This window comes from Lotus japonicus, chromosome 1, assembly GCF_012489685.1.
Source record: "Lotus japonicus ecotype B-129 chromosome 1, LjGifu_v1.2".
NCBI lineage: Eukaryota > Viridiplantae > Streptophyta > Magnoliopsida > Fabales > Fabaceae > Lotus > Lotus japonicus.
In genome coordinates, this window is record NC_080041.1 from 79,840,359 (window position 1) to 79,984,537 (window position 144,179).

General features: G+C 35.9%; 12 protein-coding genes, 2 long non-coding RNA genes and 1 other non-coding gene across 19 annotated transcripts in view; 10 read left to right on the top strand and 5 right to left on the bottom strand.

Annotated features, from left to right (window-relative positions):
• The first annotated feature begins 1,084 nt into the window (after positions 1–1,084).
• LOC130732097 (protein ALP1-like) lies at positions 1,085–2,427 on the top strand. Its single transcript, XM_057584215.1, has one exon. The coding sequence runs from the start codon at positions 1,141–1,143 to the stop codon at positions 2,425–2,427; it is 1,287 nt and encodes a 428-aa protein (XP_057440198.1). The 5' UTR covers positions 1,085–1,140.
• A 21,862-nt stretch (positions 2,428–24,289) lies between these two features.
• On the top strand, positions 24,290–27,503 carry LOC130717775 (protein NUCLEAR FUSION DEFECTIVE 4-like). Its single transcript, XM_057568140.1, has 3 exons — positions 24,290–24,697; positions 25,396–26,330; positions 26,527–27,503. Exons 1-3 carry the CDS (start codon positions 24,362–24,364, stop codon positions 27,035–27,037), a joined length of 1,782 nt encoding a protein of 593 aa, XP_057424123.1. The 5' UTR covers positions 24,290–24,361; the 3' UTR covers positions 27,038–27,503.
• Positions 27,504–28,663: 1,160 nt separating this feature from the next.
• Positions 28,664–28,737, bottom strand: TRNAR-UCG (transfer RNA arginine (anticodon UCG)). The gene has a single exon. It is a non-coding gene; the product is annotated as a tRNA-Arg (tRNA).
• A 2,427-nt stretch (positions 28,738–31,164) lies between these two features.
• On the top strand, positions 31,165–35,107 carry LOC130717784 (uncharacterized). The gene is made up of 2 exons (XM_057568145.1): positions 31,165–31,323; positions 32,271–35,107. Exon 2 carries the CDS (start codon positions 32,389–32,391, stop codon positions 34,810–34,812), a length of 2,424 nt encoding a protein of 807 aa, XP_057424128.1. The 5' UTR covers positions 31,165–31,323; positions 32,271–32,388; the 3' UTR covers positions 34,813–35,107.
• Positions 35,108–37,279: 2,172 nt separating this feature from the next.
• Positions 37,280–41,139, top strand: LOC130717790 (nuclear transcription factor Y subunit C-1-like). Its single transcript, XM_057568155.1, has 2 exons — positions 37,280–38,032; positions 40,834–41,139. The coding sequence occupies exons 1-2, from the start codon at positions 37,359–37,361 to the stop codon at positions 40,835–40,837; spliced, it is 678 nt and encodes a 225-aa protein (XP_057424138.1). The 5' UTR covers positions 37,280–37,358; the 3' UTR covers positions 40,838–41,139.
• A 13,531-nt stretch (positions 41,140–54,670) lies between these two features.
• Positions 54,671–56,907, top strand: LOC130717808 (acetolactate synthase 2, chloroplastic-like). The gene has a single exon (XM_057568177.1). It carries the CDS (start codon positions 54,713–54,715, stop codon positions 56,669–56,671), a length of 1,959 nt encoding a protein of 652 aa, XP_057424160.1. The 5' UTR covers positions 54,671–54,712; the 3' UTR covers positions 56,672–56,907.
• A 10,011-nt stretch (positions 56,908–66,918) lies between these two features.
• On the bottom strand, positions 66,919–70,782 carry LOC130717815 (uncharacterized). Of its 2 annotated transcripts, XR_009012410.1 has the most exons (5): positions 69,950–70,782; positions 69,788–69,869; positions 69,276–69,350; positions 68,158–68,262; positions 66,919–67,780 (listed from the first exon to the last, which is right to left on the bottom strand). It is a non-coding gene; the product is annotated as an uncharacterized LOC130717815 (long non-coding RNA). The 2 variants fall into 2 exon arrangements; XR_009012412.1 differs by lacking the exon at positions 69,276–69,350.
• Positions 70,783–73,520: 2,738 nt separating this feature from the next.
• Positions 73,521–75,668, bottom strand: LOC130717823 (uncharacterized). Its single transcript, XM_057568200.1, has 3 exons — positions 74,957–75,668; positions 74,772–74,876; positions 73,521–74,642 (listed from the first exon to the last, which is right to left on the bottom strand). The coding sequence occupies exons 1-3, from the start codon at positions 75,002–75,004 to the stop codon at positions 73,701–73,703; spliced, it is 1,095 nt and encodes a 364-aa protein (XP_057424183.1). The 5' UTR covers positions 75,005–75,668; the 3' UTR covers positions 73,521–73,700.
• A 3,491-nt stretch (positions 75,669–79,159) lies between these two features.
• On the top strand, positions 79,160–80,110 carry LOC130747648 (glucuronoxylan 4-O-methyltransferase 1). Its single transcript, XM_057600642.1, has one exon. The coding sequence runs from the start codon at positions 79,160–79,162 to the stop codon at positions 80,108–80,110; it is 951 nt and encodes a 316-aa protein (XP_057456625.1).
• Positions 80,111–80,446: 336 nt separating this feature from the next.
• LOC130717832 (TITAN-like protein) lies at positions 80,447–84,014 on the bottom strand. Its single transcript, XM_057568210.1, has 7 exons — positions 83,536–84,014; positions 83,327–83,453; positions 82,920–83,235; positions 82,750–82,823; positions 82,377–82,422; positions 81,655–82,076; positions 80,447–80,965 (listed from the first exon to the last, which is right to left on the bottom strand). The coding sequence occupies exons 1-7, from the start codon at positions 83,823–83,825 to the stop codon at positions 80,930–80,932; spliced, it is 1,311 nt and encodes a 436-aa protein (XP_057424193.1). The 5' UTR covers positions 83,826–84,014; the 3' UTR covers positions 80,447–80,929.
• A 2,160-nt stretch (positions 84,015–86,174) lies between these two features.
• LOC130717848 (ubiquitin-like modifier-activating enzyme 5) lies at positions 86,175–91,199 on the bottom strand. 2 transcript variants are annotated; one of them, XM_057568234.1, is made up of 15 exons: positions 90,979–91,199; positions 90,818–90,886; positions 90,595–90,708; positions 89,597–89,725; positions 89,245–89,313; positions 88,987–89,139; positions 88,853–88,889; positions 88,297–88,379; positions 87,946–88,020; positions 87,587–87,661; positions 87,317–87,403; positions 87,102–87,217; positions 86,924–86,970; positions 86,374–86,519; positions 86,175–86,272 (listed from the first exon to the last, which is right to left on the bottom strand). In XM_057568234.1, the coding sequence occupies exons 1-14, from the start codon at positions 91,063–91,065 to the stop codon at positions 86,380–86,382; spliced, it is 1,281 nt and encodes a 426-aa protein (XP_057424217.1). In that variant the 5' UTR covers positions 91,066–91,199; the 3' UTR covers positions 86,175–86,272; positions 86,374–86,379. The 2 variants fall into 2 exon arrangements, with proteins under 2 accessions (XP_057424217.1, XP_057424211.1); XM_057568228.1 differs by having other exon boundaries at positions 86,175–86,519; positions 90,979–91,198.
• A 5,775-nt stretch (positions 91,200–96,974) lies between these two features.
• On the top strand, positions 96,975–97,847 carry LOC130747656 (protein FAR1-RELATED SEQUENCE 5-like). The gene is made up of 2 exons (XM_057600652.1): positions 96,975–97,362; positions 97,591–97,847. Exons 1-2 carry the CDS (start codon positions 96,975–96,977, stop codon positions 97,845–97,847), a joined length of 645 nt encoding a protein of 214 aa, XP_057456635.1.
• A 3,574-nt stretch (positions 97,848–101,421) lies between these two features.
• On the top strand, positions 101,422–104,913 carry LOC130717871 (uncharacterized). Of its 3 annotated transcripts, none has more exons than XR_009012443.1 (7): positions 101,422–102,053; positions 102,141–102,205; positions 102,330–102,733; positions 102,843–102,933; positions 103,055–103,097; positions 103,655–103,854; positions 104,438–104,913. It is a non-coding gene; the product is annotated as an uncharacterized LOC130717871 (long non-coding RNA). The 3 variants fall into 3 exon arrangements; XR_009012440.1 differs by having other exon boundaries at positions 101,423–102,053; positions 103,655–103,670; XR_009012441.1 differs by having other exon boundaries at positions 101,423–102,053; positions 103,655–104,830.
• Positions 104,914–122,658: 17,745 nt separating this feature from the next.
• LOC130717878 (F-box protein At5g50450-like) lies at positions 122,659–124,292 on the top strand. The gene is made up of 3 exons (XM_057568272.1): positions 122,659–122,959; positions 123,038–123,200; positions 123,291–124,292. The coding sequence occupies exons 1-3, from the start codon at positions 122,814–122,816 to the stop codon at positions 123,951–123,953; spliced, it is 972 nt and encodes a 323-aa protein (XP_057424255.1). The 5' UTR covers positions 122,659–122,813; the 3' UTR covers positions 123,954–124,292.
• A 17,147-nt stretch (positions 124,293–141,439) lies between these two features.
• Positions 141,440–144,179, top strand: part of LOC130717903 (uncharacterized) — a 4,908-nt gene continuing 2,168 nt past the window's right edge. The window contains exons 1-2 of the mRNA XM_057568306.1: positions 141,440–141,791; positions 142,836–143,084. Of these exons, the coding sequence (XP_057424289.1) occupies positions 141,537–141,791; positions 142,836–143,084 (504 nt within the window). The 5' untranslated portion in view covers positions 141,440–141,536. The remainder of the gene's footprint in view (positions 141,792–142,835; positions 143,085–144,179) is intronic.

Sequence of the window (144,179 nt, forward strand, 5' to 3'; positions counted from 1 at the left end):
AGAGGATTCAACTCCTACGAGCAGGAGAAGTCACTTACCAGCATGGAACACTGATCAAAATATGGTGTTAATTAGTGGGTGGCTTAAATATGGAACAAACAGTGTTGTCGGGAGAAACCAAAAAGGAGAAACATTTTGGGGTCAAATTGCTGAGTATTGTAATCAGCATTGCTCATTCGATCCTCCGCGGGATGGAAATGCATGCCGAAACCGTTATAATTATATGAGCAAGCAAATAAATAAATGGATTGGCGCTTATGATGGCGCTAAGCGTATGGAACGAAGCGGTTGGTCGGATAATGATATTTTAACCCAAGCGCAAGAATTATACGCAGATGGGAAGAAGGGTCAATTTAATTTGATGGCAGAATGAAAGGCTCTTCGTGATCAACCACGTTACTGTAGTCAAGCAGGAGGAAATGTTGGCTCAGGAAGTAGTTAATCTAAGAGATTTCGCGAGAGTGATGCATGTGGCTCAAACTCTATAGGATCGATTCCCCGTCCAATGGGTAGGGATGCAGCTAAAAAAAGGGTAAAAAGAAGAGCACAACAGCTGCCTTGGAGGCGATGGAGAAAGATTGGGCTGAATACAAACAAGTCAAGGAGATAGAGGTTGAACAATTGAAGCAGATAGCATCGATGCAACAAGAGGCTAATAAATTGAGGAAATAGGAGACTGAAGCTAAGAAAATGGAATTATTTCTAAAGTTAAGTGAAGAGGAGCATCTCAGTGACCAGAAGAAAGAGCTGTTGAAGCGGTTGTCCCAAGATCTCTTTGGAAATTAATTGTCTGTAGTGTTTGCTTTATTAATTCTCAAGTGGTGTCAAGTCTGTAGTGTTTGCTTTAATAATTTGTCAGTGTTGTCAAGTCTGTAGTGTTTGCTTTATTAATTTTCAAGTGGTGTCAAGTCTGTACTGTTTACTTTAATAATTTGTCAGTGTTGTCAGTGGCTTTAATGTATGGGTTACCGAGTTTGAATATGTATCACTCAATTCGAATCTAGTCCTTATCCGATAATTAACTATAGTTCATATTATTTCGAATCCGTCAGTGTCCACCATTCAATTGATCTATATATATGGACTCATAGATCCACCATTCAATGTATCTCTTCCCATCTACTTCAAATTTCACAAAAAATGGATCCACCAGAGTTTGATCTCGAAGCATACCTTGAAAAAAGTGAGAGAGAAGACACTTATATACTCAACCGATTTAGGGATCGTCGAAATCTAATATTGGAGGATAGTGCACCTCGTGGTAGAAAACATCTCAGTAGAGATCATGCAGGGGCAAACCGAAGGCTAATTGACGACTACTTTGCCAATGAGCCTACATACGACGATGGAATATTCCGTCGCCGGTACCGGATGCAAAAACATGTTTTCCTTCGAATCGTTGCGGACCTTTCAAGTAGTGATAACTACTTCACCCAGCGAGTTGATGCAGCGAAGAAAGAAGGTATATCGCCCTTAGCAAAATGCACCACAGCAATGCGGATGTTAGCATATGGTGTGGCAGCAGATGCAGTCGATGAGTACATCAAAATAGGAGAGACTACAGCATTGGAGTGTTTACGTAGATTCTGTAAAGGAATCATACGATTGTATGAGCAAGAGTACATGAGAGCACCAACCCAAGAGGACCTGCAAAGAATACTACAGGTTAGTGAAATGCGGGGGTTCCCAGGCATGATCGGGAGTATTGATTGCATGCACTGGGAGTGGAAAAATTGTCCTAAAGCATGGGAAGGTCAATTTGCTAGAGGGGATAAGGGAACCACCACAGTTATTCTTGAAGCAGTTGCATCTCCTGATCTTTGGATCTGGCATGCCTTTTTTGGATGTCCGGGAACGTTGAACGATATAAACGTTCTAGACCGGTCACCAGTGTTTGATGAATTGGAACAGGGAAACGCTCCAAGTGTGAATTTCATCGTGAATCAACGTCCCTATAATATGGCATACTATCTAGCTGATGGTATCTACCCTTCTTATCCAACTTTCGTCAAATCTATTAGACTTCCTCAAAGTGAACCCGATAAGTGCTTTGCAAAACATCAGGAGGGATGTCGGAAGGACATCGAACGTGCATTTGGAGTGCTTCAAGCTCGTTTTAAAATCATCCGTGAACCAGCTCGCTTCTGGGACATAACTGATTTGGGTATCATCATGAGGTCATGCATCATATTACATAATATGATTGTTGAGGATGAACGAGATTCATATGCCCAACGCTGGACCGATTTTGAGCAAGCTGAGGGAAGTGGATCTAGTACACCGCAACCATACTCGACCGAGGTGTTACCCGCTTTTGCGGATCATGTGCGTGCTAGATCCGAGTTCCGTGATCCAAAAGTCCATCACGAACTGCAAGCAGATCTAGTGAAGCACATCTGGGCAAAGTTTGGAATGTATCATGATTAAATATGCTTTGTATCGTACTAATTACGTTATTTGTGTGTTGTGTGTTTAGTTTGTTGTCTTGCATTTTAAGTTAAGAAAATTAAATAAATTATTGTGTGCTTAGTTTGTTGTCTTGCATTTTAAGTTAAGCAAATAAAATATATTATTGTGTGCTTAGTTTCTTTTCTTCCATTTGAAGTTAATAAAATAAAATAAATTATTGTGTATATTTTTTAAAAAAAATATTAAATTGTTAAGTGTTTTAATTTAATTTACGTTAAAAAAACATTACGTTAATTTAATTTAATTTAAAATAATAAAAAAAACATTAAATTAAATTAAATCGATAATAGTTTATTTAATTTAATTTTTATCGAAAATTTTAATTTTATGAAATCATAAAAAGAAAAATATAAAATTAAATCAAAATATGAAATAAAAAAAGTGGTGGGGTAGGGGGTAGGGTGTTGAATGAAAAACCATTGGAGTGGGTAAAAGTTGAATGAAGTGTTGAACTGGAGAGAGAAGGTGATGTAGAGTGTTGGGAAGAGAAAAAGTGGAGTGTTGACGGTGTTGAATGTTGAAACCATTGGAGATGGTCTTATGTGAAATTTTGGGCTCAAAGAAATAGTGCTAAACAACCCAAACAAGTCACTCTACTTCGAAATGGGTTAAGGTCCTTATTAATGCCAAATCATCATCTTTTGGTAGTACATAGTCTCTCACAACCATTCAAAGTGATGCTATTTAATTTTTTGGTTAGATTTTATCTCAAGAGTAAATTACACTCCATTACCTTGAGGTTTTCTTATATGACACTAAACTCCAAACTTACCCAAATATTACACTCCACCTCACCTACTATTTATTACCTGCGAATTTTGTTACCAATTTATTTCACCAATATTTTCCTACGAATGTTTCTTCAAATTTAAGTAAAATTTTTGCAAAACTATATCTACAAGTAATTCCACAGATAATTAGTGCAATTCCAATTTTTCATTTTATTTTTTTTAGTCTTTCCTTCTTCTTATATTCTTTTAATATGATCCTTATAAATTTTTTATGCAAGTGTTTTAAGAGTGAAATCGCTTCAAATTTTTTCTTTTTAATACTATTCTCATGGTTGATTGCTTAGATTTTGAAATCGCTTCAGATAGTTGATGTCTTTAAGTGAAATCTGCAGATGTTTATTTGATCGAGATGACAACTTGAACGAATCCTACCTTTAAATTAAAATTAGTCATTTAAATTCATTGAAACACAACCAAAATGTTTGAAGAATAACACAATAAAATTGATCTAGAATCATAGCAATTTAAATTTTTTAATCTTCACAAAACTAATCTAAAACAAACTAAACTTTAATTCTTAAAACACTTGCATAAAAATTTTAAAAGGACCATGTTAAAAGAAAAAAAAGGAAAGATTACAAAAAATAAAATAAAAGGAAAAATTGGAGAAAATTGCACTAATTATCTGTGGAATTTACCTACAAATATAATTTTGTAAGAATTTTACTCAATTTTGAAGAGAAATTCGATGAAAAATATTGGTGAAATAAATTGGTAACAAAATTCGCAAGTAATAAATAGTGGATGGGGTGGAGTGTAATATTTGCGTAAGTTTGAAGTTTAGTGTCATATAGGGAAACCTCAAGGTAGTGGAGTGTAATTTACTCTAATCTCAATTTCTAGGTGCCCACTAACCCATCATGATTTTGTTGTTATATGCATATGGTTATAAATTATGATGTTAGAATAATAATACCTTGGTATGATTATAATATCTCAAGATGGTGATGTTTTCTTTGAAAACATTGATCTTTCACTAGATGGTTTGTTCCTTTTAAGGAATTATGTTTCATGAGAAACATGTTTGTAATCTCTTGGTGAGATTGATTGTGTTTTCTTGAGAAGACACAATGTGAATCTATATACAATAGCATGAAAATGATGATCACATACTATGTTATGTTGTGTACCTACACTGCACACTTGTGTTATGATCATGTTAATGAGATTGTTGGTTATGTTATCATAGGTGAACTAAATTTGGAATAGTTTATCTTTGCTTATGGCTCTTAGCTAATGATTGTTTTGGTTCTGATGATCATCTATTTTATGGTGATTATATCAGGGTGTTTATGTGGTCACAATTTTGGCCATCATCCCCGAATTTTCGTGCCTTTCTTTTTCTGAGATTTCACTAAGTTTATTTTAATTCTTTCATTTTAAACGTGTGTAATTTCAGTGCTCACCCAAGAATTACTTGTGCATTCTTTTTGGTGTAAGACAAGTGTTCTTCTCTGGAGGCAATCTTGCTCGTGTAGGAAACATTCATGTAACACCCCGATTTCGGTGGCGTCACTTTAGTAACCAAAAAGAAATACTTAAGCGGAAAAAACGTGAATTATTTTTTTCGATAATGTAAGTAAAGACAGAAAGAGATGAAACTCTAAAACGAAGATAACAGAACTAATATACAATATGATTACAGCCCCCACTGTAAGTTGTAAACCACGTCACGAGTAAACCTCCAGTGACGGAAAGTAAAAGAGAGTAACGCCCGTAGGCAAAAGTACAAACCAAAAGAAAAGTCAAGTGTCCGCAACACTATCCCTCAAAATGAGAATGAGTTAGCCCAGATGGCCTAAAACAAGACCTCTTAGCCCAACCAACTCTCTGTGATCCCCGTAGAGGAACCACACAAAAAGCTATAGGCGGGAAACTACCCTGTCCCCAAAGAAACAATGACGGTCAGAGCTAAGACTCTACTCCTACACTAATCCCATCTCGAGTAAGTCGCTCGGTGGCCAGCGGGGTCGACCACCCCTGAACCGTAGTCCTCCTGATCAAGCTTTTCAACCTAGTTTCCCCTGAAGGGTGAACCATCGTGAACCGGTCCGCCATGGACATCTGACAAAGGCGTAGTCCGCCCAAACACACACAGAAGACGCGAGGGTCAACTCCAAAGAATTATATAAATATTAAAGCCAGATATATATATATATATGGGATAATAATTATTAGCCTCTCAGGCTTAGAGTTCAGGGATAACATCCTAGGGTTGCATGTATCGCAAAAAATATAAAAGATCATAATAACAATTAGCATGCCTCAATTAGGGTAAACAAGTACCAATCACACTCAGCAAACAAGTCAGAATGTATGTTGCATGAAATGCAATGCTGGTTAACAAAATGCATTCCGGAAGAAGGATGGACACCAACGAGTCAGCCCTAACACCGGCCATAGTGGGACCATTCCGCTCGGGCGTCTCTTACACCACACAAAAGTAGTCAGATCAGCAGTGAACCCGTAGGTCTGCCATTCCGTCTGCTACTGAGGACCACCGTAGTGTCCTAAATATGGAAATCCGGGTCTTATGACCATTTTGGAATCCACCGAGGTCCGGTATCACGCCGTGTATTAACCTCAAAATGAGTGCATGAATGCAAGTGATTAGCCAAACAACGTCTCCGACCTCACCCGACACGTCGCCACGTGTTCTAAATAACTTAAAGTCTCTAAAAAGAATACCCTAAGGCAAATGTCGATTCTGCGACAAAATGAATTAATCAAAAGAAGAAGAATGTACTTTGGAACTCATGGTTCCCGGCTAAACTTTAGATAGCCAATCAATAAACTGCTCATCGAGCGAAAAGGTACCGAAGTACTTGGAACTTAAAGTTCCCGGCTAAACTTTAGATAGCCAAACAATAAACTGCTCATCGAGCGAAAGAGTACGATTGTAGTTGGAAACTCATAGTTTCCGGCTAAACTTTAGATAGCCAAACATTAACCTGCTCATCGAGCAAAAGAGTATCAACATACTCGAAAACTTGTAAGTTCCTCAAAACTTGGACTCGACGACACTTCTCATATCTTCAAGACTAATATTCAGGCTCTAAGCTCTTATCTAAAGTTGTTATCATTGTTCAAGGGGTTTAGAGATTGATTAATGTCTTATGAATTTTCTTTGAGAAAATAGATTTCGTTTAGTCTTATGATACTTCCTATGAGTTTCAGGGATCCCATAATCTCAATTAATTTCTGAGAAGGTCTCGATCCATTAAAATATAACAAGGTCCGAACTTCGTTCGTCCTTTCAAACTCTCTCAAAATCTCATAAAAATTCGGCATGACTTGCCCGTAATCCTCACTTTCCAGAAACATAGGCACGAGTGGAATAGCATCAATGAAACAGCTCAACCAATAGGCATAAACAGCATATTCCAACACATCCTAAGTTAACCATGTAGCACATAGCATGTGAATCATTTAGCACACAATATCATGGCATCAAGTACTCAACAAGTTCGGCCGAAGCCTCAGAAATCATTTCAGACATTTAGCAATTAGGTGCATAACACATAAATCAAGTCGAATTTCATCGACACCTAAAGCATTATCTAGTAATTCAGAGAGTAGCCCTCACTTGTAACTCCTCCAGCGTTTTCCTCACAACCTCCTTCACGTTCCTCGCCTTGATCTCCAGGAAACTCCTCAAAAGAACCTTAAGCCAAAATCACAGAAATCAACACATTGAGTCAGAAACTCAGCAAGCAATAAGTCCTAGGGTTACACGGTACATTACAAACTCTGTGGTACGACAATCTAACGCGTTAAGACAAGTTTTCGAAAAAGTCGGATTTCCTCCCCCCTTGGTATAGCTCTCGGCCACTTTCCTTAATTGGGAGGGTCGATTTTTCTTCGATCAAACTTGGTTCCTAGGTTAACATACGCCGTAACTAAGACGGTTCTAAGCTCGGAAAAATTTTCGGATCGAAAACTGATATAGGGGTAGTTTGGTCATTATTTTAAACTCAGAATTTCAAAACTGGATTTTTGAAAAACAAATTGGATGGGGACGTCAACAACGACGTTTATGACGATTAATCCTACTAGCACTAAGCCAAGTCGATAGATTTCAGCTTAAAGGTTGCGACTTTACTCAAAAATGGGTATTTGATGCAAAAATTGATCCCGACGGAATTCTGGCGACATTACGGAAAAACTAATCCGACAGAAGTGCTCTTGGGCACGTAGGGAAGATGTTTAGACAGAGAAATCAAGCTATTTGGACAATTTTACAAAAAGCTCCAAACTTTGAGCTCAGAAAAACATAGAAAAAGTCGACAGATCTGACGATCAGAAGTGAGATATAGTTTACCTACCTCAAGGTCTTCGATTAGCAACGATCGGTGAAGAAAACGGGCAAAGATTCGCGAAAATCCGGATCCTCTCTTTCTCTCTAGCTGCTCACGGTTTTTGGGGGAGGGAATGGGTGATTTTTTTTTTTGCAAAAAAACTAATTTTTGAGCTATTTATAGGTTTTGGAAAATGCGGAAAAATGATTTTTTCGCGATTCCGATTTTTCCTGCGCGTTCCTCTGCGAATTCTAAGATAGGTTCTGGCGACAGAATTCCAGAACTCAAAGTAGGATTCTTGGAATTAAACCAAATGATCCAAAGTCGGCATGAGTCGGTGTAAGTCGGTTTATCCTGAAAAACTACTTTTTGCAGTGATCGTCGGACGAGAAAACTTCCTTCTGAAGAAAGATTAGAAATAACAATAGAAATAGGAGAACGCGGGTGGAATCTTCATTTGAAGCTCCGAATAGAAAAAGTCTTCATCGTCTGTCGATCTTAGGTTTCTCGAACTATCAGGGATTCCGTTACGGCAAACTTCCGAGAATTGGAATTTGACGTTCGTACTTTCCAGGTTTCCGCGTCGAACCACTTGTTTAAGGACGAAAAAGAGAAATTCTAACATTTCTCTGAAGATTTTTGGAATTAGTTTCCATCGTGTCCTAAAGTGTAAATTAACTATTCACTAATACCTTTGACCTAGGATTAGGCGTATGTTAGTCGTGCGATAACTCTTATCGGTGTTTCGATAAATTCTTGGACTTTTCCTGAACCTTTTTCCTTCACAAATTTATCTTAATCAAATAAACTCTTTTATTTTATTCACTTATCCAAAGCTTTAAAACTTGGGCCTTACATTACTACCCTCCAAAAAGAAAGTTTCGACCTCGAAACTTATGGTTCAGTAAAAAGTTCTGGATACTGTTCCTTGATCTTTTCCTTCAGCTCCCACGTCGCATCACCGGTGTCCTTGTTCCAGATAACCTTCACTAACTCGATCTCTTTTCCCCTCAACTGCTTTATCCTTGTGTCACCAATGCTGATTGGCGGTGTCTCGAAAGACAAGTTATCCTTCAACTCAATGTCATCCAACTCGATGACATGTGTCGGATCAGCAATATACTTCCTCAGTTGTGACACATGGAATACACCGTGAATGTTTGATAGGAAAGGCGGTAGTGCGATCTGATAAGCTATCGGTCCTACACGACGAGTAATCTGATAAGGTCCAATGAACTTTGGCGTAAGCTTTCTTGACTCGATTGCTCGACCAACTCCTGTAGTCTGAGTAACTCGCAGAAACACATGGTCTCCTTCTTCAAATTCTAAGGTTCTGCGCCTTTGATCTGCATAACTCTTCTGTCTACTCTGAGAAGCCTTCATCTTCTCTCTGATCTGTTGGATCTTCTCAGATGTCTGTTGCAGAAGTTTCGGTCCTACTAACAAATTCTCTCCATCTTGATACCAACATAAAGGCGTTCTACACTTGCGGCCATACAAAGCCTCATACGGTGCCATGCCTATGGTCGTATGAAAATTGTTGTTGTATGTGAACTCAATCAGTGGCAATAGAGTATCCCAACTGCCCTTGTTGTCTAACACGCAAGCCCGTAGCAAATCCTCCAATGATTGGATAGTTCTCTCAGTTTGTCCATCAGTTTGTGGATGATAAGCAGAACTTAATCTCAGCCTCGTTCCCAAGGCCTCATGAAGAGCTCCCCACAAATGTGAAGTAATCTTCGGGTCTCTATCGGAAACGATACTTGTTGGCACTCCATGCAGTCGCACAATCTCAGCTATATATATCTCTGATAGCTTCTCCACGTTGTACGTGGTCCTCACAGGTATGAAATGAGCCGACTTAGTCAATCGATCCACGATTACCCAAATCGAATCATATACTTTCTGAGTTCTTGGCAACGCCACGACGAAATCCATCGATATGCTATCCCATTTCCATTGAGGTACATCCAAGCTCTGTAGCATACCTGAAGATTTCTGATGTTCCACCTTCGCCTTCTGACAGATTAAACATGCAGCTACATATTCTGCCACTTGTCTCTTCATCCCTGGCCACCAAAAATTCACCTTCAAGTCCTGATACATCTTTTTCATTCCAGGGTGAATGCTCAACTTGCTTTTGTGACCTTCGTCCATAATCAACCTCCTTAAGTCAGGGTTGTTAGGTACGCACACTCTATCCTTGCATCGCAGGATATTGTCACTCCCTACCTTGAATTCCGGGTCCTTACCCTGAATTACTAAATTCTTATTTTCCGAGTAAAAATTCATCTTGTAACTGTTGGTCTCGGATTTCTTCCATCAATCCATTGGTGATCTTGATCATCCCAAACTTCAGTTCTCCCTCAGATGCTCTCACATCTAAGCTCAAATCTCAAAATTGTTCCAGCAGTTGCAGCTCCTTAACCATCATTGATGAGATATGCATCTTCCTGCTCAATGCATCAGCAACGACATTAGCCTTTCCAGGATGGTATTGTAAGGTAAAATCGTAATCCTTGAGAAATTCCATCCAGCGTCGTTGTCTCATGTTCAACTCCTTCTGGTCAAACAAGTACTTTAAGCTCTATGTCGTCCTGCTCGACCACTCGTGTCGGTTCTATGTTGGAAATAACATTGGTTGATGCTACGTGCAATTGCACAACCTTAACCACTTGATCCTTTACTTTTGTTCGTCCAAAAATTCTGCTTAAACTCAGTACACCTCTGGCATTCCAGAGTGAATGTTCAACCTGTCCTCGTGATCTCCACTCATGATTCAAAACTTAACTCGATCGCTTTATAACTCATAGACGAACTATTCCCTTGGAATCTACTAGTCCATTAACGTCGATTCCAACTTCGTAACTATCCTCATTCGCACCATGAAATCAATCTTCTACTTAGTCATCCCTCAAAGTAAAACTCGACGTGAGTCTTAATACCTTGTGCATCGCTAGACCCAGTCCCTTTTAACCTCCATTCATCAGCAACTTATAAGCTAATCATCATCTTAATATCTTACAATCCATCATTGTCATCTCCCCTTTTTCGAGACTTCCCTTACTCGAACCATAAAGCCAACCTTCACTTATTCACAACCCACTTTACAATTACCTAAAATCCTTAACACTTCCCCCAAATCCGAACTTATTCCCTAGAAGATCAAACCATAGTTGTACCTCAGGAAACTTAACTAGTCATTTTATCATCCGATCCCTCAACATTCGGAGGTTTAACTACAATCATTAATGCCAACACTACTAAATCTCTGATTCGAACATGATTTTCACCTCCCAAGGTCAATCTTAACCCTTAAATCCTCACTTAACTTAGTGAAATTCACTTGCTAACCCCAGCATGCAATATCGGAATCCATAACCAAGTTCCATTCACTCTTAGACTCTAAGAAATTTGTCCACATATAACAACCTCAAGTATTCATCTTAATACTAACTCTTTATTTCCGTAACTAGATCGTCCTCCAATCAATCCGATACTTAGTCTCTCGATCAAAACCTGACAAACCTTGAGTCCTACGCACTTGAGACAAGAATTCATAGACTTAAAACCTAAACTTTCACCAAGTTTGGACCTCAAATGTCCTTTAATTCTTCAATACTTCTTAAATGAATATCCATTTCTTAAACTATAACTCCTCCCCAAAGGAGATCAATTACTTAACAAGAACTTTACTTCCCAACTCAACTAATCCTAGATCCAATCAAATTAATCTTACCAATCCATCTATCAAAGTCCATTGCCAGTTCTGATTCCGAATATCACCCCCCCAATATTAAGTTGATCAGGCCTAATACATCGAAGGTGAAGATTTAGAAAAACCCACTGGAACAGTCAATGAGTTCCTAACATCCAGCAGTCACAAAGATCTTGATATTAAATCCTCAATGATGCCGCTACGGAACTACACGCTCTCGACATCATACATATACTATCCATACGGAATCTCCCTGAGATTCATCCTTCAGCTTCTAGCTTCTTGTTAAACGCATCGGTGCAAAACTACTTTCTAGGCTTAACGTGTTATTCTAAACCTCGTGTAACTTCTATAGTTTAAACACGAGCAACGGTCAAATAAAGTATTATTAGGCGTAATAACTATAAAGTCAATGCTTAAACAATTTAAGTAAAATTGGTGCGTCGCAAGTGCTACGAGAGTAATGGAGCGTATTATACTAGAATGAGAAGGAATAGTTAGAAGGTTACCATCGTTCTTGCGCTCTCCTCTGGCTAGTCTGTCAGCTCCCTCAGCCTCTTCACCATCCATGGTGTAAACTTTTCCTCTAGCAGCAGGGTGCTTTCCCCTTGCAGTGTTAACAGATGGTTCAACCTTGGGTTTCTTGCAAACCACGGCTAGGTGTCCCACTCGGTTGCAATTAAAACACCTTGGTCCAGTCGCTGAGCACCTGCTAGCAAAATGCCCAATTTCCCCACATCTGTAACATGACACTTGTTTCTCTGCCCCTCTAGCTATGGCAGGAAACTTGCCCTTCATCCTGTTGTCAGACGGTCCCGCCTGAAACGTCTTACAGTTCACGGCCAGATGCCCTATCTGGTTGCAATAGAAACATCGAGGCCCTTGGCCCAGACATGCATTAGCATAGTGCCCGTTCTTTCCACACCTGAAACATGTCACCTCTGGGTGTGCTGATTGGCTTCTTGCCCCTGGAGTGGCAGTAGTCGAAGACTTAAAAGATCTTGGGGTAAAACCCCTCTCCTTCGGATGCTGATACGGCCCCAACTGACGGTACTCCTGAGAACCTGACCTCACTGGTCCTCCAGTTCCAGCTCGGTCCAACCTACTTTGCTGGTATTGGGACGCCTCGATTAGCGGTTAAGGTTGTTCACGTGCCGCCTCCTCAGCGCGTCTGTAAGCGTCCTCAGCAGCCTGATTCATCATTGCCTCAATCATGGTAGCTATTGCCTTCGCCATACGGTCAGGGCTCACCATCCTATGCTTAGTCAACAAACAGTTAGTACTCATCATCGGATAGCATCTAACATACTATACAATATGATTAAGCAATAACTTCAATCAATTCTAAGCGACAAATCGCTTGGCAGACAATCAATTTTTACTCTTTGCAGAGTCACACAACCTAGCACAGAAGACCTATTCCCCAAAGACTCCCGAAAGACTCGACAAGCTCTGATACCACAGTGTAACACCCCGATTTCGGTGGCGTCACTTTAGTAACCAAAAAGAAATACTTAAGCGGAAAAAACGTGAATTATTTTTTTCGATAATGTAAGTAAAGACAGAAAGAGATGAAACTCTAAAACGAAGATAACAGAACTAATATACAATATGATTACAGCCCCCACTGTAAGTTGTAAACCACGTCACGAGTAAACCTCCAGTGACGGAAAGTAAAAGAGAGTAACGCCCGTAGGCAAAAGTACAAACCAAAAGAAAAGTCAAGTGTCCGCAACACTATCCCTCAAAATGAGAATGAGTTAGCCCAGATGGCCTAAAACAAGACCTCTTAGCCCAACCAACTCTCTGTGATCCCCGTAGAGGAACCACACAAAAAGCTATAGGCGGGAAACTACCCTGTCCCCAAAGAAACAATGACGGTCAGAGCTAAGACTCTACTCCTACACTAATCCCATCTCGAGTAAGTCGCTCGGTGGCCAGCGGGGTCGACCACCCCTGAACCGTAGTCCTCCTGATCAAGCTTTTCAACCTAGTTTCCCCTGAAGGGTGAACCATCGTGAACCGGTCCGCCATGGACATCTGACAAAGGCGTAGTCCGCCCAAACACACACAGAAGACGCGAGGGTCAACTCCAAAGAATTATATAAATATTAAAGCCAGATATATATATATATATGGGATAATAATTATTAGCCTCTCAGGCTTAGAGTTTAGGGATAACATCCTAGGGTTGCATGTATCGCAAAAAATATAAAAGATCATAATAACAATTAGCATGCCTCAATTAGGGTAAACCAGTACCAATCACACTCAGCAAACAAGTCAGAATGTATGTTGCATGAAATGCAATGCTGGTTAACAAAATGCATTCCAGAAGAAGGATGGACACCAACGAGTCAGCCCTAACACCGGCCATAGTGGGACCATTCCGCTCGGGCGTCTCTTACACCACACAAAAGTAGTCAGATCAGCAGTGAACCCGTAGGTCTGCCATTCCGTCTGCTACTGAGGACCACCGTAGTGTCCTAAATATGGAAATCTGGGTCTTATGACCATTTTGGAATCCACCGAGGTCCGGTATCACGCCGTGTATTAACCTCAAAATGAGTGCATGAATGCAAGTGATTAGCCAAACAACGTCTCCGATCTCACCCGACACGTCGCCACGTGTTCTAAATAACTTAAAGTCTCTAAAAAGAATACCCTAAGGCAAATGTCGATTCTGCGACAAAATGAATTAATCAAAAGAAGAAGAATGTACTTTGGAACTCATGGTTCCCGGCTAAACTTTAGATAGCCAATCAATAAACTGCTCATCGAGCGAAAAGGTACCGAAGTACTTGGAACTTAAAGTTCCCGGCTAAACTTTAGATAGCCAAACAATAAACTGCTCATCGAGCGAAAGAGTACGATTGTAGTTGGAAACTCATAGTTTCCGGCTAAACTTTAGATAGCCAAACATTAACCTGCTCATCGAGCAAAAGAGTATCAACATACTCGAAAACTTGTAAGTTCCTCAAAACTTGGACTCGACGACACTTCTCATATCTTCAAGACTAATATTCAGGCTCTAAGCTCTTATCTAAAGTTGTTATCATTGTTCAAGGGGTTTAGAGATTGATTAATGTCTTATGAATTTTCTTTGAGAAAATAGATTTCGTTTAGTCTTATGATACTTCCTATGAGTTTCAGGGATCCCATAATCCCAATTAATTTCTGAGAAGGTCTCGATCCATTAAAATATAACAAGGTCCGAACTTCGTTCGTCCTTTCAAACTCTCTCAAAATCTCATAAAAATTCGGCATGACTTGCCCGTAATTCTCACTTTCCAGAAACATAGGCACGAGTGGAATAGCATCAATGAAACAGCTCAACCAATAGGCATAAACAGCATATTCCAACACATCCTAAGTTAACCATGTAGCACATAGCATGTGAATCATTTAGCACACAATATCATGGCATCAAGTACTCAACAAGTTCGGTCGAAGCCTCAGAAATCATTTCAGACATTTAGCAATTAGGTGCATAACACATAAATCAAGTCGAATTTCATCGACACCTAAAGCATTATCTAGTAATTCAGAGAGTAGCCCTCACTTGTAACTCCTCCAGCGTTTTCCTCACAACCTCCTTCACGTTCCTCGCCTTGATCTCCAGGAAACTCCTCAAAAGAACCTTAAGCCAAAATCACAGAAATCAACACATTGAGTCAGAAACTCAGCAAGCAATAAGTCCTAGGGTTACACGGTACATTACAAACTCTGTGGTACGACAATCTAACGCGTTAAGACAAGTTTTCGAAAAAGTCGGATTTCCTCCCCCCTTGGTATAGCTCTCGGCCACTTTCCTTAATTGGGAGGGTCGATTTTTCTTCGATCAAACTTGGTTCCTAGGTTAACATACGCCGTAACTAAGACGGTTCTAAGCTCGGAAAAATTTTCGGATCGAAAACTGATATAGGGGTAGTTTGGTCATTATTTTAAACTCAGAATTTCAAAACTGGATTTTTGAAAAACAAATTGGATGGGGACGTCAACAACGACGTTTATGACGATTAATCCTACTAGCACTAAGCCAAGTCGATAGATTTCTGCTTAAAGGTTGCGACTTTACTCAAAAATGGGTATTTGATGCAAAAATTGATCCCGACGGAATTCCGGCGACATTACGGAAAAACTAATCCGACAGAGGTGCTCTTGGGCACGTAGGGAAGATGTTTAGACAGAGAAATCAAGCTATTTGGACAATTTTACAAAAAGCTCCAAACTTTGAGCTCATAAAAACATAGAAAAAGTCGACAGATCTGATGATCAGAAGTGAGATATAGTTTACCTACCTCAAGGTCTTCGATTAGCAACGATCGGTGAAGAAAACGGGCAAAGATTCGCGAAAATCCGGATCCTCTCTTTCTCTCTAGCTGCTCACGGTTTTTGGGGGAGGGAATGGGTGATTTTTTTTTTTGCAAAAAAACTAATTTTTGAGCTATTTATAGGTTTTGGAAAATGCGGAAAAATGATTTTTTCGCGATTCCGATTTTTCCTGCGCGTTCCTCTGCGAATTCTAAGATAGGTTCTGGCGACAGAATTCCAGAACTCAAAGTAGGATTCTTGGAATTAAACCAAATGATCCAAAGTCGGCATGAGTCGGTGTAAGTCGGTTTATCCTGAAAAACTACTTTTTGCAGTGATCGTCGGACGAGAAAACTTCCTTCTGAAGAAAGATTAGAAATAACAATAGAAATAGGAGAACGCGGGTGGAATCTTCATTTGAAGCTCCGAATAGAAAAAGTCTTCATCGTCTGTCGATCTTAGGTTTCTCGAACTATCAGGGATTCCGTTACGGCAAACTTCCGAGAATTGGAATTTGACGTTCGTACTTTCCAGGTTTCCGCGTCGAACCACTTGTTTAAGGACGAAAAAGAGAAATTCTAACATTTCTCTGAAGATTTTTGGAATTAGTTTCCATCGTGTCCTAAAGTGTAAATTAACTATTCACTAATACCTTTGACCTAGGATTAGGCGTATGTTAGTCGTGCGATAACTCTTATCGGTGTTTCGATAAATTCTTGGACTTTTCCTGAACCTTTTTCCTTCACAAATTTATCTTAATCAAATAAACTCTTTTATTTTATTCACTTATCCAAAGCTTTAAAACTTGGGCCTTACAATTCACATCATGGTGGGGCTAACTCTCACATCGCGGTTTTTTTCCATCCACAAGATTCAAACTCAAGACCTTGCTTAAGGGAAATAAAGTATGTACCATTTGAACCAACAACCCGTCGATACTTGTTCATCCTTTTAACTTTGAGGGGTCGAGCTAAAATAGAAATTCACTCATAAACTACTAAATAAATTTGCTAAAGTATAAAAATATTATATTCTTTTAGCTCTTTTTTTCGAATTCTTTTAGCTCTTCGTCATTCTCTTTCCCTCACAAGTTCTTTCCGTTGTTTGGACTTGTCCTCGTATGGGCCTCTTCAAGCTCAATTTCGATGTTGCTTTGTTGTAGATGGGAGACGCTGGGTTTAGGGTGATTGCACGCAACAACAACAGGGAACTCTTAGTTGCTGCAACCCTTCTGGCGGGGCCTGTTATGTCACCTCTTCTTATTCCCTTTAGTGGACTCTCTCATTGGCGATGGACCTTTGCTTTCGGAGAGTCCGTGTGGAGACTAGTTGTCTTGTATTGTTTGATGCATGTCGACATTGTGGTGGATCTTCTCTTTTGGCTACTATCCTTAATGATTTGTCGTTTGTTGTTCCAAACTTTGATGTTTTTGATTTCTTTTTGTTCGTCAGACGGGTAATAGTGCCGCTAACGCTTTAGCTAAGGCTTCTTTTAGTCTAGGTGACTCTGTGTAGATTGAGGAAGTTCCTCTGATTTTTGTTGACTTAGTCCAATCTGATGTGCTAGCCTCCTTTGCGCCCCTGTTTCTTCTTAATTGAATGAACCACTTTAAGAAAAAATCTTTGTGGGTGAGCCACCTCCACCATTACCTAAAATAACATGCCACGAAAACTAGGAGAAAAAAAAAGTATGCAAAATTCATCACACAACACATAGAGAACTAAAAAGAGTAACCCAAGGTGATTTTTTCATCTGCCTCTCCCCCTCTTTCCTCCTTCACACCTGAATACATTTGCAGTGACGTGAATATGTCTCTCCCTCTCCATGACTGGCCCCTTCACAAATCCGACAATTCTAAAATCGACGCACATTTGAGGAGAAGAAACCCATATATAATGAGAGGAAAACCATATATGAGGAGAGGAACCCATATATGGTTCTAATTCTCCCTCTTCATTTTCTTTGTTTTCTGCTACCTTTCGTAGAAATAAACAAGATTGATGGGTCGGTGGTGGTGGTGGTGTACAAGGAGGAAGAACCCATTCATAATCATGAAGCACACGTTTTGGGGGCATGTCAGGTTGAGTTCGCAGGCAACACCAAATTCTTTAAAGGTGGTATTGACATGTTGTTGGAGGTACTTCTCGCGATATTGAGGGAAGAGGGTGCAGAAGGAACTCACTTCGAGAGCATGCTACCTTCATTCCAAGAAGGGTCTAACTTCTCGACTTTCATTGGTCGATGTTCGGGTCCTTGTTTCATGGCTTCGCCTTATCGTGCAGGCCCTTTCGCTTGTTGTTCTCCTTCGGTGCTTCATTGGTCCCGCCATTCTCGTTGTCTTCAGCCATAACTATGACTTCAATGGTGAGTCATAAGTGTTGCGCAGTAGTGACTCAAGAAGATAAATGAAGAAAAAAACACAAGAGATTGACGATTAAACTAATTTTGTTAGCTTATCAATAAGTGCTTATATATTTTTAATTCAATCGAAACTTTGAAGAAACAAATGCTACTGATGGACTTCATGCCATTGAGAGGTTTACTTTTGGGCTCTGAGCTACGTAGATAATATAAAAAAGTTAATGGTCAAATTAATTTCAGATTTTGTTGGTGAGTTTGATTTCAGTTTCTCAGTGAAAAAACAACGTTTAGTGATAGTAAAAAACAGTCAGTAATTATAAAAATGACTGTTAATAAATGTCATTTTCCATTATAGACTATAATCAAACTCGTTTATAAAATTAAGGACTAATTTGATCATTAACTAAAAAAATATTAATAATAAATTTGTCGATTTATTATTCTACAATAAACTCCGCCTATGATTCGGATACAAGAGAACGATTATGGTTTTTTTTGTTACAAAGAGGAATGCAGATAACGATTATGTTAATCACTGACAATTAGGGGTGGAATGAGCTGGGCTTAGGTAGGCTTTTCTTAAATAGGCCTAACCTGTTTAAAAATCTTTAGGCATGAGCCTGGCTTGTGGCCTGTCAAAGGCTTTTTTTCGAGTCTAGCTTGGCTTGCCCGAAAGTCTGGCTTGGCCTGGTAGCCTATTTAAAAGTCTATTTCACAACAAGAGTTTTACGTTTGCTAACAAACTTATATGTAAAAAAGTTATCAAACTTATAAGCTAATGGGTTAAAACATACTAAAATAATTTTTTCAACAATCAGACTCATAATATTATAAGCTACTAGGTAGAGATGAAACTAAACGAGATTATGTTGATTTCTTAGAGTCGGAGAGCCAATTTAAAATCAAACTTCATATTATGGTATTTAAATATGTCATATATTTATTTCTAAATTAACTTATAACTTTGAATCGTTATATAACACAATTTGCTTAAATATATAAAAATGTCAATAAGTTTCTTTGTTTGTATGACAAATTTCTAATATATAGACATCATCAATGGTAAAATATATTTATACTAATCATCTTTACAATGTATCAGAAAAATACTAATCATATTTATTTAAATAGGCTAGCCTATAAGGCTTACAAGGCTTGTTGAATAGCATGAGCCTGGCGTTTTTAACTAAATAGGCTTTTCAAAAAGCCTAAGCCTTGCCTATTTACCAATTTGGCTTGGCGTGGTCTGGGTCTGTGGTAGGCTAGGTCATAGACCCCTACGAACGGTCTGACATATTCCGACTGACAATCAACCTAAAACTAGTCAGTATATTTGTCACGTCCCCCTTCTATAAGTGACGACTTCGCCCTACTCCATCACTTAGGAGTGAGCACGCGACGTGAAATAGTGAACGTTTTTTTTTTACTTACTGTTGTCTCGTTAGATCGGGATCGCACGAGTAAAGTGTACTCGAGCATTCCCTTTTCATCCCCAGGTAATCGACCTCTTAACCTAAGAATGCGAAGAATAATGATGCAAACCACACAAACAAACATAACATGCATAGTTGGCGGACGGATCCACCACATAGTTCAACAGTCATGCAGACAACACATAAGGAGGACACAGAGCCCTCGAACGCATAGTCTGATACAGATAATCAAAATACAGAAGTAGAGACATAAAGCATCATCATCAGAAACTCGGACCATACGGCTTCATCCCCTCGGATCTTCCTCCTCCGGATCCTCCTCACTGACTCCCTTACCGGCTGCTGGCATTGACACTGGCTCTGGTATAGGACCCTGCTCTGACTCTCTGTCTCCGGACGCCTCGCCTCTCTGGAATCTGCGACGGTAAACCCTGGCATCTCGGGAGAATCTAGGGGATCTCACCCGCTTGCGGGCCGTGACCCGAAAGCTAGACAAGTTCCTCCGGGGTGGAGGAGATCCCATAGACTCGTGGGTCTGCGGCACCCTCTGATCAGGAGATCCATGTGGGCTCACCACGGTGACTGGTACTACTAGGACAAGCTCTCCGGTCTCCATAGGCTCGCCTGCCTGTGGGGGCGGCACCTGTGGACTGCCTGAACTCTGTGGGCTAACCTGCTGAGCATGGGTTGGCAGGAAGAATGAGAACACCATAGGGAGCGTCACGGGAAAACCGATATGCCCTGCTCCTGGATCCCTGCACCACAAAATTGTGAGTCCCTGATAAGAACAGTATCCTGTGAATGGGTCAACATGCCAGCCAGCACGGGACGGGAAATCAGCATGGATCGCGAGGACTGGAGGGAGGCTCATTGTCACACCTGTTATCTGCCTTTATAAAAATAAGTGCAATGGTGAGTCATACGCAACTTTGCACAATAATACACATCAGATAAGATAAGCGTTAAAACTCAAGCCAACATACCATTAATTACACACATGTTAGCAAACATAAGTAATAATGCAATATGGTTAAGTCCACCTTATGTCTCTGTCCTTCGAATTGACTTCTCTCACTACTTCTTAGGAAATGGTGAGTTCATCGCGAACCTTTTTATTTATTTCTTTTATCATGTGATGAGTATGTTTTTAAGGGCCCAAAGCTATCGCTTCGTTATCTTCGGAAAGTCGTCTCGGGAACATGGACACTCCTTACAGTCCACTCTTTACCGGACAAGGATCGCTCAGTAGCTCACAGACAGATGTACACGACGCAACTCTTTGCCTTAAACGTCATGTCAATCCCGACCTCAGGAGTCCTGCCGAGACAAACATGAGAGGTGTACTGCCGTGTAAATCCCGAGTCAATTCATCTCTGAACATGACCACCTTTGGCGTCTTTGTATTCCCACTCTCTTAGTGGTAGTGACAGTACTTTCCTACTCCTTATCGCTCCTTAAGTGTGTTTTCAAGTATCAATCGTCTCCCCCTTATACTTCCATTAAGTTTCTAATAAATTAGAAACAAGCATCTGCTGCCTTACTTTTGAGTAAGTACACCATTATTATAGAGGTGGGATCTTTAACAAGATTAAGTAGTTTTAGGAATACAAGCGGGAACTCTAATCTGCCATTAATGGTTATGTACTTTTCAATTGCTTAGAGAAAAAGGGCTCACTCGCCTATCCCATTATTATTATTTATTTATTTACTCTATCTATCCTATGGGTAACCCTAAGGCGTTATAGGTGGGTCAAGTTTCAAAAGCAAGTATCAATAACTCATTAAATCAGGGATTATCCTTTCCCTCTTCCCACTACCTCAGATGCTTCAATGTATCAGAGACAATCTTGATACCATGTCATTTAGGCTCATTAATCCTAAGTACCACTATATCTCATAGCGTACTGTCATCTCTTTCTAATGTGCATCACTTCAAGCATGAATCACAACCATAGCAATTCAGCACAACAATTCATCCAACTTTCACTCTTCAAGCACAACATTCAATCATGCATCCATTAACACATAAGCAAATAATAATATGCTTTCTATCGTAATAACGATTAACTTATGAGTTGTGTACCAAGACAAGGTCTTGTCTAACCCCCCTTACCTTTAACCTTTACCAATTGAGAATCTTGTAGGTCTGAGATTGCTCCCTCTGCATCATCGATTATGCTAGGGTTATGATGGGCTAATCAAATTATTAAATTATTTATTATTATTACCATTATTATTAGCATTATTGTCGTTACTAATATTGTTGCCATTACTATTATTATTATTATTAATTATTATTATTATTATTAGTATTTGTTACTTATTATAATTATTATTCCCTAAATCACTAAACTATTAAACTAATGTCATTCTAACCTAATCTTGTCCTTGACCAATTGAAGATATTATCTTGTATTTTTAGGTTCACTAATCTTAATTCAAAACATTATCATTTTAATTATTTTAATTGTCTAAGTCACATTATGAAAACTAAATCTACTATTAAGCTACAACTTCTAAGTCCTACCCATTATTCCAATGGTCTCAGGTTCTGTTAGTCACAAGTTTCCATTCTCAGCTTATAATCAGGTTCAGAATCACTTATTTTAAGCACTTATTTTCTAATTAATTTAAAGTCTACTTGCAAATCAAGAAATCTATCAACTGAACCTAAAACTAACATCTAAGGGTTCATTCCTATAGTTTTTCACCCCCTGAGTTCAATGGAACCATCAATTTCAGCTTCTGAGCACTGTAACAACTGCAATTAGCCATTTCAGTAGTTGGCCGAGAGGTGAGATTGGGGCTTTTCACCTCAGGGCTCAAACACTGCAATTAGCTATCCTATAAGCTCCTACGTCCCTCCAGAAGCATGAACCAATCACTTTGGCACGCCAACTCGCTCTCAGAAGCTCAACCCGATAGCTTCTTCGAGCTTCAAAAACCATGTATTGGTTATCTCGATTCCTAGCGATTCATGGCTCTAAACTAGTCTAAAGCTTCCTAACTATGTCCTAACATGCTTAAGAGTACAATTTGGAGCGAAAACGGTGCGAAACGAGTGAGTTGCAGAACTTACTCGCCGGAGAAGACGAAGACCGCCGGAGAAGACGATCGGAGGGTTTCTCGAACGTCACCGCCGAGTTGTTCCAGGTACAGGTTCTTGATCTACAGGCTTTGGGGAGTTTAATGGTGGTTGTGGGTGCTGCTGTAGCGCTCTGAGATGGGAGAAAGGTCGAGTTGCAGGTCGGGGACTCGCCGGAGCTTCGCCGGAGATGGTGAAGTTCTGGTTTCTTGACCAAAGCTTCGCCAAAATGACTCAATTCTCTTCCTCTCCTCTCCAGGAACTCAATGGGACAAAAATCAGTACCTAACTTTCTCTGGTTTGAGAGATTCGAAGAGGAGAAGTTTCAGAACTTCCTCTCGGTCTCACTCTCTTTCTAGGCTCTTTGGGCGTTCTCTGAAGGTTCTAAGGCACTCAGTAGCTAGCTAGGGTCGCGTGGAGTTGAATGGTAAGCCTTATATAGGCTGTAGGGTGATTAAATCACTAAACCAAGCTTAAACTTAATTCAAGTTGCACCACCAATGAGTTTTCATGCATGGAGCTTTTCCTAGGGCTTGAGGTTGCGTGGCTGCAGCTTGTAGATGATCAGAAGCGATCAGAAGGGTTCGTGGGGTGCATCATGGCTGAGTTGTGGCTTATGTCATTGGCACACAAATCCTAGGGCACCGATTGGTCGATTTCTTTATTATTTCTTCATGTCGGGACAAAACTGATGCAATATTACACTTATTCATCTGCTAGTGCTGAATTAGAGTGTATTTCCCTTCTCAAGGTTCACTATCATCTCTTTTGAGTGATTAAGGTATCACTCTTTTAGTTTGATTCGGGTTTCGATCACTCTGAGACAATGTATCTATCATTGTCAAGAGATGTGATCAGATCATCTATTTAGCCCTATCCTACCTCCATCTCGAGTTCATCCTCTTATTGGGGTTATTACGACCATTTCTTTGGTACTTCTATTGTCGGGCCGCTTTAAAGTCGACTGACCAACATCTTGATTTACGTGCAATCAAGTATTACCATAGAATATCACACATACACGCATATATATATATATATATTATACGTATATTATATATTATATTTATACTATCCGCTCATATTTCATCTACTTCGACTCTCTAGGATTTCGTATCGTCTACGAGGTCTTTACCTGGTTGGTGGGATGTTAAAATATTCTATTATTTTACAAAGAATCCAAGACTATCTCAAGTGAAAAGATTCCCAAACATATATATGAGTCAGGATCCATTAGTACGTGTACAAAACTTACACACTAATTATGTAACAGCCTTTTATGAAACCTGAAAATAACCTATCATTTTAATACACCACTTATCACTACATACAGAAAAAATAAAACCCCTTGATAGTTCAACTATTGGTAGCCTTTCTTTTGCCCCACATTAGAAAATGATGGGGTGACCACACATTGATAGCTCCATGGACCCATCAAACCTAAAATACCAGATATTTCACAACACCATTAATAATATCTTCCAAACTTATTCACCAGCACATATAATAATATATACTCCATGGTGGAAGTGGAGGTAAAGAAATTGACTAAGAAAAATCTTTGCTAAAATTAGAAAAAATCCTGATATAACATTGATTTGGTCCAATATATTATAATACTAAACACTTCGAAACTCATTTTTGGGGCGATTTTTAACTCTAAAAAAGTGAAAAATAGAAAATAAAAATTTAACTTTAATAGTCATAAACGGCCATAAAAATGAGTATCAGAGTTTGTCACTATCTGGTGGTACATATTTTTTTATTACAGAAATATAATAATAGACATGTAATTGCAGATATCAAATATCAAAAGACTTTATAATAGTGAACTGCACAGATCAAAAGTCTCAACTCCAACATCATTTTAAGACAACACAAGACAAGATAAGATGGTTTCACTGCAGGAGAAGTTGAAGACGTTTGTGAATCACAGATGGCTGGTGTTTGTGTGTGCCATGTGGGACATGTCATTTGCAGGAACCTCGTACATGTTTGGGAGCATATCACCAGTGATAAAGAGCAGCATGGGTTTCAATCAGAAGCAGGTGGCTTTCTTGAGCGTGGCCAAGGATTTGGGTGACAACGTTGGGCTTCTGGCAGGGTTAATCAGCGAGCAATGGCCCCCTTGGCGAGTTATACTTGTTGGGGTTGTTCAGAATGTTGTTGGTTATGGCATCGTTTGGCTTGTTGTCACACACAGGTTCCCTTCTTTGCCTTTGTGGGCGGTGAGTAACTTCACTTCCATAGCCAAAAACTCTGTTAATTGTCACTTAATTTGAATGTTCTGTTTGCAGTTTTTAAGTACCATAATTTGTTGAATCACTACGGACGACTGGTGGTTGAGTTCAAGTGGTACATGTTTGATTCAAGTCGTCTCAGGTTCAGTTTTGTATATGTAGATAATTTTACAGATGCTTTGGATTTCGGTATCATTTAAGGACCCGTTTAGAAGAGTTTATTTGAAGTTTATTTTATAGTATAAGAGTTTATGCAAGTGTTTAAGAGAATTTTTGTAAATAGCTTATAATTTATCTGTAAGTTGTTTTGAACTCATTTTCATTAGTTGTTTAGAACATCTTATGAATAAGATTTTATCCATAACCTATTTTCAACTTATTTCCAAAAATTCCTCAAATTAACTTACGAATAAGCGCTTATGCGATAAATGTTTATTGCCATAAGCTCCCAATTAAGCTGTTTACCTAAAGTCACCCTAAATGTGAAAATGAACCTAGTGACCCTCATTCACAAAGTTAAAGATGATATATAAAAAGCTAGAATCTTTCAGTTGAAGTTGAGATTTATGGTTGTTTTCATTTTCAACATGATTAGCTGTGTGTATGAGCTGTGATGTGCATTCTCACACTTTGAAGAAAATTCATTTCATTGCAGTAAAATTGGCTAACCAGGCATTGATTTGCAGCTATGCATTTTCATATTTGTGGGACAAAATGGCTGTACCTATTACAACACAGCTGCTCTAGTTTCCTCCGTGCAAAGCTTCCCGGAAAGCAGAGGACCCGTGGTGGGGATATTGAAGGGCTTTGTTGGCTTAAGCGGTGCAATTTGGACTCAAATAATAGCTATGATCAATCTCCCTGATCAGGCATCTCTGATTTTCATTATGGCAGTTGGACCCGCTATGGTTTCTTTCACCCTCATGTTCATCATAAGACCAGTCCATAATTACCAACAATCTAGAGCTTCTGATAGTTCAGGCTTCATGTTTATCTACAGCATTTGCCTTCTCTTGGCTGCTTATCTGATGGGAGTTTTACTGCTACAGAATATGTTGGTTTTGGACCAAAGCATCATCACTTTATTTGCAGTTATTTTGATCATTTTCATATTGCTTCCAATTATTGTTCCCATTGTATTGGTTTTCTTCTCGGAACCGAAAAGTCCTGACGAGGAAACCCTTCTCGAGCCACCAATCCCAACATCAAGTAAAACTATTCATGTGATTGCTGAGACTAGTAATGGTGCCAAACATGTTGAAGAAGAGAAGCCTCCAAAGCTTGAGGTGCTTCCATTATCAGAAGGGCCAAGGGACATTGTTCAAGTTCATGCCAAACTTTTCCAAGCAGTCACTGCAGCTCTGAAGAAAATCAAACAAAAGAATGGCCCCCGTAGAGGAGAGGATTTCACCTTAACTCAGGCTTTTGCGAAGGCTGATTTTTGGATCATGTTCTTATCCCTCCTGTTGGGTTGTGGATCAGGCTTGACAATGATAAACAACATGGGACAGATTTGTCAATCGTTGGGAGATCACAATGTCAATGTGTATGTATCTATTATTAGCATATCGAACTTCCTCGGTCGTGTTGGTGGCGGCTTCTTCTCAGAGGTTATAGTAAGGTATAGTCACTACTCTTTTTGTTTTTCGTATTTTTGCGCACGATGGAGCATAAAATTGACAATCAACCATGATTTCTGTCAAATAACACAGTTAGCGTTGCCACATCAGCATTTCTTGCAACTTTCTTTCGTAACATATAGCATTGCTGTTTAAAAATTAATGTAAAAGTGCTCTTTTGTGCGATTTTTTTAACAGAAATTTTGCGTACCCGAGACTTGCTGCCTTAGCATTGGTTCAGGCACTGATGTCTTTTGGGCTTTGCTACTATGTCTTTGGCTTGGTTGGACAAGTTTATGTGGTGGCTATATCTATGGGTTTTGGGTATGGTGCCCACTGGTCAATTGCATTAGCTGCAACTTCAGAAGTGTTTGGATTGAAGAACTTTGGAACTTTGTACAACTTTCTTACCATGGCTAGCCCTGCTGGATCTCTGCTTATATCTGCATTGTCCAGCACAATCTATGACTATTATGCAGAGCAACAAGCAAAGCATCGAATTCATACCTATGGAGCCTTGAGGAACTTTGCCATGCCTTATAACAGTACTGGAAATAATGAATTGCTTCTTTGTGAGGGAAACATATGTTATTCCATTACATGTGGAATCTTAGCAGTAGTTTGCCTGTTTGCAGCTGCTTTGAGCTTGATCATAGTTCACCGGACTAAGAGGTTCTATGCTCAACTTTATGTGAAGTGTCAATCTTGATTGGGGAAAGCAGAGAATAACTTGCAATAAGACTGTCACCAAGGTTTGAATATTAGGTGAAATTTTCATGTGAAAATAGATAAGTGTTCTCTAGTCAAAATTTATTAAGAAACTGATATAAATTTTTACATGGTGAAGTCATGTAAATAGGATGAGAGGATCCATTTCCATTCCATTGTATAGATAGTTTGCCTTGTTGATCTCTTTGTTAGGTTCATGCCTTCATGGCCTTTTATGTTTAATATAGATGGCCATTGTCAAAGGTTTTTTTATAGGGCAAATGTTAGTTGTTAGTAATGTTAGTAAATAAGTCCCTACTCAGGTCTGAACCCTTCACCCTTCACCTTCATTCCCTCCAACTCTTATGTCCTCTAGCTCTTGCCTTGAGTTAACCCTCGGGACATTGTCAAAGGTTTTAATATACATTCCCTATATCAATCTTACATAGTCGTGAATTCCTTATTGACATTGTTTATATGAGTAAATTTTTGGGGACCGGATCCTACCATGCTGTTTGACCATGTCATGTTAAAATTTATATACATTTATTTCTTGAATATTTATAGAGTCTCACTTATTTAATATATGCCAAGAGAGAAACTAACTTATAACTTTAACATAACAAGTCATATGGGAGGATCGAGATACAAATTTGGAGTTGAGATGTGTGGGAAAAGTGATTAGTTATTAAAATTAAATTGTGATTAGTTACTAAAATTAAAATAATGTTAATGTTAATTTTAATATATGAGAGATTGAAAAGTTTTACAACTATATATAAGTATAAAAGTATTTTCCGATGTAGCAAAAAATATATATAAGTATAAAAATTATTAATTACTAATTAATATTATTATTAATGTAATGGTCAAGTCAATTAAACTTATCATCTCAAGTTGTGATTATTAATTAAAATTTAAATAATATTACAATTTAATTTTAAATATGAGGAATTGATAATTTTTACAATTATTAATTAATATATTAGTAATGAATAATACAAAAGGTAATTACTACTCCCTCCGTTCCTATATATAAGTCTATTTTACCTAATTCTCTTAGATTAAGAAAAGTAGTTACAAGCAATAAATTTGTAAAAGAATTTATTCACTTTCCTAGACTACCCTTATTTAATTTCTTATAAATTTATCTCTCCAAGTTATTATTTCAAAACCTCATTGTCTCTTTCATATTAAATATGAGGATAGTTTTGGAAAAAAATAATTAATGCTTCATTGATATTGTAAATGGACTTATATTTAGGAACAAGAAAAACACTAAAAAATGGCCTTATAATAAGGAACGGAGGGAGTAATTAATAAGTAATTAATATTGTTTTGGGTGTAAGTCAATTCTACTTTTAATTAATATTGTTATTAATGTAGGTCAAGTAGCCCTGTCAAAAAATATTGACATAGTTAGATATGGACTTTTATATATATTCTTTTTTTTGAAATTATATATATATTCTTTACACATATTTTTATTTAATTTTTCGGTGTAAAATAATACTAATAAAAAATGAATAAACACTTATTTTAAGTATCAATATGTTCTTAAAAAAAAGAGAGTATCAATTTGATGCCTGTCAAAAAAAAATATCAACATGAAATACGTACATAAAAACGACCACAGTGGGAGTCGAACCCACGACCTTCTGATCCGAAGTCAGACGCGCTAATCCACTGCGCTATGCGGTCCTTGATATATGATTTTCCACATTTTACTATTTATAACATGTGCCCGGTCAGTCGGCAAACAAGAAAGGATTAAGGAATCAAAATATTTCTTTAATTGGTTGGTGGGACAGTTTTAATCATTAATTGAGCATGTTACCAACAAGATATGATTGACGCCGACCAAGATGAAAATCTAAACTAGTACAACTTTAATCTTTCTCTTTTAAATATTAAGTGGGAGGATACTTGACTGCCGATTAGGAATTCTCTACTCTATTGGGAGAACATCGCTTGGGATTTAAATATTAAGTGGGTGGCAAACCTTCTGGTTCTCAACTAAATGGCATGGAACAAGGAGCTTGTGGGTTTTCTTTTCTGGCCTCTCATCGACTAGTGGGTCCTCGTTATCTTGCCGCTTCTTCACCTGCAGGAGGATGTGTTTTTCTAGCAAATGGATATTGATGGATGATATTTTACTAATTTTGGGTATCACTTTATTAGTCAGCAAGGGTTGGCGATCTTGCCATCTCCGCCAGGGTACCCCTCCCCCTACTACCGGTGGAAGAAATTATGGAAAACTGCCACGATACCCCGTTGCAAGGAAACGACCTGGTGGGCTCACATGAACCTTTTCCCGGTTCGACCTAACCTGATTGGTCGGGGATGTAGATAGATCCTGTTTTCCCGCGTTATGTTTCCACTCCGGAAACGACACATCATGCGCTCTTGACTTGCCTTATTTTACAAGCTTTGTGTTTTGCTTGTATAGCCTTAGTTTTAGAGTTGATCATAATACATCTATGCAGGTTTTATGTCTGATTTTTTTATCTGTTGTTAACGTTGATAGTGCAGGTATTTCGTGGTCATCATGATGCTTCCCTGGATGCTCTTCTCCGGCATTGCCACTTCTCTCTCCCCCTCCTTGGTGGCGACATCCCCTACACCTCAACATGGTCCTAGGGACCTTTTGTCAGTTTGGTCACGACCTCCCTCTAGGGGTGGTGAAGGTTAACTTTGATGCTTATGTTGCTACTTCAGGCTTATATGGCTTTGACTTCGTCGCCCGAGATGATTGCGGAGAGGTTCTTGCTTCAACTATTTCTGATTTCGTGGAAGCCCTTTCCCTTGTGATTGTGGAGGCTCTGTCCTTTCAATGGTCTCTCTCCTTAGCTTTTGATCTTTGCTTCCGAATTGCATGCTTTTGTTTGAGACTTGCAAGAGACATTACAAGGGTCATCCGTACTTGTCTTTAATTATTTGAGATTGTCGTGACTTATCTTTATATTTTGATTTTGTGAATTTTTCTTTTATTCGTCATTTCGATAACTTTGTGGCAGATGGTTTAACCATACTTTCGTTTTCGCATAATTTTTCTGTCTGGATTAAGGAAGCTTTGACATAGTTTGTTTCCTTAATCAAGAGTGATATACTTGGGTAGTTGTGATGCATATTACTGCGTAATATAATTTGCTCAATTTTTTTAAAAAAAAAGTAGTACACGATTCTTGAGTGGCAAAAAAAAAAGTGAAGCTTTAACCGGTTTGAAATTAAATAAATAAATTTTATTTTTGATTTTTTGTTTCATGAATGAAACACGCATGTCCTTTTCACATACAATCCACGTTATATATCATCACCATCATGTTTCTAGTTTTCTTTGTGATCTATAGAAAGATAGGGTGGGGAATCAAGGTTATCTTTGTTATGAAATTGGTTAAGTGAATCTACTACTATATATACCACTTCTCCACTGAAAAATGAAAGTTTCTTTCTATCTCTTTATATAGAAATATATTCTGAATAGTCGTAATAATTCACAAACCAAAATGGATTTGGTCAAGGGGACATACTTGTTCATGTATAAAAGGCAAAATATCAAACTAAATAGCACACTATATCAATACATTAATTTTCATATCTCTCAATAAGGAAAATATATCTCTAATTAAAATGTCCCCAAAAATTTAGTCATGAATAAATCATCTCATTAGTTATTTAAATATCAGAAATATCCAAAATATTCATTAACTTTACTAATTAGTTCATTGAAGTGGCGTTTCACAAAAAATACACAACGTTTCCCAAACGCAACTTCTACATAAATAGCTGGATATATACAGACAATGTAATCAATTAATATTATTCATGAAAAATACTTAAAAAAGTAAAAAACACAATGAAATATTTGGTCAAATTGAATAAGTAACTAATAACAATTAATGAGTTAGTTTTAGAAAAAAATACCAAAAATTAATGAGTTTAAATAAAATTATTTTTAATTATATAATAATATATTAATTAATAATAAAATACTATAAAATATATTATTTTACATTGTGGGCATTTATTAATTATTAATTAGGTCAAAATAAAATTAATTGAGTAATTGAAAATTCATTAAGAAGAAGGGAACAAGAAACAGTATAAAAACCTCTCCTCTCTCAGCCATGTTTTGCCGAACATGCACCGCACAGAGTAAGCTTTCAAACTCTCTCTGATCGGAGCAAAAATCTCCGACCACCGCTTTCCAAAATCCTTCACAAAACTCTCGTTGCTTCTTCCTCATTCCAATCCCAATTCGCATTCCTGTGTCGTCATTTCATTCAGGTGCGTGCGTGCCACCTTTCTCTGATTCTTCGAATCAATGTGGGTCTTGGTTTTCGATTCTGATGACATGTAGTGGTATGTAGTAGTTGATTTCATTGCTCTGTTTGAGATTTAAGAAAATGAAAATTGGATTGATTTTCGTGTAGGTTGGTTTCGCTTTTTTTTTTGTTTTGATTATTTGTTTGATTGTGATGGAAACGCCAATGTGGTCTGTGATGAACATGGCAAACCGCATTACTGTGGAGAATTCTTGAAACCTTGTTAAAAGTTTTTTTTGTGAATTGTTTCTTGTTTATGCCTTTATGGGTATTTATTGTTTGTTTTGTTGACAATGCATGAGGAACTTGATTACATTGGATTTGGTTTTTCTGTTTTTTTTTTCCTTGAAGGGTTTTATGAGCAATGATTTCTCTATTGGAAGTCCTGAATTTTGGATTTTGAAGTGGATGGTTTTTAAACTTGTAGAGAACTAGGGAAGCATGCTTTGTTTTGTTGCTATAATATTGAAAGAAGTAGTTGAAACTGCTGATTGATGTTGTGGGAATTGCAATTATTTGTTCTAGTTTGCCTCTTTATTTGGATCATTGAGGGTTTGGTTGTTTTCTGGATTGTGGTTTGGGAGGGTGTTAGGCAATGTGAATGTGAAATTGTGTTGGAAACCTTGTATCATGTTATCTTTATGCTTATCTCAGAAATTCAATCCTTGTGTTTGTACTTTGTACATTGAATTTGTAGTTACTAGACTATTTAGGTGGAACATTGGGAGTTGGTGGATTGAAATATGTTATCTGTGAACCTTTATTTCTGTAATATTGTTAAGATTTCGTTGTAATATGTTATCAGTTTGTTTAGTTTTTAATTTGTTTCTGATGTAGATTGTAATTTTGACTATTTATAGAGTATTATCTTGGGCTCCTGTCAATAAAGGAAGCATCTTTATTTTGCAGATTCAGTTGTTAGGTTCTGGGCATATATTTATCATCTTGTCCTCACTCCATATTGATATTGCCCTGCTGTAATAAAGAAGGGTAATTAGCATCCATTTGGAGAAACAAAGTAGCTGGCATGGAGGGTAATAGAGATACTGCCTTAATGGTTAAAGAGATTGCAGAGAAGAAGCTATTACAGAAAGACCTTGGTGGCGCAAGGTTATTCGCAAGGAGGGCTCATGACTTCTATCCTGAACTTGATGGCCTCCCTCAATTGCTAGCAACTATTGAAGTTCATATCGCTGGTGAAAATAAAGTTAATGGAGGAGAAGTAGATTGGTACAGGGTCCTCGGTTTGCAACCCTTTGCTGATGATGAAACGATTCGAAAACGTTATAGGAAACTAGCTCTTGCTTTGCACCCTGATAAAAATAAATCTGTAGGAGCGGATGGGGCATTTAATCTTATTTCACAGGCTTGGAGTTTATTATCTGATAAAGCCAAGAGAGCTGCCTATGACAGCAATTACCGCTTATGGAGTATACATCGAGGAATTCCAGGTGGGAAACCTGCTATACCCACTAGTCGGAATAATGGTTTCTATAATACCTTCAATACTGATGACGGGAAAGCCAGAGATCAACGGAGTGTTGCTCATCCCAATCCTGCACCGGGACCTCCTGCAACATCAGACCAGACATTTTGGACCAAATGCAGTTCCTGCCGTTTGCACTGTGAGTACCCTGCTGTTTATAAAAACAGCTATCTCATCTGCGTCAAGTGCAAAAAGCCATTTTTAGCTTCTGAGGTACAACCGCCACCAGCATTCGTAAAGGTTTCATCCACTTCAAGCATTTCTCAAATGCAGCAACAAAATTTCAACTCAACCAGAATGGAAAGAGGCTCTCATGTTTCAGGAAGGAGACCAGTGTCTGCTGTCAACTCGTCGCTTGGGTCTGGTATTTTCTCTGTACCTGGTGGTATCTCCAATGTGCAGACATCAGCTTCTACTGCTTCTGAAGCCCCTGGAGTTTTCAGGATGTCATCTGAAAATTTGAAGAGAAGGCGTGAAGACTCAACACCTGTCATGTGGGAGGAGGTGCATTTAGGAAAACCTTATGCAGTTGAGAGAACTGTTGCTGGTTCAGCTTTTCAGTCCTCTTTTAATGGTTCAAATCCTGTTCTGAAAGGAGATGGGCCTATGAAAAAATGCTGCACTGATGAACTACATAAATTTGATAGTGATAGAAGTGGTATGGAAGCTAAAGTAGCATTTCAGAAAGCAACAGGCTTGGCTAATGAGTTTGGGTCTCAGAAGAATGGCTTTTATACACGAAAAGTTAATGCTGCTGGAAATCACAAACCTAATGGTATTAGGGATGGATCACAGCAAATGAAGAGCATGCTAATGGTAAAGGCTCGGAACGTGATTCGTAAACAGCTAGATGAGTGGAGAGCTTCTTCTGTATCAAAGAATTTAAACAAGCCAAATAATACTGATACAGAAGTCAGAGAGAAGAACAAAGATAGGGCCATCAATGGTATGAAGCCTCCAGCAAAAGAATTTGTTGATTCTGAGACCCTTGGCAAAAAATGTCTTTCTACTGATTCAGAGTTGCCTCCTTCTGTCTCCTTTACTGTTCCAGACCCAGATTTCCATGATTTTGATGGGGACCGTATTGAAGACTCTTTTGGTGAGAACCAGGTATGGGCTATATATGACGAAGACGATGGCATGCCGCGCTACTATGCCTTAATCCACAGTGTAATCTCAAAGAATCCTTTCCAAATGAAGATTAGCTGGCTGAGTTGTAAAACCAATGATGAATTTGCTCCAATAAATTGGATCAGTTCTGGCTTTCCAAAGACCACTGGGGATTTCCGACCAGGTAAGCGTGACATCTATAGCACTCTCAATTCCTTCTCGCACATGGTTAAGTGGACAAAAGGTTCAAGAGGGGCTGTCCATATATATCCGAAGAAAGGGGATGTTTGGGCTCTGTATCGGAACTGGTCCGCTGATTGGAATGAGCTCACTAAAGATGAAATCATACATGAATATGACATGGTGGAAGTGCTTGAAGACTACAGTGAAGAGAAAGGTGTGAATGTTGCTCCACTTCTCAAGGTTGCAGGTTTCAAGACAGTATTCCGCCAGAATGCTGATCCAAGAAAAATCAGGAACATTCCGAAGGAAGAAATGTTTCGTTTCTCACACCAGGTGCCTTCATACTTGCTGACTGGTGAAGAAGGTCACAATGCGCCCAAAGGTTTCGTGGAGCTTGATCCTGCTTCTACACCTATGGAACTTCTTCAGTTGGTCACTGAAACTGCAAAGCAAGAAATGGAAATGACAAATGAAAAGTCTCTAAAGGATGAATTGAGGCCCGAAGAGAATTCCAGGGTGGATGGTTCTGTTTTGAGAGGCCCGGCAACTGAGGGTGAAGATTCTGCTGAAGGTGTCCCTAGAAATGAGGTGGCTGAAGAACTGGCAAATAAGCCAAAACAGCCTGAGATTTTGCTTGTATATGAAAGGAAACGTAAAAGGGTAAAGAGCTAGCTATGAAGTGGCAAGTAATTGTGAATAACCAACTTGGTTTGAAGAGGTTTTGCGTTCTATTTTGTCACAGAGTTAGCATATTTGAATAGTAAACAAATCCATAGATTACAATCACCAATTCAACACAAATTAGAGCAGATTTTGTTGTTTTTGCTGTATATTGGCAGCCTACAGTTTTGTTGTATCTGTAGGACATTTTGTCTGCTGTAATTGTAATACTCTTTGAAATGCCAATGTACTAGAGTTACCAGCTTCTGCTAGTCAATAAAATTCTGCATCACTCAGCCCTTTTGGATGAAGACTTTAATCTTATTTTTGGGTTCATATAAGCTGCAAACTTTTTCTTACACTTCTTGGATCAAAGTAATTTATAATTTTGAAGTTTTATTTGTTTTCTCCATATAAAGCCCCTTCCCTATGTAATTCATACTAGTCGCTTACAATATGATCGGTAAAGAAAAGTGAATGGAGAAAACAATATTTCACTGATTATTTTCTATCAAGATTTTCAACTGCAATCATGGACGCGGTTAGTTCTTAATTTTATTATTAATGGAGTATTAAATTGCAGATAAATGCAGTTAATGTAGCTATAATTGAAGTGGTAAGAGCTTCCAAAATCATGATGTTGTGAAGATATAATTGCAATGGTATAGATTTCAAACCCTACACAACAATATTCTTTATGCTTGCCCTATCTCTCAACAGTCATGTTCAAATTCACACAGCATCAGTTAAATTCCGCTAACTATCTAGGACAATTAGCATTTACAGATACTGGTGACATATTCAGGTTAAGATTCTATGAAAACTGGAGGGTGTTAGGTAATTGATTCCTCATTCAGTACTAGCCCGTTAAGAAATTGTTTTCACATGGCCTTTTCCCTCCTATAATTGCCTTAAGCCCTTATGGAATCATGAAAAGGGGTTGAAAAGATAGTGAGACCTTTTGAGATTGGGAACTTTTGAGTTGTGTAGTCACTATTAGTGATTAAATAACCAACAAAGTACTCACTATATAGTTTGAACAAACATAAACTTCGTATAACTAATGATTATAAAATATGTTTTTTCTTTTAAAAACGATCATACATGACGAAGTAAACGCCAAATACAAAATTACAAAATGTCCTATTGAATATGACACTGAGAGCAAAATGCATTTAGATAATAAAACCAAATGGTGGGAAAGAGGCAGCTTTTGATTTGTATAGCAATTTCACAAAATGGTATTTCGGCCTATTGACCAAAGAGGATGGATACTCACGGGAGTGTGTAATGGAGCACTTGCAAATCAAAATTGTACATAATATGAAAACTGAAAAGGTTAAATACCATGTTTCCTGAACAAAGACCTCTAATTAAAAACATAGAAGTACTAAGTAAATTTTTAAAAACGTATATACAATAATTGGTAACACTTTCAAACCTAATAGATACTTGAAAATGTTTCAGGAAAGGGTTTCACTTCCTTTGTTGTTAGTGGCTTATCTTTAATGACTATATTTTACACCCCACTTTACCAATATTAGATATAATATCTGTGTGTTTTACAAGTTTATTTATAATATTATATAAAAAATACTGTATTTTTTTTTTACATCGGAACAATATTATATAAAAAATATTGCAATTTAAAGAAATATGTAACTATTAAATATTTTTTAATTATAAATTACAATAAAATAAAAATAATTTAATAAATAATATTAAAGTTTTGTTTGTGTACATAAAAAATATTTTATGATTAAAAAATTCTACTTTTTAATATTTGTTAATATATAAAAATATTATTTAGTTTAATTTTAATACTTTCCTCAATTTATGATTTATAAATAATATTCTATTAATATTAATTAATTTTAATATATGAGAAACTTAAAAGTCTTACAATTAGTTATACATATAAAAGATTATTGACCACTAATTGATATATTTTTTTGAAAGAAGATACTAATAAATATTATTATTAATGTAAATTTCAAGTCAAATTAACTTATTATTACTATTATTATTTAAGTTTTTCCCTAAATTTTTTGTTAATAGATAAAATAAAATAATATTAATACTCAATTTTAAATATGATAAAATAATTTTTTTACAAATAATAATTAATATAATAAATTTTTTTTGTGCAGAATATAATAAATAATATAAAAAGTTATTAATAACTAATTAATATTTTTATTAATGATATATCAATGACTTTAAAAATTTCAAAAAAAAATATATATCAATGACTTTTAAAAGGTAATTAGTAATTACGGTGAATTAGGGATAAGGATGACATATTAAAATTTAAAAGCTTTAAATGAGAACTCAGATAGATAATTTGAAAAAAAAAACTCACATAGTTAATCCAATTAAAATTTGAAAAGAGAAAGTTCAGTTCTACTGCCAACACCATTATTTAATATTTTATCATTAACCAACACACACACACACACACACACACAGTGTTTTTATTTTATTTTTATAATTTTCTTTTGTTTTCTCCCTCCATCAAAAACCAATTTGGGGCACAAAATTTATCTCATCCCTCTCCAATGGACAACAACCACCAGGCCCAATCGGCGCCGTCGTACCCACCAACCGGCACTCCGCCGCCGCCACCACCACCACCCAACGCCGCTCCTCCAGCCCCATTTCACCACCTCCTCCAGCAGCAACAGCAGCAGCTTCAGATGTTCTGGACCTACCAACGCCAAGAGATCGAGCACGTCAACGACTTCAAGAACCACCAGCTCCCTCTCGCTCGCATCAAGAAGATCATGAAGGCCGACGAAGATGTCCGCATGATCTCCGCCGAAGCACCCATCCTCTTCGCCAAGGCATGCGAGCTTTTCATCCTTGAACTCACCATCCGATCCTGGCTTCACGCCGAGGAGAACAAGCGCCGCACGCTTCAGAAGAATGATATCGCTGCTGCGATTACTCGCACCGACATTTTCGACTTCCTGGTTGATATCGTTCCTAGGGATGAGATCAAGGAGGAAGCGTCGCTCGTCGCCGCCGCTGCTAGCGGCGTTCCGTACTACTACCCGCCCATGGGACAGCCTGCTGGGATGATGATTGGCCGCCCTGCGATGGATCCTGCTACTGGGGTGTATGTTCAGCCACCATCACAGGCTTGGCAGTCTGTTTGGCAGACTGCCGCCGATGACGGCTCTTACGGCACCGCCGGCACCAGTGGGCAGCCCAATCTCGACGGTTCTCAGAGGTACTTTGAGTTTTTCTTCCTTTCCCTCTCATTCTACTGCATGGGGTTTACTCTGTTTGGAAGGAGCTGAGTTGAGCTGATCTTACTCTCTTTTTCAGCTTTGGGGGAAGTGTTTTTGGTATAATGTTTGTTTTCTGTGATGGGTGGAGAGGCTTTTGTTGTTTTGGTTATTCTGGAATCAGAAGTTTTACTTTTCAATTTTAGTCTTAGGGTTTTGTGTTGTTCACTATATGGGTTGTTCACTTGTTTGTGATTACTTTAGGGCTTTTCAAAATGGTTTTTTGGTCTGAATTACATTGGGAGAGGGTGAAGCATGATTGGAACATAAGTAGTGAAACATACTAGATGCTGTTTAAGTGTGTAGATTTTGTTCATAAGATTTAATTACCTTAACATTTCTTGGCTTTAACCTTGTTTCGGATACTTAGGAATGGGAAATTTTGCATTTTTAAGGTTCTGTAGTTTTCTCTATTTAGAGTTTGAGGTGTGTCAAAATGATTTTTGGTCTGAATAAGCATTGTGCAGTAATTAGATGATTCGTGATTGGAACATAAGCATACTAGATGCTGTATAAGTGTGTATTCATAAGATTTAATTACCTAACATTTCTTGATTTTTACTTAGTTTGTGAAAAAATACATTCACTTTTACTGTATGTCTCCTGGTATCTTTATTCTCCTACTCTTTTGGTCCAATGGCTCTTCACATCTGTATAGTAAGACCTTATCAGTTAATGAATGTTCATTTCAGCTGCTGTATTTGCATTTTCTATATCACGGGGTTTCCTTTGGTTCTGCTATTCTTAAGTTTCCTGTTATTTTAAAGCAAAAGGATTGAATAAATAAGTTGGTTCTGCTATTCTTAAGTTTCCAGTTATTTTAGAGCAAAAGCATTGAAGCAATTAGATTTATACTTGTACTAACATGTTTGATTGTTTTAGATATAAATGCATCAACTGTAATAGTTTGATTAGAGCTGTTTCGAGCTGAATGCACCATTTACATAAGCCACATTGTCTTGTATTTATTATATTTATAGTTGGAGCTGATTTAGAATTGAAATACACAAACACAATGTTCTTTTTAAGGTAACATTTCTTTCAAGCTGCAAATGGGTATGCCAATTTGACGTAAATATCATCATGTTTTACAAACCATAAAACATATTGCATGTCATCATTGATTGCTTGCCAAAAACTTTGATGGCCTTTTTATTGATTGTTATTAACTTGATCAGGGGTTCCTATTTGAAGCTTCTGCAAAAGAAAAAATCTCTTGCACAAACCATTTGCATAACTTAATTTGCTCTGGATCTTTGTGCTGTTAATAAGTGTCTGATTCAGCTAGCTATTTAGATTGGATATCTAGATTCGAAGTCATTAGAGTAGGACCATTCAATATAGTAATTAAGGGGATGTATTGGATGAGAGTGTAAGAGGAAATAATATTTACCATACAATCATATGTGCATGGTTGTGATTGATTTTTCTTATCTTACCTATTCATGTAAGATTGAATGGTTACGGTTAGCTCTTCTTACGCTCTCACATGATACTCTCCCAATCCCAATTCTTTAATACGTATATTTCAAATATATATACTTGATTGTTAGATTTTCTGAACTATGGTCCTGTTGATGAAAGGACCCAATTCATCAATCAAATTGATATCTGTTCCAAGTTTCATAACTAAGTTTCATACATAAAGATAATTAGATATTGGATATGCTGTTGTTCCAACAGGCTGAAGCTTAATAAGAGAATGGAAGAATGTATATATTGGTCTAGATACATATAAAGATTGTGTTTTTGTTCCCGGATAGAGTATACCGTGCATTTGGGTGAGAACACCCTTTCTTTTATTGTTGTTTGTTGTGGGGGGAATTGTGCTTGATGCTTCAAATTTAGTAGCATGAGCTGTCATTCCATAAAATATGCTTTACCTCGGCAAACTATTGGAGTTGGACCTCTTCAAGTCATTAATTAGCCTATTTGATTCTCATAGGCTATTTTAGATATTATTTACGTTGCCTCTTATGTATGGCTGATTAAATTATGTAGAGGTGCAGTTAGCACTAAGATATTTTTGAAAATTATCAACCTTATCAGGACTGTGTCATTCCTTGTTTGCCCTTGAAATTCAGTTAAGGATTGACTTTAATTTTAAGTTTTTGTTTGTTACTTACTGTTATTAGGTGGGAGTGAGCGAAGTTTGTTAAACTATATTCAAATTTTATGAACAGAAAGGCTGTAGTTCGGTAACTCTGTTAGAGCTTGATTTATGGAATTGTTTTCAGGGCATTATGTGAAATGTATCAATTAGCAACAAGGATTTGGTCCAATAACCTTGTAAAAATGGCTTCAAATTTTTATCAACTTGCTACCTTAAATGTATATTTAATTTCCTTTGGTGCCATTCAGATGATTCTGTTGAAACACTAGCTTGTGTCCTTTGTGAAATTTGAGCCACTACTAGTTGTAAGTTCAGGATATTTGATCTCTCAGCACATGTTAAAACTTACATGCATCTTTCCAAAACTATGATCTGCACTGTATGAATCTTTGAAGTCAAATCAGTAGTTTACCATATACACCTTTGCTTCAACACAGGTGATGTTATATTACCCAGTACACTGTTACTACTGGCATTGGAGATGTTGAATTGTAATAAGTAGAATAAGCTACTTATGTTATTCCATTCTGAAATATGTTTGATTGGCCTGTGTCGGTTATCTTGTTTATTGTGCATTATGTCTGGAAATGTTTCTGATGCTGTCTGTGGTTTCCTTTTTGTTATCTGCAGCTGAGTGACAATAATGGCGATGAACTGTCAGGAGATATGAAGATTCTGGACTTCTGCAATGTTGCTTGGAATTTTTTATTGCTTGCAATTTAGAAATGGTTTTGTTAACCAAATTTTTATGGGATGACATTATGAACCTGTTAACTTGATGATCAACATCATTTAACTACTTTATGTACAAAATTTTAAAATTGAACAATGATCCTTCTGTGCAATATGCGTGTAACATGTTTGATCATCAGCTAATGAACCGTTTATTCCTCAAAAGCATACCATGATAATCCTTGTGTATTATTTTTGGAACAATCCTTGTGTATGGACATGCGCTTCATTGTCTGTTTGTTCTCTCACTATTAATATGTTTGGATAAGTTTATTTTTTCTCAATCAATTTTGAAACTCAAAAACTATTTACATAAGTTTCTTTCGAGAATTGGTTTTTGTTTTAAAATCAATAGTAGAAAGATTGATGTGCTAGTGAGTGAAATATTTTTATTTTTGTAAGTTTGTTTGGCTCAAACTTTTCTATACGGGGGTCGAATTCAGCATGGAGGTCCATGATAGAGAATTTCAACAAGTCGCATATAATACCTTCCATTAAGGTAAAAATTTGGACGGAGAAATTTTGAAGAAGTTGATCCTGGTTATGATTGACGAGTTTGATAAAGAAATTTATCTATTACTCCCTCCGGTCCTATTTATAAGCATGAAAGAGAAGAAAAATCTTGGTCCTTTTTATAAGAACCAAATGAAAGTTTGAGCTATATTAATTAATTTTTTTCCAATGATGCCCTTATTAATTCTAACTTGTAAAATGTGTCTCATTAATTATTCTCTCTCTTTTCCACTTTCCAACACTAATAACAAAGGGTAATTTTGGAAGTTCATTTTAATTTAAGACAAATTTAATGCATTTTATCTAGTTTAACTACATTTCTTAAACTATGTGAATTTTTTTTTGTTGCTTATAAATAGGACCGGAGGGAGTATGAATCTCAGCTTTGTACCTTTCACATCTATCATAACAAAATGTTATAAAATTTATTCATTCATTATTTTATGCTTGTGACATTTCAATTTAGATTTTTAGTATGTGTTAATTTTTTAAAAAAATTCTTATGTAGATATCGTTTGCCTCCTTGATTATTGATGCAACAGTTCTTCACCAGTCTCATTGTGTCCTAAGGGGTGAGAATATGATAACATTTTTTTGTGATTATGATTGACAAACAAGGAGGCCAGCTTAAGGGGGAAGATGACTTAACTTCGTGAAAACACACAAATTAATAGATAAAAGGTTTATTTGGTTTGAAATTGACAGAAGGGATCCAACAATAGTTCATGTTGGTGGGTTGCAAAAACGATTTTAATTTCTTAAATATTTTCAAATAATATTTGGTTTTATCTTTTGGATGAATGTAATACTGCTACAATTAATTTCTAGCATGATCAACTTTTTCTAACAAGCACTTACTATTTAATGTTATTCTCAGGGATGAATATGTTAAGTATGAACGGACTTAGTGTTTTCCATTTCCAATTTATGATGCTTGATTACATCCACATCAATGCTACTAATATTGAATAGATTCATCAGCATGATTTATTTGGGGATTTATATAAAATAATATCTTGTTTCAAAACCCATCGCCAACAACAGTCAACATATAGTAAAAATAGGCAGATTATCTATTAATTAAAAAATTACTTAATTTTAGACGTGAGCAAGTAATAAAAGTACTAATGGACCGACTAATAAAATTGGGCAATATACTTCCATGATATGATGTTTAGGGGTGATTTTTAACCGTGGTTACCATTTAGTTATATATGTGAAAAATATGTTGCGTAATTTTGTGTGTAGATTAATCATTTTCAAGTGTTAACGTAATTATTAAATTAAGTAAATTCATATCTCCTCGGGCCACCAGATTTATACAAAACATTAAAATTAAGAACAACGTTTACTTGATGGCGGTGTAGTGGGGTAGACGAACAACACAAAAGACGAATATGTGAAGTGAAGTGACTACTTGTTCAGTTGTGTTCTCTAGTGTCACGCGAAGCTGCAACTTCATTTCAAGTTTACTATTTTATCCATCACAGTATCGCATAGTGTACAAAAGTACAAGGGCAACAAAGTAAATGAATAAAAACAATGTCTTCCTCGTTCTCTGGCTTGAGGGATGCACGAGTACGGGTACGGTACCGGGTACGGGTGCGGTATTTTTCAAAAAATCATGGGTACGGGTACGTTAGTATATATATATTTAATGATTATATTTTCAACATATTAGGAGAAAATCTGAACAATAAAATCTTAAAATTCACATTGTTCTAAAAAATAACAAAGCAAATGGAAGAAATTGAGATTTTTACATGATGCAAGAAAGAAAACTCAAAATTAAGTAACTTAAATTGACTAATAGATTGATGCAAATTGAAGATATTAGTAGAGTATATAGGCTTTTATGTGTAATAGAAGTAGAGATACAAAAAAGTACTCAAATGATACCAAAAAACTACCCAATCAAATTTCGGTATAGATTGTGTTTGCATTTTTAAGTACCCATGAAGTACCCAAGTGTACAAATATCGGGTACGTTGGCCAAACTGGAGTACCCGTGCTTCTAAATATAATCCAAGGCCAGCCTCAGATTTTTCTAAGTCGTTTGGTTCTTTGATTCTTTTTACATCGGAAAGATAAATTACATCCGTCAGGAATCGATCCTTGGACCTCCCCTACCCCACTCATATATCCCCTAACTTCTACCACTTGAACTATCCTACGGGGACACTTTGATTTTGAAAATCACACGGTTTACAAGAAAATAAAGTAAACAAAACGGAATATGACATCCATAGATTTGCTTTCCCTTTTTAATTCTTTGAAGTAAACTTTTGAAGCTCCACCTTCCATAAGAGCTCGTTTGGTATGTTGTATAGTACAAGATCGGATAGTATAAGGTCTGATTGTATTAGCCCTGATAGGATAAGGCCTGATAAAATTTAATACTATACAACGTTTGGTCATGCACTGTATAATTTGGTGGCGACAATGGTGGCAGTGGTAGTGGATGGTGGCAACGACGGCGGTAGTAGTGGCAGCTGTGGAGGGTGGTGGATGGTGTTGGTGGTGGCGGTGGTGATGAAGGGTGGTGGCAGCGATGGTGATAGTAGTAGTAGAGGTAGCAGCGATTGTGGTGGTGGGGGTGGGTGGTTGCGATGATAGTGGTGTTGGCGGTGGAGGGTGGTGGCGACAGTTGTGGTGGAGGGTGTTGGTGGTGGACTGGTGGCGGTGGTGGTGAAGGTTGGTGGTAGCGGCGGTGACGGTAGTACGTAGTGACGGTAGCAGCGATTGTGGATGTGGTGGTGGGTGGTGGCGACAGTGGTGGTGAAGGCTGTGGTGACGGTGGTGGTGACGGCAGCGGTGGTGGTAGTGGCGATAATGCTGACGATATCAACGATGGTGGTAGTGGTGGAGCGTGGTGGTGGTGGTGACGATGATGACGGTGGCGGTTGTGGTGGTGGCGATAACGATGACGCTATCAACGATGCTAGCAGTGGTGGAGCGTGGTGGTGGTGGTGGTGGCAACGGTGGTGGTTGTGGCGGTTGTGGCGGTTGATTATATATTCAAGTAATTTATACATCACACTCTTATCATGCCTTATCCATCATTTATATGTGGATTAAATAATCCATCATTTTTATGTATAAGAGGGGATTGATGTATAAGCCTATACAATACAATGTGAGCACCAAACAATGGATAAGCCCATAATGTATTGTATAAGCTTATACTATCATGCCTAATACGACGTACCAAACGAGCCTAAGGGTCCGTTTGGTGCGACGTATAGTATAAGGCCTGATAGTATAAGACCTGATAGTATTAGGCCTGATAGTATAAGCCCTGATAACTTTCTTATACTATCCAGCGTTTGGCCATACTCTGTATAATTTACCATATCGTTTAAGTTAATGCAATTTTATGTTTAGTGAAGTATTGAATAATGATATATAATAAAAATCAAATATGGAGGTGATTATAACGGTGGTGGCGGTGGTGATCAAATTTTTTTTTTTTTATGAATTGCCTTTACAATTTTAAGTTAGGTATAATGAATTCTAATTTTTTTTAGAATGTGACTTCTAAAGATTAAACTCTTAACCTAAAAAGCGTAAACAAACACTTTTAACTAATACAATCGACACTCATAAGAGAGAATGATATAATTTAAAACTTATTTAGAAGGAGAGTAATATATTGTTCAATTCAAGTAAAACAAAGAAGTACGTAGGATTCATATATCTAGTTAAGGAAAATAAGGATTCACGAGTTTAAGAATGAGTTATCTAAATACCAGTTAACTCATGTTTTTCACCAAAATCACACGGTTTACATGTCTTAATATCTGAGCCGACTAATTAAAATCATACGGCTCAAGTTTCTTGATTGCATAAGTCTTGGGAACCCTAACTGGTGATTGCAAGGAATTCAGTTCCATGTATGAACGAGGTGATCACGAGTCGTAGGGTTTAGTGGAAAGAGAAGAGAACATATTATATATGTTTTATTGCAAGGAATCCAGTTCCATGTATGAACGAGGTGAACCCTAAATGTTTATATTATATTATATCATTATCTTATTTACTTCAAACACATGATAGGATGAAAATCTATCAAATTTTATCAAATTCTTTATTTTATCACACTCTTATTCTATCTTAACCACTAAGCGAGCCAGAGGATAACGAATTTGCTAGTGTTTTCATGTGATCACGTGTGGGCAAACCATGAATGGATGACCACTGATTTTTTTAGGCTTAATCCAGTTTTTTATCCCCAACCTTTGTCATAAATATGACTTTAGTCCCTCGTCAGCGTAAAGGTGGGGATTGGTCCCCAGTTTTTGGCAAAATAGTTGGTTTTGGTCCTTCCGACTGGTTGGGTCAACGTCAGAGCTCCGCCAGCTGATGTGGCCCTTGCCACGTCAATTAATGAGCTTAGGTGGCTTTTCTTTTTCTTTTTCATTTAAATTCTATAAAAAACCATAATTAAAACTCTTTAATCCTTTCTCCCTAATTAATCATTCACCTAATTATTAATTACAAATCTCTTCATCTACATATCTTCTTCATCAAATCAAAAACCCAGATTTTGCTCTTCATCATCCATCTCCATATTAATCACAAAGGTGCATAAAGGGTCATTCATCAAACCCATAAAAATTAGCAAAAAATACTATGTTTGAATGTGGTTCCACCATCTTCCTCTGTCACTTTCAGCAGACTCATTCACCATTTTTCCATAAATGCATCTGGAGAAATGAAATTCATAACCCCAACCCACAGCTACCATACCCACATCACAGATTTGAAGATTTTGGTTTCTAAAACCCATAACCCCAACCCACCGCTACCATACCCACATCGCAGATCTGAAGATTTTGGTTCTTCTGTGAGATGTTATCTTCTTCTTCTTCTACTTCTACTTCTGCTTCTTACTACAATTCACAAATCAAATGGACTTCCTTCACTCAGTTCAACCTCCTCTTCTTCGATCTCCTCATCTCTCCTCCTCCACCAGATCAACCACACCGCCGTCGTTAACTGCCACGACCTCCACCGCGACACCGTCCTCATAAGGACCTCGATCGTCGTCCCCGACACGGTGGTGCTCTACCACACCCACGCCGTCTCCCCGAACCAGTGCAGAAAAAAGAACACAAACTTAGAGATCTTACACTAGCTGAGGCAGATCGAAACCCAGGGGGAGGGGAAAAATCAAGTCTGGTGTTGGTGGGCATTTGATGGTGGTAGATCTGGGTGTGGGTTGATGAGAAAAAAGGAGATTGATGATGATGATGTTTTTTTTTCTTGGACTGACTATGATGATGAAGAGGATAATTAATTGCCATAATAATTAAATTATTAATCATGAATAAGCTTTGAGTCCCTCATCCTTCTTAATTTTATTTTAATTTAATGAAAAAGAAGAAAAAAATCCAACATTGACTTAACCGGCCAAAAGGACCAAAATCAATCATTTTGCCAAAAACTGGGGACCAATCCCTACCTTTATGCCGGCGAGGGACTAAAGCCATATTTATGACAAAGGTTGAGGGACCAAAATCTAGATTAAGCCATTTTTTTTATTTTATTTCAATTTTCAAGGTTACTATTTTACCCATACATTAACAATCATAGCATAAAAAACGACAAGGACAACATAGTAATGAACAATCCTCATATGAATCACGATGTTCAAAAAAAAATATGAGGCTATAACTCCCTATAACTTTGTTTCTCCACCACAGTTAGCAGCACAATCATTGTTCATCAACAATGGCCAATAAATCCAGAAGATTCAAGCACCAAATAAATATGTGACCATACTCCTCAAAAGGAACTGTGAAAATTTTGTATGTCTTATTCACAAATTGGACATATAGTTCAAATGATGTTTGCATGACTTATTTACAAATGAAATTACTTAACTATTTTTCATGGCAGTTATATATCTTGTCGTTGGTGACAGATTTGTTTTTAAGAATTGTTTAGCAATCTTGTTTTGTTGTGTATCATCAAGTGCAAATCTGATTGGTACCAGCTATGAGCAAAAGGAAATATTGAACATTATTGAATGAATGATATGAAAACAACACAAATCACTGGTATCAGAACTCCTAGTATCATGTTGCAAATTGACATTCTATGACGAGCTCCTAGTCTCATATTGCAAATTAATTACCTCTGCTATTTTGGACGTGACTCTGCCATGCTTTTTAATTGAGTCTCAGCCAAGCTTATTGACTTTTGAGCAGAAGCCAATTGTGTTTTAACTTCTGCCATTTTTTTTCTCGGTCTCCATGAAATCAGTTTTTGATTTTTATTAATAATTAAGAATGAACAATCTGGTTTGATTAGGTATTAAACCGATGCTTTTATTTGATATTAATAATATATTTGTAACGTTTGACCATTTCAAAAATGTGATTGACCAAATACATTTGATCTATTTTTGTGATTGAGATATTTCCTAAAGTAAATATTAAATTAACATGTTCTCCATTGCAAAAGTGCTTTGTATCAATTTTATGATTGTGATTGAGATATTTCCTGAAGTAAATCTTTCATTAAACATGACAAAAGTTGTGATCTTTAATATCAAAGTGGTTAATTGTCCCAAAAGGACATGATGACGTATATGATATTGTATGGTAGTTCTCCGGAAGAGACCTATGAAATCCCAAAGCAATAGTATAGTAATGTGGTGGTAACTCACACTTAAGGTACTTTGAGATCTCCAATTTTCCCAACTAGTGATATCAAAGTATGAAAATAAAAATGAAAAATGTGAAAATCTCTTAAGGATTCAAAATGCAAGAAAATATTATTGGAAATATTGAAGCATTATTTTGATTTGCGAGGTTCTTCATATGGAAGAAGTGATTGTGATTGGCATATGTCCGGTTAGACTATCTCGAGTCTTATGATGCGAAAGTCTATTTCTCAGATGTTGTTCTCAAAGCCATAAATTAAAATTGTGACAAAATAAGGAAAATTTCCTATGATTCTTGAATATATTTGATGTGATACATGTGCACATATTCTGTATTTATCGATGCATCGACCTTGATAGAGTGAAATTTCCACCTTGATCAAGTTGGTGTGTGACATGTTTTTGAAAGTCGAGTTGCACATGTTCATATTTAAAATGATCTAGCAAAGATATTTAGCAAAATGCTTCTTATTTATAACTAGTCAATTATTAAGAGAACAAATGTATTTTTTCTTTGGATATGTGATGTTGCTAGTAGCAACATCTATATGCATCAAGTCAATAAGTCATTATAATTCTCTCCATTGCAATTGGTTCATTGTCAGGAACCTAATATGTCTCATCTTAGAACCTTTTATGTGAGCTATGTGTTCTCCGATGTCCAGCAGACAACACTTAGATGAGATTAAAAAGAAAGCTAAGATTATGCTATGAATTTGAGCTATTGCTAGAAGATATTGCATATCTTACTTATCATTATTTCTCGACATCAGGAGGAGAGAAAAATTAAGCAGCTCTAAAAACTTGTGTAGAATGCATATATGTACTCGCACACAATAATGTGAACCTAAGGTTCAAAAGAAAAAATGCATTCTCTGACCTAAAATGGATTTCTAAATTCCTTTATGCTGCAAATGTCATTCTCTATTAAAATTTTACTAGGCTAAGACATGTCTAATCTTGGTTCCAAATATAACTCTTAGAGAAGGAAGATGGTCTTGTTATGAGGAAAATTTTCATGAAAAGTGTAGAGATTACGAAAACTGTTTAAACCTCCTGAAGAGGTTCAGGTACCTGTGATTATTGATACAAAGAGATCTCAATCGATTATATCTCTACAAGTTGAAATAAGGAACCAAGAACTTGAAAAATTGTCGACTGATAAGTAGCACTCAATATTATACGTGCGAGAATATGGAACCCATATCAAATGGTGCGGTTGGCCAACATGTAAAGAGTCTTTGGACTTAAAGTCTATATCCTAAAGATGTGAAAAAGATATTGCATCGTTGTTTGGTTCTGAATTTGTCATTGATTGACAAAATGGAACATGCTTTTAACCAGTTCCGGTTTCATTTTCCAAATCTTGTTTTCAATTTTTTTTGTCCAAATTTGAATATGAGAAGTTCTACATCGAAGATTCATCTATCACCTTGCAGACAACACAAGGCTAAAGAATGATACATCAAGGGAGATAGAACAAAGCAGATGTCACTGAAACTCTTCTTCACTCATGATATACGAAAGAATGGTGACATAGACATCCAACAAATTCGTTCAAGTGATAATTTGACAGACTTATTTATGAAGGCTCTTCCAACAACAACATTTGAAAAGCTTGTGCGAAATATCCAAGGGGGAGTGTTATGAATAATTGGGTCAAGCCCAAGCCCGTGTAACTTGACCTTTGATCCTTATCCACCCCTGTAAATACAAAGGTGATGCATCAAGATGAGCACCTCTATTCACCACATTTGTATCTTCTCTTGCTCTTGTTTCTCTCCTCTCATCTCTTTCATCACTTGTTTAGAATTCATTTCATAAGAAAATTATTTATTAATAAAAAAATTACTTAATTTTAGACGTGAGCAAGTAATAAAAGTACCAATAGACTGACTAATAAAATCAGGCAACATACGTCCAACATGTTATTTAGTGGTAATTTTTAACCGTCGTTATCATTTAGTTATATATGTGGAGAGTATGTCGCTAAATTTTGTATGTACATTAATCATTTTTAAGTGTTAATGTAATTATTAAATTAAGTAAATTAATATCTCATCGTACCACCAGATTTATACAAAACATTAAAATTAAGAACAATGTTTACTTGATGGCGGTGTCGTGGGGTAGATGAACAACACAAAAGACGAATATATATATATATGTAAAGCACATTTATGATTTTTAAGCATTAAATGTGTATATGTATAAGAGATTTCATCATTGTATTAAATACAAAGATTGAATTAAAATAATAATCTACATTAGTTTTTTTTATAAGCATGATAATCCACATTATTAAGTTGGCATATGAGGGAGTAAGGATTAAGAAACTGACAGAAATGAAAAGTCCCCAATAATGGTTAAATAAATAAATAGATGAATATGTATAATCAACATACAATGAATAATGTACTCCTAGAATGTATTTGTGTTTTCTGATGTATTTTCATTTTTCTTTTAATGAAAGGTCAATGAAATGAACTCGCAAAAAATTATACTACATGCATATCCATGGACATGTAACCGACTAAAAAAAATTTAAGTATCAGTTATTAGAAAATAATGAGATTATAATCTGAAATCGTGTGGCATACCACAACTCTAAAAACTTAATAAAATTGCAACGTTTAAAGCCATTAACTAATTAAAAAAAAATTATAAGACAAAAGTGAAGGAAATAGTGACTCTTCTTCTATTTAATATATTTCTTATATTTATAAAAAATTATAATTTATAAAGATCTTACAATCAAAAAATAAAATTAAAAACAAATATGTGCATTTGAGTTTATATGTAAAGGAGACTTGGTTCCCGTAGGATAACTCAAGTGGTAAGAGCTGGGGACATATGGGTTGAATAGGGGGAGGTCCAGGAATCGATTCCTGACGAGTGCAATTTATCTTTCTGATGTAAAAAAAAATGTGAAGGAGACTTGAGTTTTACATTAAATACATTAAACTATAAAAAATAAATATTTATTTGCATTTGACAAATATTAAATATTTATTTAAAATTATTTAATTTTTGCATTTTACAAATATTAAAAATTAAATTTATTTTAAAATTGAAAAATGCTGCTACAAGGTATTTAATATTAACTATAACATATATGTGCATTATTGAAAAAAAAATGTTTTTTTTATCTATGATATATTAATAAAATTACTCAAGGAAGCATAATAGAGAAAATAATAATGGTCAAAGTTGAATACATGTTTGCTGTGAGAGGCCTGATCTATCCACTTAACGTGATCGTAGAGCCTCAATGAATTAGTCTCATGACTATCGGCTGTGCGAAAATACTCCCAAATCAAATAAGTTAAAAAAAATTAAATTCACAAGATAATATTTTGGGTTTTTTTTTGTAAAAAGGTTATTTAAGTTATCACTTATTATAATTCAAAAAGTTAAAATTAATTTATTCTTCTTGGTCTTGACAAGTCACACCAAATGGTTTTTCCAGGTAAAAAAATATAAAAAATGATATTAAAACTTATTTCAAGACATTAAACACTTACTACTAACATTTTTTTTGTAATTTAAATATTTCAAATTAACTTAATAATTTTTCATATTATTAAATAAATAAATAATTTAATTGTTAAAATTATTTAATGCTAATAATTAAATTTGAGTAATATTAATTATTTATACAAAACGAACTATAATAATATTTATTGAAATGTCTTGACATAATTTTTTTATATTTATAGTGAAAAATATTTTAATTTTAATTATTTAACTATTATAATTTTTATATAATATTAAATAATATTTTAAGTAAGCCCGTGCATCGCACGGGTATGATATCTAGTATGTGAAGTGAAGTGGCTACTTGTTCAGTTGTGTTCTCTAGTGTCACGCGAAGCTGCAACTTTATTTCAAGTTTACTATTTTATCCATCACATATCGCAAGTGTACAAAAGTACAAGGGTAACAAAGTAAATGAATAAAAACAATGTCTTCCTCAGTTCTCTAGGGTGTTGGCTTCGGTGGTACAGTTAAAAACTGTCTCATGGTGGTGCAGTTGAAAAATAGCCATTGGATAAAATAATATAAAATTGAATGGTTGAGATTAATTTTAGTAGAAGTCTGAGTTTACTAAAATATCCTTACCATCATCAACAAGCAACAACCCATCCTTTTTCTTCTGGGTTTTTTCTCTCTCTCCCTCCCTACCTTGCGTTCCTCTCTCTTTCTTTTCTGTGTTTGATCTTTCTCACCAAATATTTCACTTCAACCCTAATAACACTCAAACTGAATATAAATCAAAATAAAAATTGAGGAAAAAGCTTAGACTTTACTGATAAATTTCTTTTTTTGGGTCCATAATTATCATCCATTTCCGGCGGCACCTTCGCCGGCACTGCCCCACCACTTCTCCGATGGCGAACCCTGCTCCTCGGCTCTTCCTTCTCTCCCTCCCATCCTCCTCCACCGTTTCCCTTTTTCCCCTCACCTCCATACCCAACACCGTGCTAAGCAACTGAATCATGTGCACATGCAAATATTCCTATGTCAACCCAAAGCCACCAGCAATTCGTAAACAATATTTAATAAGAAATCACAAAATTAAGAATTGAAAGAACCCATGAATTTATGTTTTTAAGAGAAGACGGAGAAGGAGAGAACCAGATCTGTTGCTTCTTTTCCCTCCTAAACATGGAGTGATGATGCATAATGCACTTGAAAGAGAAAAAATGGTGGAAAAATAGATTCTCGATGGAGAAAGTGAAAGGGAGATGGAGAGGGGGCGAATTTTAGGCAGTTGTGTACTTGTGTATTTGGGTTTTTTTTTCTTTCTGATGAAGGGATAGACAAGGAAATAATGAGGGAAGATGAGGATATTTCCGACTTTTACCTTGAAAACAGTAAGTGTACCACGGTGGTACACTTCTCAACTAACCCACGGAAGACTTCGTCTCTAGGGTGTTGGCTTCTAAATATAATCCAGGGCCAGCCTCAGATTTTTCTAAGTCATTTGGTACTTTGATTTTGAAATCACTGCTAGTGCTATCGTTTACAATAAAATAAAGTACATAAAACGGAATATGACATCCATAGATTTACTTTCCTTTTTTCATTCTTTGAAGTAAAACTTTTGAATCTCCACGCTCCATAAGTGTATATTTTGATAATTTTTTTTCTTACTGAATTGCCTTTACAATTTTAACTTAGCTATAATGAATTCTATTAAAAAAAATGAATTCTATATATTTTTTAAGAGTGTGACTTCTAAAGGTTGAGCTCTCTTAACCTAAAAAGCTTAAACAAACATTTTTAACTAGGCCCCGTTTGGAAAAATAGCTTAATTAAGCGCTTATGGTCATAAGCGCTTATGTCATAAGCGCTTATTCGTAAGCTATTTTTAAAAATTTATTGAAATAAATTAAAAATAAGCTGTATATAAGCATAAGCTGTTTTTCATAAGCTGTCCTGAGTAGCTTATGAAAATAAGCTGAAAATAGCTTATGGCAGGTCATAAGCTGTTTGCATAAGCTCTCCCAAACACTGGCATAAGAGCTTATGCTGCCAGATAAGCTCAAATAAGCTCTTTCAAACTGGGCCCTAATACAAGCACGTAAAACTTTTGAAGCTCCACGTTCCATAAGTGCATATTTTGATAATTTTTTTTTACTGAATTGCCTTTACAATTTTAACTTAGGTATAATGAATTCTATGTACTAAAAAAATGAATTCTAAATGTTTTTTTTAAGAGTGTGACTTATAAAGATTGAACTCTTAACCTAAAAAGTTTAAACAAACATTTTTAATTAATACAATCAACACTCACAAAAGAGAATGATATACTTTAAAACTTATTTAGAAGGAGAGTAATATATTGTTCAATTTAAGTAAAACAAAGAACATTTCAAAAAAAAAAAGTAAAACAAAGAAGTACGAAGGATTCAGATATCTGTAGTTAAGGAAAATAAGGATTCACGAGTTTAAGAATGCGTTATCTAAAGACCAGTTAACTCATATTTTTCAGCAAAATCACACGTTTACATGTCTTAATATCTGGGCCGACTAATTAAGATCAGACGGCTCAAGTCTTGGGAACCCTAACGGGTGATTGCAAGGAATCTAGTTCCATGTATGAACGAGGTGATCACGAGTCGTAGGGGTTAGTGGACAGAGAAGAGAATATATTATATTTGTTATATTCAAAGAAAAATCTGATATAGTTTTACTGTTTATATCATATTCTATCATTATCTTATTCACTTCAAACACATAATAAGATAAGAGCCTATTTATCTTTATCAAATTTTCTATCTTATCTCACTTTTACACTATCTTAACCACCAAACAAGTAGAAGACAATGAATTTGCTACATGTTCCCAAGTGATCACGCGTGAGCCACAAACCATGAATGAATGACCACTGATTTTTTCAATTATTTCAAAAATCAAGGTTACTATTTTACCCATGCATCAACAATGATAGCATAAAAACGACAAGGACAACATAGTAAATGAACAATCCCCATATGAATCACAATGTTCAAAAAAAATATGAGGCTATAACTCCCTATAACTTTGTTTCTTCACCACAGTTTGCAGCACAATCATTGTTCATCAACAATGGCCGCCACAGCTTCAAGATCCCCATCACCATTCTCATCTCCTTCTTCAACCTCCAACTTCCCAAAACGCAATGTCAAATTCTTCACCCTACCCTTCTCTCCCATTCTCCACAAACCTCATTCCATCGGAATCTCATGCTCCCTCTCCAAACCCGCCGCCGCCGCTGCAGCACAACCTACCGCCGCCCCCGCCGTCGAGACCTTCACCTCTCGCTTCCCCGCCGATGAGCCACGCAAAGGCGCCGACATCCTGGTGGAGGCTCTGGAGCGGGAAGGCGTGACGAACGTGTTCGCCTACCCCGGCGGCGCTTCCCTGGAGATCCACCAGGCTCTGACACGCTCGCCAACCATCCGCAACGTGCTTCCCCGCCACGAGCAGGGCGGTGTCTTCGCCGCCGAGGGCTACGCGCGGTCCTCTGGCCTCCCCGGTGTCTGCATAGCCACCTCCGGCCCCGGCGCGACCAACCTGGTGAGCGGTCTCGCCGACGCAATGTTGGACAGCATCCCCCTCGTCGCCATCACCGGCCAGGTTCCCCGGAGGATGATCGGAACCGACGCGTTCCAGGAAACCCCCATTGTAGAGGTAACCAGATCCATCACGAAGCATAACTACCTCATCCTTGATGTGGATGAGATTCCTAGGATTGTGAAGGAGGCGTTCTTCATCGCCACTTCGGGTCGACCTGGTCCGGTTCTCATTGATGTGCCCAAAGATGTGCAGCAACAGCTTGCTGTTCCTGATTGGAACCTGCCCATCAAGCTCACCGGGTACCAGTCCAGGCTACCCAAGGCTCCCAGTGAGAAGCATTTGGAGCAGATTGTGAGGGTGATTTTAGAGTCTAAGAAACCAGTTTTGTATGTTGGAGGTGGTTGTTTGAATTCCAGTGAGGAGTTGAGGCGTTTTGTGGAGCTTACTGGGATTCCTGTTGCTTCTACTTTGATGGGTCTTGGAGCTTATCCCATTGCAGATGAACATTCTCTTCATATGCTGGGAATGCATGGAACTGTTTATGCTAATTATGCTGTTGATAGTAGTGATTTGCTGCTTGCTTTTGGGGTTAGGTTCGATGACCGTGTCACCGGGAAGCTTGAGGCTTTTGCAAGCAGGGCTAAGATTGTTCATATAGATATTGATTCTGCTGAGATTGGGAAGAACAAGGTGCCCCACTTGTCGGTTTGCGCGGATTTGAAGCTGGCGTTGCAAGGGATTAATAAGATTCTGGAGAGTAAACAGATCAAGGGGAAGCTTGATTTTGAAGCTTGGAGAGAAGAGCTGAATGTGCAGAAACAGAAATTTCCGTTGGGTTTCAAGACATTCGAGGATAGGATTTCGCCTCAGTATGCAATTCAGGTTCTTGATGAGCTGACTGATGGAAATGCCATAATTAGTACTGGGGTTGGACAGCACCAGATGTGGGCTGCACAATTTTACCATTACAAGAGGCCTAGGCAGTGGTTAACTTCAGGGGGTCTTGGTGCTATGGGTTTTGGATTACCGGCTGCAATTGGCGCTGCTGTTGCTAACCCTGATGCAATTGTGGTTGACATTGATGGGGATGGTAGCTTTATCATGAATGTTCAAGAGCTGGCCACTGTAAAGGTGGAGAATCTCCCCGTTAAGATCTTGTTGCTGAATAATCAGCATTTGGGAATGGTTGTTCAGTGGGAGGATAGGTTCTACAAGGCCAACAGAGCTCACACCTATTTGGGAGATCCGGCGAATGAGGCGGAGATTTTCCCCAACATGCTCAAGTTTGCAGATGCTTGTGGGATACCAGCAGCTCGTGTGATGAGGAAGGATGATCTTAGAGCAGCAATTCAGAAAATGTTGGACACTCCTGGCCCCTACCTTCTTGATGTCATTGTGCCCCATCAGGAGCATGTGTTGCCAATGATTCCCAGTAATGGTTCCTTCAAGGATGTGATCACTGAGGGTGATGGCAGAAGAAGTTACTGATTTGGCCAGGCCCAATATACCTCTGTGACTGTTATGTATCATAGTTGTTGTAGGATTTGACATGTGAGCATCATTGTAGTTTGTAGTGATTTTGGTTGCAAGACTAAGTATTTTCGTTGTCTTAATTTAATGTCGAATGCAATCTATGTCTGTACTCTGATATCTGCCGTTGTAACACCACGTTTTGCTGTAGTAAGAATGAGGAAGTGATAGTAATAATATTGATGTTCTTGAAATCTAATTGTTTCCAATGTGTCCATGCAAACACCCTCAAGTTATGATTTGCACAATTTTGTTGACAAAACATCTGTGTTCTATCTTCACTCAGTGATTCCGAAATCCAGATATAGTTTTTAGACGTTAGATTCTATATATGAAAAACGAGAACATAAATAGAGATGGAAAACCTCTTCAATAACCAGCATCATGTTTCAAGGATACTCCACTGTCATTCTATTCTTCAACGTTATGAACTTTGCAGGTTAGACAACTTGCTAAAATTACTGGACATCCTCCACCACAGCTTCTTAAATGGATAACATGTCTTGGTCCCTAAATATAGGCCTTATCAAGCTGAATCAAGGAGCCTGCACATCATAAAGTGACACCCCTCGGCTAAATTTGTACACACTTGGACACTTGGATTTGTATTTTGTATCTTTCATGAGTGGTCAATGTTTACAATGGGACTACTTTTAGTTACTAAGTTTCATGAATAATAGCATGTTTGGAAATACTTCTTCAATTCATTTTGAAGCCATAATCAATTATGGTAGAAACTTATCATGAGTGGTCAATGTTTACAATGGGACTACTTTTAGTTACTGGGTTTGATGAATAATACTTCCTCCGGTCCTTTTTATAAGAAACACTTTGGCAAGTTTTCTTGGTCCTTTTTATAAGAAACATTCTTATTAAATTAAGTGAAATAATTCATTCCAATGCAAATATACCTATTCCCCATGCAAAAATTTGGATGGAAAGTGCAAGCACCCAATAGCTATTGTCAACATTTATGGTTATTAGCATAATTATTATTGTGAAAAGGAAAATACATTATTGGAATTAAGCATATTATAAAAAATATTAGTTTCCTTGGTTTGTGTGATTTTGTCAAAATTTTCTTATAAAAAGGACCGGAGGAAGTAGCATTTTTGGAAATACTTCTTCAATTCATTCTGAAGCCATAATCAATTCTAGTAGAAACTTATGTGAGTAGTTTCTAGGTGCCCGAATTAATTCTGAGGAAAAAGAAGCTAATACAAACATAAATAAGCAGCAAGCACAAAAGAGCATTACTTTGATAATTGAACACGTTTTCATTGATTTAGGTAAAGGCTATAGGGACAGCATGCTTTTGATAATTGAAGATGTTGTCAATGATTTTGGTTATGGCTACAGGGGGGACCATGCATTTTGTAATTGAAGATGCTATCATTGATTTTGGTTAAGCCTATAGGGACATGCATTGGGTATTCTCCAAATTGAGCACATAAGTTATAGTGAGGCAAACTAAAATCTCTTGAAAACCATTAACTGTTATGATAACCAAGCTAAGATCTCAATTAACTATCTATTATAATATATAGATTCTGAAGTGCGGAATTTGGCGCTGCCAACTCATATAACTTCTATTCCTTGAACTTGCCACATCAGATTGTTATCCAACGTACCAGCCTCTATAGTGTGTCACCGTGTCTCTTTTACAAAGTCTAAACTTCTACTAATCTTCTGACTCATGTTCATGAAAACCAAAAGCACTTCCCTGAGAACTATAACCGTCCAAAGAAAAATCAAAAGTCATTATCGTTGCTATCCCTCGTGCCGACCTCTTTGTGCCACTGCCCACCAGAACAAGCCCGCATGCAGCAGACTTGGGCCCAACATCCCCACTGGAACAATGCTTCCACCAGGAATGAGATCACCGAGCATGAGTTATGAAGAAGGAAACCACCGACACCCATCTCACCATGCACGGTGAAAACTTCGACTCTGAACACAACTCCTAGCCTCTTTACTCATCGCTTCGACGACGACTCATCCACTGTGAAGAAGGCGATTGCGAGGTCGACAAAGGTGCTTCTTTCCCCATTCCTTCACCAATTTTCCATCCTTCATATTTTCTCTTTAGTAATTTGATATACTCTCTGTCATGCTTGTGCATTTAGTCTTATTTAAGGTTGCTCCCTTACATTTTATAGCCTTCAAATTAACACAGTGCCCATGGACAACTTCAATCATGCATGCCACTTGTCTGTTGTTATGAGCCAGGTCAAGATTTAGGGGTTGTTTTCTTCAGTAGGCTTGGTCATAAGTGGAGATAGTGAGCCTGAGGCTGAGCACAAAAGATCTGCATAGGGTAGATAGGAACCGCATTCAAAACAGATTTCACAAGCGTCACCTTCCCCGCCTTATTCAACAGCCTCCCCTTCCAAGATGTTAGCTTCCTGGTGATCCAATTTAAAATAAAGTCAAAATGCTCACGTTTTTGTCTCCCTTTTAAGATAGGGAATCCCAAATATTTCTCCAATCTAGCTGTAAAAGGAATCGATGTGACACCACAGATGCGATCCTTCTTCGAACGAGAGACATTCATTGAAGCAAATGCCCGAGACTTGGAGATATTGACCTTAAGCCCTGACGCCAAACAAAACTCATTAAGAAGCTTATGAACTAACCTAACCTGAGACACCTTGGCCTTAACAAATAACAACACATCATCAGCGAAGAAAAGATGAGAAATGGAAGGGCCACCTCTGGAAATCCTCACAGGCTCCCACTAATTCTGATCCATAGTATCCTAGATAGCAATTGCCAACCTCTCCATGCAGAGAACAAACAAATAAGGTGAAAGAGGGTCCATTTGACGCAACCTCGGGAGGGTGCAAAGGATGGCAGATTGACTCCCTTCCACAGCAATATGAGAGAGGAGGACGACACACATAACATGATCAACTCAACAATCCATGGCGGGGACCCAAAGAACTGGAGAGTGTCACGTAAGAACCCCTAAATAGCACGGCCATAAGCCTTCTCGAAGTCCAATTTGAAGACAGCATTCTTACTCCGTCCTATCCTCTGGTTCATAAAGTGAACAATCTCCTGTATGACAATAGCATTATCAACCGTAGCTCGCCCATGAATGAAGCTACTATGCAAGGGACCAATCAACTCCTGAAGGAACGGTCGAAGTCTATTCACCAAGACCTTCGTAATCAACTTATAGAGAACATTACACAAACCGATTGGTATGAACTCCTTAAAAGACGTCGGCACATCCACCTTAGGGATCAAACAAATCAACGTTTGGGCCAAATCAAGATCAAAAGCACTAGAGGTAAAAGCATCGCGAACTACCCCCCACACATACTCCCCCACAATGTGCCAAAGCTGCTTAAAGAAAAATGCATGGAAGCCTTCAGGCCCCGGGGCCTTTAGGGACCCAATGTGAGATAAAGCAAGCCAAACCTCATCCTTTAAAACAGTAGCGTACAACTCCTGCACCGCGTCACTGGGGAGCCCTGCTATAGTAGAAGAAGAAAAGGCATGCACATGGGAGGACTCAGGAGCACAGAAAAGGGATTGAAAAAATCCAAGGCCTCACGTCGCAGAATCTCCTCATCATCACACTAAGACCCACACGACAAAGTCAACGCATGAACTTTATTCCTCCGTCTATGGACTAAAGTCCGAGTATGAAAAAACCTGGCACTACGGTTCCCATTTTTAATCACCTGCTATCTAGACTTCTGAAATCAAAGGAGTTCCTCCTGCCATAGAGTCGCATCCAACTCGTGCTGAATTTGAACCATAGTACGAAGTAGAGAAGCCGAATCCACCCTCTCTAATTCACGCTGGACCCCTTTCATACGACCCTCAACCTCCTGCTTCCGATAAAAAATATTCCCAAATGTGTCCTTATTTAACCTGACAGAGTTGTCCCGGACCCTGCCAAGATTCACATTAATTGGGTGAGAAACCTCCCAAGCCTGCTCAACAATCGACTCGTAGGAGGGATGAGACGACACACCTGCCCCACTTATGAAAGAATCTATGTTGTCTCTATTTTTATTACAAAATAAAAAGAAATGTTTTCCTTTTCATATAATTATAAAGTTACTCGTCCCCGTAGGATAGCTCAACTGGTAAAAGCTGGGGGCATGTGGGTTGGGAGGGGAAAGTCAGGGATCAATCCCTAGTGGGTGTAATTTATCTTTCCGATGTACTAAAAAAAATACCCTGCCTAAGTATTGCTAAATAATGAACAATAGTGATGCAATAATTTCATGCTCTCTAGAATTTACCTATTTAAATTTGTATAATTTTCATTCAATATTTTCCTTTTCATATTTTATTATTATTATTATTATTATTATTATTATTATTATAATTATAATATGGGATGCATCATATTAAAAAATAAACCTATTTTCGTATTTAATACACGTTTTCACATACTCACTCACTCACAAAATAATCAATGCTTAATCCCTGATTTATCCCATCACTACCTCGCGACACTCTCCTCCTTCGCGCACCTTCTCCCTCGCGAAACCCTACTTCCCAAATCACCATTTTCTTCTTCGTAAATCACCCTTGATCTTCGCAAATCATCATACGAAACCCCCCATCGCTCGAAACCAACACAAAATTGGAATCATGTAGGCAGCGAAACCACCACAACAAATTGTGAAAATTTTATCTATTTCTCTATGAGGTAAGCTTCTCAATCCGAAATCTCCACTCCATCTTCAGTTCTCGTTCCCTAATCTATTAGATACTTACAAATCACGAATCATGAAGGTTGTGCAGTGAAGTTTACGACGGTGTTTGGGACGTTGAAGCTTGCGATTGTGAAGTGATTTTCTAGCTAAAGTGCTATTCATCTCAAGTATTGTGGTACCTTTGCGAAAGCAAGGTGACTAATTCTGAAACCCTAACCGACTGCATTGTTTTCCTTTTCTTATTGTGAATGGATAATGCTTCTTCTTGACATTGATTAATTTTACTTGCTCTATTGTGTTTTCATTTATTGGTCTATTAAGAATAAAGAGAAAATTTTCCCGAATGATAGCTCAAGTGGTAAGAGCCGAGGGACATATATGTTGGGGAGGGGAGGTCCATGGATCAATCTCTGGAGGGTGCAATTTATCTTTCCAATGTATAAAAAAAAAAGAAAATTACATATTCTCTCAGTACGTATAGGCTATCTAACTTTTTGAAGGAGAATCTAATTAGTTTGATTTTTATCAACAGATGGAAAATCTGATTATTTTGATTCGATAAACATGATATTATAAAACTAATATAATTTAATTTATGATATAAATAATGACAATATATGATTTATTTTATAATTAAAACTTAAAGATCTTGTTTCGCGTTTCAAAAACAAAAGATCTTGCTTCAGTGATCTTATCAAATGATTTAAGAATTAAGTATCACGAAGTAAAATCCTAATCAATTTTTTTTATGATACGATAAACTCGGGATAAATTTTATGAGAATAGAAGAATTGTAAAATAAATATTGGATTTATTGGGATGTATTTTATAAGAATAATGTTTTTATATGAGAAGATAAGAATAAATCATGAATGTTCATGAATAGTCAAAAATAAAATATGAAGTCATGGGACTTTCTTAGCTTAGGTCACATGACATTTTTTGGTGGTCAAAAAACCTTTTAATTGTCTTAATCTTGACCATTTATAATAAAATTTAACGGTTATAAGGCTCTCTATTTATAGAAAATAAAAAGCACTGTTTGAATAGTTCTGGTCATGAGCCAGGAACTGTATATGAGAATAATATAATATGATAAATCCAATCTTTATCTTCCATCTAAGATATTAGAAAATGTTTGCCCAATTTTGAGAGAATTTATTCGGTTTTTATGTACTAAAAAATTCTGAGAGAATTTATAGTATTCCGCTATTTCCATATTTCTAATTAATTAGCTCTTTGCATTCATAGTTAGAGAACTTGTTTCATGCTCCATATGTTTCATATTTTGCATTGAGATTGTTGTTGTTTTTCATTTTTGTCCTGTAGTCCATAGATACTAACTCAATCAATCAAGACATTCAATTTTCCAATGATAACTTATTTTTTTGCTAGTTATTTATTTTTTCTCCAAGTTAACAATTTCAATTTCTATATGTGCGTAGACAAAAAGACACTATGGAACCAAATACAAAAGATAGGGGAAAAAAGAAGCAATTCCTTCTTCCTCCCCAACCTTACCCTTGGATTTTTTATTCCAATTGAAAACACAAAGCCGAAAGCAAAGTCAAAGACAATAACAACCTGACTTTTTGCTCCATCTTAGATCCCACCAAAACTTATTCAAAAAGCATTCAAGAGTTGGGGGCGTCGTCATCACTTTGGACCGTGCAACATGGTTGGTGTCTTTTCGCAAATAAGACCGAACTATTTCTTTGGAACCCATCTAACCTTGAGAGGATTGAGCTCCCACCCCTAAAGCACAATGACATTAGTGATATCATTTTCTCGTGCTCTCCAACTACATCTGATCGGGCGTGCTCCATATTTTTATTCTCAACTTATTCAACTTCTACAATATTCTATTGTCAACTTGGAGAAAAGCAATGGACTAAAGTGCACTCTAGTGAGGACGTTATGAGTGTTGCAGCCTTGGAGGGTCAAGAATTGGAGGGAGACTACACCTATCTTACCAACCCAGTTTACTACAACGGTTGCTTGTATGCAGAGTCATTGTTTGGACGTTTTCTAGTAGTAATTGAGAAGCTCCAATGTCATCGCCTTAAAATAAAATCTGCTTGCATTTTTTTGCCAAACCGTATGCTGACCAGCTTTGACCATACATGCAAGTTGTTTGAATCTAACCGCGAACTATTTCAAATTGAAATCTTGCATGCACAAAATAAGATCATCAGCGTTGTTGTTCACAGATTAAGTTTTTCTAGAATGGTGTGGGAAAAGGTGAAAAGCATCAAAGACAAAATGTTCTTTGTATCCATTAATAGTTTCGACTTACCATTTGCTTGTGAAGCAATCAATCCTGAAATTGAAGGGGGTCGTATCTATTTCCCCTCAGAAGACAATAATTTCATCTACATATACAACATTGAAGACAATAGCTTTATGACTTCTCATCCTTTCTCAAATTTACCATATAATTGCTCTTTTCCTAGGTGGTTTATGCAAGATCTAAGGTAATACAATTTTTTAACTTTATTTTGTTTGATTTTGGAATCAGAATTCCTTTCATTTAATGCAATATGGTGATATCATATCTGTTTATGTTGTGTAGGATGACCGAACAAAAACATATTAGTAATGTTTGTGTTTATTCAAAAGAGATGGTGGATGATGGAGCCAGTAATGCATCTGCACTTCCTTTTTACATGGTTGAAAATATGTCTGAACATCTTAATGTTATTGACTATTTGAATCTTCGAGCAACTAGCAGAGTACCACCAGTTAAATGGAGACGTTTCTCTTCCTTGTCAGTGTCAAGGCACTCCTGGTGTCCATTATTTGTCTCTTTTGAGAAAGATAGTGTCTTAACTATGGCACATCCAAAGCAAGGTCTCAAGTACAAATACACCATTAATTTACCGGAGGACTTCCAAGAAATTTATGAAATATGCTACTCAAAAGATGGCTGGCTACTACTGTGTGTGAATACAACCTCTAACATTATTTTTTTCAATCCCTTTACAAAAGAGGTGAAACAGCTTGCATATGGACCTCCAACAAACATCAATACACGATGTCTTGGATTTTCATATCCTCCAACCTTTTCTGAATGTGTGGTAGTTCAACTTTGTAAGATTGTACGATATCCTGTATTGATGGTATACATCACATACCTTGGACACCGGGAATTGAATTTTAACGAATTTGAAGATTTTGATTTTCCTCTCTGCAAAATGAGCCCTACTTATTATAAAGGAGGATTTTATTATATTAGCAGAAAAGGAAAGTTAGGAGCTTTATATGTAAGAGAAGAAGATGACACTTGGAAAGAATTTGAAAAGCCTTGTGCTCCGTTCACCCGCTACTGCAACAGTTTTCTAGTAGAATGCAATGACAATCTCTTGGCGGTATTTGAGGCTCCTTTTGGAAAGTGGGTCCGAGTTTTCAAGTTGAATGAATCTACACTGACATGGATCAAAGTTGAAAGCTTGGGAAATCATATGCTTTTTGTCGGTAATACATCAATTTCTGTTGTGGCAAGCATTTCTGGAATGGAAAACAAAATCTATTTTCCCAGATTTTATGGCCAAGACATTGTGTTTTATTCACTTGAAACAAATAAATACCGCACATTCAAGAATGAAGTAGTGAATTTTCACGATGTGAGAGAAAAACTTAATAGCAGTTGAGTTGAGCCAAGGTGGAACTAAGTTGCAAAAGTAGCCAAGTAAAACTTTTTTGTATTATTTTGACTTTTCATGTTTGGAGAAACTCTTTGTACAATTGAAGAGCTTTTATATTATGAATATTTGCTGTGATGATTAATTATGCGAAAATTAACCACATAATTGATGGAATCTGAAGTTAATCCAATGGTTTTTTATTGTCAAACCTGATGATTCATTTACGTTTGTTCGACGAAGTCGTGAGTACAATTCCTATTTTAACTAGACTCAAATCCACACGATGAGCGAGGAAAATGATTTCTTGGTTTTTCTATATTTAAAAGTTATATTTTAATATCTAGAAATGTTAAAATAAAATAATTAAGTGAATTGGTGGTACATTAGGTGTTAGTTAAATAATTTTGTTTCATCAACAATCTTTCTATTCTTTGGACTAAATCATTAATCTTTTCTCTATATGAATTTTTTTATTGGACTAGGTGAAATCAATTTAGTTTTTTTTTCCATTTTCTTCCCTAGCAAAACTGTGAATGAATAGCTAAATTTACATATTATTAATCAAATACTTTCTTCCAAGTTCTTGCAGGAGACCGGTTAGTCAAAATCCAAGGGTCATAAGCATGCACTCCATAATAGTGGAAGAAAAATTATGAGATGAAGCTTGTGACTCAGGTTGTAATGGTGGGCCGATGAACACTGCATTCGAGTATGTACTCCCGTCTGGGGGAGTAATGTTAGAAAAAGACTATCCATACACGGGAAGTGATCGTGGCCCCTGCAAATTTGATAACAACAAAATTAGGGCTGGCATGATGAATTTAAGTGTGGTTTCCTACTTTCCTTTGATAAAGAACAAATTGTTGAATCTGAGAAGAATGACCCTCTTACAAGCAGGGCCAGCCTAACACTAAATGCTGCCTACAAAAAATTTTAAAGTGTCTTTTTTACTTGGAAAAAATATTTTATTTAGTTTTTTGGGGGCCTTTTTTACTTAGTAAAAAAAGTTCTTAATTTTGAGGTTTTTTTAGGGGGCCTAAAGCCCTTGCTTGAGTGGCTTGAGCCTTAGGTCGGCCCTGCTTACAAGTATTTTTGTTCTCTGTCAAAAGAATTAACTATATGAATTAACCGATATATGACCATATAACACCAAATAAGAACCGAAATATATTGCATATCTTTTTTTTGATTGACCGCTCACATAAAAAATATATTTTTTGGATCCCTAACCTGTCCTCTTCTCCACACACACGTTTTTGTAAAGGAAAAAACTTATATGCAGTACCATATGTATGGTTGGTACTGTTCTCCAATTGAAATTTAACACGTGTTATTCTTTTTTCTTTTTTCAAAAAATAAATAAAATAAAAGCTGAGATGAGCATTAAAACTCCAAGACAAATAAACAAGAGTAAAGTACACTCACCCCCCCTAAGGTTTGTTAGAATTACACTCCACCCCATTCTTATCTAAAATCTACATCCCACCCCATTTTATATAGAGGCAAATTTAGTGACGAAAAATATTTTTCATTAATAATTAGTTATTATTTAAATTGTTAATCAATAATTTCAAAAAAAAAATCAATATAATCCAATAAATTTAAAAATGAAAACATCACAATCCTCCTCATTCTCTCAATCGCGTTTTTCCTCCGTAAATTCATAATGCAAATTATGCAATAGCACACCTGCCCGATTTACAAACCATATCTCGAACATAGTGAAACATGCTTGTGTTTTCATATTTGGTAATAATTCAATTTTAATCAAAATAATCTCTTTATACCTCCAATTTTCAAAATTGGGTTGTAGGCCAAAAAAGCAACACAAATGGGTGAAGAAAATAGAGAAACAAAATTATGAAAATATGAAGTGGATCTGAGGTTATTAGAGCCCAACGAGGCGGTGGAGCATCGTTTTTAACAAAATCCAACAATATCTAAGACCACACAACTTAAATGGGTGAAATTCACAAGAAGTAGTTGAACAAGTGGCTTTAGGGATGTGCGATTCACGTTCTGGGGTTCAGGTCGCAACAAAACTTTGAGGCATGGAGGTGCCATGGGGCTTCACATTGTGGGACAGTGGAGCCGTGTTAAAGGGAGTAAAGGCTTGGTGGTGGCCGTTTGTGGTGAGAAATATGATTTGGAGATAGATGAGACGTGGACTTAACAGACAGAGTGGATGGTTTTTTTAAATTTAATTCAGTAAAATTATTTTCATAAATTAATGTATGATAGTGTATATGCATTAAATTTATTTAAATTTTTACTAATTAGTAATTAGTTTTTAGTAGTGAGGAATTTGTTTTCGTCACTAAAATTTGCCTTTATAAAAAATGGGGTGGAGTGTAGATTTTTAAAAAGAATGGGGTGGAGTGTCATTCTTACAAATCTTGAGGGGGGTGAGTGTATTTTACTCAATAAACAACGTCGTCTCTTGCTTGGTGGTCATACGAGAATGAAGGAGTCGTGAGATCTCTGTGTTGCTCTTGCCGTGAAGGCGGAACACATGATTGCTAGCGTGGTCGCAGGTTGCGGGCTTCGTCGTTTGGGTGCTGCAATTTGATGGATGATGCTCGTGATCTAGCCCCTTTTCTCCATTATTGACCCCCTTTTATCCATCACTGTTGTCAATTGCAGCGGTGCGCTGGTCGGCGACATAGTGTTGGTGGGGCATGGAGCTTGAGCCATGAAGAATGGAGCTTATGTTGAACTAGCAAAATTAAGATGAGGTCGTACTGTTGCAGTGAAAGCAAGAAGAAAATTGGTTGGAAATATTGTTTGAACACTTTAGCGAAAGGATTGAAGCTGTTTGGAATTTCGATTCAAAGCATGATTTTTTCTTTAATTGAAATTCAGATCTAGAAAGTGATGATCTTACACTGTAACAGGGAAGGCGAGGCAAAACGGTTAACAATGAACAATAATTAATGGGACAGATGTCTTTATTTTATTGGAAACAGTACCAACGGCATGAATGGTACTGTATCTAAGTTTCCCCTTTTGTAAATAGTATAGACTTAATGGAAAGTTAGATTCTATATATTGTTTTTGCTCTATTTTTCTTGGAAACCAAAAAGAGAATGGGAAATGAGATAGAGAGTAGGTAGCTTACCGTATGAGAAAGAGGAGCAATGAGTGATATTATGGCATTTGTCACTTGCTTCCTTCACCTTGTCGCAGCTGTATTATTTGACTCATCATGCTTTTCTATTAAGTCCTGAGATCATCGAAGATTCAAGCTGAGAGTAGAATAGTGGTATCCGATGGTGCCAAAACAGAGAAGGTAATGAGACCTGAGTAGATGCATATTATTTTTTCTCTGCCAACCTTATTGCACAAATAGTATGGCAGTGAGAGATAGAGAGAATCATATAATATTGATAGATTCTTAGGGCCCGTTTGGTGACCATGACAAAATAGGATAGGACAGGATAATAATTATATCCTGTTGTTATCTGTTGTTTATTGCGCTAGCAGGATAGGATAACACTATCCTGTCTCTTATCCTATCATGTCAATCATGTGTAAAAGTTATCATGAGGGGGACTTAGGATAGAACAGGATAGGATACCAATTATATATTTTCTTTCAGTATCCTAACTCCAAATTAATTTATTTTAATATTTTATAATTTATCATTTATAATAATATTAATTAATAAGTATAAAAATGTTAATTTAACTAAAATAAAAAATAAATAAAATTATTATTCATAAATAGTAAAATAAAATACTAACTTACAAATATTGATTTATTAATAATAATAGACTAATTTAATATTTTCTATCTCCTCTTATTTAAAAATTATTTATCTACTTATATAATAATTTAAATATAAAGTATTTTTGAAATAATAATATTTTTAATTTAGTTAATTTTTATTGTTTATCACGTGTCACAACTAAGTGAAACCATTGATTACAAATATTATTTTTTTAATAGTAATAGATTAATTTTCTATTTTCATCTCCTATTATTTAAAACTACTTATCTACTTATATAATAATTTATAATTTAAATATAAAGTATTTTTGAAATAATAATATTTTTTTTTTTTTTCGAAAAAAGAGAATAATATATATAAACGAAACTCAAATCAGTACAATGCAGATTAGCTAGAATCTGTCAAGTAGAAAGCAAAAAAAAAAAAGGGCAAACAATGTTAAAGAAAATAGCTTTCTAATTTAACTACTAGCCTAAGGTAATGAAGTCACGAACACCAAAACTTACAAGAAAATAAAGTAGGTGGAGAGCAGCAAATAAATCAGGACAGAAACAGCGGCAACGGCAGCAAGGCAAAACGAGCTAAAAGGGCAGCATCATGTAATCAATTAGCAGCTCACAAAGGCATAGTTAACTTTTTTATTGTTAATTATCACGTGTCCAACTAAATCAAAACCAATTGGTTAACCGCATGATTTTATTTAAAATATAGGTTATCTTTAAAATAATAAAATAAGTTAATTAATAAAATTTAAATTTATTTTGTTTATTTTAAAATATAGACCCATTCATGAAAATGTAAAAAAATTAAATTTAATAGAATGATCAATTTTTAAATGTATTTTTTATTCAAATATAAATATGATATTTTTTTCCTTATCATATCATGTCCTTATTATGTGCACCTCAAACACAGGATATGATAAGAGTCTATCCTGCTCTTGTCATATCCTGTTGTTATCCTGTTCACATATCATATCCTATCATGACCACCAAACGGGTCCTTAGGGTAAACTCACCACACAATCAGCAGGGGACTGAGCGAAGGGGGCTGAGCGATTGGCCTTCATATTGTGTTTGTGCATGTTGAAGAGCAAAAGCCTGAGAATCAATGACGCACCTGCAATTGGCGATCAATTTGCCAACGAAGAGAAAATTGAAGCGAATAATGCGTGACAAACCTGTAATTAGTGATCAATCTACCAATGAAGAGAAAAATGGAACGAGGTGACTCTAAATTTGAAACACTATCTGCTTATCTACGCTCACAATCTTCGTAGAGTAGTATGCACATCACTGTGCTGCGTCTTCACTCTTCAGCCCCGAGTTTTCAAGCCATGACGGCTAGTCCCAGGCGATGATTTTAACACTCAAGCAAAACACGATTCATTCCGTTGAAGCTTAACAAAAACCTCAGCATGATCATACATATGTAAATATGTAATCATATCTAAATGAATAAAAGGGGGTAAAGGAAAGTTATATATTGCAACTTAGCCAATTTAGGCATGAGAAAATGGCACTTTCTTTATGCGTGTACCCCTTGGTTGGACCACATGTCAGAGCGGATGAGATGATGCCATTCACTTGAAGGAGATGAGAACGGTGAAAAACCTAAGGTAGAGGTTGAGGAATGAAATTGATTACCTACCTGATCATAGAAAGACAAGGTTAGGCTTGAAAAAACCATCGGTAGCCAGAGAGGAAGAATGGAGAAGAATACGCGTGGAGGCGCGAACAAAATCGTCTCATGGCAATAAGAAAATTACTTTGGATTGGTGGAAACATATAGAACATAAATAAAATGAAGGAATTAAATGGAATGAAAATATAAAGTTGGGAGAAGAATTAAGTTTGGTGCAGATGTAACAGTTAGAAAGTGGAATCAATAAGGAGGAAAAATTGAAGTTTGGAATATAGATGGTTGTATTGTAACGCTTGGCTGCATAATTTTTGAGATTGAGAACGTTTCATGGAACTGGAGAACGCTGTGTCTAGAGAGGATTGGAGAAGAATAAAGAAGGTTTAGAAAAAGATTTGTGAGATTTATGGGATTTATAGTCCTAGTTCTACATCTTGAATACTTGTAAAGAATACAATGTGACAGTCAACAAAAATACTGAGCTGGACAATGTTGCAGGCAGTATAAATGATGAGGTGGCGCCACTATATTACGCGCTTCACAATTCCTATATTATAATAGACTAATAATATGTGGGACGTGACACCTTTCAAAAAAAAAAAGTAGTTTTTTTTTTCAGCATGATGCATATGGCTTTGTCATTTTTCAACAATTGTTATGGTTTCAACCTTCAACTTGATAGCACATATTGTTTACATGTTATAACTTCTTTTTATATCTGTGGTATATGCTTGCTTCAATTTTAGTCTTCACACCAAAGCACCACTGAATTTTAAAAGGGGAAGGGTCACATTATAGGATTTGAGCTTGTACTTTCAATTTATATCTCACAACTTTACCAATATTTAACTATTTGCAGGTTTTCACTCGTGAAGCAAGTTACAAAAGCTGCTCTAACTTTTGGATATATTGACACTCATGATGCTTAATTTATTAATTAGCTTCTCTGTTCCCTGTTGTGGTTTTCTCAGTAATTACAAATGACTCCCATGGCTAGAGTGCTCACATACAGGTAACAATTCTTCCAACTTGTGCTTTTTAATGTGATTTTAGGATCAATCAAGTCTAACACAAAGTATAAACAAAAAATGACTTGGATTCCTGGATATATCTGCTGGACAAGTCAGACCATGACTATACTCCTCTGAACTATCAATTATGAGGTCAGTGGAAAGGTAGTGGTGATTTATTTAACCTTGCAATTTAGAATTTCCATAGAAAGGCACTTCAGAAGAGAAGCTTACAGAATGATGAAAAGAACAATAAGCTGACCAAGGTTATCTCGGTTGAGGATGATCTATATCTTATTAGCATACAACGAAGAGAGAAGGTCAAAGATGCTATGTTAGGAAGTGAACAAGCTTTGGGAACATCCACGCCATATCTTCTGAACGTGGGGAAGCTTTGGGAATGTGATGAGTGCTTTGCGACTTGCATTCATCCAGGTACAATATAAATCCCCAAATAGCTGAGTTCAAATTTTCCTTTGATCCACAAACTCCTTTTTCTTTACTTTGGTTTCCTTTCCATAATCTTATAATTATTTAGAGAATAATATGAAGGTTTTTTTATCCTTCAGAAGTTCACATCCCAACAATTGACATGATTAAGAAGAAAATATTACATTTCTATTAACTAATATTGCTTTCTCTTTCAATATGTCTTTAGGTTTTGGATTGGTTTTGGTTTATCCCAGCCACGCTTGATGCATCTTTGGCTGAAGCCTTACCATTCAAGGCAGGTGCCCATGGCTTTTCTAGACCGTGTCAAGGATGACTTTATGTCCAAACTATTGTGGTGGAAAAGCTGCTACGTACAGCTCCTGCCAACAACCTTAACAAGGAATTTGTGTATTAAGCTTGTGTTCTATAAAGCTTGTATTTTGGGTTTGGCTAATGTATCAAGCTCTTTGTTCAGGCAAAATTGAATGAATATATGCAGTATGGTGTTGGTCATCCATAAGAGATAAGCAAGCTTTCAAAGGTGAAAGCTCAGGTTTCTGAAGTTAGATGTGCCATGATGGAGACTATAGAAAAAGTACTGATGATCTTTTTAGATGCATTTCTTTAAGAGGATTATTTTTTGGCTGCTAATTTTTTTTTCCATACAAAGTATAAGGGGAACTTCAACCCTTTAGACAACAATCATTAATTATAAGTGACAATTTATTACATACAACTTGACTTATCATGTAATTTAAACTCAACATCTAATCTAGATTAGTCTTTTTATTTATGAGGATGTTGCCACTAACACTGAAGAGATCAGATTGTGTAAACCTTCAAGGATCATTTTTGCCAAGAGAAACTGCAAAAGGGATATTGGTTCCTAAAATAATGAAGACATCATAACAGAGTAAATATCTGGCTCTCTGAGCACAATTGAACATCAAATTATTTCAGTTTGTATTTTATGAAGTTCGTGCATTGGGCTTGTGAAACTTTGATCTAACTACATGCCCAGCTTAGGCATGTCAGATGTTGTTTTGGCATAAGTACATCAAATGATTCAGATATTATTTTTCATTTCATTTTGTACCTGAAATTATTATAGATGTGTGTGAGCTTTGTATCCAACTTGGTAATTCAAATCAAGACTTAGGTGGGCAATTCAAATATGTCATACCATCTTGGTTTCCAGAGGGTGTTATCCGAGACAGATGGCACGGTCATTTGTAATGCTTGGAAGAATCAAAACAACTCACTATTATATATCATCAATTATTCAAGATTGCTTAGCTCTTACTTCTTATTTTTCTTTTTGTAATTTGGTTCATGTTCGAAGGAGTGAAAACTCTAGCAACATAATTATGTCTAAGTTAGGATCATCACATTGCCTTTTATGTTATAAATGTGATCTCTTTTTTAGTTGAATGAAGTGTCAAAAAATATTATCTTATATATTCCTCTGCATCTTTTCAATATCATACACTAATTTTATTTTCAATAATTACATTTAATATTTACTTTAATATTAAATTACTTATTTTATGTTTTATGAGAATACATACCATTTTTTAATAAAGTAAAATAAAATTATAAATTATTTCCTTGCACCACATAAAACTTAAGAATACAAACATTGACAACATAGGTGAATAAGATTGCATATGCATCCAAACCAGTAACAAGTGGTCCTCTATATGTATGTGTCAAATATAATTTATTCAATCTACAAAGTACACCAGGAAAATTCATGGGGATTTTCATAGTCCATGATACCAAATTTGCTATTTGCTCAGCACTTCAAACCAAATCTCATCTAAAATAATAAACAAGCACTCTTTTCATTCACTCCACTACCTGAGATGAAGCACCTGAGGTGTCAAAGGATTTCTTTCTCACCAAGAGGCAAGTGATTCTTGAAGGATTGGAGTGAGTGTTGTCAAGGCTACAAACCACAAAGTCGGGGCGGTGAAGCGCAAGATGAAGCCGATCCTTTCCCACTACAAAGGCAGAAGCATCAAGTAGAACATGCCAACTGTTCCTATGAGCCTCAGAGATCCAATGCATAGTTCCACTAGCATCTGATGGATAAGAGAACAAGCCTTTTGAGCTGATCTTGCACCTCCTCCTAAAGTTTTGACTCAGCTGTGACCCTCTGATCCTCAAATCAAGCCAAGTTTTGGGAGCTAAGATCACCTTTGACTCCTTAAAAGATGCGAATTCTTTGATATAATCTTCCTCTTGATCCAGAATGGTCATGTAGAAGTTTCCCTTCAAAAAAGGGTAACTTTCTCCCACCAACATCATAGCATCCTTGTAGCTTGGAGTGAAGAGAACCAGGTACTCCTCATCAGGCAACCCATAATGCTTCAAAACCTTATTACGAACTTGGATTTCCGGGATCGATATGAAGCTTCCAGGGAATGAGGATTTCTTGTTGAGAATGTCTAGTAACCTTGATGGCTCTAACTGGATCTTGGTCCTGTCCGTTTCAGGGAGATTAGTGCCAAACAAATATGCTGAAGACTCTCTAGGACTTGGAGTCCCACATGGTGATTTTCCCCTGTCATATTCTGAAGGCTCCTCATTGATCATAAACATAGACATGTCTACCCCATTTCCATCTCCTTCAATTAGCCCTTCATATTCTGGGTACTTTGCTAACACATATTGTTCAACATATTCCATTTCTTTTGGTGTGATTGGACCTGACCATCTAATATCAATGTCACGGATCGACGATATCGCTTCAGCTATGATGTGAGGAGGAATCAACGTGTGTCGTTTCTGTTTTGGTTTGGCAAAAATTCAAACCATTTGTTAAGCTTCAATTATCCCATGTAACATACAACATGACATATGATATGATACAAACTCTACAAACAACAAAGAGTAAAACTGGAAAATGATAATTACCTTAATGACCATGCTGTTTGACTTGTTGCTCTCTGTGATTATTTTGTGTGTTGCAAGTTTTGGAGTGTCCTTGACCTCATTTTCTACCTTCTCCTGATTTGTTACCTGTCAAAGGGTGTAAAGTTCAGAACTATTGAAGCCTTTATACTTGAGCTGAATATAGCTTTGAATTATGACCACTTTACCTCAGATCCTGGGTCTGAAATTTCATGCTCCTGCTTATTTGTTCCCATGGAGTAATATTTGGTTTCACCACTTACAGAGCCTAAAATGGTTGTTTTCAAGTGCAAAATATTTGAGAAAATCTTAGGTACAAGGCAGGGAGATGGAAAAAAGCAAAACAGAATTTAAGGTTATATGTGTGTAAAAGCCCTTTTGCAAGACCCTCTAGCTGAAGTGGTTCTGGGAGATTAAAGCAAACATGTGGGGGCCATAAAATTGAACCAAACAACTACACAGAAACAGAAGAGGAAGGAGGGTAACTAAAGATATATGAAGCCAATTCTTGTGAATCTCACTGATATAAGCTAACATGGATCAAAAGAAACCACTGGAAAATGAAGATTGAAAGGAAAAGATGAAGAAATGAAGCATGTTTGAAAAGAAGGCCTATCCTAGCTAAACTTGCTAAGATGACACTACCAATAAATCAAACAAAATCAGATGACTACACCAACAAAGACAATAGCAACACTTTTTAATATCTTCCTCTTGCCTTAACCATGGTTTGCACCATATTCTACAGAATATTCGTTTGAACCAAAATAATTATTGGTTTCAACATTCAAAGCCTAAACTTTAATTAAAACTTGAACCTGGGTTTTGATCTAAAGTTCCTATTCTGTAAATTGAGGTGAAGAACACGTTAGGAGAGGATTTTTGAGGTGCAGCTTTCAAATGGCAACAACATCACCCTATTTGTTAATTGGTAATGCAACATCACTATTGAGAATTTTATATTCTTGATGGAAAGTGACCATTATAGAATCTTGATGGAATGTCAACATAGACAAGGCCTCCTTTTGGAAAAATATTCTAAGCATAATATCAAAGTGAATATTTCATTCTTACTATTAAATTACTTGAAGAGGCCTTTTAATAGTTTTAGCAGCTGATTTTAAAGGCATTAGATGAAATACAGTCCAGAAAATCTGAATAGAATTGACTGTGATCGAACTTTGGTGTCGTAAAATTTGCATGCATATTATTATTTTTTGAATAAAATGGTAGAACAGAGGAAAATCACCTCCAAACTATTTGTCAAGGCGTCGGCTGCATATTAAGGAAACCAATAAAGCCTCGCTCTTGGGTATCCATGACCAACTACTACCGCAAGTGAGTTCGCGTTATGGCAGCATGGCCTCCGAAGCGTCAGGAGAACTCCCTTACTAGAGTTGCTCTTTTCCTAGACGCAGGAGGTTCAAATCTTCAACATATGAAAAAGTGTTAGTTAAACTCGGAACTCCGATCATTTGTGTCAAGCTATGTGAAAAGTTGAAGATATATCAAAATAATTGTATAAAATAATGATTTAAAAATCATATTTGACACATTCAGAAAGTGAATAAATGAAAACGATTTTTTTTTCATCTTCAATGGCAAACACTCAAATTTAATTTGTTAGGATTGATTAAAGTTAGAGAAAAATAAGTATCATATTACTTAATAGATATAATACAGGTTATTAAAAAGTACTTAAAAGGGGTAAAGATTTTATCGAAGATTAAGGTGTTTGTGGGATTGGTTGGAACTCGTTGAAATTGTCTTTCACACAATCTTAAATATTGATCGGGGCAATTTTCAAACACTAACTTATTTCTAAACCTGAAGAAACTCGATGAGGTGCAAGTTAGTCCGATGGATAAATTGAAAGCCAATTTCTAATGTCATCAAACAATAATAAATACTACTCATTCTGTAAAAATCTAATTTTTTATCCTATTATTGAATTAAAGAAACTATACGGTTATTAAATCATTTGTACTAAATTTTGTATGACATAAGATGTGAATCGATCTAAATAATTTGATCCTTTTCTAATATAATATTTGACTATAGAGTATAGATACATACATGTTCGAGGCTGAAGAGCTACTATGACATAAAATTGAAAATTGTGTGATGTCAGTTCAGGAAATTTTTATCCTCCGTCCACAAATCCCACATAAAAAGCCATATTTTAAAGCTAGTAGGTAATTTAGGGTGTTTGTAGAATAAGTTGGGACTATTTATTAAATCCGTTTTTAAATCCGAACTTATTTTTAGACCCGATAAAACTAAATAAAGTGCGGATTTAATGGACATGGATCAAGGGTTAATGGACACCCTTATCGTAGATGATGGGAAATTTCTTAATCATATTTTCCCTATCTCACGCTACATGTTGCGCACCTAGGGTCTTTTAGGTATTTGACCTTTTCATCTCTGTATTTGTTTCCCACAGTTAAAAAATACCAATGACTTCTTCAAAACTATTTAAATATAAATATAAATCAACCAATACAATACCAAAAGAAAAATTATTTAGAGATGGAGAGAGTTATGCCGTTTACAGATGCCTTCAAGAGAATATTAGATATGGACAAACAAGGTGATCACCATAGTGTTAAACAGACATTAACATAAAACAAATAATTAGTGGCATGATATTAGCTGAAATTGTTGAAGTCCCCGATGGAAATGACTCGCATGCAGCATTAGGTAGTTTCTCACTTCTTTATTCTATAAAGTTGGGTTGATAAAATGAGAAACTCACATATAAATTTATTAAAACACGATTAATTTGATTAGGAATTTTTTCTTTTAATCATGATTATTGGGGGTTTGTTAAGTTTCTCTTACGAAAATCATAAGTTAGTTGGAGTGTGCAAATGATAAAGATTTAAGTAGTTTATTGAGAGTTGATTTGTCAAAATGTCGGGTGATATACTAACATATTACCAAAAATTATTGTGGTTGGTGATAACTTATAAAACTAATAATAATTTAGCAAGTGATTGGTGTAATAATCATCAAGGATTTGCATATCATATTTGTTCACGGGAAATACCCGAAAATTCAAAGTAGATCATTGTTTCTGCCTATAATCGTCCTTTAGAATTAGCATGTGTGAAGCTGATTACCCGTTAACTTCCATCCACTTTTTAACGGATTTTGATTAAAAAATCAATTAAAAAAAACTAGAAACCATAAAATGGTTAATTAGAAAATGTAAAATTGTTCTTCAAGCCTTATTTTCAATTGATTTTTTCATTAAAAATCATTAAATATTGGATAAACGTTGACAAAAAAATCAAAATTGCAACAGTTAGTAAACGTGAAGGACATTATATGCTAATAAATTTCCTGAGAGACCAGAACTGTCAAATCATAATAAGTGAGAGACAAAAAATGCTAATAAGCGAAAATATTATGTTAATTGTATTTGTATCCGTCTAGTCTATAAATGACCACTTCAGATATAAAGAAGCAAAGGACTTCAGAGTCAAATCATCTATTATGTTAATTTTATCCGTTTATAAATGACCAACTCTTCAATAGTCTTCAAGAAATCATTTATTATTAATCCAAACGTATATGACTCATAAGATTCTAAACCTACTAAAGGTCTTAAGATCTACAGACTACAGTATTATGCCCGAATGACCTTTCATAACTCGGGCAAACGTTGAGTCCTCAAATGGTCCTAAGTTCATATGAAACGACTTGATCTAAATTTTAACTTGGGACCTTTGAGGAAAACTTTCCTTGGATCATTTCTTCATACAGCAAAGCACGCCGTTTATGACATGAAAATTTATCCTTGGAATCAATGCTATTTTCCTTCTTTTCTCCTGCCTAATACGAAAATAAAATCTCATCAAATATTATACTTTTGATTGAAAAATCTCTTCAACTCCATTTGACTACCAAATTCTATCAAAATACAAGCTAATGCTTCAAATGAAAAAGAAAAAAAATTGATACCACAAAGGGAAAAAGTTTAACAAACCATGAATCATAGCCCACGTGTATGAAATGACAACAATTGGATTGAAGTGTGAAAATGACCTAGTAACCTACAAGCCTTCTTCAAGCTTACTCAATCACCAAACAATTAAACAAACACCCAAAACACAATTTGATAAATGCAGTTGAATTTCTCCAGCACAACTAGGCAACCACAACAGTTAGGTAACAACCAGCAGCGGGACGAAAAGAAAGGTAACACCTGTAATAAAAGTAAAAGCATCCCTTCCTCCCTACTCAACAAGATGCACGTTATCATCATAAGGCCACAACATCTATTAGAAGGATGTAATGTAACAGCTGTGTTGCTCAGGGGAGAGAATAAAGCAGTTGAAAATAACAAGTAATAAAAGAAGGGGGAAAAAGGAAAATAAGCAAAGATGCCTCCTGATGTAATTCATTGTCGACCTCTCTCCTCACCTCTACTTCAATTTGCTCCTCTACTCACAATTCAGGCACATGAAAATCAACCTCCAAGCCAAAAATATTGCCGAGAGACGAAAAGAATGAATCTCACCAAAAAGAAACTCATCCCTATCCTAGTTCTGATCCTGTCGGTCATATCAATACTTAGGCTTCTAAGCCTCAGTGTCCGTACTTCATCTTCATCCTCAGGGCTATCTGTAATGTCTCCAGCTCCCCAAAACAGCTCTCAGGCACGCAACAAAGTTGCATCATATGCATCCGGGTCCTCAAAGCCTAGAAGACCTCCCAACACCGCCCTAACGAATAAAGAATTCAAAGTACTGTCAGATCTCATTGCTCTCAAATCCCCATGCAACCTCCTCCTATTTGGGTTCCAACCCCAGTACCTTGTTCTCTCTTTACTGAATGCAGGTGGAACCACCATTTTTCTCGAAGATGATCTTGATAAGATGAGCAAGGAAATAGCAAACTACAACAGTACAAGGGCATACAAACTTGGTAATAATGAGCCAGCAAAAGAAGCTTACAAGCTTCTCAAGCATGCAAGGCAGAACCAAGCTTGTGCTCCAAACCCCATATTGATTCAGAAATCAAAATGCAAGCTGGCATTGAAAAATCTACCAGCAGAAGTGTATGAAAAGAACTGGGATGTGATAGTCATTGATGGACCCAGTGGGGATTCACCAGAGTCCCCGGGCAGAATGGCTACTATATACACGGCTGGTGTTCTAGCTAGAGCTGGGAACATTTCTGATGTAGTAGTACATGATGTAGATCGAATGATAGAGAAGTGGTTTTCCTGGGAGTTCCTCTGCCATGAGAACTTATTGTGTTCTAAAGGGAAGTTATGGCACTTCAGGATCACAGGTCACTTCAATTCCACGACATTCTGCCTGCCGGAATAGTTACTATCAAGCAGTAGCATATTACAGAGATGATATATAAGAGACAGTAAGAACACTCAGCAAATGTCATCACTCAGTTAGCAATTTTCACGCTAAACTAGTATTACTGTACAAACACTGTCCATTTTGCAGAAATTACCTACGGCATCAAAGAGCCTTATATGATAGTAGCTGATAGTTAATAGGTTTTCTCAAATACATAATATCCTCAGATCCCTAGCCAATAGTTAGAATGTGATTCACAACAAAGGATCGGTCATCATCTTACCTATATTACGTCTAAGTAATCATAGCCATTACAGAATACAGAATACAGAGTAAAAGAAACCCAACATATTAAATGATTGCAACTCAATGAAGCTAAAATTACACACGTGCTGTGTTGACATCTTATATAAAACACAGCATCAGCAAAATACTGAAAATATATCTCTTAACTAACAGGCAAAGTAATATCAGTATCTGTACATTACTACAGACAAGTTGCCCCATTCCCTTGAGTAACATGTTGCAAAGCAACCCCTACCTAAATGTCAATAGCAACCATCCTAAGTTTAAAATCAAACTGGTTGGCAAAAGTCAAACTCTCCGTAACACCCAGCAACCATCCTAAGGTAGCCTATTTTTGCTTAATGTATGCATCTATTTTACTGAACCATTGTTGGGATCAATACTGCACAACCACTGCAGTGTTTTTTCAGGGTTGATATGAACGCACCATATTCTTTGTGTAAATTACATTCAGTCTCCAATGTTAAAAAATGCTGAAAGACATATATGATAGAGATGACTCCCTGAAGATGCTTGCCACCAGAAACTTCACCCACTTGCTTGATCACCACCACTATCCATCCGCTGCAAACAACAAACAGAAGAAATGTGTTTAAATATTTACATATTGAAAAATATCATGATGATAACTATAAAGTACATTGCAGAAGGAACAGCTTGGACTAGTGCAATTGCTACAAATTCGTAGGCTAATCTGCTAAGGAACTTTGAATTTCACCCTAATCAAGGTTAGAAAACTATGTACATTGCCATGAAGCCACCCTAGAGATGGGCAACAAACTGAGAGATTGAATCATAAACATCCAGTTAGTATAATAAGAAATTTTTAAGGCTTAATTAAATAGCGAAAAATCCATAGAAATCATTAATTTTTCACTAAACAAACACAACATTTAAGATAACAATTTTTTTAGAAAAAACATAAAATATATAGTTAATAGGCCATAAGCCAGGCCAACCTACTAATGGTTGTTTCTTAAACAAAAACAAAAAATTGTTTGCTCTGAAGGCTGGCTCATGGGTTAGTCAGAAATCCCATTTACAGAGCGTAAAAAAGGTGTACTATCCATTTGGGTCCATCCCACCATTTTAGACAGGTTTGGCCATATTGGTATAATAGGCAGAGTCCATATTGCAATCTATTTATTGAACAGGCCAGACTCAGGTTTGGCAAGTTTAATCCAAGCCAGGCTGGTCTTTGCTAACAGATTTAAAAGAAACGAGACCAATGATCATTAGAATGTAAAACGCACCATTCTTTTGCTAACATAAGGTTGTATCTTGATTGGCATCTCTGACTGAGTTTCAACATCTAATAACTTTGGTTTCTCCCTCTCGAATTCTTTTCTGGATTCTCTTCTGCTACCAGATTGCCAGACCCTACCAAAATTAGGAAGCCAGTTGGCATCATATTCATTCCTCACAATCTCTCCCCTCTTTTCCATCTCCATTTCAATCTTTCTCTTTTCTGCCCATGCTGCTCCCACCCTATTTGGATTCAACTTTTTGGACTTCCCAGACTTGTTAGAATGGGAGACAAGGTCTTCTAGAACAGACTTAGAGTGTATCTGAACCTCCTCAGTTCCTTCAAACCATGGCGGAGGTGCTTCAGAATGAACATTTCCACCATTACTTTCAGTACGCACAGAAGGGATTCGGGTCAGCATCTGTGGACCTGAAAATGCAGGAAATCATTACTAGAAAATGCATCATGCACACTAGTTCAGCCCCATACTCAACCTCCGTTAAGCTACCTATGTACAAGTGAGTTATAAACTTATAATGCTATAGTAAAACCTTAAACTTTTTTGTTTTTTGTTGCATTGATATTCTTCTTAAATATTTTGCATGTTAGGTACAACAAATGCAAATGTTCAGTGAATGAACATATTCAATTGGCCCATGCTTCGCAATATAATACTATAATAATATGAACAAAAGAAAAAACAACATATACATAATTATAAATGAATACCCTGCTGACTGCTCTCTCTGGTTACCTTTCTACGATTGTCAAAAACCTGGTACACTCATACAAAATGCAAAACTTTTATCAGTGTAGAAATTACACATCAGATTAGATAGCTATTAAACTAGAGAGTAACATTCAGAAAAATGTTATAAAAAATACATTAGAGATTATAAAAAGTACAAGCATGCATTGTGAGAAGGAAAGTGGCATCCTTGATCATTAAGACATGAAAATTATAGATAACTTAAGGCAAAACTTCAGGTACATTGATCTTGCAAACCGATGAAATCACCGAGTGGAACTCTGAAACTAAAATAGTTACATTCCAATGAGATACAATCAAAGCCTAAGACCAAACACACAGACACGAACTTACCGCTTTATTACGAGAGTGGCCATCACTTGACCATTGTCCAGTATTGCACGGGAGAGAATGGCTCCTATTTTCAACTGAAACACCATAAGCACACAGACGATAAGTCCCAATTTCAACAAATCCAACATGTAAACAATAGTTGTAAAGAATAAAAAATAAGATCAGCAAACCTGCAAAATCCTGCAAAGCAAAAGGATTCCCAGAAGAGCAAGCTTCCGAAGAGTTGCCAATATCTAACTGGCCAATATTGCCGACTCCAGATAGTCCTGAAGAGGATACCTGATACTCATTCGTATAGCTATGTAAAGGCAAAACAACATTCGAAGGATACGATTTCACAGAATTGGAGTAAACATTTTCAAAACTATCAATATTTCCATTGTTGAATTGGATATCACTTGATGGTCCAGCAGAAACCGCTCCACAACAACTTCCCTCGCTCGGCAATGCAGCTTCATTTTCTCTTGCCATGCACTTCTTCTCCCACTGCAATCACAAAGAAAGCACAAATTATCAACAATTACATTCCAAATCATGAGATTTTGATGATTTCCCTAAAGCTCAGCATGTAAATCACCTTAGCTAAATCATCATCAGAAAACATGTACTTATCCAACTGATCCATGGCACCACCGTTTTTCCAGAAGAAATGCTTCAAATTCTTCACATGTTCAACACTTGCCAGGTGATGAATAGCATTAGCACTGCCAACATTAATTATCAGAAACTCTTCAATTTTGAAACCTTGACTAACAATTTGAAAATTCGAAAACGAGAAATCGATACCAGGCAAAGGAACTAGAGAGCTCGTCGATGTTTTGGTCGCAGAAAACGCACCAGAAGCTGTTGCGAGAAGCGAGATTGGGAGCGAGAGCGATAGGGTTTGTGAGGAAGAAGCGGACATCGGAGAGTTTGTTACGGAAGCGAGAGAGGAAGGTGGGGAGGGAGTTCTTGTGGTTAGGGAAGTACTTGTGGCGGAGGCCTTGGTCGTGGTTTAGGTTGCAGACTTTGCAGAACTCAAACTCGCTTTTCTTCTTCGTTCCCTTTGCTTTGTTCTTCTCAGATTGTTGCGCCATTGAATCATCGACGATCACGGAAAGGGTGCGGTGAATGTGGTGGCTGCCTAGTGCGTCACCGTAGTCGACGTGCGTATGACCGTCGCGTCGTTGGCTGGCTGCGGTGGTGTGGAGAGGGAGTATCGGAGGAGTGGGGCAAGAGTTTGCATATGGTGGAGTTAATAGCTTGCAAAACTAAGTATCAACTTTTATTGGTAATTTTTGAAAATAAGTTGAAAGCAATTGTTTTTTTTTTTTTACACCCGAAAATTAATAGAAGCAAAACAACAAAAGAAAGAAAGCAAGGGGACTTACTCCAACTCCGGAGGGGCAGCAACAATTTCCTTGACACCGGTGACCTGAGAGAAAGCTCCATGACGAGCAAGTCAATCAGCTGAACCATTACCCTCCTTGTTAATCCAATTCATATTACACTGTCAATTCTTGTTAAGGAGCTCTCAGATCGCTCCCAAAACATCAGCATGATCATGCAGCCGCCAACGATCACCATCTCTCAACACCGTAATCAGACCCGCGCAATCCACTTCACACAAAACCCGCCGGTGACCATGGTTCCAAGTCATAACCAACCCATCCTGAAGCGCTAAGGCCTCTGCGAGGAAAGGATTACCGTTGCTGCCATGGCTCGCAAAGCCAAGGATCCAATATGACCATAGCAATCGCGCAGCAGCCCGCCTCCACCCTTACGGTGGTCCACATCAAGGTAGCTTCCGTCGGTGTCTAAATCATAAGAAATTTATATAAACTTTTTCAAATATTTGCACTAAACTCAAATAATTTTTTCTATAACATGAGTTTATTGGCTACTTAGTTTTTTTATGATAGAACATGTCTTTAAGAAGGTTAATAGGCTAGAATAAAGTCTATGACAAGTAATAAGTCAGATTCAGACATTAACATTTTTAAGCAGTACATGGCTATTCATGCAAAACTCAACTCAGGTCAAGCTTACCCATAAGTTACTGTTGAAGTGGTTCATCGATGATCAACTATTAATAATCGTTGATATAATGATTTTTAAGCAATAATTATGAATAAACGAATATTAAAATACGACCACTAATTATATATTGTTCTTGTTAACCCAGATAGCCGCTCAAACTCACACAACTTTTTTTGTTGGCCCAAAATGCACACAACCAAGTGAACATCAAGCTAGTCGACCATGATGACCAAGATAAAGTCTTAACTCGTCCAACCAACTAGCCTAACAAATGTTAAGGTGTAGAGTTAATGATTCAATATGTATCTCGTAAACTACTTATAATAACTAGACAAGGTTAAACACTTTCATAATCATTCATATCAAATTCTATAAATACATGTTTGATCATTTTATAGTATTGTTCTTCTAAGTTTTGGAGCTATATTTTTAAAAGCGAGCGCTTTTTGCATATACATTACAACCATGAACTTTCACTACCACACTACACTCTCCACCTCATTCACCTCTATGCACCATCACATCTCAGACAAATGTACATCTCTCTGTGAGAAACTTATAAATCAATTCTTATGGTTGGAACACATCACATGCAACATTATAATAGAGATTCACCTCAAAACAACATTCTTTTAGAACGTCTCAATCAAAACATGTTAAAGATCGTACTCCTCAAGAACAAATTGGAATGAGATGTAACATGTGACTGAAAATTGGCTCGAAAACTGGCTCGAGGGGCACGGGAGAGGATCCGTACCCTGTTTTAATTCAGTTCCTTACTTTGGTGAGGTGTTTAAGTTTAACCATTCATTATCTTTCTTTTCAACTTCTGATATATATTTTTCTTTCTTAATAATGATATTTTAGTTATCTAAAAAATAAATAACAACTTATATTTTCATTGGCGACTCAAATGAATGAACACTAATAAAGACAAATCACAATGTAAGACCTTAATATAATGTATAAGAAGAATCGGAGGGTAGAAACAAAATTTTCACAAATCAATTTATATTAGTTATTGTATAATAATAACATTTATTTTTGAAACATTTTAGATGCATAAATTTGTATCGAATAGTAATGCTAGCAACACAATAGCACTCTTTGCAAGACACTCTTATTGGTTGGAATTTAAAAGACTCTAACCAAATATGATTTAATGGATCAAAAAATTTAAGCTAAAGAGTGTGTTTGAAAATGAGTGTCAAAGAGAGTGCTGCTAAAATTTCAATATCTATAATTAAATTAAATACGTCACAAACAGCAAGATTATGTTCTGTGTAAATTGTAATCCTCAACGTCAAAACATCAAAGATGCAGAAATGATATTCAACAAGATTCGGTGGAGAAAAAAAAGCCCATGCCAAAACAATTTTAACATGTGAATTGAGCAACACCTGTCCTTAAAAGTACAAATCCAGCTGGGATATATATATGAACATCATTCTGAATGATACAATGTGTATAACTCAAAGCAACAATCTACACTCAATCAGCAAAACTGTCAAGTAAAACAGAGGAATCCAGGTTAAAGTAAACGGGTTTGCCTGAACAGTTTAAACTCAAAAGGGATTTTTAGTAAGTAATTTGAAAAAACTATACTTGACACTATGCAGAATTAAGGGCTTCAAGTTGCTTTTGCAGAGCATCAAGGTCATCATCATCAGTTACAGGAGCTTCAGAAGTATCCAGGCTCGGAGACTCATCCGCACTAGGAAATTCACGAGTGAGACCTTCAGGTAGGACATCTGTGTAGAATTTGAGATGAGGTTTTAAATACTAATTGAAAATGAAAAATAGAATAAAATAAATCTAGAACCTTTCAACAAGAAAGGCAAAAGTTTTTCCAACCAATATTATCATTAAAAATAAAGCAGATTCATGACAGACACATGAACCAGAAACATGAATAGCGGATAGTAACTTTTGCTTATGCAATAAAGGTGCGAGAAGCAAGATAAAAGGAGATGGACAAAAAAATCCTTTGCCAACCGCTCGAAACATACTGGGAAACCAAAATCAGCATTCAGAAGCCTTATACTCACGAATCCATAAACCATTTCAGATATTCAGTACTTCAGTTCACTTGTACAACAAGACAAACTCATTGAACTTATAAATAAGAAACACAATAACATTATTAAGTACATACCTGAGCTTTTGGTATCAACACCTTCCGGCTCATTGTCATCAACGACACTGAAAGTTTAGTAAAGACATCACCAGTTAATGTGAAGTCTAACATTGAAAGGAAATAGAACTCTTTGACATTACATGGTCACCCCATTAATGGTTATATTCAAGTGCATCTATAAAAGGTCATTATGCACCTTATATTCCACTCATTATCCTCATGAAGGGGACCTTCCTCAACTGATTGTGGTTCAGCCTCCAATTTTGCTTTTGCAGCAGCATCTCTTGCTGGCTCTGCAAGAATGTACTCTTCCTGCATAACATTTAAAGTTCAATAATCAGACAGAATGGTACATGGCTTTATTCATAAAATCAAATTTGTGTAACAAGGGCTTGACTAAAAAATCTCTACCTGTCTCTTTAAGCAAGCTGCATTTGAACATTGAGGGTTTGGCTTCATTTGCATAGTGGGGAAAAAATCCTTAAGGGAGTTATATCCCTACATAAAAGAAACAAAAACAGGGATTTCAGCATAAGGCCAGCACATTCCTAAGAATGACAGACTGTTCTGTACAGTGGCCTCATGATATTCATCTTGGAAGAATAAATTTCTTAATTTTCAAACAAAAATGGGAATCATTTACAGCAACCTAAAGAAAAAGATAACAGGTGCAGTACTTACCAAATAAGGAGAGACTTGACCAAAACCTAACAAGAATTTTAGCGTGTTTTGAACTAGAAGCCCAGCAACAACCCCCTGGAAGCCAAACAAATATTTCTAGATCAAAAAAAAATGAACGAATAGAAAGCATTCTACTCAGTCTCAAGTCTCAACAATAAAGAGATAATAGTTAAGCCACTTAAATAATAGAAAACATCATATAAGTGTATAATTAAAAGGAAATAGTTCTGTCTAACTGTCTTCCTATGAGTATAAGCCACCAGATTAGAGTATAATAAGATGAAAAGCATCCGAATATTTAAATTTTCACTATAATGAAGAAAAGCAGCCAATGAAAGAGATGAAGTATTATAATTTACCATGGTGGTTGGTAAAGATGCAGCACAGACCCCTTCACGCTTGAGTGTACGTTCATCTATACCAGAAGCTACAACCTAAGAGGAAAAAGATAATTGTATTGTATGCTTCACATGTTTGTACATACTGCATAACAGTTACCTATTTTCTGTAAGTTGGGTGTAGTAGTATCTATCAACAAATACAGTTATACTTACATAGTCTTCTACTAAAATATGACAATAATATAGTCCACATATGGACAAAAATCTGGACTTTGACAACTTATCACCAGGTTAATTAAATTCAATCCTTTGAGGCAATCTATTTTCCCATGAGAATAATACGCAATTTCAAATAAAGAACATACTTACCAAAGGAGGTGCACATGCAAAACACGCAGTTTCACCAGGAATAAGTAATTGAATATGACCAGAAACAGCATCCTCAGAAACACCTATTAAAATCTTATTTGTATGAGTTTCCACACAAAGTATATTGTTCATGCATCTAAACATGTAAAATTACTACATCGATTGAATTGGCCAATGCATCATGCGAGCGAAATAAACACCTAGGATTCACTTTGTATTTGATAAATAATGAATCAAAAGATTGTATTGAATGGTCAATTATGATTTTAAAAAAATGCCAACCAAATTTACACAGTTGCATCGACTTGTCAAGGTCTGAATACTTTCGTAGTGGCAAAACACATATGTCAAGGACAGCTTTATTTACATTTTGGAATGCCTTACAAAAGCGTGTCTATTCTAGTTTTCTGAGTGACATAGATTCACAATTTTTTTCATATTACTATTTTACATAGTACATCAACAAAGATGGTTAAGAGCTGATTCTGAACATTTTATCTTTTCTTCAGATATAAAATTTTAAGATTTTTATCACCCTCAAGATAAGAATGCTAACCTGATTCCAACCATGTCTGGCTCAGTTCATTACAAGCCTGCAGTGTGTATAGATGTCAGTTACACACAAGAACCCCTGAGCTGCATTAAAATGAAGAGAATTTGACAATTTAAATTTTGCTAAATTAAAAATACCTGGTTAACGGCCATTCTTGCTTCATAATTATCCACACAGCTTAAGACAAGATCCACACCAGTACCTTCTTTACTGGGGCAAAATGACTTATTATTCAAAGATGACACAAAGGTTTCAAAGCCATCAACTGTTGTGATATTCAATGTATAGCTCTAAACGAAAATAAAATATATTAGAAAGGGAAAAGGGCTAGATTCATCTTTATAACATGATACATGGAATGAGCCACAGAGGATGCAAACTTAAAAAACACTTACCTCAAGCACCACGTCAGGGTTTATATCTGAAAGAGTTTGTACAGCTGCATCTGTCTTAGTCATGCCAACCTAGAAAGCCAAAACACATTAGTTCATGGCATGGATGAAGAGAACTTCTGGAAGTTTTGTAAGTAAATTATATGATACAGTCTGCAATAAGTCCAACAATTAGCGGCCATCATCAAATTTTTAAATAGCAATTTTCTCTAGATTCTAGAAACTACAAAGAGAAAATTCCTGTTAAAATATATACATAGGACTACCCCTTATATTTGAATAGCATATAGTTTAGAAATGATAATAATAAACATATTAAACTCTAAATACAAGAAAATGGAGATTGGGGACTTGCCTGATCTGGACGAAAGAAGAGTCTATTCATATTTGCAAGCTCCACTTTGTCATAATCATACAACAAAAGTCGACCTATACCACATCTAGTTAGCATCTCAGCTGCAACGCTTCCCACACCACCTACTCCCTGTGATTATGTAAAAAATAATCAAAATGCAGTACAGACAATTCCAAATAATAACATGGATATTATTTTTTGAAAAAGAATTCTCCATTTTCTATGTTCATGACCGAAAAGACAATGAGGTATCCTAGGTCTTTTATAAACTACTACATAAAGGCCAAAGAAACAATTCGCACAAATTATCTTAATAGTTTTAGCACTGCACTCATCTGGCATCGTGATCCGTTAAAAAAATTATTGGAGTGGCGCCTATCGTGGAGAAGCTTACGAAAAACCAGTTAAGGCGGTATGGACATGTACAAAGAATACCTATGGAGGCACCAGTGAGAAGGGTTGATAACATAGTTTTTAGTCCTGTGAAGATGGATAGAGGGAGACCAAAAAGAACACGGGAAGATATTGTTAAAGATGATCTCATGATCAATAATATCCCTCATATTTATTTTTTGATCGAGCTCAATGGAGTAGTGTGATCCATATAGCCGACCTCACTTAGTGGGATAAGGCTTTTGTTGTTGTAGTTGTTGTTGTTGTTTTAGTATTGCACTCCTTACCCTAAACACTAAATTTAGGTTGGAGTGGCCATGAAGACGATTAAGGTCTTAAGGAGTATAAATCCAGACAGAGCTTGATAGTGATTCCATCTCTCTCGTCAAACGTCTCAAGTAAATAATTGCCAAACCTAATTGCTCTAAAATTTCTCCTATAATTTGACATATCCTATTGTTTCAAAAATTTGCAACATACTCATATCTATACTGTGCCGTATCTAAGCTTCTTAGGTGAGTAGTTTACAAGCATGTCATATATAACAAAATTTCATTATAAAGCAGCAATAAACAGGCAAGAAGAGATTAATACAGAGTACAGACAACTATGGCAATGGAGAAATCCCGTATCCGTTCATAGTTCTCCACAATACCCATTCTCTGAAGCGCCATGAGCCGACTGTACGGATTGCTATCCACCACCTCAGAACTCATATCCTGGCAATAACAACACAGTAGAGCAGAACAATTCAGTAAAAAATTCAAAACAGAAATGCATTGAATTGAACAGATGAATGCTCCACCACCACCACAAGCATGCAACTACCTCAACTTTGGGGCGTCGAACAGGTCCAGACCTAGCCACATTAGCGAGATTCTCAACGCGCGATTGAATCTTCAAACCAACAAAATTGAGATCAAGTCAATGCAGAGTATGAAGATGATGATTGATGCACGATAACAGCATTGATTTGAGGAATTGAGTACCTGATCGAGCGAAGCGCGGAGAGAGGATGGATCGGAATGATCGAGAGATTGAAGATCGGCGAGCAATTGATCGAGCTCGATCTCCATCTCTCTGTGTGATTGTTTGGGATCTCAAACGAAATTGGAATTTGGTGAAATGTGAAATTGAAGGTAACGTTCAGTGGCTTTGGTGGTGGTAGATCCGCTTCCTTCAGTTTGGTTTACGGCTACTGAAACCACTGGTACACCGGTTTGTTTTGGTTCTCTGCTCGTTCCAAATCCCGGGTCGGGTTATGTTTGAATGGGCCAGGCTCATTCTGATTTGATCTTATCCAAGAAAAAAGTGTGGAGTAATGTGTTACAACTTACAAAAAAAAATGGATACAAAAATGTAAGACTTGTTAATAATATTACAAAAATAACTAAGAGAGAAGAAAAAAAAAATGGGTTGCCACACCTAGCTGTCTACCTAGATTTAAGCCTCTCCACCCAAGAGTGTGTATTTGAAGCACCTGCAAACAAAAATTTGAAGTTGGCAGACATTCTTACTTAGGAAGATCTCATGGCGCTTCAGCATGTTGTTGAAGTGAGTCTCTATCAGCCTTCACATAAATAATAGAGGAGACAAACCTCCCGACCTAGATCCCCCAATATGGCATTGACACCTGTTTGAATGTGTCTCTACGACTCTACGAGCCCTACTATTTTTCTTAAAAACAAATACTAGCTAACACATAAGGAAAACACTAAAAATTCAGCCCTAATACGTAAACCCCAATAATTTTGCCATCCAAAATACCTACATGTTTAGCAAGGGTGTTTAACCGTCACTAAACGCATAGAGTGACAAAAAATGCTTAGTAAGGATTTAAAACATCCACAAAACATCAATTTTTTGGTGGCTTGTGTAGCACTTCCAAACCGCCAGAAAATGTTTTTTTTCTTCTTCTTATTTTAGATGCTATGCAGATTATGACGGGAAAAAATGCCACATTATTTTTTTTTTTTGAAAAATAAAGGATTGTATATTATTATCCACAAAAAACACCCATAAGGACAAACCCTTATGGAGCAAGGAAAAGCCCAATAAAAAGCGAGGCACCCCGACAAGCATACAAAAACCCCAAAAAGCCGAAAAACCCCCATCCAAGACAAAAGCAAGGACACCCTAGGACTAACCAACAACACCCGAGAGACACAAACAAAAAATCAAGTTTTGAAGTGTTCTTCATAAACCTTCTCCAACCCTCGAATAGCTTCAAAATCGCTTCCCTCAAACTCTAACCCCAAGACTTTTCCAACAAGCCACGTCTTTTTCGACCGCGTGAAGTAACGCCCACCACTACCATGATCCGCACCCGACAACGACAAGGGAGAAGAAGAGAGAGCTACCTCAAGATCACCCCGACCCTCCTCACACGCCGAGGGCCGAGCACAGTTCCTCCGGCAAGCAGGGGGATCCTTTTTAGGACGCCCGCGCCGGCGTGATCGAAGATCAGGAACCACCACAGCAAGCCCCTCCTCAAACGCAGAATCAACGTCCTCTGCTCCCCCAGCAACCAAAACCGGGGGGAGAGGTGGCACCGACAAAGACAGCGTCTGAAGCGAAAGATCAGGTTCTGACAAAGTCCTTGAACCCACACTCGCCGACAGAAGAGAGGGAGCAGCAAGCAAGTAGGAGTGAGGCCCATTACAAACTTGAAAGATTCTGCTCCATCTTCCATCCGAAGGACCAGGGAGAAGAAGAGAAAAAAGACCATTCTCCCAAATCCCCTGCAAAGCTGCAATTAAACCACCTCTGTACCAGCTCCCCTTCCTAACCGAAGCCAGAACCATACCATCTTGCCCACCAACATCTCCCCCTTTAGGACCACATACATCACCGCTCAAGCCAAACCCTGAACCCAAAATCTCAGGAAAGAGAAACTGATCTGGAACTCTGTAAACCTCAGCACCCAAGCCTCCATAGCCATCAAGCATCCTCTCCTCATCCTCAGAAAAAGAAGACAGGCAGCAAGCCTTCCTACGCCCCAGGACAACATCACGCTAGGAAAATAGGGAAGGAAGAGAGTTACCTGTCTTACCTTGAAGCACCGCAGAAGGGGGCTGCTTCCCCTGTTCAGAAATCATTTGAAACCCCCCTCCAGAAACGCACGAACCAGAAACAACTGCCCGAGGAAACCTGGCCATGGAAACCGAAAGAGGAACATTGCCCAATTTATACCCATCAAGCCCCTGAATCGCCTTCAACGCCTGCTCTCGAATCCCATACCGAACAAAACCAAAGCGAAAAACCCTCCCCACCTTTCTTTGTCGCTGAACGAAGAGATTGACAACTTCACCGAACTTCGAACAGATATCGCGGAGCTGGAGATAGCCGATTTTCTCCCCAATCCCATCGATGAAGACCGAGAAGCACTTCCTCCCTCTACCGTGCCTTCTGTCCGCTCCACCATCAGCTTCACCGTCTAGCTCTCCTCCTTCAACCTCTCCGTCCACGTTGCCCTCGCCGTGAGCCGCCGTCAAGCCTTTCCGATTTGCCGCCGCCGCCCTCGAAGAACCTGGCCTAGGAACCCTAGCAGAGGAGTTCCAACGCATAATAGATGATTTTTAATGTTAGTGAGCGTAAAAATGCCACATTATACTGATGTAGATTGGCGGTCGGTAACCTCTGTATGTACAATAATCATCATTGCTAAAAATTACAATACAAAACACAAGAACTAATAGTCATCGACATCGCTTACTATCTCTCATGTCGTCAAATAACAAAGTTAGTTTTATTTAAATGGCTTAATTTCACTTTTGGTCCCTCACATTTGCCTTTTGTGCGATTATCGTCCCTAAAGTAAGAAAATAGCAAAAAACGTCCCTCACTTTGTCAAACGACAGCACTTTTGGTCCTTCATCCCTATGCTGTCGAAAAACTAACGTTTTCTGTCAAATATTTAACAGTTTTCTGAAGAAAAAAAATTAATAAAAAATAGAAAAATGAAAAACCCATAAAATTTATGATGTTCTTCATCTTCTTCAATTATTTTCCAGAAAAAATAAGAGCAAACTCATCATCAACAACAAGCCACCAAAACATTAGCCTTTCCCCTTCAACAAACCAGCAAAACACATGAATTGAGATCCTTCTCCACCAAAACATTATCCTTTCCCCTCCACCAAACCAGAAAAAGCATGAATCGAGATCACTCTCCAGCCCCAACACCTTTAACCCCACCTCTTTAGCACTGGTTAGATCTGAGTATGAGACAGAGATTGGGTCTGGGTTTGCGTAGAAGTGAACTAGACTTTATTCCCGCTTGTGATTGTGAGCACTACACAGAAGAACCATGGTTGAATCGAAAACCCCATTCTCTACCTCGATTTCCCTCGGGTTCTTCCTCTTTTCTACTTGCCCTTTTTTCATTTCTCTTCAATTTTAGGGGGAGAAGGGTGCTTGGTTCATGGGTTTGCTCAGCTTTTTAGGGATGCTAAGAATTGGGGTTCTTCTTCACCCACTTGGATCTGGAACCTGAAAGAGGTTATCGTTGTTTTTAGATCTGTGACATGTAGTAAGCAAGACTGAAGGTTATAAGGATCATGGATTTGGAATCAAACACCCCTTTCTACCAAATTTTGTTCTATCAAGCCTTCTCATTGCATATCCAGCATTACGTTCCTCTTACATGATCCATCATGTTTTTGTTGCAATTTAAATGAGTGTTAATAGATTAATGAGTTGATTCAGAAATTGGGTTTCAATGTTTTGAGTTTTGATGGTGTTGAAGCCTGAAGGTGAACGAAGACGATTGAAAAAATAAGTTTTTTTTTAATTTTTTTTCAAAAATCGTTAAAATTTGGACATAATAGGGGTGAAGGACCAAAAGTGCTGTCGTTTGACAAAGTGAGGGACGTTTTTTGCTATTTTTTTACTTTAGGGACGATAACCGCACAAAAGGCAAACGTGAGGGACCAAAAGTGCAATTAAGCCTATTTAAATTGGTTTTGTGAGATCAACCATGATGACACAGTCATTTTATATGTCTAAGTTAGAATAAACAATGAAGACAATGATATCAATCTATATCAATACTTGGGCACGAATGAATATAGAAAATTTTCAATTGTCACCTTGACGGGCAAGTGACGTGGATATTACTAAAGCAGGTGAAGATCCGGGATCTTACAGGTATTTTCATAGTCGAAAGTCATGAGACTAATCCCCTTGAGTCTCGTAGATCATATTAAGTAGGTAGGTATCTTCCAGCAAATCATTTCTGTATGCATCGCCAGAAATTGAACTATGAAATAGATCTTTAAGAGTTCAATTATCGACTAGCTGGTAACAAATTTACTTTTGTCTCTTCAGTATTTCTTGTAAATTTCATTAGTTACATGAAATTAAGGTTTTGTATATTTATGATTTTTTTTATTTTTTTATGAAGGTAAATTCATTCGAGAAATCGTAGTTTCTCCGGACATATGATTTTCTCCTAATTTGAATTTGCATCATCAACTTTACGAATCTAGTTTGTTTGTCCTTAGGCCAACACATTGGTGGTTATATATTTAGCAATGACTATTCTCATCACTGCGGGTTCTCGCAACTTTGCACTAAGCGGTAAATGGCTCATCAACATATACGTTACAATCTAATGGGTAAGAATCGAACTAGTTTTGTGGTTTATGGAGGAAGTGAGCTAACCACTACACCATTATGATTAATTTGAAATTAAATTTTGGCAAACTTTTACATGTTTGTGTTTTGCCCAATCAGTGCAAGTCATGGGGTAAGTGAGTGCCATGTCATCTAAACTTAATAAAAATCAGAGTTTGGTCCCCCAACTATATGAATTAATATAATAGTATATCATTTCCTTTTAATCAATTATTAATTTAATTAGCAAAAAAATAGTAAATTTGGAAATTCTAATTTGGGGAAAATCTTTCAGAACCCTAAAATTAAAATTTCATTCTCTCAGCAACTTCAACCATCACCGCCGCCCATGCTCATCGAGCTCAGGTCGCTGTCGCGCTTTCTCTTCACCGCCCGTGTCGGATTATATCTTCAGTCATCATCATCACCGTGTTGCAATCGGGTTCTTCGGATTCGCTGGTTGTGTTCTTCATCTTCGTGAGGTAGTAAACCTCCATCGCTTGTGTTCTTCATCGCACCTTCGCCCCGACGTCTTGTTCTTCTTCTCCTTCGTTCATCATCCTCGTGAAGTAGCTGCCGTCGTCGCATCATGTCCAAACAACGTTCATGATCTTTGAAGGTTAGTTTTTTGAGCTTGTGCAAAGTCCAAATAATCATAGAATTAACAAGCACATGTTAGTTTAGTTCTGGAATGGTGTTAGTTATGGAATTGTTAGTTAGTTCTGGAATTATTCACCTGGGTTCTTAATCTTCACCTGTTAGTTTTTATTGGCATGGTGTTATTTCTAGAATTGTAATGGCATCTTGCTTTGTCTAGTCTCCTCTGTTTTTTTCTTTTGGCCATGAATTGAATAAAAAAGAAAGAGTACCAAGCCTGAGTTTCAGTTTTGTATCTTTCTTTCTTTATATGATGTCAAGATAAAACTTGAGGAATGCAAAGTTTGCCATACTTTTCCTATCGAATGTACATATACTTTGTGTTCAGCCATGTCATGTATTCTAATGTGATTGATGTTTGTTGTGTTAAATGTGTAGATGACTGATTTGTCTGATGATGAGATGTTCTTTAAGAATGTGTATGAAGGAATGCCTAAGGATACTGAAGCGGGTGATGATGACGTTATTTCAATTGAGGATTCATACTCAGATTTTGGAGATGATAAGTACAAGGTGATTTCCAAACTAACTGCTGATGAAATACGTGGTCTGAAGTACAATACGAGTTTGTTGCGAGGAAAGATAAAGTTCGGAGAGATGCACAAAGGAATGTTGTAATGCGATAGTATGTATGCAACAAAGCAGGGTTAAGAGAATCAAAATGCTTCACTATGGCTAGGAAAAGATGTCATAGACCCCTTACTCGCACTAGATGTCAGGCCAAGTTTCGGATACGATTGGATTACAAGACTTCAGAATGGAAAGTGGTTCTTTTGTGGAGGATCATAACCATGAACTCACCCCGTCGATATATTCCCATGTCATACCGGCTTATCGCACTTTGAGTGAAAGTGATAGAGCTCAGGTAGATAGCCTTCATTCATCTAGCATTAGAACATGTCATATTATGGGTTTCATAATGGTGCAAAAAGGTGGATATTCAATAGTTGGGTTTCTAAAGGAGGATTTGTACAATTATATTAACAGACAGAAACATTACAAGCTACGAGGTGAGGATGCACGAGCTGCTATTAGTTATTTGAGAGGCAAGGAAGACAATGATGCAATGTTTTATTCGAAATACACGACTACGAAGGATGGTAAACTGAAACATATTTTTTGGCAAATCGTTGCAGTAGAGCAGACTTTCAGTGCTTTGGTGATGTGCTTATTTTGATGCCACGTACGGGAAGACCGAATATAACCATCCACTTGTTATATTTTCTGGTTCTAACCATCACTCGCAACGATTATTTTTTGTTGTGCTTTGCTAGTTGATGAAACCACGGAATCATATAAGTGGCTTTTAGAAACATTTTTGGAAGCAGTGTCAAATAAACACCTGAAATCAGTTGTGACAGATGGTGATGGGGCTATAAGGGAGGCAATCAAACAAGTCTTTCCAAGTGCATCACATCGTCTATGTGCATGGAACTTGCACAAGAACGCAAAGGATAATGTGAAGAATAAGTCCTTCTTGACTGGCTTTGCGAAAGCAATGTATTCTGATTTCACAATTGAGGAGTTTGAAGAATACTGGAATAACCTGGTTGTTGAACACAATCTTGTGGGAATACTGGAATAATCTGGCCAATGCATATGTCTGTGACCAATTCTCTGTTGGCATACGAACTACCTACTGATGTGAAGCAATCAATTGCCGGATCAAGTCGTATGTTGGGAAAAAAATAGCATTGTCGAGTTCATGCATAACATTGAGCAAGTCATAAGAGTATACAGACAGAATGAGTTGCGTGCTGATTATAACTCTTTCTTTACTTAAAATGTGTTGATCACCCCTCTTTATAAGATAGAGAGTCATGCTTCAAAAGTGTTCACACATGAAATCTTTAAAGAAGTACGAATCCAAATTGAGGATGTGGGTGGATTAGATATGATGGAAAATACAGTTGATGGAGAGATTAGGACATTCAAGATGCACATGTATGGTAGGCGCGACGTTGTTTTGAATGTTTTGTATAACATAGAAAAAAAATTAATTTACTTGTGATTGTCGTTTATTTCCTTCTCGGGGCATTCCTTGTTCTCATATGTTTTTAGCCATGAGACATGAGAACATGGAATCACTACCGAGTAGTCTTATTTGTGGACGATGGAGAAAATATGCAAAATCCGAGTTCATGACATCACCAACAATTGATGAAGTGACTCTTGAGGTGATGAGGACAGCTCGTTATAGTGTTGTAGCTGCTACGTGCAATGACCTTTGTCGTATGGCTTCAGATAATGGAGAAATTTTAAGAGAAATTATGGATGATATATTGAAGCTCACATCAAAGTATAAGAAGAAGGTCAGTGATCATCGTCGTGGGAGCGGTGGAGATGAAGACATTGGTGATCCAGATGTTATTTTAGGCAAAGGTGCTCCACCAAAGAAGCGGAAAACCAATACAAGGGTAAGGTGTTCAAATTGTCTTAGAAGAGAGCACACTAAAAGAATAGTACTACGAAGAACGGGGACAAAGAAGAGCTTGTTGTGGATGATACATCAGAAGAAGAAAGTGTAATTGATATTTACTTAAAACTATTATTTAGTTGCTCTATTGTTTAAATTAGTCAGCTTAAAATTTACTTTTATGCATGGGAAAGAGAAAGAATTGACTGGACATGATCATCACAGTGTACAACAGACACCGAATACGACCCACAAGTCTATTTCCAAAGTTAGAATATGCCTTGTTGAAATTATTTAACTATCTTTACATTATGTGTTATGCTTGACTTTGTGATTCATGTATTTTTGTAGAGTATTGCGAATGTCAAACCTCGTCGTGGTGGTAAAGCAAAGAAACAAAAACTTAATAGTGTGGTAGTGATATCGGAGAAGGACACATTAATTGTTTATGTTGTTGTTGTTTTATGTAATTTATTGTTGAATTGATGCTAATGATGGTTTAATTTAGGAAAAGCAACCCAATGCATCTGTTAGTAGTCAACATCCAGAATATAAAAACGATGTTGCTATATTATCTACTCAAAATTCAGTAAAGCAAATGGTGAGTGCTTAACAAAAACCTTTGATGAATATTATCTTACTCACTTATATCAATATGAAATTGTGTCCTACTACTTAATATAGGAAAGGATACTTGTCCGCAATACGGATATACTTCATAGTGGGACTCCTCACATGGTGGAACCTCCACACACATAGTAATTTTCTCACTTAGGTCAATCTGAATTTTAATTCACTAGTTTTGAAACTCGAGCTTAACTTATGCATTGTTGTTTATTAGGTAATCAATCCCGACGGATCAACGAGTATACTTCAAAATGGAGCTCATCAAATGGTGCCGCATCCGAACAACATAGTAAGTTGCTCACTTATCACAACCTTAATATCTACTAGTTATGAAACTCGAGATTAACTTATGCCTTGTTGTTTATTAGGTAATCAATCCCGACGGATCAATGGGTTTAATTCAAAGTGGAGCTCCACAGATGGTGTATGTTGTTGGACCACAACATCACAATTTGGTTTCTCATAACAATGTGGTTGTTGATAATAGCACACATAGACAAGGGGTCCTTATGCAACATGTCCAATCCTTTTATGGAGTGGTCCCTATAATGCAACAGGGTACACAGAGTCAAAGGGTCCCTATGCAACCTGCCTAGTCCTTTTATCGTGTGGTTCCTATAATGCAACATAGTACACGAAGTCAAGGGGTCCATATGCAACCTATTCAACCTGTGCAATCCTTCCATGATGGTGGATGTCACCCTAATTTGCTTTGACAAGGCATCAACAAGAGGAATACATAAGTGGCTTGAATTGTGGCCTTAGGGACTAGTTGACACATGGTGTATTTTATGTTTACGTATTTTATGGCTTGAATTGTGGCCTTAGGAACGGTTGGGGACTAAGTCTATTGCTTCTTAAGTGAAGAAACAATTGATTTGATTAAATTTTTCATTAGCCTTTTATTATTCATTTCTCTTATATGTATTCTGCCATTTTACTTCTTCTTTGTACTATTCAAGCAGGTCTATTTGGTATAAATATCTGTCTATTTCAATTTCTGGGCTTGTCTTGATATTTTCATTAACGATGAAGTTATAATAAAGTTATAATTGTGCAATTTAGAACACAAACATGGTTATGTCTCAGTGTTAGCATGCTTATTTTTTACATATAGGTCAAAGGTTCAAGTCCAGCTAGCAACATCATTTTATTGTGTATTAAATCATAATAAATATATAAATGTGCGTTTTAGATTCAAATGAATATGTATCCCAGTGGACTTTTGTACCTACATAGTGCATTTTTTTAAAAAAATTACCAAACTAGTGCATAGTTTTTTTAAGGCTTAATTGCAACTTTGGTCCTTTACGTTTACCAATTCCACGATTTTAGTCCCCCACCTAATTTAATTACATAGATGGTCCCTGACTTTGCTGGCAGTCTGCAACGTTGGTCCTACCGTTTGTTTGTTAATGGAGGAGGTTTACATGGATGGTCACTTAGCTGATGTGGAAGTTGAATTGGAGAGAGAAAGAGACCAGCAACTGATTCAACCTTCTTCCTCGCCTCTAGGGACTTGTTCGTTCTTTATCTCTTCCATTTTCGCTAAATCTCAAGCTTCGAAACATCTTCCTCACGGTGCTCTGTTTTTTAAGGAGGAAGCGGGTAGAAGATGACCGTTGCAGGTCTCACGTGCAACTCACGTGCTTCCCTATCTCTTCAGTCCTTCTTTCTCTCTCCAATTGGACATCCATGTAAGTCTCCTCCGTTAACAAATAAACGATAGGACCAACATTGCGGACGGGCAGCAAAGTCAGGGACCATCCGTGTAATTAAATTAGGTGGAGGACTAAAATTGTGGAATTGCTAAACATCAGGGACCAAAGTTGCAATTAAGCCTTTTTTTTAATTACACATCAATACATATATTAAAACAAAATCACTCCAAGAGGTTTTTAGCTGATGTGTCAGCTCCTCAAATATTTGGCAATATTTTATTCCCCCACCATGAATAAACTGCAATACTTTATTCTCCTACTCATTATTTTAATAGAGTTTATTCCCCCTCTCATTATTTTATTATATTTTATTTCATACACCCTCTCTCACCCACTCTGTCATCAATGCGTTCTCTCTTTCTCTCCTCCCAACCTCATGCGTCTTTTCTTATTATTCTTTTCTTTTTATTCATTCTTTCCCCACATTTGATTTCTCTCTCCCACTACCTCCTCTCATTAAACCTGCCCTCTATACTGGCCAATTATTAAAGTGCATTTCCACTTTCCCTATTGAAAATAATTATCTATGTCTGCACAGCTCCCATGGAGGAGCTTTGAAATTGAAAGCATATGTTTTCAAATTTCAAAATCAAAATTTTGTGGCTCTATAATCTGCCCACTCTATACTATCCCATTCCACTTTCAATCATTTTACAAAGCTCCCTCCTCCTCCGCTCTATATTATCCCATAACCAGAAGAAGTCTTCTTCCTCGAGAGCTACTATTTAGACCTCGTCGCTAGCGTTCTCCCGCCTCTACGACACCTCATCGCCGCTGCCGACGCCATTTCATCCTCCGAGCCCCAATCGCCCGAATTTTACTCTGAGCCCTCCCTGTCGCGTTCGCCGTCCCTGTCCCACTCTCGCGCCCTTTACGAGCTCTGATCCCGAAGGTCCCTCGGCAAGAAACCCTTCTCCTCCTCCAACGGAACCCGCCGCCGTGAAATCCGCATCCTTGGCGATTTCAAACGCAACCAAGACTTCTGTTCCGGTATCGGTTTTGAATCTGATGAACGCTCCTCTTCAAGGTAATTTTCTAATCGATACTTTATTAGCTTTTTTGTTGGGTTCACATATTCTCTGTTTTTTCAAATGTCTGTGGGTTTGGCTTGCAGGGTTTGCTTCAATTCAATTCAGAATATAGGAGTTATTAATCCCATTCCTCCCTCAAGTTCAAGAGGTATGTGTATGCCATGATTTTGTCCTCTGGCACGTTTTGTTTTTCCTATCTTTTGTTGTTCATTGGGTTATAGATAATTAATTTATTCCAGTGCTTTTATATGGGTTGTTGCTACATGTTTCAGGGTTTGAGCTGGATTCAAGTATAAAAAGAGGATCATGTCCTAGCGCAGCATCTTGCTGTTGCTTCACCAACCTTGCCAAGTTGAATCAAAAGCATGATTTAGTGTTTTGCAATCTAAGTTTGATTAATGATTTTTTTTGTACTTTTTTTCAGGCTGTTGGTTCACCAACCTCTATTTTAATTTTTCACTTTTTGTGATTCTTTTATTCTCTTTTGTTGTGTAATGTTCCATTTTGTCTCAACTTTTCTTTCTCTTGACCATATATTTTTTATAGAATTCAATTGCAAATACATAGATATATATAATTGCTCCTAAATATATTTTGTCTCAAGTTTTGATTCAATTGCAATTTTCAGGTTTAATTCAAGCTCTGCAGATGGATAGTTGCACCTTCTTCTTTGAAGGTTTGTCACTGAGTCATTTCAAAAAGTTCCTCTGTTAAGTGTTGTGTGTTTCTAAGGTAGGTAGATGTTCATTGTGTATGATTTGAACTTTTTGTTATGTACTATCCAGGTTTTGGACTTTCAGAAGGATTGCATGGTTTATATACCAAACTATGATGTTCTGGTTGATGATGATATAGAGCATTATAGAATAGTAAAAGGTGTGGTTTCTCACTTTTAGCATACATTGTGTCATATTAATCATTATTGTTAAATTTTTCATGTGAGAAAATACATGGTGTGTGGTGTTGATCATGCTTTATTTTTCCCTGTTGTTGGCAGGGAGGATGTTAGATGATCTAGATCCTTCCCAATCAGGACCATGGTGAGTTAAATAAAAACATAAAGTTCTGCATTATTAGTTTTAAGCGACCCTTGACATTCCTATAATAATTAATGAGATGATCTTCTCATTATTATGTGACTTATACAATCGGTTGTTGACTGAATTGGTTCACTTAGAATTATGTAATGAATGCTTCTACTTTTTTTTTACTGATTTTTCTCTGCAACAATCCCAGCATCCCATATGCTATGCGAGTTTTTTTTTGTAGTGAAACAAACATGTTTTTTACTTCTCTGTTTTGCCCGAACTGTCATGCCTGTACATCTGTGTCTCAATAGAGTTACTCTATTGCTAATTCTGTGATGATATTTTTATAGTTATCCCCTTCCACCCTAATTATTGCTATTCCTACTTTAAGACCCATATCAAATGTAATGTTGACAAAAAGAGTACATGGCAAATTATTAGAAGTAGACTATTAGAACAAATAGTCTTTATCTATGAACAAAACTAATTGTCATTATGTATATATATTTGAATCTACAGGTTATTCTGCCATTATTTCACTAATTGGTGTTCTTTTTGAAAATTTGCAGGAGGCATGAGTTTGAGGTGAAGTGCATAATGGTTGGCTTTCACTATGTTTTACAATGCAACATATCTGAATGTCAATAGTAGGCTTTCACTAAGAATTCCTTCCGAAGCTTCTCAAATAAACCAGATTCAATTCTTCCATCACAATCCATTAAAAATATGTAACTGTTATTCTGAATGCTCTTATCGATCCCTATTGCAGGTGTATAAATACTTTGGTACTCTTGAATCCTTGAGATGGGACATATTGTGCTTCATATAATGTTTCTTCTATTTGATCATATTGTGCTTCATATATTTAGCTATCTATTTTCAAATCGTATACTTGGTTTTAATTTTGCAGTTTTTTCCCTTAAAGAAACTCAATCTGCTAGCCATTCCAAAGTAGCTAATGAGTCTTTTTGGGGCATTATCTTTTATTAACTTAAGGATTTTACTTACGTGTTCCCTCATTGTTTATTTCTGGGAGCTACACAGTATACATCCACACTATAATCATTTTTAAATTATACACTTCACTATGTTGTGAATAAGAAAATGGGTATAAAGTTATAACTCAAATGTGTAAAGTTATCCCAGTTCCCTAGCAATGTTACTTGGTGGATCTGTCACAGCTTGACTTTCTTCACATTTCTGTTTGAGTTCATTTTCATTTAATTTTTAAATTAATTAGGATCTCTCCTTTTCCCCCACAATTGGTTGTAATTTGTTTTCTCTTACAAGTGGTCTAATATATGGTAGATATACTTGATTTAAACTGTTGTGTGATTTCTTTTGAATCTCAGGAGGCTTCACTTTCTGCGATTGGGCAACATGTTCAACTTCTTCATCAGGTTATTTGACATGTTGAAACTATCACATGACCAGACTCTTTATGCGCTGAAGAAAGTGTCCTGTATACAAATTGGTTCAAGAGAAACAACAATAGAAGCAAAAGTGGATTTTTATTCATGAGGGATGAGAAATTAAAGAGCCATGTTGATAGCAAAGAGTTGTCAGAGGAACAAAGCTTTCAATGCGGAAGCCTTGACAACTTCCAGTGTTTTATTCATGTGTTTTATTAAAATCATTTATCTTCCAGTGCACCATGAGGTATCTAAAAGTACTCCTATGTTCTATTATGTAGGTAAACCATTCTGATAGATCTAAATTTTTAAATTTACCAAATAATTCCTTTATTTTTTAGTATTCCTATATTTGTATAATGAGTGTATGAGAACAAAAAAATTATTGATGATCTTAATTTATAATTTTATTAATATTTATAATTTTATTGTGATTGTATTTCTTGACCCTCATTAACTCCATGGTTTATCAGCCCACCAAATTGACCAATCAAATGAAACTCTTTCCACCGTACACTACTGAGACTCATTCTTTTCCACGACTCTCCTTTTCTAACAATTCTCTCTCTCACTACTTCTAATGCACAACAATCTTTTCAGTTCTCCAACACCTGATCTTCTTTTTTCTAGAACCCTCTTTACATCCTCTAAATCTCAAATTTGAAAATTAAATTGCGTTTCTTTCTTTTTAATTGAAAGAAAATATTATCATGTTAAACTTAATAAAAAAAAAAGCTTTTGTATAATTAAAGTATATTTTTTATATTTTTTTAAAATAAACTTAGGAGTATATATATATATATATATATAAGTTGTGTGAAATTTTACGGGTTGTGTGATATTCGTTGTTGTTTTATTTTGGAGAATACTCATCTTTTTTTAGTCTCTTAATTCTAGCTGCTAAAAATTGACAAATATTGATTTTAAGATACTGACAATAAGAGGCAAATTCACATAATTATGACCCTACCAAAGGCTACCCTTCCATCATTGTCCCTTTTTATATCGATTTTGTTTTGAATAGTTATATTGGTCTATGCCTATATAATAAGAGTAAAATCAACTGTGCACGGGTAAGAACATTCTACATAAAATCTCTTTCATGTTAAAGCTAATATAAAAATTCATTTTCAAATAATTTTTTTGATGCATGAGAAAATTTTCAAATAATTTAAGTGCACTGTTAATAATTTAAAATATATTTAGGATCAATTATATATATCTATGTATTTTGGTTTCACTTTGTAAGTCTCGAACTTAATAGATTGAAATATATGTATTTACATGTTTAAGACAAAAACATTTATATCCCATGTGCATAATTTTTTTTGTCCGTATCTACATCTTTGTTATGACTGTTTTTTCATTTTTAGTATCTTAAATTATTTATAATCAAAATATCTATTGATTTGTCAAATATAATAGTAAACTTCGCCGTGCAGCGCACGGGCAAAAACACTAGTTTGGTGTAAATCGCCACTTAAAGAGGCGATACCATTTTTTTTTCTTACTTTTTTATTGAAATCGCCACTGTCAGTGGCGACATGCTCTCTTTTTTCCCACTTTCTTTCTTAGTGACGGAAACACATCCGTCACAACATACTAGTATATATTATTAAAAGAATTTGTGACGCAATGCGGAGAGAGAATTCTATCACAAACTAACATTCCCTGACAAAATTCTGTCGCCAATTATTTTGCAATATTCACTAGGATTTTGTGACGGACAGAACTTCGTCGCAAAGTATATTCTGTCGTATAGCGACAGAAAACTTGTTTCAACACATTTTGTCACTAATTCCTTTTAGAGTATATACTGGAATTTTGTGACGGATTTGTTTCCGTCACTAATGGAAATTTTTTATAAAAAAAAAGAGCATGTCACCACTGTTCAATAAAAGAAAAAAGGTATCGCCACTTGTAATGGCGATTTACCCCAGTTATGTAATTAAAAAAATATATGCACTAGTTTGGTAATTTTTTAAAAAAATTGCACTGTGTAGGTACAAAAGTCGTCCCAGTGGTAGCTTGCTTTACCAAATACATACAGGTCCAGGGTTTAAATCCAACCTACAACATTTTTTGAGCTATTTCATCATTTTATTGTGTGTTTTTTTATTCTCTTTCAGTTCCAGAGGCAAAAGCCTTAAGTAGCGTTTGGCAGACAGGTGGGAAGGGAACGGAACGAGACATACGAGTTATGTTCCGTGTTTGTTATACTTTTAAGAGGGAACAGAACAGGACAAAAGACTCTTGGAACAGAACACTTTGGTTCCATGAAAAAGGGTGGAAAGGAAGGGAACAACACAAAACATCTAATATAATAGTTTACAATGACATAATTACTCCTAGTCTATTGTCTCATTTTTTCTTCCCTCTCTTGCCTTCCTCGTCCACGATCTATCTCCCATATTCTATGCGGCTGCACACCATCTTCTGTCTTATGGGTAACATCAATATCGCATCTCTCCATTTTTTATACAGAATATATTATTGGGTTGCCCTCGTATTGATTTTGGTTCGCCTTGGTAGTGGTTTTCTATCTTATGCCATTAAAACAAAAATAATCTGACAATAATTTCTTTTCTTCATCCTTGATAAAGAACACGTGATTACAAAGCCTTGTCAATTTCTTCATCGTTAAGAGCCTTGTTAATTTCTTCAATGTGATTACAAAGTACAATTCCTTTGATCCATGTTCAACGATATACCCTTTTTCACATACATATAATTACACAATGGTTTAATTAAAATGGTATATTAGTAATAACACTATGGTTCTGTTATGTTTACCAAACACAAAGCACATAACATTATTTTCAAGTTCCGCCCAGTTCTGTCCTGTTCCATCCTGTTATGTTCTGTTCCATTACCAAACGCTACCTTATAGTTTAGTCATGAAATATTGCGATCATTTTCACATTGTCACAATGTTCACAAACTAGGCAAGAAAGAAAAGAAACAACAATTCTTAATCAACTATAACTCACAACATTGTCATAATGTTCACAAACTATAGATGTATTAAAGCTATAAAAGCACTGGATCAACAGTTCTTACACCAAATTCAGAACAACAAAAAACACAACGTTCACTACAACCAAATGAAATTCAACCAAAACCATGAAATCTTCTACATTCAGTCCAAGAGACCAACATGGATAACTGTTGGATCCATCATGTGAGCCCAGATGAAAATGTGGTTTCCATTCTTGAGATCGTTTTCTTTTACAAATTTTCACCACCCAGTCTTCAAATAGCATTCCCCTACCCTCCTTGAACTCCATAGCAGATCACAGTAAAACATGCGCATCTGCTGATCCCTCAAGACACAACAATGTGGCATGCGTGGCAAGAATGCATCCCTTACAAAATTTGTTGGCAGTGCTTGTAAACATAAAGAATTATAAAATGGGAAATGCATTAAAGGATAAAGAAGCTATAAAATTGATGAAAGAAAAACAAAGTACCATGTTGTTGTTAGTTTAAGATTCAGTGAGTTCAATTTCATCATAAACATAGTTATCAAAATCCATAATCTCAATGTCACTCCCATAACCATTGCTTATCAAGCATGTACCGCGCCAAGCTATCTCAAAGCTTAAAGGGTTCTGTGGGTATGTAACTTCTTTTATAAAATTGTCCTGCACTTCGAAATGGAATATAGACCCTCCTATGTAAAACATCTTTAGCCATCCTCCACCAATCAATCGGTAGAAATTTTGAAGCCATATCATTTCGGGTGATATGAAAAGTGTGTCTACCTCTCTCTGGCTAACAACATTGAAGCTTGTTGTTGTAGGATCCTCCAAGCGTACCCTTGAACTCAGCCTTCTCCCATACTTAGACACAAAAATTGCAGGAAGTTGGGCTCTTTCCTGAAATCAGACAACAAACAATTGTATTAACACCAATCGTGTCAAAACACAAAACTAAGCATTTAATAAGTTTTTTTAGAACAGTATCGTAGATGGATGAACCTGAACATAGAAACATTTATTGCTTGTCCATCGAACAGGTTCCATAGTTCACTTTGAATACAATATAAGAGGGGTAAACATATGTCAGACATGAAGAGTTCAATTGAAATCGTGAAGTAATCCAGAAAACCCTAATTTCACAACTAATCCCTAATTTCACAAGTAATCAAACAACACAAGAAAACCCTAATTTTACAAATAATCCCTAATTTCACAAGTATTCAACACAACCCCTAATTTATTTTGCAATCAACCATGAAGTAATCCAGAAGAAGAGTTTTATTGAATTGTTGCTGCTCTATTGAGATCGAAAATAAACTTGGGCTTAAGAGCTTGAAAAATTTATTTAATGTATTCTATTATTTGTAAATTATAAATTATTAGAACATTTAGTTAAAAAATATAATTTTGAACTTTATTAATGTTAAAAAAAATTAATAGTTAAGTTTAAGTTGGTTTCGAAAAAAAATTTAAGTTTATGAATCAATTTTTTAAGTAGATAGTCGAGAGTTTCCCTAAAGTGATTAGCAACGATCGTTGTATAACGATTAAGGACTTTGTCGGTGGTTGATCTAAAGCACTTTGTAATGATCGCATTGTATCGTTTAGGGTCGCCCTATAGTGATTAGCAATGATCGCTTTATATTGTTTAAGTGCATAGTCGAGAGTTTCCCTAAAGTGATTGGCAACGATAGTTGTATAACGATTAAGGACTTTGTCGGTGGTTGACCTAAAGCACTTTGTAATGATCGCTTTGTATCATTTACGGGTGGCCCTATAGTGATAAGCAATGATCGCTTTATATTGTTTAAGTACATAGTCTAGAGTTTCCCTAAAGCGATTAGCAACAATCGCTTTGTAAGGATTAAGGATTTTGTCGATGGTTGACCTAAAGCACTTTGTAATGATCGATTTGTATTGTTTAAGGGTCACCCTATAGTGATTATCAATGATCGCTTTATGCTGTTTAAGTACATAGTCGAGAGTTTCCCTAAAGTGATTAGCAACGATCGCTTTATAAGGATTAAGGACTTTGTTGATGGTTGACCTAAAGCACTTTGTAATGATTGCTTTGTATCATTTACGGGTCACCCTATAATGATTAGCAAGGATCGCTTTATAAGGATTAAGGGCTTTGTCGATGGTTGACCTAAAGCAGTTTGCAATGATCGCTTTGTATCGTTTAAGGGTCACCCAATAGTGATTAGCAATGATCACTTTATATTGTTTAAGTGCACAGTCGAGAGTTTCCCTAAAGTGATTAGCAATGATTTCTTTATAACGATTAGGGACTTTGTCGATGGTTTCTCTAACACTTTGTAATGATCACTTTGTATCATTTAAGGGTCGCCCTATAATGATTAGCAACGATCACTTTATATTGTTTATGTACATAGTCGAGAGTTTTCCTAAAGTGATTCAAAAAATGTGAGAAATATATTATTACTCTATTTTAGTTGTGTCATATAATATAATGTGAATGAAATAACTATATTATAATGTAGCCTAGTGGTGAGTATTAAAATTGTTACATTAGATTACATGTCTTGTATTCAAATCCTGGTTGAAGCTATTTTTTTTTTATTTTTTACAGTTGCCAGATAAAATAGACCACTTACCACTAAGTCAACATAAATTAATTGATATAATTTGCACTACTGAAATATATAAAATATATACTACATTTAAGTTACAATTAAACATAGTAAGCATGTAGTACCTTTTGTAATCCTAATATATCGATTAAGGACTTAGTCGAAGAGTTTCCCTAAAGTGATTAGTAATGTTCGCTTTATATCGATGAAGGTTTTATTCGATAATTGTCTTAAAGTTATTGGTAGTGATCACTTTACATCAATTAATAACTTAGTCGAGAGTTTCCCTAAAGTGATTAGTAATGATCGCTTTATATCGATTAAGGTCTTTCTCGAGGGTTGACCCATAAAACTTGATAGTGATCGCTTTATATAGATTAAGGTCTAGGTTGACCCATAGAACTTTCATTATAACACTATGAGTTATTGCTTTTTATCGATTAAGTACTTGGTCGAGGGTTGACTCATAAAACTTGGCATTTATCACTTAATGCTATGAATGAAATATTATAAAAGTAACAAATTTTAAGAAATATAATGTTACTCAACTCGGTTTGACTTATATTATATAACGCAAATATTTTATTAAAAGTAAATGTAGCGTTGTGGTAAGCAAAGTAACTATTGCATGTGATGTCCTGACTTTGATTCCTACCTGTGGCTATTTTTTTGTATTTTATAACATTTTCTCCCATTTATGCCAGCAGGAATCGAACTCGAGGCAAGAAAGACATACAGGAGAGGAGTTACCACTAAACCAGCAATATTTAATTGATATATTTGGCTTATTAATAATATATTAGTGTTAAGTTACAGTAAAACATACTAAATAGATATTCAGCATGATTTGTCTTGTAGAACTTTTCTTGATCAAAATATATCGATAAAGTTCTTAGACAAGAACTTAGAGTGATCGCGATTAGATTGATTAAGGACTTAGTCCAATGTTGACCTTTATAAGACTTCGTCGAGGGTTTCCCTATGGCACTTGGAGTGATCACGATTAGATTGATTAAGGACTTAGTCTAGGGTTGACCTTTATAAGTCTTAGTCGATGGTTGCATTATAGCACTTGGAGTGATAAAATACTTAATCCATTTTATATTTATTGTTAATTGGAAACCATTTTATATTAATTTGAAACCATTTTATATTTATTGTTTCACATAAAATGTTAAGTTCTTATGTGGTTTAGTGGTTACTTCTTAGTTATTCTATATCAAGGTCCTCCGTTCGATCCTCTCCATGCCTATTTTTTCCCTTTTTTTTGCCTTGTCCCTCTTATACTCCCAAGAATTTTTTCACTCATCCAATACGCACATTTTCACAGAGTCCTCAACCATTGCAACTCTCGACTGGTACATTTATAGTGCTTAATTTCACGAGAACCAAAACCGCACCCCCAAGTAAAAAATGGCCATGGTTCATCTATTGATCTCTTCCAATACAAACTCTTCATCTCCTGCACCCGTCATTGAACCTCTTACATCTCTCTCTCGTGCTCTCTCGCTTCCTCCCACTAATTCTCGAAACAACTGTCATTTAATGGCTCAGTTATCATCAATTGGTCGTTTTATCTTCTGCAAATGCAAACTATAAAAAGCCTTCTTCATCCCATGCATTCCCCTACTCTGGTTCAACTATCCACCTCTAGAGTTACAAATTTTAAAGGCTTCCAGACATGGGTGGTGCAGCAAAGGGAAATCACAGCGGACAAAAGCGGACCAAGAACACACCGCCATCTGGAACCAAGCTCCAGAAGAGAATAGTACCGATAGAAATCGTTGAGATATCATCCAGATAATAAAGCCCTAAATTTTACTTATTTTTACAAATTAGGGTTCATTCACTGCAAAATTTGGGTTTCTGTCTGACTTATCCTGATGTTGTCAATGCCTTGCATATTGATTTCACCATGATTGAGCATGCATTTTTTACCCTTAAAATTTGAGAGGTCTAACTATACTTATAATGTTAGGTCAAGAGTTGAAGATTGTGATCTCATATATAATTAAGGGTTATCTTAATTATATCTCTAGTCAATGTAAGACTTCTACAAAAATATTTTTTTTCCAGTTAAATTGCAGAAAGAGAAGAGTTTGATTTTCTCATAATTTTCACTATAAAAGATAGGCGTGATAGTGTAAATTAAATATTTGAGTGTGACACAAACATTTTCCGACATTTTAACAAAAAATTTCTTGCCTACGAAAGCAAAGAAATTTTATCTGATCTAACAAGCAAGCACATATATACTTGCGCACACGAAGCATTTATTATTGATTGAAATATGCATATTGTCTTATAGTATCAAACATGGAATCCCATAACGTTCTTCACGTTGCAAACTTCCAGTATAACACTTATACACATAACTTGCTGAAGAAGATGATGATGAGAAAAATAGAAGAACAAATATGTAACACGCAAGATGACAATGATAACATGAGACTCGTCACCTTATACAAATTATTAGTATCAATTTCTTGATATATCATATATAATTATTTATTTTCTCCAAGAGTATTAATTGGACAGACATAATAATTTTTACAATTTAAATTTCATTAACCAAACCTTTGAATATATATATATATATATATATATATATATATATGATTAAATCTTGAGGTGTTTGTGATAAATAATTGCCTTCTGATTTCTGTCACAATCGCACAACATAGGAACTGGACATGCAATTAGGCGTGAATGAAACATAATTGTTAATAATTTTACAATAAATCAGTGAAAAAGACGCACACTAGTTAACATGCTAAAGGGATAAAACAAAATAACAAGGCAGCTGAGAAATTGGCAAACATCCACTGAATGACGTGATCCCCAAACTTGAGTCGATGAACTTTGTACACATTTTGAACTTTCCACGAAAAAACAGACAAGGATGTAACTAATTACAAATTCAGTCTTACGGTATGTGGCTTTAATTCCCCATAATAACTTTTAGTGGATTTAATCTATCGTTGTTACAATCAACTTCCCAATCTCTTTGATCATACCTTTTTTTTTATATATATCTAACGTGTTTAGATTAAATTAAGTTATAGGGTTGTCAAACAACAGTTACATTAGCTAAAAGGAACCTACGTCTCAATGTGTGATACAATAATGGTACAAGATTAATAATATTAAACAAGAATGGCATCAAATGAATTAATTGTTTTTTGCTGTTAAGCTGAACATATCTCATTGATCTGTTACTTTATTGCAATATATGAAACCTAGCTTTCTGATCACAAGTATGGAGATAGGATTTGTTTTGTGATCATTCTACATTGTTGGCTGTATTAGGTTGTTGGATTGTTTTCTAAGTTTCAATTATACTATGTACATGATATATATCACTTATTTTGATTAATTTGAAGTTATTTAAGTAAGTTAGTTCTTTTTATAATTTTAACTCGCAAGTAAATTAACTCGCCGTGCAACGCACGGGTAAAAACTATAGTATTAAACAAGAATGCTAGCTCAAACATAGGGTCGGGGTCCATCGGACGGGTGCATATGTGTTTAGACTAAGAGTGTCAGTTTTGAATGATTGAAGTCAGCACTCAACTAAGACCACCACCGTCGAATGAAGATCGATGTTGGTTTCAATGGATTACGAACCTTAACAACTTATTTCATATAAAATCATTCAATGTTTATTATATATCCACAAAATTTCTAACTTTTAAAATTATTTCATATATTAAATCCATATACTATAATATTTTAAAATAAAGATGAAAGATTTTAGGTATATAAATTTTGACAATAAAACTAAATTAACTTAAATTTTAAAAGTAGATAGTCTCTTGATTGATTGAAAAATTAGAAATTAGGGAACTAAAATCACTAGTAGTGTAGACTAAGATGATAAAAAATACAATTAAAATAAAATAAAAATAGTATGAAACACAATATATACCAATGTATTTTTATCAGATCTCATAATAATTTTTATAATAATTTAAGCAATAATTGTTGTGAATGAAATTAGCAATCAGATCATCAAGTAACCAAGTAACTGAGAAAAATAAATGTGACTGTGTACATACGTCTTTCTGCTTAAAAAAGAAGTTGAGGAAACCTAATAGACGTCTGTCGCAATGATTAATAATGGTTGATTGAACATTTTGAGGTCGAAAATTTGATTTTAATGATACACACTTTAAAAGTCCGATCCTTTAACCGGCCTTTACCACATTTAGATCGAATGAGATCTCCAAAGAAAAAAAAAAAGTTAGGGAGGGGCGCAAGTCACAAATTCACAATTTCTTATCTTTCACATCAACACATGTTAATATAATTAGGTGCGTAGCCTTTAAATCTCCATTAATTAACCTAATGTAAACAAGTGGCTTGGTAATTATAAGGTCAAATTTTCGTGCAGCCTTTCCACCTTGGCTAATTAGGCTGACCAAGAAAACTATCTTGCACCTTAATCATTTGTCTTTACGTGTTCCAAGTGCTAGAATTTTCAGTTGGCAAACAAAAAAGTCAGACGTGAACCTCACTTATATCCAATCTATGTTCGTATTCATGTTCCTTTCCTTTATTTCTTTCACAAATACATCAAAAGTGTGATAAAATCAATGACAAATGACCATTTCCTATTAGCAAGTAAACTTGTGGGCTGCATCATGTTTAAGGTGATCAGTCATGGAGTACTATCATACAATAAATATGGTTTTGTTTATTATGGATCAACAACTATCTTATACACATACCATCCTTTTTATATATAAAAAAAATCTTACACATACTCCACGGGTGCCAATAGTAAAAAGTGAATGCTTTAACTCCTAATTAAATCGAGAGTTTGATTTTTAGGAACTGTATTTTTTGGAACACATTTAGCCTTTGCCACATCGGGTAGAATTAAGAGAGTAATTTAACCAAAAAAATCTTATAAATAAATCAAAGTTTTTTTTTTTTGAAAAATACAAGTGTATTCTCCACAAGATGATCCGGTTCAGGCCGAAAAACATATATATCATTGTGGAGCTAGTTCTCTCAGTGAGAATACACAAAACTCAAACCCAAAATATTATTTAAATGAAATCAAACATGTACCACTGAAACGAACTACTTGTTGGAATCAAAGAATTTCTTAGCATATTGTTTTAACTTTTAACATGTAAGTAACATAATGTAATAACACATATTAAATGTTCCATTTTTATAACACATGTGAACCTGTTTTTAACATGATCAATAATAGAATTATATATAGAACTTGGATCTCAACCGGTCAGAATTCTTGAATTCATATAGATAAGTGAGTTTGTTTATTACTCGCTAATAATTTGTGGCGAGTGTAACTTCAGGACTTTTCAAAAACCCTGCTAAGTAACTCGCGGGGGTTTTCAACCCCCGCTAAATGCAAAAAAACTCCCACTAAATAACGTTTTGTTTTTAGTGCATCTTCAAAGTTAAGTGATATCTTGCGTGAGGGAACATATTACAAATATAATATGAAATTATTCAGAGTCCTTTACTCAAAAGCTTAAGTTAATTTTTGGGATAATCGGTTCTTGATGTGGTATCAGAGCCTATATTAGATCCGTTAAGTAGAGACCACCCGTGTATCGGTCAACCAAGGATATTTGTTCATGCATATTCCACACTCAAATATCCAACCTTGAGCGTGAGGGCTTGAGAAGACTCACATTGACTAGAAATATGATCAAGATATCTCTTATATATGAAAAGAAAATCATCACCTCTTGAGCTAGTTTTTATGTCTTCCAAATTTTAATATACACATAACACACACATAGAATATGATTCGTTGGTTAAGATTAGACGACTCAAATCTTAAACTAATTTCTAGAGACCAATCTTGATGAAATATATGTGTAGGTCCAGTCACGAATCTATGTTAAGCTATGTGGGGGCATTTTCCCCATAAAATATTTTTCATATGCAATGGTAATATATATAGTAATATAATATTAAGTGTTTAATTTCCCTTACAATTCATGAATAACACTCCTACAATATTACAGTTTTATTAATGATAGAAATTTAGGTGTATTTTGCCCCACAAGGTATATATATCCTAGATCCGTCACTGGGTAGGTCAATCATTGATCAAACATTGCAAATTTCTCATGTGAGTGAATGTAGAATTGTTCTAAGTAATAGCCTTATACATGCGATCAGTCCACTCTTAACCACCAATCACGCTGCAATTATGTTTTTCTCATTGGTTAGGTGGCTTGGGCTTATTGATATAACGTTTAATTTTTTTCTTACCTTTTGTTAACGAACAGTGTTACTAATGTGCTAGAATTTTCACATTGCAGAATATACTAGAAAGTCCTAGATCAGGGAGAGGCAAACACAACTCTTATTTTCTACCAAACCTTGGGTCGAATTTATTCATTTATCTTTTGTGTATGAGAGGAATGGATATGTGTTTCACCAACTCCACACCTTCAGAGCTTATCCAAATCCACATTAAATCCATGTGTTGCATCCAAACCAAAGAAAGAAGAGGGAATCATTGATATACACTTTACTCTCCTTTTAATTTCTTGGCAAAATGTCCCCACCCATGCACACATAAAAAAATATCCATCTATAACTTTAACTTGATGGCCAAAACTCTTTCACTGATCCCAACTTGTGCTTTAATTTATTCCCATCATCAACTTGCGTTTATGCGTAGAGATATGAAATTCTAATTACAAAGATAATTAAAAAGATTAGCTTGATTGCTGCGTTTGTTTAGTTTCACTTATCTTCATGTCATGGTTCAACTACCATGTTAAACCAATTGCTTGCTGTCTACTTACCCGTGAAAGTTAGATCATGTGTGCACTGCTTTCTCCAACCAGTCCCACCATTTTATTGGGTTTGTGCATATTAAACAATTATAGTAGAAGGAAATTGTTGATAAAATGCTATTTTAAATGGAGATATGCTTTATGGTGGGTTTTTAGACTTTTAGGGTTGATTTTTTTTTAAACAGTTCAGTGTTGATTGAAAAATCAACGATTGAGATTGTGATTATATGTTTGGGCATGTATTTAGAGTTTTCCAAATTGTAATTAATAATTGATTTCTCAATCAAATGTTGTAATTGTAACTAAATCCTTTAAATGGTGCGTTAATTAATGAATAATACATTTAAGTATTATTCTTTCACCTTTTGAACCGTTTGGAATTTCAACCGATTAGGTCGTGCATATCATGCCAGGATTTCTGCTGATGATAAGAGCACACGTTCACCGTAATCAACCTTCCGTTAGGAGAAATGTCCAAATGCATCATCTCACGTGCCTCATTACTCAGGATCGTGCATATCATGCCAGGATCTCACTTATCTCCAATGTGATTGGATGATGGGTTATTTAACCCAAACTTTATCATAGGTCATTTAAACAACCCCAATTTCCTCTTCCCACTGTAATATTTTTTTAACGTTCTTCCCCATTGTAATTGTAATGTCATAATTTTCTCAGCCATTTACCATCAATTAATGAAGAGACTCCAATTATATAAGGAGACCTTAGCACTTTCTATCACCATATATGTTCATTTGAAATGTTAAGGCATTATAACATTAAATTGACCTACTTTGCTCTTAGGGGTTTTTCATGAACACCTTGTATTTAAATTCCCTATGGCCACTTGGTCCCTGGTTAGTCTTGGGCTCGGCATTTGAATTTTTTTTTTGGAGAATATAGAGAATTAAGTGTGAATCAAACTGGTGCTTGTTATCAAAGTACAATTGTTCCAAATCCAATGGACGAAGGCTTCAAAAGAGATCCATCTATAGTTGTGTTAGAATGATAGATCATGATAAGAACATAAAATAATCTGACGGGTATACTATTATTCTTTCAAGTTAATCAACCATTACTCCGCAGCCAGATTAATAGGTCAACTTAAAATTCCCAATGGTTTCAGCCGTAAAAAAGGATTGTGAAATGTGAATTGAAAAAACATCGATCCTCAAGTTGAGGCTGACGGAACAAGCAAATGTGTTAAATATAATACAAGAAAACAAAACAAAGAAAAGGGGATGGATCGAGAAGAATGGCATAAGTGATAAGATCAGAAAGATCGAGTTGACAAAAAGAAATATGGGATTAGATTCTCGTTAGAATACATTTAGTTTAGGGGAGAAATTAGGAAGAAATTATAAATTATGGCTTAATTAATGACGCAAATTCATTAACTTATGGGCAGGACACGACAATACGATAAGATAATATAATCATATTCTACAGTAATATAAATTATGGGCATGATAATTAATTTATGTTTATTTTCACCTCATTTCAAATAAAAAGTATTTTAATAATGGTGTTTGCTATGGTACCTTAAACCAGATTAAGGTGTGGTACCTAAAATAATATAGGTTAATAGAAAACATACAATTTTTTGAACTTAATTAGAGGAAGAGGATGGAGGAAGATTTTGAGGTTCAATATGGGTGGAACATGAAGGAAGAATATCCTGTCAAGAAAGGAATTCAGATGATCTCCGAGAGTTTCAAGTTGAACTTAAAACTCTATTTTTCAAATCGTGCATTGAATAACATAGACAAACTTAAAAACAATATGTTATTAATTTAATAAGTCATTAAACTTTAATTTTTAAAAATTACAATTAGAAATCATCCGTCTTTTCTTACTAAATTAAAATACCAAAATTATTATTTAAAATACCACATGATGTACTACACCCAAAAAAATTACGGGTACCATAGAATTCACCTTTAATAATTATAGTAATTTATAATATATTAATTAATAAATTTAAAAATATAAATTTTTATATTATATTATTTCCATTATCTATCAATTGTTAGAGTACACAATTAATGTTATTCTGTTACTTATAATGATAAAAAACAATTTAATTATTCACTAATAATAAAATAGATTAATCACATATCTATCTATCTATCTATCTATCAATATGTAAAGCACACTTGAGTTTGCATTAAATACATAAGCTGAACTCAAGTGTTGCATATTAAAAACATCCAAACAAAAAACGTTGTAATAAATATAATAAACAATAATTTAATTAAAATTGAAAAAATTTATATTGTCAAAAACTATTAAATTATTTACATTAAATAAACATTCATAAACTTAAAATATACTTGAGTTTTGTATTTCACAATTTTTTTCGTAAACAAAATATATTATTGAATGATAAAAAAACATGAGAACAAGCTCTCTCATGATATGGGTCGAAACCAACCCAAATACAAAAAAAAGCATGCCATATCTCAACCTCTAATGTATTGTATTTCACAATTTTAAAAATTAAATTCAATAAAAAATAATATTTATTAACCAAAATTTAGATAAAATAGTTTTAAAATTAAAAAACTATTTATAAGTAAATGAGACTTGAGTTTTACATTAAATACATTATATAAACCATCAAACTCTCATACCCTTGTAATAATATATTAAAAAATAATTAAAAACTGAAAAAAATTGTATTGTAAAAAATATTCAACCACTTACATTAATTAACAACATTCATCAACTTAAAATTTACTTAAAAAAACACTAAAATTATCTTAAGTTTTGCATTTGACAAATATTAAAAATTAAAATTATTTAATAACAAATAATATGAATCAAATAGGTTTAAATTGAAAAATGTAGTTAAAATGTATTTAATTACTCGAGGAAGCATAATAAAGAAAAATAATAATAGTCAAAGTCGAATAAATGTTTGTTGTGAGAGGCCTGGTTTATCCACTTAACGTGATTGTAGAGCCTCAAGGGATTAGTCTCATGACTATCGGATGTGAGAAAATATTCGCAAACCAAATAAGTTGAAAAAAAATAAATTTATAAGATAATATTTTAGGCAATTTTATGTCAAAAGGGTATTTAAGTTATCACTTATTATAATTCAAAAAGTTAAAATTAATTTATTCTTCTTGGTCTTGACATGTCACACTAAATGACTTTCCAGGTAAAAAGTATAAAAAATGATATCAAAACTCATTTCATGACATTAAACACTTATTACTTAGCATTTTTTACGTAATTTAAATAATTTAAATAAACTTAATAATTTTTCATATTATTAAAGAAATAAAAATTCAAATTGTTAAAATTATTTTTATGCTAATAATTAAATTTGAATAATATTAATTATTTATAAAATATGACTATAATAATATTTATTGAAATGTCCTAACACAATTTTTTTGATAATAAAATTTTTTTTTTATTTTTATTTAGTTAAACTATAATAATTTTTATATAATGTTAAAAATATTGTAAGTAAACTCGTGCAACGCCGCACGGGTATAATATCTAGTATAGTTTGTATTTAATACTAGTTTTTATTTAATAAAGTAACTAGTGAAATATAACATAATTTTAAAAACATAAACTCATATTTGAAAATGAAAAAAATAATTAATAGATTTTTAAAATTTTTTTAGGCTAAAAAGCATTTTTTGCCCATAATGTTTCAAGTTTGTGCAAATTCTGCCCCTACTCTATTTTTGTTGACGTTTGTACCCCTCATGTTTTCAAACAGTGCACCGTCTACCCCTTTGTCAGTCAGACTTTCTCAGGATAGGTTTCTGAGTGGATTGGAGAGATGAAGATATGTATATGAAGTTGATGATGATCAAAGAAATGATATAAATTAAATTTGCTTGATGTATATATCAATTATGTATGTAATTGAACTTGTTAAATGCATGTTTTGCTACTTACAAGTCTTGAGTTTGAATCTCCCATGCCCCTTTTTCCAATTTCACTTATAATTTCCGCGTGACAGGTCCAAAAAATATAATAAAAAAAATTCAAATCAGTTCATTCCGTTAGTTTTTTAACGTCTGACTGACGGAGGGGTAGACGGTGCACTGTTTGAAAACATGAGGGGTAGAAACATCGACAAAAATAGAGTAGGGGCAGAATTTGCACAAAGTTGAAACATCAAAGGCCAAAAGTGCTTTTTAGCCTTTTTCTTAAATTAATATTTAGAAAATTTAAATTTAATTCATTGAAAATTTCATTCGCTTCTCACTTTTTATATCATTCTTTCATTATATATTTTCACATTAAACATAAGATATGATAAAAGTTTATCATATTCTTATTATATCTTGATACTCTCTATCGTATCATGCTTTTATCATGTCTTAATCACAAAATGAGCGCTTAATTGTTTATGATTTTCATAATAAGTAACAATTATTAGGGATATTCTTTTGAAGTTGTCCATCATATTATCATATAACACCCATATACATAATTGGTCCATCCTAAAGGTCTAACTCTTAAAAAAATTGCAAATTAAGAATATCCTATTTGAATTTGTTCCATCTTATAACAACTCATATACACTCATAGGATAATTAGAGACATATCTAGTAAGAACATTTTTAACAATAATAAGTGGAAACAATGTATCTTGAGTCTTGACTTTACAACTATATGTTAATGATCAAGATTGTTTTTCCTTAAACGTATTGATAGTAATCATTGTAACCATTACTGTATGATTATATTATCAAAATTCAAAAGTGACTGTTCTAACTTTTTATATGATTTTTTTTTTGATACTAAAATTATCCTCACGTAACTTCATAAATAAAATTACTTTCAAAAAAAAAACTTCATAAATAAAATTATAACAAATTTTAACAACTATACCCTTTTTCTCGTAGACACTCAATCAACTGAATCAAGTGTTACTATTTTACCATATTTGATTATTTTCTAGTAAGATAAAAAAAAATTAACATCCTAAAATATGATTGAATATCTGATTTTTATTTTACATTGTTAGTCAATATTACTAGGAGCATCATCTTATCCATACATGTTTACTCAGTAAGTAAGGATAAACATTTACCCTGACACGTCACAGTGACCGTGGCCGAATTTACTTAAACTTTTTAACAGCTAAAAAAAGGAAATAGAAATAGTATCTTATTAACTGTGATTGGGTTAGTGGAAAAACGCGAATCATAAGGCATCGTGGTGATGGAGTGGAGAGCGCGGTTGCATCTGATAAATGCGTGGAGCAGTACTCAGTCCCTTTGACCAGTCGCAGGAATAAGAATAGGAGCGCCCACTCCAACAACAACATCCATTTTTGAAACCCATTATTTTTAATTATCTCAATAACCCTTCCTTCCCCGCTTAAACATCCTCCTTAATAATCTTATTTATGTAAGAAAGAGAATCCCACGTTACGACATACAAATCACCACCCCTCTGTCCCCTATTAATATTATCATCATCCCTAATCATCAACATTATACACTCCATTATCACAAATTATTCGTATTATACCCAAGACGAATAGCTCAGTTGAGTGTGTGGAAAGAACTCTCGAGCTTAATCCTCATACAATAAATACACTTTGGGAATAGATGAAGAGCCTTAAATTGACTGAATCCTAAATCTGACGACATCTAAAGGGTGACCGAGTACCGGATGTTTATACTAAAAAAAAATTATTAGTATTACTTTTTCTTACAATTTTAATTTTTTCTAGAAAACCGACCCTTGTGATACGTGGGCCCCTGCCCCTAGCTTTTGCAGTGAAGCTGGTCTTCAAATATAAAACCAACCCCTCTTTTCTTTCCCCTTCGTTTCGCCGTTACACACAAACAGAGGCAGACTCATTCATAATTCACAGCACTGTAACTGCAACTGCATCGTCATCTTCACGCGCCACCACCATCCTCCATTACCGACACCTCAAAGCTTCGTTGAATGCAAGAACATGAGAAGGCCATTGAAACAACAACCCAACAAGAAGCTCAAGCACAACCTCTTCGACGACCTCCCCGACGATCTCGTCGTCTTCATTCTCTCCAAGCTCTCCGCCACCGCTTCTTCTCCCTCCGATTTCATCAGCATCCTCTCCACGTAAGCCACTCTCACTCTCTTCCCCTTTCCTTCCCCCATTGATTTCTTCTCTGATGATTTCTTAATTGCAAAAAACAGATGCAAGAGACTCAACCAGTTAGGCCTCCACCGCCTGGTGTTATCCAAAGCCGGACCCAAAGTCTTCGCCGTCAACCCCAGAAACTGGTCGGAAAGCCCTCACCGCTTTCTCAAACACTGTGCCAACGCCGGTAACGTCGACGCCTGTTACACTCTCGGAATGGTTAGTATCTGTCCCCGTCACCGTCGCCACCGTAACCGTTCAAGTTCAATGACGATTGAAATTGTATTGATTTGATTTTTGTTGTTGCAGATCCGATTTTACTGTCTGCAGAATCGGAGGAGCGGGCTCTCGTTAATGGCGAAGGCGGCGATGAAGCTGCACGCGCCGGCGTTGTACTCGCTGGCGGTGATTCAGTTTAATGGAAGTGGAGCCTCTAAGCGGGAGAAGGATCTACGCGCCGGCGTGGCGCTGTCGGCGCGGGCGTCGTTGCTAGGTCACGTCGACGCGCTCCGGGAGCTTGGGCATTGTCTCCAGGACGGTTACGGCGTGAAGATGAACGTTGCGGAGGGGCGGCGTTTGCTCGTGCAGGCGAACCTGCGGGAGCTTGCGTTGGTTTTACGCGCCGTGACGAGGGCGCCGTTGATGAGTGACTACGGCGTGGCGGTGCCGGAGGTGCATCCGGCGAATTGGTTTCTCAGGGAGTGGTTTGCGTCGGGGCGGGGAGAGCTAGGTGAGGGGCTGAGGATGTGCGGTCACATTGGGTGTGGCCGGCCGGAGACGCGGCCGCATGAGTTCCGGCGGTGCTCGGTTTGCGGGAAGGTGAATTACTGCTCGCGGGGGTGTCAGGCGCTGGATTGGAAGTTGCGGCACAAGATGGAGTGTGCGCCGGTGGAAGAGTGGGTTGAGGACGGTGGCGGTGACGGTGGTGCGGGCGTGGAAAATGAGGTAGTTGTGCAAAACGATGTCGTTTGAGGTGCGAGGTTGGAAAAAAAGAAAAAAGGAAAATAGAGAGAATAAAGAAAAGGTAAAGGGCTTGAATTGGAGAACTTGATGAACGTTTTGATTCTGTGTACAGCTAGGGAATTTTATTTTATTTTTTTATCTTTGAGAAAATCCTTGAAAATTATTACTGTTAGCTAGATGCCTAGCGAAGATCACAAAGTTCTTTATTCAAATCTGTTTTTCTTGTTTTTTTATTCCCCTAAGATATCAGTCGGTCAGTAGTCATGAGACTAATTCCTCGAGTTAAAATTAATCCCTCGAGTATGTGATCACATTAAGTGGATAGTATCCGCACGAGATTTGTTTTTTCTTGTTAATAGTTATTATGGCATGTGTTTTGGATGGGTAAAAGATTAAGAAACAAGTGGAGGAGAATATGGTGAAAATGAAAATAAGAACAAAATTATGTGGGGTTTATCCATGATATTTTTTTTCCTTTTATATTCCTCCAACTCAAAACATTGTCGAGTCGTTCAAATAGTTTCTTTCCCTTTTTAAAATGTAATAATGTCCTCACCGTAAAGTTCCCATCACGTGCATACAAGTTTGGAGTTGTATTCAATTTTTGAAAAATTACATTAATAAAAAATTAGGATAGTAGTTTATGGTCTATGAATCTTTCCTCCAATTTTTAGTGGGTGGTATCCGTAATTTAAGGTTGAAATCCATTTTTCTTAATTAACGTTTATGATTTTTTAAAAGGATATAATAAGATTTGGGGTATTAAATATTCATTTTTTTTGTCATAAGTTGAAAGTTTTAGTAATAGTTGGTTTTTTTATTGTTGAATAAGCCTAGTGAAACATGTATTCAATAGCCATACTTATGAAAGAATTGGACGCAAGCAATATTTTAAATTTTAGTATGATCAATTATGAAGGGGATGACTGAAAAAATAGCATTCGAGAAGGGGAGGAAGAGAAAGAAAAGAAGGGTAAGGGAAAAGGATGGTAGAGAGGAATGACATAAAGTAGCAAATCCAAAAGCTTACTGGCGCTTCTGACTTTTTGCTCAGTATCTAGGAAGTGGATAGTGAGTACATCCATTAGCCATTTTTTGTTGAAGTAGCGCTATCAAAAGAAAAATCTATGTCTAGTTCAAGTGAGAGTTTCCTAAGAATCTATCTATATATATTAGAAAAGAACAACTTCTAGCATGACGTGTCGCTCTCACAGGCCAAGTTAGTGACGTGTCGCTCCCAGATTAATTCTCACATAATATTTTACATGTAAGCTCTTTCTCCTTGGCTCCACTTGCCACACGTGCCCTGATTTTTACTTACCTTATTTCTCCTTAATAAAAAAATACATTTTTAAATTTTAGATTTGATTAGGATTTAGGTTTTTTATTTCCTGATTTTATCTTAATTTATTTTTAGAGTATTAATTAATTTTTATGGTATTTTTATTGAATTTTCGGATTTTTAATTAATTCCGGATTTTATGAGTTTTTATTGTGATTTGCTAGATTTTGATAGTTTTTATCTATTTTTATTTAGTACATTTTTAAATTTTAGATTTGATTAGGGTTTATATATGTTGTTTATTTTTGTATTTTATCTTAATTTATATTATTATTTATTTTTAGAGTATTAATTATTTTTTATGGTATTTTTATTGAATTTTCGGATATTTTAGATTTGATTAGGATTTATGTTGTTTATTTCATGATTTTATCTTAATATAAAATCTGTGATAAGTAATTTAAATCAATAATACATCCCATCAGCAAAAACCCTCTTAAAACCCTGCCTACCTCCACTATCTCCTCCATGGAATTCATCTCTTCCATGCAATTTTCATCTCATCTCTCCACTGAACGGAACCACCCCCACAAAATCGTCTCATCTCTCAACGGAACCACTTTGTCATCGACTTGCAATCGCATCCCTCCGATTTGCTGCCTTGGACTGATTGGGAAGGTTGCAGATGGAGGTTTCAAATTATTTTCTTCCTTTGCTTGCATAATATGTTATGGTTTTTTTCAATTTTATTTTACTTTACCTTTAACTTTCATTCACTCATGTTTGACTTCAAGGTCAATTTCGTTCATCACTTGCCATGCTAATTTCAAATTCTTTTCTTCAGGTTTTTTTTATAGATATTCCACCAAAAGAGATTCTTTGGAAGCCATGGATGGTGAGTCCATTTTATATTCTATATGGAATTTTGCAATATTTTGATTTGTTTTTTATGTTTTCTGATTCTCCTTTGTATGTGATTCTACAGGAAATATTTTATTCTATTTTAGAGTTATTTTTAGAGTATAAATCAATTAGGATTTAGGTTGTTTATTTTTATCTTAAATTAATTAATACTCTAAAAAAAATCCGAATTTTTATCGTATTTTTATTAAATATTTTTTAAAGATTTTGTTTTGTTTTTATTGTCAATTTGTTAGATAGCCTCTCTTATGTTGTGCTATTTTATCTTGAAACCTGAATTTTAAAAGATTTTCCCTAATTATCTAAGATTTAAATAAATTATATTTTGAAAGAAGATTTACTACTACTCCTTACTAAATTTATAATGACGGCTTCGACTCCCCTCTTTGTCACGTTCCATGACTCAATTGGAGAGTTGGCCGGAAAAAGTGGTGAGCATTCTCCCTTTTCCTCTTTAAATTCCTTCTTTGCATAGTTTTGTTTATGTCTAATCTTATTTTGACTCGGGTTATATGTGATGGTTCCGCCAATCTACCTACGCGTGTTGCTCCAAAATTAGTTTCTTGATATAATATTGTAGGTTGAAATGATTTTCTTGATCTAAGACATATTATGATTTGTTTTCTCAGACTATGCTAAGGAATGAAGAATGCAGGAGATTTCAAAAAAAAAATTAGAGAAGAATTGTTCAAGTACATTAAAGGCTCGAGATATGGTTTGGGAAGGAAAAACATGTGACTTAATGCTTTTAATTTCTGAGGTAGGAGAATGAATCCTTTTAGTTAAAAGTTCTTTATGTCTAGCATTTGATTCATAAGATTAATGTATTGGTTTGAAGCTACTTATGTGTCTGTTTTTAATTTTATTCTTTATGTGTTTTGGTTGGTTCAATTAGGCTAATTATCAAATGCCTTAAAGAAATCAAGGCACTACTTGAAATAAGGTATGAGAAGCTAGAAGAAGGAAATGAGTTGTAGGCAGGAGAATAGAGAGACAGAGAGAGAGAGGAGGGTGATTGCACACAAAGAATGCTAATTAAGTGGATATGTTACTTTCAAACAAAAGCTATATTGGATAAGATTTGAAAAATAATTTAAAGAAATTTTAAAATTATTTTCCAAGAACTCCTATGCCATTTTGTTATAGCCTTGCTAAACTATTCAACTAGGTTCTCTAATGCTTTGTTTGATATGGTAGTGAAAGAGAAGAGAGAAATAGAGGAGAGAGATAAGAGTTAGTGTGTTTGATTGGCAAGGGATGAGAGATAAAGGGGTCAGATTTTGTGGGTCCAATGTATTTTTACAATCTTCTCATTCTGAGTAGACATAGAACAAAGTTTGATCAATTTTTTTAGCTTTCCAATTGTAATCTTATTAATTTTTTTGGTTATTGGGAGGGAGTAATCTTATTAATTTATTAAGCCTATCATTGTTTTTATATTTTGATATTTTTATTTTTATTTAAATGTCGATTCATGGCAAACTAATTCTCTCTCTTATTCTCTATTTAACCCAACGATGGGAGAGAATCTACGTCATTCTTTCTCTACTATCACAGCTTTCATACAAACAACTTATATAATTTACTCTATACCACACGTATTTCTCTATACTCATCACATTTTGTTATATTTTTTTATTAATGTCAACTCCAACAATCAATTTGCTGTACAACGCACGGGTAAAAAACACTAGGGGATAAACAAGGGGTAGTTTCAAACTCCAAGCGCAATGTTGTCTACCAAGAAGTTTTTGAGAACATATGAGTGGTTAGTTTAATTTTTTATCTTAATAGTTTTTTTAATACAAACTGACTTCTAAGTGACCTAACTTTATTTCATTGTTAACATGATGTCTATGACATCTTATAAGTTGATGAACATCTGATGCAAAAATATTATTGTCGGTTTAAGGTTCGTTCTATTTTCCCTTACAATGAAATAATTCTTTATTGATTAAAACAAGTATGTACAAAGTCTGATATATATCTTAAATTTTGTAGGCACCCTGCAATATTGGCTCAAACATGGATGACTTGAAATAAAAAAAATGAGGTCATGCTTTATGATTTATCTTTCACAATTCAGATTTGTGCTACTATCACGTTCTTTTTTTTCCATGATTAATATGTATTTATCATCTACTTTATTGGTGATTCTTTTTTGTCCACTTTCCTTAGCATTTCAGACTCTTCTATTTCATCTATTGTTTAATAATCACTTTTTTTTTAATTAAATATGTAACAGAATCACAGTTGTTATCTAATGTATTGACACGTTGAATTTTTAGAAAAAGAATCACGTGCTATTTCTTCCATTTTCAAAAAAAGAATAATTTTTTAATGAATGTACTAAGGGTGGAATCACGTTGTGGTAATAGGACAGTCATCACCCTTAGACACAAAATTGTTACTTGATATACCATAAAAGATCATAAACTCCCTATATATTTCGGCTCTTCTCCTTTAGAAGACAAATTTCAAGTAGACGAATCAATATATATTTCTTACACATTTTATTATTATATACAACTAAAGTAGTGTTGACAAACTACTAATAAAAAAGTCAAACTTTTTTTTTTGAAAGATATATATATATATATATATATATATATATATATAATATCAAAAGGCTTGAGAGCAAACTCTTAAGCAGGAAATACAAACCAACCAACACCGGCGGAAAAAACCCGAAAGTACACCCAAAGATCGAGCCAGACAAAAACCAAACAGAAGAAACCCAAAGACAGAAAGATAGGAAAACCTAGAAAGTGCAGGAAAGAAAACAGGACAGAGCAAACAAACCAAAAAAAAAATTCCTATATATTTCATAAATTTTGTAGGTACCTTGCAATATTGACTCAAACTTGGATGACTTGGTATAAACACAAAATGATGTCATACTTTATGATTTATCTTTTACAATCCTGATTAGTGTTACTATCACATCCTTTTTTTTCCATAATATGTGTTTATCGTTTGCTTTATTGGTGATTCCTTATATCTATTATTTGTGTCATTGTTTTCATGTTCATGAAGAATGTGAAACGATTTCATCTTGATCTCAATCAGGCTTAGATGACAAGTCTTTTGGTCCACTTTGCTTAGCATTTGAGACCCTTCTATTTCATATGTTGTTTAATATATTTTAAATAATCAAATAATTGATTGATGTATCAAATACGATAGACATATTCCCCGTGCAACGCGCGGGTAAAAAAACACTAGAATTTCCCCTTCTATATTGATTTATGAAATTTATAAGATTTTGTTTCTCTGATAAATGAGAATCCATTGAGTAAGATGATTTGCATTTAAGTCTGCTCTGAAACCTAAAAGCGGTTGTTGTTTGTATTTGCGTATAATTTTCAATTGTATGTTTTAATTTTAAAGTACTATAATGCTATCTACGTGAGATTTTGTTTTATATAAAAAATATCATTATACTTTTTTTATACAATCATTATATTCTAAACTAATTAATTGATATTATTTTAATAGAATAAATTTAATATAATTAACTTTAGTATTATTTTCAAAATTTTAAGAGTGTATATTTATATAAGTATATAACTATAATAATTTGATAATAAGAAAAGTAAGAGGAATACAAAATATTAATACATATGTACTATAAAATTATGACCTGAATTTATTAGTGCTAACAAATTAGAGTTACGAGATCTCACGGGGAGAAACATTTTACATGAAAATGAAAATTTGTACGAGTTAAAAAAAAATCATTTTCTATAACTTAAGTGTATTTTTAATAATTTAAAAAATAATTATATATTTATGTATTGTTATATATCTAAAACACAAAAGCATTACCCTTTATGCAACACGAGTATACATCTTCACAAACAAAATTCAGTTATACCTCACATATGTAAAAATTAAAGTTTTTGGTTTATTAACTTCTGTGTTTTTCAAAATTTGTGCTCTTTAAATATCTACATCTTTATTATGATTATTCTTACATTCTTAGCATCTTAAATATTTATAATTTAAAATATGAATCGATGTATCAAATATAATAGACATATTCCCCGTGCAACGCGCGGGTAAAAAAGCACTAGTTAAGCTATAATAAGTTATCTTCTTCAATAGGTTTTACTTTTTAATAAAAAATAATTAATTAACACGTATGTTTCACAAAAATCTTTTTAGAATTAATTTTGGGAAGAAAATGTTGTGATTGTGTCTTTGGTTTGGCGTTTAGAAGCAACTTTAAAATAAATTATCATCAGCCTGAATCACTTTTAAGTGGTTATATAAATATTTAACAATAAATTTAAAGAGTTGATTTTAGTCTGAAATCAATTATACGACGAAGTTAGAGAATTGTTTATTCGGTTGAATATATTGGATGTTTGGGAACACATAAGCGGGTTGCAAAATCACGTCAACTCAAAACTCTACAAAGAGGAGTTTCAGCCTTGTCGCCCTTTGACCTCAACGCCAACAGAATTTCCAAGCACATTGGTAACCAATTATACGATTTCACTACTGAATCTGAATTTTACATTAACATATAAAAATCACTTTTCTCATAAAAGTTGAGTATTGTTCCGGTATGGAACCTTAAACGTGGGCTAATCAAACTGAGAGCAAGCGAATTAAATGAAAACTAGGAAAATTGTGTGAAATGATAGGTCCCAATCTGTTTAATGAAGGTCTCCCAATGAGTACATTATAAGGCGAAATACATTTTACTACCAAAAACTTAATAGCAAATGTCTCTGCATTTTTCCCTTCTCCAAAGACAGTCTTCAACTCCACATACCCTCGAACAAATACTTTCTCTCCAGAAAAACCCACCAAAGAACCATCATAAGGCAACAAATCAGATTCAGTTAGCCCCAATTTTTCAAAAGCATCTCCATAAATTAAATCTGCTGAACTCCCTTGATCCAACAATACCCTCTCAATTTCATACTCAGCAATCATCAACATCACCACAATTGGATCGTCTTCATGAGGCTGAACTCCCTCGAAATCTCGCACAGTAAAAGTTATATCGGGTTGATTGGTTGCCCAACTTCCCCAATCGTTAGAATAAACAACATTAATGGAATGAACGTACCTCTTACGAGCTGAATTAGTCATTCCTCCACCGCGAAATCCACCAAAAATAGAATGAATCCGCCCCTTCGCTTTCCCTTCTGATTGTCTGTTTTGATCATCACTCTCAACCTCTTTTCCATCTTCGGTTCGCCTTGTTGAAGTTCCTGCTTCGCCTGAATTGCTTCGTCCTTCAAGCTGTTTCATACACCCAGCCTTTACCAATTTATCTATCTCCTTCTTCAGAGTGAAACAATCATCAGTATTATGTCCCGAAATCCTATGATACTCACACCACTTCTTCTTATCCACATAACCTGTTGACGGCTTTGGCTGCCGCGGAAAACGGATAACATTCGCCTCCAGACACGTGTGTAAAGCTTCAATCAAATTAACCGCCAAAGGTACTGCACGATCATTTTGATTCCGGGTCCACGTCATTGAATGTCCAGGCCCACGCACTCCATACGGCTAAGCACAATTTTTGAAATTAGAACGGTTATCAAATCGGCCGTCATAACGGTTGCGATTGTTATACCCCGCGTTGCCACGTTCAGTCCATCCCTTCGAATATTGATCCGCAACCGCTCCCTTCTTCGCCTCAAACTGCTGTTTCTGCCCTGTTACCGCTGCATTTGGGCGGTTGTTTTTGATCTGATCGCTCTGCTCCTCCCTGATGTATCCTTGCACCCTTTCGCGTAAATGCGCCATTGTCTCCACAGGTTTTCTACTTAAATTGCTGTTTAAGCCACCCGGCTTCAAACCCAATTCAAAAGCTGCAATGCATATTTCCGGCATTTTATCCTCCAAATGAACAGATAATTGATTGAAACGCCCCATGTAAGACTACAAGTCTCATGTGGTCCTTGACGAACATTGAATAATGTCGCCGGAGTCACTTTTTGTGCACGACTGGTAGAAAATTGAGACAAGAACTTTGTAGATAACTCCGTGAAATTGACAATTGACCTTGAAGGCAAATTTGTAAACCAAATCATCGCTGACTTCTTGAAAGTTGATGGCAGCATTTTGCACTTCAACGCATTTGATGCGCCTACAATAACCATTTTTGTGTTAAAATACACTAAATGGTCCTTTGGATCTGAGTCGCCATAATAAGAATCAAGATTTAACGTCTTCAAATTATCTGGGACGGCGGTGTTCGCTATTTCCTCTGTGAAAGGTTGAAAGTCCACCACCGTCTCAGCCATTCTTCGATCGCCCTCTCGTAATCCCTGAGTCTGATTGAGATCAGTAAGTTAATTTTGTAACTGTTGATTGTGTTGACGAAGTTCATTGAGATCATCCATGATCTGCTGAAGAACATCGGGAGGAACATCATTTTGTTGAACGTGATTCCTTTCTCCGTTCGCCCCGGACCGAGTCACCATCGCGGTGAAAAACGAAGCCTAGGAAAGTATCCTTCGGCCCCACGGTGAGCGCCAATGTTCCGGTATGGAACCTTAAACGTGGGCTAATCAAACTGAGAGCAAGCGAAGTAAATGAAAACTAGGAAAATTGTGTGAAATGATAGGTCCCCCCACCGCTTGGGTGGTGCCTTTATTTATAACTTGGGTTTTTAGTCCGGATAGACCATGGGTGACTCGGCCCATTAAGTACAAGATAGTAGTTAGCCCAATTACATGATAGTTCAGTTCGCCCATATCAGACCAAGTATAAATCATTTTACGCTCAATTCACTTTTACCATAGTTAATTTGGAGGAGCAATACTATATCTACCACTAAAACCCTAGGCGAGCTAAATAAAGGAAAATCTAAAAAGAAGAATATGGAGTAATGCTTAGTTTTCATAGATCTTTTCATTTCCCTATAACAATTTTATTCTAATCAAATTCCTCAATTCATGGGATGCCCAACAAGTGGCATGATCCTAGGTCTATGGGAAATATTCTAGAACAGAGAAATACAACTGAAAAATAGTAAAATGCAATTAAGACTAAAACTCGATAAAATAATTAATAAATAGACAACTAAAGAGACAAGACACAAACCCTAACCCTTTGATTCGGGTAAGTGGGGGACAAGCAATCAATGTCACCGCATGGCTCATCAATCTCGAGCGCGTGTCTCTTGCTTGTTTCAATACACTTTATCCACACACGATGACTTTTCTCAACCGTGCAATCAACCCAAGACCCTTTCATTATCAGTAGTGTGATTACGTGATGGAATCTAGATGTTCTTTATTGCCTCGTGTGACAAACACACATTCTCAACCGTTAGATCATGCATGCGTGAGTGCATTGGCAAAACAATCCAGCCGAGCGATTCCCCAACGACTTCTGAAGTCGTATCCCACTCCCTTCCCCAACGAATCTCCTCGCTCATATGTATGATTAAGCTCGATCTCCCCGACCATTTGATCATATAATATATCGTGAGTCATGCCTCCTCCCTCCAGCTTCCACGCCCTTCCACTCACCTCAACCACAGAGCTCCCTTATTGGGTCAAGCACAACTAGGCCATCTCATTTAATAAGGCTTGAGGACAAGCTTTTTTATTTTCCAAGAGGAGGGTATTGATACACCTACATGACGACAACCACCTCATTCGAGGTCCAAGACAAATTTTACTAAAATCAATTTTGACAGCATTAATTCAAACACAAACTTAGACATATAAGTATATAATTTTGATAAAAATAAATCAATATTTTTCCTCTTTTATATCTTTTGTGGGTGGAGATCATGAGGTGAACATGCTGACCTTTTCTAAGCAAAATGAAATGAAAAAGTGTGGGGGGTTTTATTGTGGGTTTGGATTGGATAATAGATATGGTAGATTGGTAGTGCGTATCATGTGATGGATGTGGAGTCCAAATAAGATAAAGATAAACAGTGAAGAATGATGTAATTGCAATGTTTCATTTCGATGGTGGCATTTTTCAAGAAACGGGTTTGGACAAATGGTGGCATAGTAGTGTGACATTTTCCTGAAGAAAGAGTAATAAGAGAGGGAAAGTGTACCACAAAAACACACACACAGTCACAGGAGGCAGGTTCCATGTTAACCACGTCATTGTTGTTGTCGCGACACCGCAGAAGAACCTTTCATATTCAATGCCGTGATTCATGACGATTTGGACGGTCACGGATGCTCGAGGTCCACATCGGTTGCGTTTCAAAATGAAGTTACTCTCTGGTGAATAAATTGAATTGATGGCTGATCTATGTTCTCTCAGATCCAGAGTACTATTGGTCGTAATATTTTAATTCATGATTGTTCACTTCAGTGTTTCTTTTTGGTTTTCGATGTATCTACATCGGTATTCAAGAGACTAATTTGAGATCGGAAAATGTTTCCTTCACACTTCATTTTGAGGTGGAAGGAGGTGAAAGAGGTGAGAGATAGGAAGAAAAGAAAAAGTAAGAGAGAGAAAATATGAGATGTCATAGATGATAAGAGGAGAGAGGTAGAAACAAAAATAGGTGGAAATGAAGTGTTTAAAAGATGAGGTGTGTATATATCATTACTCATTTGAGATCATATTAAACACCTAGACTTATTGTAAATATTTCTGGGTGCGTTTAACGGGCACCACCTAATTAGGTGGTGTAAGCGTGCTCCAACAAAATGACCTAGTGCAATCAGTTTAGCCGGTTTTATTTGTTTTTTTCATATTTGCAAGAGTAGGCCTCGTACAAGGGTAGGCCTCGTAAATATCTCATATGTTAACCTATGAAAAAAACTAACACTGCACATGAGTCCCTTCTCTTATTTTATTTTTAAAATCATTTTTGGTTTTCTGAACAAAAGAAATTATTCATCATCAACCCACCACCATCCTCAATCTCGTCATCATCATCTTATTCTTCCTCTCTCCTATTACTCAACATTGAAAAAAGCCAACAATAGTTCGGAAAATAAAACCCAACACAACTCACAAAATAAATTATTGAAGCAGCTTGTAGTTTGTTCATAACTCCAGGGAACTCCATAGCATTAATTGTTGACCCATTCAAGAACATCACTTTGGGGAATTTTTTTTTTCCAGAAAGTCGCATACAAACTAGGAACAAATTTCTCATTTACTATCTTTATCATTTTTATAATTTATTCATCAAAACTCCAAATTGAACACAAAAACCAGATTCAAGTCATCACCCAGAAACCCATAATCCACCCCCAACCCAGCCACCACCATCAACAATCTTTCTCCACGCCAACCCCAACCTACCCACCACCAACACCCAAAAATTTATTCCACTTTATCAGAAAAAATAACAAAATAAGAAGGAACCACAGATCTGCAAAGAGAAATCTGCTATTTTTCTCTCCACTGTTACCCTTGTTAGGGTTTCACCATTTTAGATCTGATTCTTGTAGCTATGGCGGTGCGGCTCCGTTGCTGATGGGTTGGGGAGTTGGGGTTTCTTTCTTTCTTCTGGGTTCCAGAGAATGAATGATGGGGTTTGAAAAGAAAAAGAGAAGAAAGAAAGTTTTCCAGTGAATGAATGATGAGATTGAGTAAAAAAATTTCAGAAACATTTGAATGATGGGGTTTGAAAAGAAAAAGAGAAGAAAGAAAGTTTTCCAGTGAATGAATGATGAGATTGAGTAAAAAAATTCCATAAACATTTAAAAAGTGGGTTAAAAATACATTTTTTCCCCAAAGACCAAAGTCCCTATATTACTACTGTTACTGGAAGTTTCGGAGGAAGAGGAGATGATGATGGCGGCGCACGGCTTCGGAGAGGTTGCGGTGGTGGAGGTAGAGGGCGGTGGTTGTGGCTGTGGGAGGGAGGAGAAAATAGGGAGAATAGAGAGGAAGAAGAATGATGATAAACGGTTCAGGAACCTAGGAATTAATGCACAATTTTTTCCTTGTGTACAGTAGGGGACCCAAAATGTTATATTATAACTTCGGCGTACTACATTGCAATTTTTAATAAACCTATACTGACCAGTTAACAGTGTACAGTGAAACTCTGCATCTCGTCCGTCGGATAGTTTATTAATATATCCAATGACTTTTTTTGTTGGAGCACGCGTACACCACCTAATTAGGTGGTGCACGTTAAACGGACCCAATATTTCTCTTAATTTAAGCAGTGCACCTTTCCTGATCTGATCTCTCCTCAGCATGTCACAAGGATCCTACTTGGTAGTATGAGGTGTAGTATTTAAATAATTTAAATAAAAAATTCGTCACCGAAAGTTAGCTCAAGTGATAAAAGATAGGGACATAAGAGTTGACTGAGATGAAGAGTAAAGAATCCAGGCTTCGAACCTGAGGTAGACTAATTTATTAACATTTACCCATAAAAAAACTTTGAATAACAAACTCGAATCAAAAATTGAAATTGCAAATGTGTAAATTCACGTAAATGAAAATAGTAAAGAATGTTGATTGTATATGTTTTTGGATTGAACCACAAATATGTGGTGGTTAAATATATTAAATATCACTCAAAATCTAATGTTTATTAAACATTTCCAAACCCTAAAATACATTTTTGGAATTCTACATTTGTTAAATATTTTATTTTTTAGGAAAAGTCCGTCATATATTAAATCGATAAATCAAAGTTTTTTTTTTTTTTGAAATGATTAATCAAAGTCGATAAGCTTCAACAACCCTTTGAGATGGATCATCCCACCATACATTTGAGGGGAAGCATGACACTAAAGAAGCTAGAATATGGCCACATTATTGTCCTCCTTTCTTGCACATTTGTTAATTTAAAATTTCTAAAGTACGAAGGAATTTATTTTTTTTCTTTTAAAAGAACTAAGAGCATCTACATTCATCATACTCACTAAAATATCTACACTCAATTTTTTACAATTTCCCATATGCCACATCATTTACATCACTTTACTAACTTTTTATTCTAACCCAACAACTCTTAAAAGTTTCTAAAGTTTAGTATAGAGTATCTATTCTCACACACTCATCTTTGTCATGTTGGAATTGAATATATACTTCAATAGTAATAGATATTCATATGAGTTTGTATTTAACATTAGATACTACCATTGAAGATGCTCTAAGGTCGTTTTAAAAACGTGTAAAATGTTAATAACATTTTTAGAATGAAAAGATGCAGAAAAAAAAAACGCATTTACACTCTGTTTGGTAGAGAAGAGAGAGATAGAGAAGAGAGAGTAGAGAAGAGATAAGTTGAGTATAGAGAAATATGTGAGAAATAGAGTAGATTTAAAGAGAAGAGAGATAGAGAAGAGAGAGACCCCAAACATAGTGTAAATCAAGCCTTCACTCATCTCTCTTCAATTTGGAGAGACCAAAAAAGTGGTGGGACCCACCACTTTTTCTCCCCTCTATCTCCCTCCTCTCACCTACCAAACACACATACTTCCCCCTAACTCTCTCTTCTCCATCTCTCTCTATTCAAATCCCCCTCTACCAAACAAAGTGTTAGGGCTTAGGCAGATCGATTACTTTGAAGATAAAAAGCGGGCTAAAGCATTTCTGATTTGGGCTAAATAGATTGATGATTTAGCTTTTTCTAAAAAAAAAAACCTTTTCTGGTTCACTGGCCCTTTTTTATTTCTACTTCAAAATTACATTTTTTTTTAAACTAAAATTACATCAATAATTTGACAAAGAGAAATGCATCAAGAGAATAATACGTCTTCATGAACTTAAGAATTATACAAATGTTCACTTCATTTCTAGATTGGCATATTTCAAGCATTTGTTAGCTCATGACAAATCTCATCACTTTGTATTTGAATAATTTATTAATTGTATGGTAGTACCCTTTGTGACACCTGAGGCCGACGAGGACGGGGGTGATCGCCGGTGCAGTGAGGCACGGACAGGAAGCGGCTCATGGCAGGCTTCTAGGCGGAGTGACACGGGAATGAGCCGATCTCGTACCTGAACAAGAAGTATTCTAAAACTGTATAGTATGAGACTATATAGTTAAGGAGGGCATAAAAGATTTGATTGGTACTACTTATGACAACAAGATGCATCTTTTTTTGAGGAGCCCAACTCATAAAAACTTCATGGTTAAGTGTGTTTTCCTTGAAGCAATATTGGGATGGGTGACCTCCTAAGAAGTTTTCCCAAGAAGTGCGTAACTGAGCACAAAGCGCGCTGAAAAGACTCATATTGTTAGTGTGAGACCAATCGTCAAATCAGGATGTTACACCCTTTCTGCAGTATTATGTGTGTGTTGGTCTTATAAAGATGTAAATGTAGTGAATTGCAAGATATATTAGATAACACAATACACATTCCAAGTTTATAAACCAAACAAATGAAAATGTGAAATTCCATTATGATTTAGAAGCAAAAGATAAAACATACCACTACTACCAAGAGACTGGTTGGGGTTTTGTGCTCTTTTCCTATGTGGAGAAAGGCCCAATATGAGCAAGCTCATTTGTCTCTCATAAACAAGTGAAGATGGGTCAGCAAGGGTTGAGAGAGAGGTCTGATTTGGTAAGAGAAACAAAAAGAAAAGTGAGAGAGAAGAGAGGAAAAACTGGTTCGCACAAACTTAGACAAGCCAGACGAGATTCGCGATTACTCCATCGTTCACCGTCGGATCGGGCTGAAACTTTTGCAGCAGGTTTGTGACTCATGGTACTGCATTCTGGACGGTTGAATCAGCGAGATATTGTCTGATATGAGAGAAATTGGGGGCGGACAGTAGCAGTTTTTTTTTCTCTGGGTTTTAAGATTCTCTAAGTTCTCTATTTTGAGTTTCATGCTTTGTTGTTTGGCCAATTGTTGAGCACGATTTGTGCTATTATTTGAAACTCTCTTGTACCCTTATTTGATCATAGTGGAGCTTGATTATTGACTTGTGCCCGTGGTTGTTTTACTTCTCACATTGAAAAGGTTTTATCCACGTTAAAAATCTTGATGTCTCTTTAATTGTGATTTTTAGTTGCTGTATTATTTGTTATTGCTCCCAACGGATTCAACAAGTTGGAGAAATTGATTATCCGCTGCTTATTGCTCTATTAGTGTTATTGTTGTTATTTGTGTTGAATTTCTCATCAAGCTCACTCGAAAACATGGAGTCTAGTAATCCTCCGTTGGTCAAAGAGTTCTCCACCAATTAAATATACAAAGTTCAATTTTGAAATTAGTTTATAAACTCATCAATACCTAAGAAATTTTGAATAATTTTGCTAAAGATGCTACTTAAGCCATTTTTTTAACTGAAACTTCGCCCATTTTAAATAGTTTGATTGATATTTTAATCATTCAACTTTTTATGAATTTCATACCAATAACTTGATAAGTTGACTTGACTGATTTGGTCAGATATTTTTCTTTTAGATATACTACATGGTTGGAAGTTTTATTCATCGTAGACTCGAACTCTTTGCAGTTAGGGAATCATGCATTCACGGAAGTCAGAAGTTCGTAACTGTTTGATCTAAATCAGACAGGTTTGATCTAAAGAGAATATTGTACACATCAAATCAACATCTTTAAATGAGATACATTTAGTCAAAATCAAATTAAGATCCGTTAACTTCAATGAATTTAAGATTCTTCAAGTTGCTAGTATAAAATTAAAGGTAGAGTTAGAAAAAAATGAACATACTATATTTTTGGTATTCTGTATTGAAATACGCCGGTATTCAATATAAAGTCATAAGGATGTCACAATTATTTTTTATCATCCCAAGCTCTTTTTCTTGTTTTCTCGTCGAGAATGGTAGAAAATTTGACATTGTACGTTGATTGTACGATTTTCATTCTCTCATCACTTTCACTACTATCCTAAACAATTTAACATCTCATTTTCATGTCATTTTTTTAGCTCCAGTATTTCTTCCATCTAAAATCAACCTAAACAAACAAAGCATAAGGTTTCATTTACTCATTTGAGAGAGAAAATTGAGGTAAAGTACCAATACACAATTCATAACGGTTAAGAACAAGACTTTAAGAAATTCACATAACGCCACATGGTGTTGGATCGTTCTTCTCACTTCCTTAAGCGAACGACTTTGAGGTTGTCATGAGAGTGATAAGAAGTAAATTCTTAACAAGCAATAACATTCATATCTAATTAGAAAAACTAGAGGAAACTAAAGAATACGTAAAATCTGGGAACAATGCTAATTTGTTTTGGTACCTTCATTAATTAAGTCATACATCTTTTATTTGTTAGGGAGATAGTCCAAAACCCTAAAACCAAGGATAACCATATAGGTCGTAAAATCCCATTACATATGACATTCAAGAATAAGTAAAAATAATTAAAATAATGGATCAAAGAAAGTTTTTCATTTGGGTTTTATTTTTGTCTTTCATTTGGGCTTTTTGATTAGTGGATGTGGTGAGCATACTATCAATATCATCCCCATGGCAAAAAGACTTGTCCTCAAGTCTTGCAGTGAGGGAAATGGGCTCAACCCAAGTGAGGAGGTAGTGTGAGATAGAGTGTTGGGTGATGCCTTGCTAGCATAAACAAGCCTTGTGCTTGTTGGGAGCAATTCATAGTCGTTTGATTCGCGACAAATAGTGTGGTGAGGTTGAGTGTGTAGTGAAGGAACTATTGGATGACTTGTGAGGGACGACTCATATTGAAGTTGCTTGGGGCTCTATTGACCAACACATGATTCTGATATTGCGGAAGATGGACCCCATTGCTAGATCATGTAGTAGGGATTTGTTGCTTGTTGGTGAATTGCACGGTCCGTTTAGAGCACATGCAGACAAACTTGCGTGATCTGAAAAATGTACTTGTTGAACACAGTACGACGCGCTAGTATGATTGGGTGAGTAAGCGACAAACAAGATGAATGTCTTGGAGTGTGTATAGAAGCAAGCATGTTTCTTCGCAAAAAACGGAATATCACAAAAAGTGGTGGTCCACATGATTCGATTACCTTTTTCCACTCTCACAGGTAACCACATGTGTTTGTCTCTCTACTCCACCTCACTCGCGCACATTTCAGTGTGTTGTGTTTTAGGTTACCAAACAATGTGTAAACGTAACAGAGAGTATTGACATTCTCATTGCATCCCCTATTATTATCATGTTATAATATTTAAGGTAAACATGTCATTTCATATATAAAAGTAATAATCACTTTTTTTTCCACAAAAGACAAAAAGAGAGAAGAAACACCTCATCATACATTCTTTCCCTTCTCTTTTCTTCCATTTTCCACCAAATCAAACAACCTATATTTTTTTTTTCTTCCACCCAAGTTTCTTTCTGGTCAGTTGTTACTTGTTACACACACACAGTTACACTCATAAACCAAACAAGCATTTGTGAATTGTGAACACATTTTTCACTCCTTTAATTATTCATCGTTCCTCTTTCCTCTTGTCTCACTGACACAGGAAGTAACAACAACATGTGGAACTCCGAGGAGACAAATGCAAATGCAAGCACAGCACAAGACCAAGAGCAAGAAGAAGAAGAATGGGAGACCATGGCTCGAGCGTGGCTCAGCTCCTTCCCAGAAGCGAAGGAAGTGAGCATGCCCGAGGTCGAAGCATGGATCGATTCCAACCTCTCTTCTATCCCAGAGGGTCTCCGATCCATGCCTCGCCCTGATCTCTGTCTCAGACTCATTTCCATTCAGAATTGCATGAGGCTCCCCAATCAGGTTCTTCATTCTTCATTTCTTAGCTATCAATTCTAGATAGATATTAATCACTCACAAAGATCCTAGCTTTAATTGAACCCAATACTGAAATTCCAAGCCAATCCTTCATGGTTAACTGGGTAGCATAAAAATTCATGCTTTATTTGAAACCAGAACAAAATAAATAGAGTAAAGTCTAATATTTAGTATTCATTATGTAACTTATTTATTGTCTCCTACACAACTACACTCTGAGGTGAAAAATTCTCAAATTTGAGCCAACCCCATCAATGCTGAGAGGAAATGTCTTCATATTAGTCTGTGACCTGTTCCATGCTGATGAATGTTTTTATAATTTGTCATTGCATCTCAAGATAGGTGCACTGGGATGTGGGATTAAGAGCCTGTTTGGATGCAAACTAAGAGTACTTATTGTATGTAGCATTGTAGCTTATTTAGTGCATTTTTTAGTACTTATGGTCTTTATCCAAACGGGCTCTAAGTTGGTTATTTATGGCTAGGCCTAGAGAAGACAACCCTTTGGTGTTTGTGTGCATAAGCTTTAGCTTGATGTAGGGGAAAAGGGTATACTTGATGTTGATCTATGATGGGGCATGTGGTTAGATAAGAGCATTATAGATTTTTCACATTTATGTAACCTTCTAACTGCCTAAGTCAGCGGATATAACTTAACAATTTGCTGAAGATTGTCAGAGTTTGTGGATGTGGTCTTGAGCTTTTGAATTTGAGAACTTACTTTTTGTTTGTTTAGAGTAGCATCATTTCAAGATAAAGGAAGGTTTTATCTATTCATATTTTTTTATAAATAAAAGTAGGACATTTTTTCTAAATTTTGTAAGATCGGTTTATCTTGTTACCGATATATATGAAGGAAGTTAGGCTTTCTTGTGTTTTCTAGGTGACATACATACATGCTTATGGCCTCATGCTTCGGGCCAAGAGTCCCTTTACTGGCTTATTTAAAACAGGGTAGTTTTTAAACAAAATATGCCAGACATAGTAAGCTGTTACTCATGATATGGTCTAATCTTTCAAATGTTGCAGGAAAGGGAAGTAAATCAGCTTGATCTTCCACATGCACGGTTTCAACGCACTGACCAATGGATTCCGGTTTATTCATGGTTAGAAACTTTAGATAAGGATGAAGTGGTTAAGTCCAAGGAGATTTCTGAATGGTTAACACAGAACCCTAATATCCAAGAACAGTTATGCTTGAGGCATTCTCGATATCATTTGATGCACTACGTCAAAAAATGCCATTTGAAGATATTAAAAAGAAGGGGAAAGAAGAAGGTATTGAATTCTTCCCCATATTTGTTCTGTTTTTTAACTGTTCAGTTGAAGTGATCGCTTTGTATAGAACCCACATTGACTAGAGATATGACCAAAGTAAAGCTTTATAAAGGCTTGAGCAATCTTCATCTTGTGGTTGGCATTTAGGAGTTAGGCTTTATAAAGGCTTGAGCAATCTTCATCTTGACTGAAAGTTGCATTTTCAGTCATCTTCTCCTCAATTGATGCCACACCAATATCTTCTCTTACACGATCATTGTGTATCCTGCTATTTCTAGTATGACCACTTATCCATCTTAACATTCTCATTTCTGCTACTCTAACTTTTTTTCCTCATGTTGACCGTTAAAGCTCAACATTCCCAACCATAGAGTCTAGCGGTTCTGTAAAACTTTTCTTTGAGCTTGATAGGTACTTTGAGGTCCTGGTGCATTTCTCTACTTAACCACCCAACTTGGATTTTATGTGTAACATCTTTGTCAATTTCCCCATCATTTTGTATAATATATGCCATGTACTTAAACTGTGAAACCTGTGGTATGATGTCATTTCCAATTTTTACTTCCAAATTACTTCGAACATCTGTCTTACTAAAATTGCAATGCATATAATCCGTCTTACTCAAGCTGAAGCGAAAATCTTTAGATTCCAAATTCTTTCTCCAAATCTCAAGTATAGAATCAATTGCTTCTTTTGATTCTTCAATTAGAACTATATCATCTGCAAACAACATGCAGTTAGGAACGCTCTTTGGTATATCCCTGGTAAACACGTCCAATACTAGATTAAACAGGTACAGACTCAAGGTTGAGCCTTGATGTAAATCTATCTTTATAGAGAAGTCATCAGTCATTCCCCAGTGGTCTGTCAGGATTGGTCGTTCTGTGTCATCACCTCCCACCTATCCTACACATTTGATCAAGGTTGTCACTGCGAAGCTATAGTTAAGGTGCACGGGGTCTTACCGTCTTGCCATTGGTACTCCGCATCTTCACGGAGAATTCAATTTCACTGGGTCCATGTCGGAGACAGCGGGGCAGTCGTTACACCATTCGTGCAGGTCGCTACTTATGCGACAAGGAATTTCTCTACCTT

Excerpts from the sequence above, each read along its gene's own strand:
- LOC130717808 (XM_057568177.1), top strand. The coding sequence starts at position 54,713 with ATGGCCGCCACAGCTTCAAGATCCCCATCACCATTCTCATCTCCTTCT.
- LOC130747656 (XM_057600652.1), top strand. The coding sequence starts at position 96,975 with ATGTCAGGCCAAGTTTCGGATACGATTGGATTACAAGACTTCAGAATG. Across the intron at positions 97,363-97,590 it reads ATACACGACTACGAAGGATG|TGTCAAATAAACACCTGAAA; the intron begins GTAAACTGAAAC and ends TTTTGGAAGCAG.
- LOC130717775 (XM_057568140.1), top strand. The coding sequence starts at position 24,362 with ATGGTTTCACTGCAGGAGAAGTTGAAGACGTTTGTGAATCACAGATGG. Across the intron at positions 24,698-25,395 it reads CTTCTTTGCCTTTGTGGGCG|CTATGCATTTTCATATTTGT; the intron begins GTGAGTAACTTC and ends ATTGATTTGCAG. Across the intron at positions 26,331-26,526 it reads TTCTCAGAGGTTATAGTAAG|AAATTTTGCGTACCCGAGAC; the intron begins GTATAGTCACTA and ends TTTTTTTAACAG.
- LOC130747648 (XM_057600642.1), top strand. The coding sequence starts at position 79,160 with ATGCCTCCTGATGTAATTCATTGTCGACCTCTCTCCTCACCTCTACTT.
- LOC130717878 (XM_057568272.1), top strand. The coding sequence starts at position 122,814 with ATGAGAAGGCCATTGAAACAACAACCCAACAAGAAGCTCAAGCACAAC. Across the intron at positions 122,960-123,037 it reads TTCATCAGCATCCTCTCCAC|ATGCAAGAGACTCAACCAGT; the intron begins GTAAGCCACTCT and ends TGCAAAAAACAG. Across the intron at positions 123,201-123,290 it reads CCTGTTACACTCTCGGAATG|ATCCGATTTTACTGTCTGCA; the intron begins GTTAGTATCTGT and ends TTGTTGTTGCAG.
- LOC130732097 (XM_057584215.1), top strand. The coding sequence starts at position 1,141 with ATGGATCCACCAGAGTTTGATCTCGAAGCATACCTTGAAAAAAGTGAG.
- LOC130717832 (XM_057568210.1), bottom strand. The coding sequence starts at position 83,825 with ATGGCGCAACAATCTGAGAAGAACAAAGCAAAGGGAACGAAGAAGAAA. Across the intron at positions 82,824-82,919 it reads TGCTTTGCAGGATTTTGCAG|TTGAAAATAGGAGCCATTCT; the intron begins GTTTGCTGATCT and ends ATGGTGTTTCAG. Across the intron at positions 82,423-82,749 it reads GCCACTCTCGTAATAAAGCG|GTTTTTGACAATCGTAGAAA; the intron begins GTAAGTTCGTGT and ends TGAGTGTACCAG.
- LOC130717823 (XM_057568200.1), bottom strand. The coding sequence starts at position 75,004 with ATGGGAACAAATAAGCAGGAGCATGAAATTTCAGACCCAGGATCTGAG. Across the intron at positions 74,877-74,956 it reads TTTCAGACCCAGGATCTGAG|GTAACAAATCAGGAGAAGGT; the intron begins GTAAAGTGGTCA and ends ACCCTTTGACAG. Across the intron at positions 74,643-74,771 it reads CAAACAGCATGGTCATTAAG|AAACGACACACGTTGATTCC; the intron begins GTAATTATCATT and ends AAACCAAAACAG.
- LOC130717790 (XM_057568155.1), top strand. The coding sequence starts at position 37,359 with ATGGACAACAACCACCAGGCCCAATCGGCGCCGTCGTACCCACCAACC.
- LOC130717784 (XM_057568145.1), top strand. The coding sequence starts at position 32,389 with ATGGAGGGTAATAGAGATACTGCCTTAATGGTTAAAGAGATTGCAGAG.
- LOC130717848 (XM_057568234.1), bottom strand. The coding sequence starts at position 91,065 with ATGGAGATCGAGCTCGATCAATTGCTCGCCGATCTTCAATCTCTCGAT. Across the intron at positions 88,021-88,296 it reads TTGCATGTGCACCTCCTTTG|GTTGTAGCTTCTGGTATAGA; the intron begins GTAAGTATGTTC and ends TTTTCCTCTTAG. Across the intron at positions 86,520-86,923 it reads TGTTGATACCAAAAGCTCAG|ATGTCCTACCTGAAGGTCTC; the intron begins GTATGTACTTAA and ends AATTCTACACAG.